Here is a 140,290-nt window from a genome sequence, read left to right as displayed (position 1 = left end):
GTTCTGGATTCTGGCAGTTCTTAGTTGCATTTGGCTTTGTTTTTGAGGTAGAATGAATTACTCCGGGAGTTCTCAAACTAGGGCCCGGGATTATGGCAAATGGGCTGAGGGACGGAGACAATGTGAGTTTTTGTTTTTACTACAGTCCGGCCCTCCAACAGTCTGAGGGACAGTGAACTGGCCCCCTATTTAAAAAAAGTCTGAGGACCACTGGATTACGAGGACAGAACAAACTATAACACAGAAATGTGGAAAAAAAATAAAAACACCAACCCTGTTAGAGGATTCTATGTGAAAAGTTGAATTTTGTGTTTTTTAACATGTAATTCTACCCCTTACTTTCAAAACGGTCCAGACTGTCTAATCTTCTTTATTCCTTCCTGTGTATTCTGAGGGAATAGAGTGCTGGACAACACAGTTCAAATGATAGCCTCACTACTACAATGATTACCCATTTAATGCTCCACGGTCCTGCAAGGCCAGATTACCCTCATCACCGAGGAAATGACTTTGGGGAGAGCAGCTTGGGTGGAATAAGGTTAGAGGCCAGGTTGCAGTGGGTAAGAAGAAGGTGAGAAGTGGAGACACCAGTTATAGATGGTGTTTTTGAGGGATCCAGTTACAAGTACAGAAGAGACATGGGACAGTTAACATGAATGGAAGGATCAAGTAAAGGTTTTTTCAGAATTGGGAAGGTACAGGCATGTTGTAGGCAATAAAGAATGACACAGGGGTGTAAGAAGCAAAAGAGCTTACCAAAAACTCCACTGACTGATGAATGCAAGAAAAACTTATTTTACATTCTTCAAGAAGGGGTGCCAAAGTGAATAGACACCCCTTTGAAACATTTTATTTTCTATCCATAAGCAAAAGATCCTCCCCTGATTCACCGTTAATTGGATGTACAGAAGTTACATGACATGAATCTCATTACATAGCCAGTCCCTGCTCCCAAAGAGCTTACATTCTAAAAGGCTAAAGGCAAAAAACAAAAGTTACTTTTCAAATCTCAGGCTACCACCCCTGATTACAAAAGTTAGTCCCTGCTCCCAAGGAGCTTACATTATAGTAGGGGAAGATAATCTCCACCCTTTATTATTCTTTGATTAAGTTTCATTTCTCCAATTTGATGTTCATAACTGCCCATCCATTTCTCACCTATTTCCCCCTTTTTTCTTTTGAATAATTTGGTTTCCACATGCTTTTCTAACCTCAAATTTGGTTAATATTTTTTTAGGCCCCTTCATAAAAGTCTATTAACCCCTGCACAGATCTCTTTACACCGGATGGATAATTTATCCCTGAATTCTCTGCTAAATCTTCCAATTTTAATACGTGTTCCTCCTCTTCCTCCTAACCTCTCTTATAGTCATTCTATTTTCCCCTGCCATTCTGTTATTCCCTTCACTGCCTCTCTGGTGTTTCTTTTCTTAAAATATTTACCCAGCAGAGTAGCAGTGACTCAAATTCAGAACTAGATTCTTAGTCTGGAACTCATCAGTTGCCATCTTTGACTTAATTCCTTCTGATTCAGGCTTACTTTCTTCATTGAATGCCAAAGGAATAGCCAATTGGGTTGGTGCACAAGTGCCCACTCAGTTCCTGGGCAAAGCAGGTTTGAGAGTGCTGCCTCCACAATTCCATCCAAGGTTTGCTTAGGACATGCTCATCCCTGAGAGATTGCCAGAGCTACCCTCATTTACAATCAACTACAGTCCTTAGATTTTGGAATCTTTCACTCTGCTGTGAGAGGCAAGTTGATTGATCTCCAGAGCTAAGGGGCTAGTTTAGCCTGGCTTATTCCCTCACTGAAAGGAAAGGTAAAACAAATCATTGCAATTCTCCCCAGAAATATTTTGAGAACCAGAGGAATTCACTCTCATATTTTTCCATATCCATGGTACTATCTGGACATGGGGCAACCTGTAGCACAAACACAGAAATTGTCGATGTCCTTACACATATTTCATTTAATCCATACAAAAATCTGTTCTTTCTTCCATTTTATAGTTAAGAAAACAGGAAAACAGGTTAATTGACTTGAACAAGATTACACAGCCAATAAGGGTCTAAGACTGGATTTGAACCCAGGTCTTCTTAACTCCATGCCCAATACTCTACCCATTAAGTTACATAGCTGATAATCAAAACAATTGTTGATTTACAATGACATTAACATCTTGTATCTTCAGATCTAAAGAAGTTTATGGTCAAGGTACTACAGGTCCTGATTTAAGCATTGAGTAAATTTAGCCTCTCAGCAAAAGGTCTGAATCCTCAGTCATGCAGGGTTGTGACCACACAATGTTATTAGGATTTCCCAACAATATCATTCTTCTAACAAGATTTTATCATGCCCTCAAGTTCCTCACACCCAGTTATATAAATGGCATGTCTCTCCAGAGGAGCTACCTGGAACCATGATGCATCTCTTTTTATCTTCAGACAAGCTATAGAAATAAAAGCATTCTGGTGGCTTTAAATTTTTGAAATATTGCAAAAATTGAGTTGCCACAGTATAATAATAAGAATCAAAACTTAAAATGTAAGGTTCTGTAATCTGTTGGTCATAAACTCTTTGATAATCCCTTTAGAAAGTCCCATGGACAACATCCTGGAATAGTTCGATGTTTGGCTTCTGGAGCTTTTCTTCCCACTTTTGGATTACATCTGCTAGAAGTCTGCTTTGTCTGGTTATCATAGCTTCCCACTTCTTCTTTTCTTCCAGTATTTTACATTGCAGTGTAGCCTCCAACTCCTTCAGCATTTGATAGAGCTCCCTGAATGTCTCATCCATCTGCTCGACAATAAGTTCTTCATGTTGCGCTATCTCAGTTTCATCCTTCATACCCAGTAGATGTTCTTGTATTGCAAGGCTTGCTTTCTCACACATTCTCCTGTATGTAACTTTGTAGCCAGTGTCCTGCACAGCCCATGCCATCGTTTTCTCTTCCTCTTCTATTATAAGTTCTTCCATAAACTCTTTCAAAAGCTTCCAATATTGCAAAATATACCTCCTACAAAGGAGGGCAGCCACTTCAGTGGGCCAATGTATGTGGTTCTCATGATTCTATGATTTAGAACAGGTCACACAGAGTAGCGCTTTGTTGGTATCACAGAAAAACTTCAGGTCTTCCCTGTGCATCTCACAAAAGCCTTCTCCTTCAGGGAACATGACAGTATCAACTTGAAGATTTCTGAGCTGGGAGAATTCTCAGCATACAGTGCAACATGAAGATGCAAAATGTTTTTTCTGAAGACAATACTTGCACACAGTGTGTCCACATGCAAGAGTGATTTGCTTAGATGTCTCTAAGAGACAGTCATAACAGATAGTATTTATCTCTTGTAGCTCTTCAAATTCATCTTCTCTCATCTGTCCCTCCCGAAAACATTTTGTGGAAGCATTTTAGTTCAAAGAAAGCACTCGACTGTTCAGCACCAAAATGTCAAGGTCTGGACTAGCCCCCTGAAGGGCTCAGAATGAGCCAGAGTCAGGATAAGCTAAAGTCCCTTGCCCCACGTTGGGCACCAAATTGTAATGTTCTGTTTCTCTAAATTGTGAATTGTTCTCCGGGAGGAGGTTTCTTTTCTGTAAATCCTTTTCTCTTGGGAGGCTTCTGGAGCTTCCAGTGGGAGCAAAGGTAGATGTGAGAATGAAATCTTGACTCTGAATCTCCTAGAGTATGGGAATCAGACTCTGCCTCCAAGAGTGTGGGAAGTCTTCTCCTTGACCTTCACCAGACTGATTCTTTCCAGACTGTCTTCTCCTTTTATCCTCTCAGAGAATGGGCTTGTGGGAACTACTTACAACTAATGAACTTGCTCCTTTTAAAGGTGTAAACTCCTTTTCAGAAGTCTAAAGGTGTAAACTTCTTTTAAAGGTGTGAACTAAAGGTGTGAATCCTGAGCTAGAGAATTGTTAAGTATGGACTTAGCACCTAGTAAGAACCTAACACTTTTTATTCAGACTCTTTACAGAGTACTTTACTAACTCTACACACTTGTCTATCACTTGCATTAGGTCCTTAACTGGATGCCAAATCTTCCTAAGAGAACTAAACCTATTACATGTATAACCAACTTACTCTTTAATCTTCATTTTCTAAATGTCTAGCTCTTGTAGCAAACCAAACATTATTCCAAATTAGGCAGTTCATAAAAACTTCTTTCTCTATTAAGACACAATTGTACCTATTTGTCAAGGCTAGACAAGCCTCTACAGTTCTATAATTTGACAAGCATCCAACTGAATTGTTTGTGGAATATCCTTTTCCAGTAATATTAACCCAAATCTTAATCTGATCTCCCCATCCTAAGTCCCAAATACTATTGCAGCAGGGGAATAGCATTAATCCTCTATAACCTCCCCCTTTACAGGATTGATGGACTCCTTACAAGGAACCCACTCAGACACTGGGTAATTTGGGATCCATTCACTAACCAGTTCCAGTTCCTTCCCAAACAAATGGAGCCCAAAGTCCTTTGGGGTATGGGGCTATGATCTCATCTTCTGAAACTACTTTCTGTTGATAGTGGATATTGAGCTGGGTCATCCTATAGAATTCCATTTGAAGGGGCTTGAGGTGATTGAAGATCCAGTGGGTTGAGTCAGGCCCCTACAACTGGTCAGTACAGCTGTCCAGTGCTGGTCATTTGAAGATGCCCATTTGAAAGTGAATTGCTCTAAGAACTAGAGAGAAAGCAAGTACAAAGAGTAGAATCCTCATTCTTGAGAGGTGTGCTTATACTATCTTCCCTGAAGATTCTGTAAAAAGCCAGTTAAGCATCATTTCTTTTCATAGAGACTACATTGTACCCCAAAAGCAAGTTTAAGAGGGGGGAATCCCATCAGAATAACAGAGGTATTTACAAAATCCTTCATTATCCATATTTAATACCCTATACCAAGATAAGATCAAAATGGGTTCATGATTTAGACATAGAGTGATATTACAAGCAAATTAGAAGAATAAAGGAACTCAGATCTGTGGAGAAGGAAGGAATTTATGGCCAAAGAAGAACTTGAGTATATTATTGAATGCAAAATGGATAATTTTGATTATATTAAGTTTAAAAGTTTTTGTACAAACAAAACCAATGCAGACAAAATTAGAAGGGAAGCAATAAACTGGAAACAAATTTACATTCAAGGGTTCTGACAGAGGCCTCATTTTAAAAATATATAGAGAATTGACTCAAATTTATAAGAATTCAAGTCATTCTCCAATTGATAAAGTCAAAGGATATGAGCAGACAATTTTCAGATGAAATTAAAACCTTTTTCTAGTCATGTGAAAAGTTGTTCAAAACCATTATTGATCAGAGAAATGCAAATTAAGACAACTTTGAGGTACCACTACACACCTGTCAGATTGGCTAAGATGACAGGAAAAGATAATGATAAAAGTTGGAGGGGATGTGGTGAAACTGGGACACTAATACATTGTTGGTGGAGTTGTGAACTTATTCAACCATTCTGGAGAGCAATTTGGAACTATGCCCAAAGAGCTATCAAAATGTATATACTCTTTGATCCAGAAGTATTACTACTGAGCTTATATCCCAAAGAGAATCTTAAAGGAGGGATAGGGACGGACATGTACAAAAATGTTTATGGCAGCCCTTTTTGTAGTGGCAAGAAATTGGAAACTGAATAGATGCCTATCAATTGGAGAATGGCTGAATAAATTGTGGTATATGAATGTTATGGAATATTATTGCTCTGTAAGAAATGATCAGGAGCATGATTTTAGAGAGGCCTGGAGAGACTTACATGAATTGATGCAAAATGAAATGAGCAAGACCAAGAAATCATTATAATGACAGCAATGAGATTATACTATGATCAGTTCTGATGGACATGGTTCTTTTCAACATTGAGGTGATTCAGACCAGTTCTTGTGATGAAGAAAACCATCCGAAACCAGAGAGAGGACAGTGAAAACTTGAATGTGAACCACAACATAGTATTTTGACTCTTTTTGTTGTTCTTTGCTTACATTTTGTTTTCTTTCTCATTTTTTCCCATTTTTGATCTGATTTTTCTTGTGCATCATGATATTTGTGGAAATGTGTATAGAGGATTATACATGTTTAACATCTATTGGATTACTTTCAAAGTGGGGGAGGAAGGTATGGGAGATAAAAAAAAAAACCTATACACAGGATTTTGTAGGGGTGAATATCAAAAATTAACCATACATATATTTTGAAAATAAAAAAGCTACAATTAAAAAAACAAGACAAAATCCTTCATTAACAGGTTTCATTTACCTGTCAAAAACAGGATAGTGATGAGATTAATCCAGACTTCCGCATGGAAACTATGTGGATGCCCATCATTTGGAGAATGGCTGAATAAATTGTGGTATATGAATATTATGGAATATTATTTTCTGTAAGAAATGACCAACAGTATGATTTCAGAAAGGCCTGGAGAGACTTACATGAACTGATGCTGAGTGAAATGAGCAGGATCAGGAAATCGTTGTTTACTTCAACAACAATACTATATGAAGATCAATTCTGATGGACATGGCCATCTTCAACAATGAGATGAACCAAATCAGTTCCAATAGAGCAATAATGAACTGAACCAGCTACACCCAGCAAAAGAACTCTAGGAGATGATTATGAACCACTACATAGAATTTCCAATCCCTCTAATTTTGTCCACCTGCATTTTGGATTTCCTTCATAGGCTAAATGTACACTATTTCAAAGTCTGATTCTTTTTGTGCAGCAAAACAACTGTTTGGTCATATATACATATATTGTATTTAATTTATACTCTAGCATATTTAACATGTATTGGTCAACCTGCCATCTGGAGGGGAGGGGAAGGAGGGGAAAAATTGGAACAAAAGGTTTGGCAATTGTCAATGTTGTAAAATTACCCATGCATATATCTGGTAAATAAAAACTATTAAAAAATCACAGAATTGAAAAATGAAAACAAATATTTGGTTATTAACACCATGTACACATAAATTATTTCTTTAAACAATGGAAGCAATTAATATTAAAAGAATTTCATTTAAGGGGGGGGCAGAGGTTGAGAAATGAACTCCAGTGAATGGGTTTGTCTTCTCACTTCTAATGAGCCTTCACATCCAGTGGGAGAAGGGTAGACTAAGCCTTCAACTTCCCAAGCCAACAGATCATGCAAATAATTAGTATACAGTTTTCAATCCTATATTTCAGACTACCAAAACTTCAAATCAAAAACTTTGAGAAACCTAAAGGTGAAGAGACTAGAACTCTACATCCAAAACCAAGCTTTTTCCACACTTGGCAAGTTCACAAACCAGGGAAATGGACCTCAGAGCAGGGGCTGAGTCTTCCTTCCCTGCTTGTCCCACTCCATTTTGATAGAGATCAGTTTAGCTCCATGCTACCCTTTGGGTAGGTGTTCCAGTCTGAGATCAAAGTTATGTCAAACTCCTGAGACCCACCCTCTGTAAAAGTCTTGAGCAGCCTTACCTTGCCATGGCCCATCAGGAATCCTAGTCATGTCCCTGAGATTAAATTTTCCTATAACATCTACTTAAGAGTCATCCCATGGCTGCTGTTTTTGCACATGGTATGTATCTCCCCCAACTCCACTAGGCCTCCCACCTCCACTTCTCCTTATAGCTAATTAATTTTAAGATGCTAAATCCCTTTCAGGATTAGCCTGCCAACTAAGAGCATAACCTCATGGAGTGTTTCCTTTCTCCTGTCAAATGGCAAATTCCACCAAAGAACTTGGTCTTTCCATCATTAGTTATTAAAACCTCTTTCTATGCTCTCCCACTCTATTTCATATTCAACATTCCTAGTGTCTGTTGTATCCCTCCATTTTGTCTGGAACCTCTTCCCTAAAAAAAAAATCTACCTTTTACCAAAGAGAATGGCCATTGTGAATTTTTCACATGACCAAGCCCAACCAAACCAAAACCAGTGTCTATAGACACATCTGGTGTCTATATAACCCACATAATTTTTGAATCCTCGAATCACATCATTTGCTGCCAGCACAATCAATCTCTCTCTCTCTCTCTCATTAACAATTGAATTTCACAATTTTCACAAATGATAGCCAAACAGACATAACATACATAGCCTATCACAAAAATGGATAGTAATCCCATGTAATTTACAGTCACTTTTCCAATTTTAATATATATACCAATTGAAAAAAATACTTTAGCTTGCGATATTCTAACTGGATGTCCCATTCAAACTATCAATTATTTGATACAAATCAAATCTTTCTTATCCCTTATGTTTTTTGGGTTTGGTTTTGTTTTGTTTGCTGGGGCAATTGGGGTTAAGTGACTGCCCAGGATCACACAGCTAAGAAAGCATTAAGTATCTGAGGCCAGATTTGAACTCAGATTCTCCTTACTTCAGGACTGGTACTCTGTCCACTGTGCTACCCAGCTGTCCATCCCTTGTTTTTAAAACTACCTTTTTTAACTTTAAAATTCACAATTTAGGTAATATCTAAATAACTGGACCAAATTTCATAAACTTATACATATGTCCACCAAAGCTTAAAGCATAACTCATAATTTACAAATTATCCAATTTACAATTTAGAAAGCAACATATTTCATCTAATTAGGAGATACAAACATGTGACTACTTAAGGTAAGTTATCAGAGAACTTCATTTTAATAACTAATTTTTTTTACTCAATCAAATCAAATACAGATTTAAATTTCTAGTAGCAATACTATGCATACATATTTCTAAAATCTTATTCCCAAACGCACCAATCATATACCATTTAATTTAGGTCACATTTTTGGGATAAAACTCTTCTTCCCCTCTCAAAAACTCCACTCTTCTAGACTGCCTGAAATCTTTGAAATAACAATAAATTATTTGAGATTTAAGATGGAGACACAGCCCCTGAAATCAAAATGGCAATGGCTCCTATCTCCACCTAAATTTTGTTCTCTTCCCTATGTGGACTGCTATATTGGGAAAGGGTAAAGATTTTAAAGTGTAAAAAATCCCCTAGATTTGTCCAAGCCATGTGGAGATAGACCATACCCTTTTACAGAATCCAGGGTCCCCAGAGAAGAGTTTTGAGACTTGGGGGGGTGGGGGGAGAAGAGGATGAGAGGGTGGTTTGGGGAACATAAGAGCCCATCTAGAGAAAAACTAAGGCTGACTCTAGAGCATGGGGCTTAGAGGGTTTTTTGGGGAAACCTACCACTCTTTGGAGAGGCTGGACTGGACATAAATCCACAGGCAGTAGCCCTGGTCATTCCCAGGGAATGAAGAAAGGGAAAGAAGCTTGAAAACTTAAGAAAAATTTGGGTTAGTTTCCATCAAGATGCCTTATAAGCTCTTTTAAATCTCAAAATGGCCAAGTCTTTTCCTTTGTAACTCAGCTGACTTAGAGAAACATAGTAGACAAAACCCACTCACACACATACCAACACAAACTGCTTTAAAATTCCTTTTTTTTCTGTCTAGTATAGAGTTGTTCTCTACTTCCTGGAGAAGAAACTCTTTTCTTCTGGAAGCCCACTTCTTTACTTCTCCCCTAGGGTTTCTTGTAAATTTCTCTTGTGCAGATCCTTCCTGCACCCCAGTGTGTAGATCTCCACACTCCAATGACCCCAGATCACTAATATTTATTCAACTCTAGATTTCCTGACATTATTTCTCTTCCAGGACTATATGAGAGGGATGTTCTAGGAGTTCCCACTCCTTGGTGTCATTAAATTCCCCATCTTATTAACCTGTCTGACACCTCAGACCCCATAAAATGGCCCCAGTCGCCAAAGGCAAATCTAGATGGTTCACGCTCTACTTTGTTCTGTGCACACAGTTGCATGGCTGCTGCAACGCCTACTCTAGGTCCCTTGATTCCTGGATTCATCAGTGACCTTACTTACCAATGTGGTCCTCAGATCTTGGACAGTTTATGAGGTGGGGAAACCCAAGCTGAGCCATGAAGGCTTTGCAAGCAATGAGATCCATGTTATTGTGCTTTGACAGGGCCATCCTGAACTCATCATATCTGGATCCTGGACACACTCCCATTTGTAAGAAACAAAATATATTACCAAGGTCTTCACTGGCTCACTGATAAATTTATTTTACATTCTTGCAAGAATGGGTGCCTATGTGAGTAGACACACCTATGAAATTCCAAAGGCAGCATTTTATTTTCATCCTGAAATCATTTCTCATTAATAGGATGTTACAGAAGTTACAAGCCTGGAATCTCCACCCCTCATTAAATAACCAGTCCCTGCTCCCAAGGAACTTCCATTCTAGAAGAGGGAAGCTAACAGAGGAGGGCTAAGGACAAAGAACAAAATATTCTTTTCAAATCTCCTACTATCATATATATCAAATCCCTTGATTACCAAAGTCAGCTCCAAGGAGCTTACATTCTTTTGGGAGAAGGTAATCTCCATCTTTAATTATTCTTTGATGTCCTAGTGGGTTTCAGTTTTCTAATTTAAGTTTCATTTCTCCAATTTGATCTTTATAACTGGAAACCAAATGCCTATCCATTTCTCACAGGAGGCAATATGAGAGGAGGAGAGATGGAATGGGATAACTTGAACAAGTAAAGGGGTTAGGAGTAAGACTGTACCATCAGGTGAGACAGAAATGGAGGAGGAAGTGATAGAAGGCACCTAAATGATAGGAAATGAGGAACAGGGGAGAAGAGGGAGTTCATGGGAGATAACCTCATTTTTTCCTGTAAAATATGGACAAGGTTTCTAATTGAGAGAATAGATAAAGGGGAGTGCTGGGAGGTTTGAGGAGGAATGAAAAGATTTGGAAGAGTTGTCAAGAGTAAAATATTGGGTTGATAAGGAAGGCACAACAGGATTTTTTTTTTTTCCTTTACACTTAAAAATGGGTCTGGGAATTTTCTTGATATATAACTGGGGGGGAGGGGGCAAAAAATGGATCTGGAATTATTTTGTTTCAGTTCTATTTCCTTTGTCCTTCTCAATTTTTAGTTGTAGGTGGCAATCCCTACCTGACCTGGGAATTCAAGCTGTAGCAACTGTAGAGTATGGCCTAGCTCCCTGGAGGACTTCAGGGTCAGCCAGAGTCAGGATAAATTAAAGTCCTTGATCTTTAGGGGGAGAAGTAAAGGAGGTAGAAAACTGCTACAAGGCTTGACAAAGATCTCTCCTGGATTCTGGAGTCTGGAGTCATCAATCTTGTTTCCTTCTGGTCCTGTCACAAAGTGCCTCTGGCCTCTCTCCCTCTGCCCTCCAATCTTTGCCTACAATTATCTTAACACCAAACATTTAGCAAGCACCAAGTGGTGAGAAGAGCTATTTATCCAAATATATGCTAATAGAGTCATTGTCTCACATCGAATAGGTAATTAGCCTTAAGTGTTCTGTTGTCTGATTCAAAGCATACCTTTTTATAGTTTCAGCCCTCTACAGGCTGTGGCAATTCTTTGTACCACACCTACTGAATAGACCGAATCAGATATTATATTTATATCTCCTGGATAATAAGTAAGAGCTAGAATGATTGCATTCAATTCATTCTGTTGAGTGGGCTAAAAAGGAGTTCTGACTACTCTCTTTATTGTTAAGTCACAAGAATATATAGCACAAATGTTATGTTTGGATGCATCTATAAAGATAGTTGAGGTCCTTTAAAACCTATTCTTCAAGAATCCATCGCCAATTATGTAGCAGTCTGATTATCTTTAATGGAGATCTGTATGTAAAATTTGGAGCCATGGCTAATAAAATTTGCCACTCTGGGATGGTTTCACAGCATACATTAATTTATGGATTGGTATAAAAGGTGGATATCTTGTCAGGTCTTATCTCAGATAATTGTACTGCTCACTTAATGGCATTTAATAAAATTCTAGCCACAAGCACTGGGTAAGGAGTAAGCTTTGTTCTGGTTGTGCCGGGAGGTTCACCCACTCTATCACACTGTCTCCTTGATGAAGGACTGCTGTGGGTGCCTCTTGTGTAGCAAAAACTGATATTTCCAAGGGTTTTTGAGTGATTCAACCACATTGGATAAAGCCTCTTGAGCTTCTTTTGTAAGCTGGTGTGGTGAGTTTAAAGCACTGTCTCCCCTTAAAATGTCATATAATGGTTGCAATTGACAGGTAGTCAAGCCTAGCACGGGACACATCCATTGGATATCTCCTATCAATTTCTGAAAGTCATTTAAGGTGTTTAGCTTCTCTGTTCTTAAGGAGAGTTTTTGTACTGTGAGTGCCTTAGGATATACTTCATATCCTAAATATTGAAAAGGAGCATGTCTTTGAATTTTTCTGGAGCTATGTGCAACTTGTAGTTCCTTAATGTTTCTATGGTCTTTTGTAGACATGCTTCTAACATTTGTTCCTCAGGTGCACATCTTACTATATCATCCATGTCATGTAATAATATTACTTTTGGAAATGCTTTTCTTACTGGAGTAAGAGCAGCAGCAACATACATTTGACACACAGTAGGGCTGTTTTCCATTCCCTGTGGCAAAACTGTCCATTCATATCTTTTATAAGGCTCAGCCAAATTAACACTGGGCACTGAAAAAGCAAATCTTTTCATATCCTTCTTATCTAGAAGGATAGAATAGAAATAGTCTTTACTGTCTATAACCTAAGAGTCCATTCTCTAGGCAATTGAGTAGGAGATGGAAGTCCAGGCTGAAGAGTTTCCATAGTTTCATCTATTCATTTACTTTTCTTAAATCAGTCAACCTCCTCCATTTTTCAGATTTCTTTCTTACAACAAATACTGGGGAATTCCAAGGACTTAGAGAAGGTTGTAAGTGTCCTTGGACAAGTTGCTCCTGTACTATATCTCATAAGGCATGAATATTATTGCTAAGGCCTAAGGGCCATTGTTCTATCCACACTGGTGTATCAGTTTTCCATTGGATAGAAACAGGTGAAAGTGCTGGCAGGCCTTCAACAGCAGCCCTACCTAAAAAAACAAAGTACCCATTTTTGATCCTAATTGTTGTAAAATGTCTCTTCCCCACAGATTGATGGGGATTTTTTCAACTTAAAAGGAGTTAAAAACTCCTGTTTCTCCTTCAAATATTCATCTCAAAGAGGTAGCACTAACTTCAGCTGCTATTGATCCTCCTACGCCAAATGTGTAGATGTCTGCCTTAATCTTTGGCCAGTGACTGGGCCAGTTGGCAACTCTAATGACTGTATGATCTGCACCAGTATCTACCAATCCTTCTAATGGTATGCCATTTATATAGAGAGTGAGCATAGGATGGTCAGCTGGAACTGCTGCAGTCTAGAATATTCCTGGATTTTGTTTCTTGGAGTCAGAATCTGGGCAACTATCACCAGATTGCTTAGTAGGAGTCTGATGCTACTACTTCTCCTGGTTCATAAGTGACACATTGTCTACCTGTATTAGTGACTGGGATATTATCTACACATTCCCCAGTTTCCCACATCAGTGTATGGATGGACATTGTTTTGTAAGTGTTCTCAGGAGGTGAAATAATCAAGCCTACTGTGCCTGGAAGCAAGGGATCCATAGGCTGAAGAGGAACAGATTTCACCTCTCCAGGGGGTATCTCAGTTGTCCCAGGTGCATACAACTCTATTCTCCCCAATTGTAATCCCTTTCTCCCATCAGTTGGCTTCCTGGCTGATTGGTCATGTCTGGGTATTGGACTTGTAGGCACTCTCTGGGTGTGGCATCAGCTGCCATCATGCCCCAAGTGTTTTATGCCTTGGGCCCTGGGGCTGGGTCCCTCATCCAGTTTCCCTGAATCAGTCTACATTCTGATGCCCAATGGAAGCCTCTGTTGCATTTCGGACATGGGGTTTTGGTCTTATTCTCCCACCCTGTTTTCTCACTCTGTCTCTATGCCAACATTGAGCTTTCAGATGCCCTACTTTACCACATTGAAAGCATTGACAAGTCTCTCTGGAAGTCCCTTGCCAAAAGGACCCTGTGTTCCCATGTTGGAGTCCTGGGAAGTCTGCATCATAGCCGAGACATAAAAGATATTTGTGCCCACTGTGGCACAGCATCTTTGATCTCCTCTAAAGGAGCATCCTTGTGTAGTCCTAGTATAATCCTTCTACAAACCTCATTAGCATTTTCTTTAGCAAGTTGCCTTATCATAATGTCTGTTACTGCATTTTCACCATTAGTTTGTATGACAACTGTCTTCAGATGTTCCACAAAATCAGCAAAGGATTCTTTTGGCCCTTGTGCTATTTTTGTGAAGGCCTCTCCCTTGTCGGTAAAACCGGGGAGAAAAGCCCATGCTTTGATAGCAGCAGCAGCAATTTGCTCATATGCTGCTAGGGCGTAATTAATCTGTACTGAAATGTCTGCATAAGAACCTACACCTGTTAGTTGGTGTAGTTAGTTGGTGTAGTTAGTTGGTGTTAGAGGATTAACTCCACTTTGACTATTTTGTTAGGCTTGTATCCTACAGAGCTCACTATATTCAGAAAGCCACAACAAGTTTTGTCCAGGTTCTAAGCATGTCCTTGCTATAGATTTCCAGTCACTAGGGGTTAAAATTTCATAAGCTAAATTCTGTAATAACATCTTAACAGAAGCTGATGTAGCCCCATAAAGAATGCAAGCTGTTTTCAGGTCTTTGATTATTTCTAGATTAAAAGGATTGTATCTTCTCCTTTCTTGACCTGAAGAGTAAAACTGTTGAATCACAGGATAAATTTCTATTCTAAAATCAGCTGTATTCTATCCTTCTTCTGTGGCTTTAAGTAGTGCCTTTTGCAATCTAGTCATAGGAGGGGTGATTGCTGGGTTGGGGGGTGCTGGTGATATCACTGCCCCTCCCACTACTCCTCATTCCTCCATCCTGAAAGGTGAAGTTGATGGGGAAGAGTCAAGAGCGATGCTCAGGTGTAGGTGGAGTTGAAGCTAGGCCTGGAAAGTGAGAATTACTATGCCTTTTAAGTTTCCCATGCCCTTCAACTATTTTGTCAGTACCATCCCCCTTCTCTTCCTCTTTCTTCTCATGCTTCCTTGTCTGACTATTCTTAAGAGTTTTTCTTTTTTCTAAAGAACTTTCTGGATTCTTTAAGGTCAATTATATTATATTGTATATATAGAATGTTTCCTTTTTTATTAATTTTTTAATAATTATAACATTTTCTTTGACAGTACATATGCATAGGTAATTTTTTTTATAACATTATTCCTTGTACTCCCTTCTGTTCCGAATTTTTTCCCTCCTTCCCTCCACCTCCTCCCCTAGATGGCAGGCATTCCCATACATATTAAGTATCTTATACTATATCCTAGGTACAATATATATGTGCAGAACCGAATTTTGTTGTTGTTGTTGTTGCAAAGGAAGGATTGTATTCGGATATAGAATGTTTCCTTAAAAATTGAATCAGGATCTTTATCATTGTAATATTCACATAGTTGATGTCCTACTAGTTTCTAATTATCTGCCTCTATTTCTTCTTCCTTGAAGAACCAAGGAGTTGTTCATTCTAATGTTTCCAAGAGTCCACCTATCAGATCTCAACTTACAAGCACAGAATTACTAGTTTGATGGCTGTGGGCTGGCCTCTGGTCATTTCCCATTGCTGTTCCACAGGGCTACTAAGGAACCCACCTTGGGACTTTCTCAGAGGAACCCTCCGCTTTTGCTCCCTCTGGTCAAAGAGACTTCTAGGTTATGCATATCCTTATCTGATCATGTTGATATTTGTTTTTCTTAACATCTAGCTGATTTGTGCAATTCTGTGTCACTGTTGGATTTCTTTTGATCCTGATTGGATCTGCTATGAACTTCAGGATTTTTCAGGAACAAGTAGATAGGACCTGGGGAGCCTTATCTAGTCATATTTGTTTGAGTCCATGTACTATTCATGTAATAAAATAGCAAATCTCTGTTATTTGTGATGGGTGCTTCTGTCATGATTATTTCAGTCAGATTCAAATCTCTATTATACTATTTTTATAATATTATTTTACAATCATATTCTCCCAACCTAGTTCATATTTCTATTCTATATTACTATTCATTATACCTTTATATCATTTCACTTAGTATAGTATCTGGCACATAGTAAGCACTTAATAAATATTTATTGGATATTGAATAACTATGTCCCTTATTCTGGACATTATACTTCTATTAATACAACATAAAATCATATTAACTTTATTAGTTGCTAAGTCATATTCATATTGAACTTTTATAATAATATTGTTTTTCAGCCATGTCATGACCTCATTTGAGGTTTTTCTTAGTAAAGGTACTGAAATGGTTTGCCATATCCTTCTCTAGCTCCTTTTATACATGAGGAAACAGACGAGCAGACGTGCCCAGTCACTTAGCTAATAAGTGTCTGGGATCAGATATAAATTCAGGTCTTTGTGATTTTAGGCCTACTATTCTATCCACTATTCCAACTAGCTGCTCATTGCTTTTGTTATTATGATGCTTTAAGTTTGCAAGACCTTATTCAGATGCACTGTTACCTAGCCACTTGATTCCCATTCGTAATTGTGAAACTGATTTTTAAATTCAAGTGTAAAACTTCACATTTATCTGCACATTGTACCTGTTTGGATATTTTGGGATCCTGACTTGTCATCTACCATATTTACTGACTTGCACAGCTTTGTGCAGTATCACAACTGTTTTGGTTGTCAGTTTAAACCTGCCTCTCTTCTCTCCATAAAGTCAAGGGTAAAAGGAATTTGGTGGGAAAGGGTGGACTTGGCCCCAAATTTGAATGGCAGCTCTGTAATTTATGTAATTGTGTGGTCTTCAACAATTGATTTAATTCTCTAGGTCATGATTTCCTTATATTTAAAATGAGGGGATTGGATTAAATGGCCTATGTGATAGGAGAAATATCTGCATGGTCCCCTGATATAGTTCTTTTCTCTAAAAGGTTATTAAAAGTGTCCTGGAGACTTAATTAGCTCAGGAAATTAAAAGCTGCGGTGACCTGGGAATGTCAACTGGGTCATGAAGAATCACTTGGCTCCTTTCTCAGGAGCAAGATACCCAACATTGGTACAGAAAAGTAGCAGTCTGCTGAATTAATGCTGTACCTTCCCTGAAGCTCATTCTCTTCATGTGACTAAGTAAACCTCCATTTGTTAACTCTACCATGTGCTATAAGCACACATTTCATTTGGTCTCATGTTCAAACCTGAGCTACTTTCTGGTCTTAAACCAGGTTTGGAGTCCCAGTCTCTGCTGAAGCTTCCAGCTTCAGATCCAACATACAATAACAATGATTCTACATGCATTCATGATATAGTTCTGGTGATGAGCAGATTAAAAGAAAAGCCAGACTAAGGTCCCTGCTGCCCAGAAGACTAAAATCAAATAGGCACAATAAGGCATATATGTAGAAAATATTTCAGAAAAATGTAAAAGAGATCCAAGTGAAATGATGAGGTCATTCAAGACTAAGGAACTTGAATTGAGCCATAGAATGTAAAAAGGAAATTTATATGGAAAAGAAAATCAGTCAATAAGTATTTACTTATCAGATGGCAAATGGGTCCCCATGCCCAATCAAGCCCAGCTTGTCAGCTGCCTGGAAGGAACACTACCTTAGGGAGCCCTTCCCTTGCCAGATCCTAACCCCACTGCCTACTTCCTACCAGGTACCAGCCACCCTTCCCAGATGTTTGCTTACCCTACTCGTGCCCTGCCTGAATAACACAAAACTCTGCTCCACTCAGACTTTTAGGTCTGTTAACCTCCTTCTTTTGAAACCTTCTTCCCTACTATTGCTCTTTCTGGTCCATCAAGCCTTAAGAATCTGCCCTGTTACTTTTTAATTTGAATTCCATCTGAATGGCCAATATGCCTGAAGGATCACATGGTCTTTCCATGTATTCCTAAATTGTACCCTCCTGTGTGGACTGTCCTTCCTAATTAGGATGTGCACCTTGAGAGCCAATTGTTTTGCTTCTTTATTTATAGTCTCGAGATTTAATGCAGTGAGTATTGGGACTCAAGAAATGCTTTCCCATTCCGTTTTTAAGTACTTATTTTGTGCTATGTACTATACTGGAGATATTTTCAAATATTCAAATGTGATGCCATCATTTGGCGGTCACCTTCAACAGTGCAGATCAGAAAATCTGTTTGCCCATTCTTTGTAACTTATGCTCATGTCCTGCTAATGGGATGAATAAGACCCAAGCAAAAGACCAGGTCCTTAGCAGGTAGGTCAGCCATACAGAGGCATTGATAGAAGGTTTCTGTTGAATTTAAGTTGGTTTTAAGTGAGCTTTTGTTGAAGTGGGCCCTTGCTGATTTTCTTGAATCGACAGTATTATCTCGATCCCCACAGTTACTGTATGCAATCAGAAGACCAAGCTATAGATGCCAATCCTCACCTCCACTCTCCCCCCCACTTATTTCTCTACTATATAAGACCTTGCCCTCCCCCATCTTAATTGCTAGCTCATTAGGAACTTAGCCTGCCTTATGGCATCTTCCCCTTGTTAACTGTGAGTTTTACTAGGGGACTTAGCCTACATTTTCTCCCTTGTTATCATTAAATTCCCTTTTGGAATTTAGCTGGATGCTAACAGTGTAATGACATTTTTTGCCTCTTAATTTGAAAATGGTCCAAGCCTATAATTCTTTTGAGACATTTCATCACACTGGCCTAAAACCTCAGCATATTTATTTTTTGCTCAATCATTGTTTCCTATCTTTCCCATTAGTTAGCTTCAGAGGAGCCATACATACTTCCATTCAATCAAGGAAGGCCTTACTCAATTTACCCTAACATTGTAAGTGTCAGAGTGCCGCATTTGAGCTTGCGCAGCCATCATTACTTGCTCCATGACCAACTGGTTCAATTATAGTTCTGGACATACCCTGTAACTGCTTAGGCCCCAATGTAGTGTTTTACCCAGATCTACCTTTCCCAAAATTTGTTCTCACTATGCTTCTTCCCTTTGAATCTTGCCCATGTTTCATTCCCTGAGGGTAGGTTCTCTGCCAATTAAAGTGGCAATAGGACAATATAGCAGAGTAATATTCCCCTCCTATCCCTTCTAGGTTACACATTTTGTTGCCATTGTTGGCCACTCATTTTCATTTGTATCCTACTCTTCAGGACCCCATTTGGAGTTTTCTTGGCAAAGTTACTAGAATGATTTTCTATTTCCTTCTCTAGCTCAGTTTGCAGATGAAAAAAGAAATAAAGCAAATAGGATTAAGTGGCTTGTGCAAAGTCTTACAGCTTGTCTGAGGCCAGATTTAAATTCAAGAAGATAAATCTTACTCCAGATTACATGTTTATTTTATTTTAATTTTAAAACTAAAATTTATTTCTTTCCCATGCTCTTCCCCAGCTTTAAAAAAAAAAAACACAAACCAATTATAATAAAATACAATAATAAAATTCCCACATTGTCCATATTCAGAAATGTGTACACATATGAATCCCTCTTCTCCATATGTTAACCACATAATCTTTCTGCTCTTGTTTTCTGGTAGTAAAGGGGTTCAAGGATGCTACCTGCCTCAATGTCCTCAGGGCTAGTAGACTTAGCTTTTTAAAGAAAGACCAGATCAGGCTTGTGGCCAGCTTCATTTCTAATTCAATTAGGAAAGCTTTCTTGACTTGACTAAGCAACATCAAGGCTAGATCTGTTCTTATATCTTTTTTTACACATTAACACTTTATTATCTATAGCTTTCCGTTAAGTATAATAGCAGAGATGGAGGAAGGGGAGAAATCAGTTATATACCATCTACCACCCCCAACTACTTATCATTTGGGGGGGGAGATTGGAGAATATCTGAAAATTAACCAGTGATCACAAAGAATAAGTATGCCCTGCTCAAAAACAGGTCATATCATCAGATTAAAATTTCATTTTTTGACAAGGATACTAAACTGTTAAGACAGGAGTATTTGATAGAAATATTTTTAGTGTTTTTTGCAAAATTTCCTTTGATATGGTTTTTTTTGGAAATTTGGCAATAATATTCCTTACTGTGTTTTCCATAAAGGATCTCTTTGAGGTGGTAATCAGTAGATTTTTTTCTATTTCTACTTTCCCCTCATGTTCTATCAATCACTCCAAGACAATTTTCTTGTATAATGTCTTTCTTGTATTAGTGTGCAAGGTTCTTTTTTTGGTCACAACTGTCAAGTAGTTTAATTATTCTTATATTTTCTCTTCTTGATCTGTTCTCCAAATCTGTTGTATTTCTTACATTTCACATTCTATTTTTTCATTCTTTATACTGCTTTTTTAGTCTCATAGTTTCACTGCCTTTTCCTTATCCAATTCTAATTTTCATTTTTGAGACTCATTTTCTTTTCTATTTGGCTAACTTTTTTCATAATCTTCTCATGGATAGTTTTTATGTTTTGTTTTTCCTCAATATTTCTCATTTGATTTTTAAATTTTTTGGGATTTATAGATTCTCTCCAGCAGGGAGCCATTTAATGTTACTCTTTGAAGTAGAGCTACTTTTTTTACTTCTGTGTCCTCCTCTGAAAATGAACGGTTCTTCCCTGTTCCCATCATAAATTTCATAAATTTTTATGGTGGGTTTTTCTTCTTTGCCAGTTATTTTTTTTTTTCAAATAAGAGGTATTAGTATAAGTACCTCTAATCATAGGGTGGGGGGAGATGGTGTCTCAAGCTTCACTTCAGTTCTTTCTCAAACCAAGAGCTCAATCATCTAGCAAGTGCCTTGCATCAGCAGCATCCTAATCCCACTGCTTCTGCACTTATGGGTGTACTGGTTCCTTTTCATCCAAGATCCTGGTTTGGCAGCATAGCTAAACCCAGTAAAGGTTCACTTAGAATTCCCCTGAATCAGACTCTGACTCCACAAGCAATCCAGATGGTTTAAATTTCTTTGATTCCTGCTGAGGGGCCAGTCAAACCCAACCAGTCCCAGGGCTCCCCATATGGTGTTTCTAAGGTAGAGGTGGTTCACTTTACACAGTTAATCTCCAATTTCTTCAGATTTTCTTGGTTTGTACCTGGTGGACCCTTGTTCTGCCCATCTTCTTAATTTTTCAAGTCTATGTGGTGAATCTATGCCCTGAGGCACAAATTTGTTCTATTTGTGAGGGAAATCTGGAGAATTTGAAATTTACCACCCCACCCCACCATATTCCCCAAATCTTCCAATTGCAAATCTTAAATTACCTTTTCAGTTGTCATATTTTGACTTCTCTAGCATTTCACATCAGCCCCTAACCATTTCCTTAATAACTTATCTTGTGAGTCTTTCCTAATGCAGATGTTTTATTTTCTTAATGATTACCCCTCCTTCATATCCTTTATTGGTTTGCCATACACCTCATACTGATTATAGGTGTATCATAAAGCTCTATACTGAGCCCATTTATCTCAACACTCAGTAACCCCACCAGCTTAAATGTAACTTTTTCTAAACCCATTCCCTTTTTAAATTTCCCATTTCTGTTGAGTGCATTATCATCCCATCGACATTTATAACCTGTATTTTTATCAATCCTTCTCTTTCTCACACCCTATATTTCCATTCAGATGCCAAGCCTTGCTGTTTCTATCTCTACATTTAACTTGTTTCCTTCATCCTACATCCATAGCCACTGCCCTAGTTCAGGCTCTCTCATCAACTGATCTCCCTGCATCTGATCTCTTTGGCCATCCTCTTTACACAGATGCCCAAGTGGTTTTCTTAAATTGCAAAACTGATCTATTCCATGATCAGTAATCACCACTGGCTATTTCTTCTCAGATAAATTACAAATTTAGAATTCAAAATTCTTTACAGTCTCACCTATCTTTCCAATTTTATTCTACATTCCTTTTCCTCCCCTTTTTGCACTCCACAATACAGGCAAAGCAAGCTTCTTGGTGTTCCGCACATGACATTCTGTCTTATTTCATTGCCTTTGCACTGGCTGGCCCTCATGTGTGAATAGCCCTTCTCTTTTATCTCATTTCCAATCCCTTGTTTCCTTGAGGCCTGCATTCTTCAAGAAGCCTCTCCTAATCCCCCAGCTATTATAGTCCTTCTATACTACAAATTACCTTAAATTTCCATATAATTTGTATTTATGCCTAATCCAATATAATCTTTTTTAAGACAGCGATTGTCTTTGTATCTCCAGATTATATCATGACACCTAGTAAATGCTTAGTAACACCTTAAATTTTTTTTTTTTTAACCTTGGAATACTCCCCTCTCAAAGCAGAACTGTCTAAAGAAGATGCATGGGAGCTGAATGTAATAGCAGTAAAGGTATAGCCATTGCAAAAGATGAGCAAGAACACTTTCCAATTGACCCTGCTCATGATCTCTAGGAAAGGTGTAATCTTTCCTTTAGAAGGTAATTCAACGCTTAAGAGGGCTGGGCCTTGAGTCCAAATCTGATCTCAGATAGCTATGTGTCCCTAGGCAAGTCACTTGTTTGCTTCTTTCCTCAAAAGTAAAATAAGGAAAATAGGAGCAGCTCCCAGGATTGTGGTGAAGATCTAATGAGATAATTAGTGCAGCGCATGATACACAGTGCTATGTAAATGTTAGCTATTATTAAAAAAAAATTGTTATTATTTTTGAGTGAGGCAATGGGATTAAGCGACTTGTCCATGGTCACACAGAGAGTATGTGTCAAGTGTCTTGAGGTCAAATCTGAACTCAGGTCCTCCTGACTCCTGTGCTGCTGCTCTGCCCACCGCCATCTAGCTGCCCCAACTATTAATTTTGATAATACCTCAGAAATTTTCTGAAAAAATTAGTTTAAAAATAGTGCTAGATGGTAATTATTTTATACCTTGTAACACAGTTTTTACTTTATTCCTCCTTCCTAATAAACTGTACAACCTTGAATTTGTGGTGCAATATTGCATTTTTTCTATAGTTTCAAGATGAAAGTACAACAGAGATAAGTATTTTGGGAGGATATAGACAAGTAGAAAAAAAATCAGAGAACACAACATTCCACAATGTGAATTGAAATCAGTAATATTTTCATTGAATTAGGCATTCTGGAGTTATTTTAAAGCTTTAAAATGTCATTTAAAAAAGTAACCAATATATACAATGGTATACTTAAGAACAAATACATAAGCATAATTTATGCATAGGAAAATTTTACTAAGAAAATATAAGACCAGAACACATCAATTATAATGCCCTAAAAGAGAAAAATTTACATAAATTTCTTATAACTGATCACTAGACCTTCATATAATAATGTTGTATACAAACGTTTTCCCTCCTTAAATTTATATTACCATGAATAATCAACATAAAAAGGAATCATTCTTTTTTTTAACTTTAAATATTAATGGGGAAAATAATAAGCAATGATTTTATAGCATATGATTTCCTTTAAATCATTCATTCATGTAATAGATTAAATAGTATCTGAAACAGTATCATAATTGGTTAAAAATTGTTGCAATTTGTTCAATTCTATATTTTGAGAAAAGTGAAGGACAATATTTAGAACTAAATTTGTTTGTCAAGTATTTAACTTTTTGCTCATCAGTTTTTAATTGTCTTCCTATCCTGTAATAAAGTATGTACATGTAAAATTGTACTTTTACATGTACATTCAGTAGATATTATCCAATAATTTCTACAAAACGAATATATTAGCATAAAACGGGAATTTTAAAAATACTGAGTTGAGGGCAGCTAGATGGTGCAGAAGATTAAGAGTACTGGACCCAAGTTTAAAGCTGGCCTAATACACTAGTTATTTGACTTGGGGCAATTCACTTAACCCTTTTTGCCTCAGCTTCCTCTAAATTATCTGGAAAAGGAAATACATTTTTGCCAAGAAAACCCCAAATGGGGTCACGAAAAGTGGGGCATGACTGAAGCAACTGAACAAAAGTTGAGAGGTAAACATGAAAAGGAGAGAGAAAACTTTAAGAGAACAGTAGATGAGTGTTTCATGTAAGAATTTTTGACACTAAAAGGCATCTGTATTCAAGATCCAAATGAAAGGGTTTAGTGAAAGTTATTCCTGTCTCATCACTCTTTTATGTCTTGAGTATTACTAATTTATGCTAGAACTGGAATGTTACAATCAATTATTGGTTAAATATTTTTTAATTTGAAAAAGCAGTTAAAAAAAAAAACCACTGGCCTAAGAACATTGAAACAAATAATGAAAATCAAGGAAAGTCTTAATTTATCACCAAGATTTCCTCCTCAAACATAAAGCTTAAAAAATTTGTTCAACACCAGAGAATATAAGAGTAACAAAAAAGGTTTAACGTTTTTTATATGGAATAGATAACAGTAAAATATAAAAACACAGCTTTCTAGCAAGAAGCTGTTACAGAAAAGATACAAAGCTTTTAAAGACATTTTATTTAGTGTACAATTTCTGTAACTGAACTTTTAACATATATTCATTTTTACCCCACTATCCCCTTATAAAAAAGCAAAAAGATTTAGAATTCTCAAATCTATTTTGCATGGAATTTTCAGTGAAAGCAAATCAACATTTCATAAAGACTACTGGCCTTTTGAGTTCACTCGTATTTAATTGGTTTGAAAACACTGTGGGTCTACTTCTATGTTCACTATTACAGGATACAAGATACAACACTGCATTTAACCCAATTTCTTTACTAATAATATGGGAAAATTTGCTGGTTAAAATAAAATATTGAAAAATCTCAACCACATTAAAGGACCGGGAATTTTTTAATAATTGAATTATCCTAATCAATACATTTAAATGTTAGATTTATTTATTTAGTTTGTCTGTGGAGTGCTCATTTCAACACTGGCAGAAAATAATTTTGATGCATATCAAAAGATCAGAGAACCAAGTACTACTTTATAAACAAGTGACATGTCTCATTGTAACTTTCTAATTTATTAATATAGCAGCATCTGAACATATGTAATTTCAGATACAAAATACAAGCATTACCAATTGCATCTACCCCTTTAAAAGTGAAATTTCAGGATTGGGAACTTTAATTAGAGCTCTTATAACTGTGCTCTTATAAAACTGACTCAATTATTGTTAGTGAATTCAACAATGTACAGTATGAAGAAATCATCCCTGGGGCATCGAAGACTAAAAAAAAGACAATGAATATGGATAATATCTGAATGAAATATATGAAAATAATTTCTCCATATCTCCCCCCTGGAAGCTTTATGCCAACTATTACTTACTATTCGTTTATAATTGCTGTTACTGACTCCAAGCTGTAGATAACATTTAACAACCATTACACATTAATCCTAAAACAACCAATCTGAGTTCAGAGAAGCAGGACTTATTTCTTAAGGTCTTAGAATTTAGTATCATAAGGTAATGCAAATTGTTAGTAGACAATAATATATTGAAAAATCCGTTTGTTTGTTTTTTTCAAGATTACTCTTTACAAAGTAAAAAATGGTTCTCATATTTGATGAGTCTTTTTCTAAACCAATACAAAGAAATGCATTGTAGCTAGATATATTTTCATGAAATCTTCTGAAGCATTATCTTCAATTCAAACAAATTACATTTATCCTCAGACTAATACCTTAAATTTAAGTGAACTTATAGATTGTAAACACTAAGATAGCAAAAATAGATGAAAAGTCATTCTATGTAAAAAACATCATTTGAGTTGGTATTTAAAAAAATATTTAAAATGCAGAAAACTATTCACAGTATTGAATTTAAAACTCATACCATATTTTTAATACTTTTAGTATTATAACCAAAACCTCACACTCACATACCTTCCCCATTATAGTGTAAATTAATCTCTTCAATTGGGGAAAGGAGATCAGTGAAGCAATCTTTCCCTTATTCTTATATAAGTGCTCCCTTTGGCCTACACTCTATCTGGTACCAGATTATAATATTCTTTTACTCTGGACTAGTAATCCATCTCTGACAAATCAACAGTGGTTCTAGTTTCTCCTATAAGGTGCAACTATTTCTCTGTTCCTTATGAAATCAATTACATTTTCTCCAGACATAATCTCATAGAAAATTTTAGTTTATTTCCAGTTTTTCCCCCAATCTATTTCTCTATATTAATATTTTCAGCCAGCGTACATATTGTTGTAGTCAATTTAGAAAGTACAATTCTTGAGTAACACTAAGAAGGATCAGAACATGAATCTGGAGTCATAATCACATGAAACTAGCAAACTTCTATGGTTAAAATAAAATTTTCCTTAGTTTTCTGTCACAAAAAGGGACACTGATGTCTGGCAGCTTTAAAGGTACCATATTACTTAAGATTTAAATTTTAAACTTATACTACCAAATTTCATTTTTCTAACATTTTCTTGAAAACCATATTATCAAAATGTGTAAGCCATTTTCCCCCAAGACAAGAAAACGCAAAACTTACTGCTTTATTGGAATATATATATGAGGGCATTCCCTAAATATGCTCATTTATTTCTAAAATGCATAATTATACACTGAAAATACAGTAATGGACATATTTACCAACAACGTAAAATTTATTTTCTAATTCGTAGTTCCTGGCTTCAAAAAACAATAGCTGAAAGATATCTATAATTATGCCCATTATTTAATACTACATTAGAACCTCAAATTATTACAATTTTATGGATAGAATCAATTAAAAAGCTACCTATTTTAAAAGAAGAGCAATGAGGGAGAAAAAAAGTTAAATGCTTTGTCTCCAAGCATGAAAAATGTATAACTATGGACCTAATTTACTTATTTCATAGGAAATAGATTTACAAAACATAATGGTGAATAATCAGGGCATCCATATTTAAACCAAATTTCCTATGAAGCCATATTAAACAATGGGGATCAACTGAAGGGTTTCTGAGTTTCAAAAAATACTTAATCATACTCAGAATTATCATCAATCCACCTTTCAACAACTCTTTCCATTGAAGAATGAAACAAAGGATAGAAAAAAAGATTTCCCCCCTAAGAGCCACTATACATTTTTCTACGTTAGAGGAGCACATGACTATGAAGAAAATCAAATAACTTACACATCTGAAATGAGATTACAAATTACTATGCTGACCAAAATGTATACTTCCAATTAAATATTGTTTTTCAAATCTTAAACTCTTGGTTTGGAATTGCCTCTAAAAGTTAGTTTAAAGAAAATTAATCTCATTATTTTATGCTTAAATCCCTAACCTGCAAAAGATATACACATCTCCTTAACCCACCTCATTTATCATACTTGTCTCTGAACAATTTTTAGCTATTTCTAAAACTCAAGTCCACCTCATGAGAATGAAAATTTTTAGTGAAAATCAAAGCAAAAAGACCACAGAATTCAAAAATAACTCCAAAGAATTCTAAAAATGTTGTGAGAAATGTCAAGGCAATTGGAGGAAACAGAGATTCCCAAAGAGATGATTATGAAGGGGGACTATTTAGTTGAATAATTTATGAAGATGATACATTATATTAAGTCTTCTTCTGCCTTACATTCTGTTCTTAAAGACTCATTTGCAATTCAACAAGATGGAAGTATTGTAAATTATGCTTGTTTTAGAATATAACTTCAAGATCAAGCAATTAATTAGTATGCTGTTAATTATAAACCAATATTACCTATGTAAAGTTCCAAAAAAGGGAAAAGGCCCTGATTACAATTTTGGTATAATTTTCAATAGACTAGTTGACCATTTCCTTAGTTTTTATAAAGCTCATACTAGCTCTCATTTCACCCTACCAATATAATATTTTCGAGAAAATAAATAATATAGAAAACTTTTCTTATTTCACAACTCAGTATGTCAGAGATTCACAAAGTCTATGGTTAAATAGAATAACATTTTGGATACCAGGAAAAGCTTTCCTCTAGACTTTAGAAAATATAGAGTTTCTAATTAAAGGGGTTTCTTGCTTCAAGTTAGAATTCAAAATTTGTTATTCACTTCCACAGGAGTGAATTTTAAATAATCCTAAAGGAATTGGATGGGAGAAGATTATTACTTATAATGGCAGAAGTAATTTTACTTTGGCAGTCAGCAGTGAATGGGAATACAATAAACACATCTAAAAAATACATATGCATTTATATGTTAAACATATATAGTGTGGTAAGTACTCCAAGTTTGTATTAGAGCATCATAGTCATTTGAACTTTTTTCTTTTTTAAAAACGCACAAACAATGTAGGTGATGTATTCTCTCACAGATCTGATTTATAGATACTTGGGGAAATAAATCAAGCAAAATGGAGTAAGACAATAAAATACGGGGGAAAAAAAAAACCCTGCAAATATTAATTATTTTCTCTACTTGGTGTGGAAAAAATGGGGAGGGTGGGGAAGGAGGTCCCTGCAGCTTAGCAAGTGTCCTTTTAGAAGGAATGCTTCTATTCAAGTAATTTGGGAGGTTGTGATGCAAATTCAGGCCATTCATATACATCTGGCAGCAAAGACTCATAATCACTTCGCCATATTCTTGATCTAACATAGTCAGTCTTGTTTTCCGGTTCTGGGTAACGGAAAGCCATCTTCTTGGCATACAGATATTCTGTAATCTGAAAGAAAAATAATATTATTATGCAGTTTGCATGTAATATCAAAAAACAAGGATAGTATACGATAAATTTCTTAAATTTGTTGGTTAAATTTTAGTTCTTTAAAAGGATCTTTCGTTCTTTTAGCTCTTGTTAGTATATGGGATGGACACAAGGCCTTCTCAGAAAATTGACCCCTACCATAGTTTGGGGCTACAATTCCAGGACCTCCCCATCTTGCTTGTACTCCTGCTTAATCGTGCACAAACCACTTGCTGTTATACCCAAAGAGTAGAGTGGATTCCTATGAAAGACTGTGAGCCTTGATACTAAGTCAGAAACAGCTGGGGCCCAAGATGGGGTAAAAATTGTTTTAGGGTATAAAAACTATTCTTTGTTGCCTGTCCTTTGCCTCACTTCACTGTGATACCCTGGGGAAGGCAATGCCCCCTTTCCCACAGGTATTGAATAAACTGCTTTCTGCTCTGACTCCAAAAATGTCTATTTGGATTATTTTTGTTCCACACAATTTAAAGTAGAATTTATTTTTATTTTTCAATTGTAACCTGTTTCCTTCCAGAGATGGAAAAAAATTTAAATGACTATATTCAGTCTACTTCTTTATGCAAAATGTGGGTAATAATGTTTATTATCTTTCCCAGAGGTTAATATTCTAGAAAACTTAAATATCTTGAATAGTAACTGCTCAAGTAAAATTTAAGTAAAATGTACAAATAAAACAAAAACAAATTAGCAAAGAAAAAGAAAAACCACCCAGTCGGGCAAGAAAGAAACTATCATTGAGCAACAATAAAATAGCTAGGAAAAGTGAAACTTCCAATGCAATAAAACTGGCTGATCTGACATACAGATGCCAATCAATTATCAAGCATTTATTAAACAAGTCTGACATGAAGGAAACTGCCAATAGTACAAAGAGAAAGATGAAATGGTCTCTATCCTTAAGGAGCCAATGTTCTATGTGGGGAAACCATATGTCTTTGGTACAAAATACACACACACAAATATACTGGAAGGTAAAGAAGCTAAGACTACAACCAGGAAATCAACTACTTGGCAAAATAAGCATTATATCTCAAGGGAAAAATGGTCATTCAATGAAATAGAAACATTTCAAATTTTCATCAGAACAATAGAACTGAGCAGTTTTCAAATGAAGAAATCATATGAAGACATATTCTAATCACTTCTGAATAGAGAAAAGGAAAAACCCTGAAGTTCATAGCAGATCCAATCAGGATCAAAAGAAATCCAACAATTATAACACTGTCACAGAATTGCACAAATCAGCCAGAAGCTAAGAAAAACAAGCATCAACATGACCAAATAAGGGGCATGCATAATATAGAAGTCTTTTGTTCAGAGGGAACAAAAGCAGAAGGTGGGGACCTTGGTAGCTGTGGGAAACAACTAGATGCCAGCCTGGCATCATTGTGCCACAATATTCAAACCAGGAATCTGAGGTCCCTATGGACCTTATTGTAATTCAAGATATCAGAGAGGGTCCTAAGGATCTAGTGCTAAGAAATTCAGGGGAGTCACACAAGAAGTAAATGTAGAAAATAAAAAATGTTGGAGAGGATATAGGAGAATTGGAACACTAATGTACTGGTGGTGGAATTATAAATCGATCCAGTCATTTTGGAAAGCAAAGTTAACTGCCCAAAAAGCAACCAAACTATGTATATCCTTTGATCTAGCAATACCACTGCTATATTATTTGTATCCCAAAGAAACTGTTACACAAGGGAAAAGGATCTACATTAAATACTTATATGAGCCTTTTACATGATGGAAAAGTATAGGAGATTGAGGGATGAGGAGTGGCTTAACAAGCTGTGGTATATGAATGTAATGGAATACTATTGTGCAATAAGAAATGATGAACAGGCAGATTTCAGAAAAACTTAGAAAGAATTGTATGAACTGGTTCAAAGTGAAATGAGCAGAACCAGAAAAGCATTATACATAATAATCACCAACATTGTATGATGATCAACAATGAATGACTCAGTTTTCAGCATCACAAGGATCTAAGAAAAGTACAAAGGATTCAGGAAGGAAAATGTGATCCACATTTGGATAAAGAATTGATGAACTCTGAATGCAGATCAAACTTACTGTCTTCATGTTTTTTCCCCCCTATGTTTTCTTCCCTGTTTGATCTGTTTTTTTTTTTGTTTTGTTTTGTTTTTACAATTATGATTAATGTGGCAATGTTTTATATGATGGCACATATATAACCTATGTCAAATTGGCTACCATTTTAAGAAAAATGGAGGGAAGAAGGAAGAAAAATTTGGAAGTCAAACATCTTATAAAAATGAATGCTAAAAATTATCTTGAGAGTTAAGTAGGAAAAAAATATAAAAACTATTTTAAAAAAGTAAATACAAAATACAAAGTGAGGATGCGGACAAACATTGGCTGCAGGAAGGGACTAGAGAGGATAGGAAAGGACTCATGAAGGAAGTGTTCTTGAACTGAATGTCAAATAATTCTTCAAAGTATAGATTGAAAGGAAAGGAGGGAGAGAGGGAGAGAGAAAGAAAGAAGAGCAGGGGGAAAGAGGGGAAAGGAGAGAGGGAGAGGGAGAGGGAGAGGGGGCAGAGAGAGAGAGAGAGAGAGAGAGAGAGAGAGAGAGAGAGAGAGAGAGGGAGGGAGGGAGAAAGATGGGAGAGAGAGACGGAGAGAGAGAAAGAGAGGGAGGGCCTGGAAGAGACTTACATGAACTGATGCTGAGTGAAATGAGCAGGACCAAGAGATTATTATATACTTCAACAACAATACTATATGATGATCAATTCTGATGGACATGGCCCTCTTGAACAATGAGATGAACCAAATCAGTTCCAACAGAGCAATAATGAACTGAACCAGCGAAAGAACTCTGGGAGATGACTATGAACCACTCCACAGAATTCCCAATATCCCTATTTTTGTCTGCCTGCCATTTTTGATTTCCTTCACAGGTTAATTGTACACTATTTCAAACACCAATTCTTTTTGTACAGCAAAATAACTGTTTAGACATATATACATATATTGTATTTAATTTATAATTTAACATATTTAACATGTATTGGTCAACCTGCCATCTGGGGGAGTAGGTGGGGGGAAGGAGGGGAAAAATTGGAACAAAAGGCTTGGCAATTGTCAATGCTGTAAAATTACCCATGCATATATCTTGTAAATAAAAAGCTATAATAATTAAAAAAAAAGAGAGAGATGGATAAGAAGAAAGGAAGGGAGAAGGAGGGAGGAAAGGAGGAATGGGAGGAGTATGAGAGAGCAAGGGGAAGAGGGGAGGAGAGGAAGGGAGGAAAAGGGAGATGGGTGGAGGTATTTGAGGAAGAGTAATATGATAAAGAATACCACATGGGCAGCTATATTGCAGCAGGGAAATTAAAGAAGAAGCTATTGAAATATTTAGGCAAGTAATGGCAGGGGTAGTTGCAATATGAGTGGAGAGAAGGGGGCAGGAATTATTGAGGAGAGGAAGATAATGGTAAAATTACAAACCTGGATGAATGGAAGGATGGTAGTGGTCTAACAAAAATAGGGAAGAAAGGTCATTTGGGGTGGGGTAGGAAGGATGACTTCTATAATGAACATGTTAAGATTGATATGCCTACAGTATTATAGTTATTATATAATATATAAGATCAGAAAAGCTAAATACCAAGAAACTTGGCAACACTGTTCTGTGAAACATAGGAAGAATGAGTGAAACACCAAGGAAAATAAGTAGAGAAAAGCAATAAAAACAAATAATTGGGTTTAGATACAACTCCTAACATATATTCTGATGGCTGCAAGAAATTATGAAGCAGAGAGGGAATAAAGTGTAATGCTAACAATGAAAAGAAAAATAAATCAACCAGTAACGTTCCAGTTGCTTCCATGGGTTTATACTTAAGGCACATCAGTTTTACTGCTATTTTTGTGAGTGTTTAGTAAAATATGACCCATTTCAGTAGTTTTCATGAGCAACACTATATTCAGACAGTATTGAAGGGATAACAAGTAGAGCAATGGCAGTGCACCTGAAAGCTGAAGCATAAAAAGTACAGGAGTAGAACAAGTAGAACAGATGCCAATCTATAGCATGGCTTCTAAACTTCTTCCTATGAATGTATCCAGAAAATGCTCTTATGTGTCCCAATGTAAATGAAAAAGGCAAAATAATTTTTTGGGGGAGAGAAGATGAAAATAACTATAAAATATGTGTTTTTCTCTCTCCCTGCCCCAATAGGTGGTTTTGGCACTAAAAATATATATATTTCATTAGATATTTCATAATACTGGTTAAAACCCCCAACAAACTGAAACAATTTTATGAATTTTTTTCAGACTGCTCTTTTCTAAGCACTTTATAAACCTGGTCTATTTTGGTTAAGTTTGCAAGTCTGATTCTTTCAGGTACTAATGAATCAAGTGTCTGATGTTGAATAGAAAAAAAAAAAAACATGCTGTTCATCTGTGCCAATGACGCAAATTACATAAAACAAAAACTTTTATAAGGATTGTCAAGAACTGCTAAAAAAAACTTCATGCATTTATCTTTTATTTAATGAGGATAAGCTAATATATAACAAACATATGTTTAAATGACTTGATTTTTCATCTTTAAATAAAGTGATCACTTACTTATTTCACCAAAGCATCAAAATAACTCAAACATCATTTTGTAACCATTGACTCATTTGAGAAATGCCAAGCACTATTATAAGACCACTATAGAACTGAACTTAAGGAAACAGACTTAATATCTGGCAGTATTTTATACCATCTTTCAATCTCCCCTTCTTAATTTTTTTCCTTATTGGTATAAACCATTTTATTTAGACTTATTGCAGGAAAAAAAGGCATCAAGACACTCATGCTATAATATTAATAAATTAAATCAACACACTATGCTATGAATAAAATATTAAGGATTTAAAGTGTGCAAGACTAGTCTCTAAGGATAGAAAATGAACAAAATAGTCCTTGTCACCCAGGATCCTAAAGTCTAAGTGGTGAAAGAAGAAATGCATAAAAATACATATGATATGAGCTAGATTGTAAGGGCAAAGAAGGGGCCTAGAGAAGGTACTTAAGAAATATGAGAAAGATATCACTATATCTGAAATTGTCTTGAAAGAATAGAAAAAGTTCACTAGGCAAAGATGTAGAAGAAAATATCAGCCAAAGAACATGGCCTAGTTGAAATCATGAAGAATGGGAAGAATGAAATCAGGGAATAGGACTGCTTGAGTATGGTTGGGGGACAGAATAGATAAGGAGTATAATCAATAAAATTTGAGAAGTCAGTCAAAGCCAACCTTTGAAGAGCTTTAAATGTCAGACTGGGGGGGCAGCTAGGTGGCGCAGTGGACAGAGCACCAGCCTTGAATTCAGGAGGACAGGAGTTCAAATCTGGTCTCAGACACATAACACTTTCTAGCTGTGTGACCCTGGGCAAGTCACTTAACCCCAGCCTCGGGGGTCGGGGGGTGGGAGGGAAATGTCAGACTAGGGTTTTTGTATTTTATTTTAGAGGTGATGAAGAGCCAAAGATTTTTGAGCAAGGGAATTTTTCTTATGTGTCAGAAAGCTTATTTTTAACAGTGTGAAGCGGGGAGACCAATTATGAAGTAATTACCATAGTTACCAGCGAATCATAATATTATTGTGTTAGAATGGAAAGGATATTAAGGGTTATTTAATCTAGTAAAGTGAAGTGATTTGCCAAGGCCAAAAAGGTTATCAAAGATGGGATGCAGAGCTCTTGTCCTAGGATGGATGCTGACTCCAACGCCAATGACTATGCTATTACCTTCTCATTTAAGTGGGGTGTAAGGAGAGCCTGGTCTGCAGCAATGGCAGAACAAGAAAGGATAGTCCTCATTAGAGAGGTTAAAGGGAGCCAGAACTGGCACCACATCGCATCTGAATGGGTACATGAAAGAAAAGGAGAAATCAAAATGAGACTAGGTATTAAATTTTGGACCTGTTGAATTTGAGGCATCAGGAAAATACACCACTTGAAATCTTATTTGCTACCTCATGGATAGCTAAATTCAGTTTGGTATATTCTAATTTTTAGAGATTATTTCTTTATGTCTATTCTAGTTTTCAGTAATTCAATTTCTTGGGAAGAATCACCATTTTCTCTTCTAAGCTATTTATTCAATTTCTAATTCTTTCCTCAGGGCATTTAAGTGATGTAGTGAATAAGCATGCTATGCCCCGAATAAGGATAACTTATCTTCTTAAGTTCAAATCTGGCCTCAGATACTTAAGTGACTGCATGATTCTGGGAAAGTCAGTTAATCCTACTTCCCTAAGTTTCTTCATCTTTTGGTAAAGGAAATGGCAAACCACTTCAGTATCCCTGTCAAGAAAACCTTCAATGTAGAAATGAAGAGTTGAATAGAACTGAAATGACTCAATAATTCTTTCCTTCCTCTAGAACTTCTTTTTTAAAATTATTAATCTCCTGCTTAATTTTTTCTAAGTATTCATGTTGTCCTTGTGGAAAACTCATTTTTCCTCTTTGCTTGCAGTTGTTACGGAGTTACTTGCTTTCCTTTTGGGTATCTCTAGATTTGCAATGATTTTTAAGGATTTAATCATTTAAAAAATATATTTTGATATTCTCAGATTTCTGGCTTTAATTCCTGATTTGGGGCTTTGTGCCAGGAGAAGATTTTACCCTTCTGTCCCTTTTACTGTACTACTGAGTGGTGTAGTTGGTGCACTTTGATACTGCTCAGTCACTTGAATTTCTGCTCTAACTTCAAAGCTCTAACTTCTAAGCCTAGATATTTAGGGAGCCCTTTTAAGACAGTATAAGCTAGCTAATAACCTCCTAGATCTGGGGTCCTGAGCTGGCTACTGCTAAGTCATACTTCTGGTTACTGCTGATACCATATAGCATTTGCAAGATTCCTATATTGGGCTTTTTTCAGGGAGCTCTTTACTCTTGCCAATTCTAGATACAGGACCTGGCAAGCTACTCATTTCCTTAGCCATCTCTGGCTGGGCTAGTACCTTTTCCTATTAGCCAAGAGCTTCTGGCTGACTTCTTATGACTTTTTAGGGTGGAAGAAATCACTTGTAGTTTCTCAATAGATTTCTTGATTATTATTTTTCTGGTATGAATTCTAGGATTTTGATAGACTAGGTATAATAACTGGATTTACAGCCTCCTTTTCAAGCAGCCATATTGTCAGTTTTCTCATAAAGCTTTAAAGAGATGGGAAAGTAGGCATAGGGTATTGTAGTTATTGATGTCTTCTGGAATACTTTTTTCAGTACTAATCAACATGTTGAGTTTTTCCAAGCTTTGAGTATCATCTCCTTTTTCAGATACCTCTTAATGAATTTGCATGAATAATCAAAGGCACTCTTTGGGTGAGAAAGAAGAGTGCTAAGAACTGTTAGTGTTCTACTGTTAGTGATATAGAACAGATAAAAGTTTTTAATGTGGTTGACACAATAAATATTGAATTATTTGAAGATATGCTTACAGAATAAGAAAGTTATTTGAAAGGCTATTTTGATTCAGTAATAAATTTTTGTAGAAAGCCATGTTACATGATTTTTATATAGCCATACAATTTTCAATTCATTTTTGAGACAAGTAACCGAGAAGTAAACTGACGTCAGAGATCTTTTCCAGAAAACATTTCCAAAGAACCTCTTGATATTGGTATTGTTTTGCCTCTTATTCTTAGATCATCTACATTAATCAAGTATTATAGAAAGTTAGAAGTTACTTCTTGCTTATATCTTTAGGAAATATAGGTCTTAACCCTTTTCCATTGTGTTATTTCATATGACAAACAATTTTTAAAGAGAGAAAAATCAATAAACAGAGTAAAACCAAGCAAAAAATTTTTAAAAAAGGTCTGAGTTACACATAATCTCCCACTAACAAAAAGAGGGGTGAAGTGTCTTCTCCTATTTCTTCTTTGGGACTAATGTTCATTTATAATTTTGCAACATTCACTTCTGATTGCTTCATGATAGTTCTTACCATTTATGTGGTTGTAGTCATTGTGCATAGATTTTTTTTGGGGGGGGCAAGAACATCTTGTTTCACTATGCATCAGATTATATGTAATTCTCTGTATTAATCATATTTATAATTTCTTATAGCACAATAATATCGCATTACATTCAGGTAAGACAATTTGCTTGGCCATTCCCCAATCAATATTCCTCCTATCTTTTCCTTTCCTTTCCTTCTCCATTATTAATAACTTAATTCAGCCCTTTAGTGATTAATACTTAAGACGATTTCAATAATCTCCTAGCAGATCAATTCATTTCTCATCTTCTTTCCATCTTATCTTCCTTATCTTCTGTGCTTTAGATAAATTATTTATCATAAGGCATAGATTTATTCCTATCATCTTCCTTTTTAAACAAATAGTCTATGATCTCTATTGTTTACCAAAAATATTGCAGATTTTTTAGGCTAGAAGTAAAGGTTTCTTCAATATGGCTGTTATTTATCTTTCCAGGCTTATTTCCTTTCATATATCCTGTAATCTGCCTCTAGTGGACTATCTGCCTATATTTGAACATGTCATATTTTCTCATTCTTATGTCTTTTTTAATGTAACTATCTCTGTCTGGAATATCTACCTTATCCTGTTTTCAAATGATTGAAAGACTCAGTTCATATACTTGAAGCGTTGGAAAAGCACCTCTCTTATGAAATGAATATATTCTTCTTCTATTACAGCTATTTGTATATATGTATCTTATGTTTATTAAATTAAAAATTTCTTGAGGACAGAAGACATTTCCATAATCCATAGCATTTTCTATAGTAAGTGTATATTATAAAAGTGTGTTACTATAATAAGTATATAATTCTAAATAGTAGGCACTCAGCAAAGGCAACTATTTTTGAGGATTAGCAAATCTTTAGGGAATTCACTAATAAGTTTATGAGACATTACTACAATGCAGAGATTTCTGTTGTTATAGCTCTTTATAAGTCCAATAATATCTAGCTAGCTAGCTGTTCTTTTTATAGTGGCAAGAAATTAGAAACTGAGTGGATGCCCATCAATTGGGGAATGGCTGAATAAATTGTAGTATATGAATATAATGGAACATTATTGTTCTGTAAAAAATAATGAACAGGTTGATTTCAGAAAAGCCTGTAGAGACATACACAAAGGGATGCTAAGTGAAGTAAGCAGAACCAATTGCACACATGCGATGATTAACATTCATATACTATAACTTACTCAACCATTCCTTAATTGATAGGCATCTACTCAGTTTCCAGTTCTTTGCCAATTCAAAAAGGACTGCTACAAATATTTTTGCACATGTGGATCCTTTCCCTCTTTTTGGGCATAGTTCCAAATCATTCTCCAGATGATTTAAAATTGCAAAGATTATTTGGTCTAACTACATATTGGTAGCATAAATATTCAACCAAAAAAAACAAAAACAAAAACAATCGTGTTCTCTTTCTCACTTTGAAATCAAGTTTGAACATCTCAAATGCTTGCATGTAGTTTTGATTTGTGTATTCATTCACCAACAGACCACCCTCTCACAATGTCAAATTCAAAAGCACATATATTACATAAAGTAGTACATTTTATTTATTACTTACTTTAATAGCAATGTTAATTGAAACTTCCTGAATATTGGAGAGTCGTGGGTAAAGCCTTCCCTCCTCTAGCTCCTTTTCTGTCAATTGTTCACTCAATGCCTACAGAGAAAAAAGAAATTTTAATATCACAGAATCATTACAGGTATCTGATGAGGGGTATCAAAAACTACTATAGGAAATAAATAAAACCCACAGACTTATTTTCTGGCAGCAATAAATCTAAAACACCACCCGCATATGAAAATACATAACTACACATAAAAAAAGGAGTTGTACTCTTGTTAAATTCTACTTAGCAAAGATGTCCAAAAAAAAAAAAATCACATGAAATTTCAAGAAACCTCAGAGACCATTGAATTTAATTCTCTCACCTTTTATTTTTTGACCTTCCTTTTTTTTTTCATTAAAAAAAAAAGTTTTATTTAAATTTTTGCCTTATTCCACAGTTATTTGTAGAAGTTGGAAGAATTTCATTACCAAAGTAACCCCATATTTGTAAAATATAAGCAGTAAGAATAATTAAGTCAAAACACCTGTTACCATGACTAATAATAATAGTAAAAATATAGCAATTACTATGTGCCAGGCAATGTGCTAAGCTCTTTACAATCATTATTTCATTTGATACATTTATACAGATGGGGAAACTGAGGCAAATATAAGTGAGTTATTCAGGGTCAGCTAGCTAGTAAGTTTCTGAGGCCAGATTTAGACTCAGTTCCCAAACCTAGGCTTGGAACTCCATCCACTATACCATTTAGCTAGTTCTTAAAACATGGACACTACATTTTCCCTACTAGTTGCATGCTCCAAAATTGTGTCTGAAATTTACTAAGAAGAATGTTCATACTTAAATTCATAAAAACTAATAAGATCACCTAAAGTGTGTATAGCAAAATAAACAAATAAAAAGGGATACACTGCATTTAGGGATATGTAATATGGGTGATAACTCAGGAAAAGATTAAGAAGGAAAAATCAGAGGATAAAGAGAAAATGAGTGTCATGAAAATTCTAGAGAGAAGAGAATATTCAAAAGGAGAAGGTAATCAAAAATGTTAAATGTTTCAGAGAGGTAAAAAACAATAAGGACTGGGGTTGCCTCGCAGATTTTATAAAAAAGGAAGTTGAGATCTAGCACTATAAAATGATTAAGGACACACAGACAGTTAAGTAGCAGAACTAAGATTCAAAACTAGGATTTGGTTCCAAATCCATTTTTCTTCTTACTATACAAGTGCTTGATATTATTCTTAGACTTCAATAACTATTTCAACAACTATTTCAGAATAAACATCTGTAGCTGTCCTCAAAAATTAATTCCTATTCTAGACTTTATGTTGTGGAGACTGGAGTTGTGGAGCCAAATACATCAAGAAAAATCAGCAATGAATTTGAATTTTTTCTATAGCCAAATGAAAAACATTCAGTTTTATAAGTGCAGTAGAATTCTTATTTAAAATGTAATTTTAAAAAATTACTATACAAAATGCACAACTTCCTGATGGGTAGGCCAGAAATGCAACAGGCATACTACTTTCATTGCCAGACTGATTTAAACTATTTTCTATTAGTATGAAAAGAAACTTATCATATGTTCAATTTCAATTCAGAAAGCAATTATTAAACACCTATTATATATCAAGCAAAGAAGCAGAAAGTAGAGATACAAAGACAGAAAAGAAATAGTTCCTTTGCTCTCAAAACTTTATTGAGGGGGTAGGGAAATAGAATGGGAGTTGAATTCAGCACTGAGAAAGCAAACTATTATAAATATTACATTAAAAAGAATCTATCTTACTTTAAACATTTAATTGTTATTATTTTGGGTTCCATTTTAAGTTACAAACTATCTCCTTTATTCCCTCCCTCCTAATCTTTCCCCAGAAGAGGCCACCATTTAGCACAAATGTGTGTGTGTGTGTATAAAGCATATTTTTATTTATCAGTTCTTTCTCTGAAAGTGGATTGTATCTTCCACTGTAGTTAATTTGAGTATTTATAATACTCAAAATATCCAAGTTGTCCTCTTAACAATATTACAATATTATAATATTGTTCATTTCATTCTTCATTTATTTCATACACATCTTTCCATATTTTGTTAAAATCAACCAGCTCATCCTTTCTTACAATACAGTAGTATTCTATCGCAATTATTACCAAAACTTGCTCAACCATTCTTTAATTGATGGGCATCCCCTTGTTTCCAGTTCTTTTCCATAACAAAGAGAGCTGCTATAAATATTTTAGATCACATAGGTTCTTTTCCTTTTTTCCTGACTGGAAAACACAACTAATAGTAGTATCACTGGGTATATGGTTTTATAACTTTTGGGGGTTAGGGATAATTCCAGATTGTTCTCCAAAACAATTGTCTCAGTATCCTAATTTTTCCACAACCCCTCCAAATTTCCAAAACAATTACCTTTGAAGCTTCTAGAAAGACGTGATCACTGATATGCCGAACACCACTAAGAATTACAGCTAGAGCCACACCTAAGATAAAATGTTTTAAGTTATTTGGCAAATTAATCTCATATCACATGAAATTTTATGCTTTTCAAAGAGTGCAAAGACAACATAATAATAGTCATCACTTTACATTTTTAGAAAATTCCTTGAGTCAACAAAAAATGAAAACTATACAAAATATTAAGTTCCTTCTGCTAATCTCCTAAACTCTGGAAGTTAAAACAAATGAAAAAATGAACATCAATAACCATGTCATTCTTTATTAATAATAAATGAGACGTTATGGTAAAACATAAAGACCATTCATTGCACTCCAAGTCATGAGACAGGTTCTCATTTTAATTCTACCATTTACTAGCTCTACAATCTTGAGGGAATTACTGCTCCTTTCTCAGTCTCAGTTTTTCCATCTGGAAAACATGAACAATAAAATCTGCTCTGCCTGTAGTATAAGTATGAAAAATATATTTTTTTGCATCTCTACTGGCCAGGTTATGAACCAGGGAGTACCTATATGTCACATAATCATCAAGTAGTTTAGAGATTTTTTGGGGAAAAGTCCAGGAATTCATCTGTCAAAATCTTCCATGAATTAAGGTTCAAGTATAAGCCTATCCGCTCCCTCTTCTTTATTTATGATAATGTCTCCTTGAGCACCATATGTAAGTCCTTTTCCTTCTCCTTCTACTCATGTATTCCTTTTTCCATTTTTCTCAAAATATAACAGAATTACTCTGTAAGCCTTGCCCATTTGGACTTCCTCTTTAATTTCTGATGATAGGGTTCATCTTCCCATATTACAATGTAAGTGGTTTATTCTTATTTAGTCTGTGATCATTGCTTACTTTTTAAAGTTTTTCTCTCTCTCTCTCTTTTTTTTTTTTCTGAGGCAATTGCAGTTAAGTGACTTGCCCAGAGTAACACAGGTAGGAAGTATTAAGTGTCTGAGGCCAGATTTGAACATCCCTGACTTCAGGGATGGTGCTCTATCCACTGCATCCCTCTTCTATAGATTTCAATTTTTTGCCTTTAGCACCTTCATTTTATTGACAAAAACTTTGATGATTGATGAAACTTTTGTTTCATCTCTATTTGAATTTATTCCAAAGCTGAATTTTTCTTTGAGCTTTTTGTTGTCTGGGTTTTGTAGTTATTTTTCTTCTCCTTATGGGTTTGTTGAGCATCCTTGTTACTATAATACCTCTTAATGGTGGAAGTCTTATTTTGCTTTTTTTCTCATTTTCCCAGCATACTGTCTGACTTTGGGATTGATATTAGGACTGGGCTCTGTACACTTCTGGAGTTAAGGTCTGGGATGAGCCTCTTGCTATTTTGAATATTTTAAGCATAGTTCAGGCTAGAGATCTGCAAAAGCTTTCAATACTCCCAAAGGTCTGATCCAGGGCCTGCCTTGGTTGTAATTCTTCAAGTTCTTGACCCAGGTTTAGGACTGAGCAACAATAGATATCAGCTGAGTCAGCCTCTATTAACCATTTGGAAAGCTGTGCTAGTTTAGGAGGTCACAACTGATAGCTCACTTATGATCTGAGACTCCTATGCAGGTGGCAGGAGCTACTTGCTCCTGAACCTGTCCTCCCTGTACACAGTCCTAGGCCTGTGGTGGGACAATGGTGAGAAGCAGAATCAGGATTAGGAGAGATTATCTTTATCTCTCTGTGGATTCATAATTGGAACTTAGTAGTAGGGACCAGTTCTGCCAAGTGAGATATCCCTGCAGCAGTTTGGGATCTATGCAACTTCTTCTAATGTTGGAATGTCCCTCAAAAGGTGCTCCCCCCATCAGACTCTCCTTTCTATGCCAATTTTGACTGTGATTTTGTCTTGGAATTTCCCATTAAGATTCAGTCTGGGGCATTTTCTAGAACTGTTTGGAAGAGTTTTTGAGAAGAATTTATTATACTGCTTCTTGCTACTCTGCCAAATTGTTTCTGCCTTCAGTCCTAGCCTCATTCATTCTTAAAGGCTAAAGCAGAGGAATGCAACCATAGCAGGGTCTACCAAGCAACAAAGGCTTGGAATCAATTAGTCATGTATTGAGAACCTTAACCTAAGTATGTCTAGGCTCTTTATTAGATTATCAGTAAGGTAAGGAATTTTTCTTAACTAAGCCAATTGTCAAAGATCATTTAACTAAGAGGGGAAGTACCTGCACCAACAAAATTATAAATCCCTAAAATAATGAGGTTAAGTTTTCACCCAAAATTCAAATATTGTCAAATCAATTATTCATGTCAACTGAAGAGAAGAGTGGTATGGATAATACAAAATTAAATTTTATATTTTACCCCTGTTTTGGTTAAAAGCAACTTTTTTCTTTTAGTTGTTTTTTAAATTATTTCTAGCTCTTTATATTTTTCAATTCAAAAAATGAAATTTTATGGCTTTAATGTTACTGAAGAAGGATATTATAATTACTGTCAATACTCATTCACATAGCACTTCATAGTTCACACATAAACACATAGAATGAAGTGCTTCATTTAATTATCTCAAATGATCTTTGTATTAGTCTTGTGATATACATAGTACAATTTTATGATTCTCTACATAACAAAGCCCCCCCCCCCCTGATAAAATCCAGATACACTAATGCTTAGGGAGTTCACAACATTTCAAACAAAATAATGGAGTAAAATGAAATCTCCAACCAGACAGAGTATGAACGTTTTTCTGCTTTCCCACTAATTCCATCCAAACTGTAATTCCTTTTTCACCATCTGAATACTGGTAGTTGAAAGCATTGCTTTTCATATTATAGCGAAGCTTTTTAAAACAAATGGAAAAAGCTTGAATAAGTACTTACTTGTTCTACTACTAGTAAATACAATGCAAAAGATAATGGAATATTTCTCTGGATTCTTTTGATTTTCATGATTTGTTTAGTTTTGATTCATCAACTGATATAATACTACATTATAGATTGCAAACCTCCAATTTTCTAAGACTATAAAATCCCTAGAATTTGAAAAATACTGTCCTTTTGTAGGAAGTACAAAGTTTAGAACTGCTTTGTAAAGCAAACATTATTCCCATCATTTTCTTTTATGTGGGGGTGTGTGCACATGCACATGTGCACACACAAAATTAAATCCTATACTGTAAAATATCTTTGGAGTTTACCTGGGAAAATATAAGCATTGTTTCCTTGGCCTGGGATAAAATATCTTCCATCTTTTAATGTCACAGGCTCAAATGGACTACCACTGGCAAATAAGCATCGGCCCTGTTTAAACAAAATACAGTATTAATGAAAAATTTCTTTAACAACTAAGTGACTTTTTCTGAACTACAATTCAGGAGTGAATCCACACAAAATAAGTCCTAAAATTATAGGACTTATGAAGCAAAATTTATAAAGCAAAAACCAGAGAGATCTAAGTCAATATTTCTAATGCAATAAAAGTTAGCTAACATTGGGAAAAAAAAACAAAAAACAAAATTTACATATTAAAATGGACAAGAAAGTACAATATAGAGTAATCATATAAAAAAAAAAGTTACTAATTTTGAAAAAACTGATTTTCAAGACAAAAGATGTTGTAATTTTTCTGTACTCAATTTTAAACCAGAAACCAAGGATAAAATGACTGGCAAATACCACAATACACACGATACTGTTACCTGTCAACATCACTGAGGAGAAATGAGTACAAAAGTGATACCATGTATGTTCAGAGAAACAAGCACAACTCCTAGTTATTTTTTCAACTTAGGGAAAAAAATAAAACTTTATTATTCCCTTGAAGGCAGGTATTGAGTTTTGTAATTGTTTGTATTCTCTAATAATTGGTGTACTCTGCAACAAAATGATCACAAATAAATAAATAAATTGACCTAAGCAGCATTTATGAGAAATCTCAGATGAGATATTCCTTTCAAGTTTGTTTATAAAATAAATTTTTGTAAAGTGAACCACTTTCCCATAAAATACCAAGAAGTCAGAAAGCAAAGGAGAAACTACTCGATTAATGAACACTATAAGCAGTTATCTAACCTTCAAAAATTATCTACAAAGAGCAACTAGAAATACTACGAGGTTTTGCAGTCAGATTTAAACTAATTCCATAAAATATTAAAGGTAGATTTTTTTTATGACATAAAGCTATCAGGCAGTTTTAAATTGTTATTTCTAGCCACCACAAATTCTGAAAAGGCAGATGGTGTCAATCTACCTAGACCATTTAATTCTTGTAAATAGGAACAAAGAATAACATTTTGGACTGAAAAACTTTTAACAGTACACTTACATCTACATTCTTTCCTCTCACTTAGTCTTTTAAATTCTACATTTATAATAGGTTAAATGATATTTTAAAAGAAAATATTCTCAAACAGCAGAGGGCACTAAGATACCCAAATCTTCTAAATGCCTTCTCTGAATACAAGCTACCACATTACATGTAAAACATGACAAAGTATTTTTTAAAAAGCTTTCATTAAATGAATTTAAACAAAAAGTGCTCTCTTTCAAAGTAGTGATCTTGAAAAAACTATATGCTTACTTCATCAATATTATAACATCAAAATATTTTTGGGAATATTCTCTTAAAACAGATTTCAGAATATACAGGATCACAGGAATTAGGAATTGGAAGATAATTTAGAAATTAAAGAAACTCTCTAAATTCATATTAGGAAACTGATGGCCAGAGAGATTAAGTATCTCTAAAATTCACAGAGGCAATTAAGTGAGAGAGTAGAGATCTGAACTGTTAGATCTCTGGACCTAAAACTCTTTTTTATTATGTCAAGATGTCTGTCTCTTAATGTTCTTAGAGATCACAAGTCTTCAAAAGCCTTTTGAAGATATTCGATTGCTAGAAGTTAACAGTTAAGCACAGGGCTTAAATAATTGCCGAGGATCAAGCAGCATAGGGGAAAAGCAGGACTCTGAACTGCACTACACACTGTTAACAAGATGATCAGGTTGGACAATGCTATTTTTGGTTAAAAATAGAATGTGACTCAAGGTAGGGAGACCAGTTTTCTTGTATGGCTCAAACTGTCTATGAAAACTTAAAGAATGTCTGAGAAAGAATTTCAGGAGCCCTAGAGAGCAGGTTATCAACCTACTGCTAGAGTAAGAAAAGTCTGAAGAAATTCCCTGACAAGAAGTCACCCAATGTTTGCTACAAGTGAATGGGAAAATAAAATTTTCTCAAGGTAGTAAATTTACATTGTAAGCAAAGTTTCAACGTATTCAAAAAAAAAAAAAAAAGGGGAGAGGGAAGGGTAGTTCTTGTGGGCCTTACCAATACAGGCTGTAGCAGGATCTAGCCCTGGTGGAGTAGTTTGCTGATCACTGATCTACATCAAAACTTCTTAAATTGTGGGCTATGACCCTGAATGGAGTTGTGTAACTGAATGTGGGGGTTGCAAAATTATGATTTATTATCAGTAAGTATTTTATTTGTATACCTATTTTATATATCCATTGTAAATAACAATTATTTCTGCTTTGGCCAGAAATCCTGAGGGTCTTCTCCTCCCAGATTCATTCGTTTGTTTTTTACCTTTGGACTAGGTGAAAGAGTAGATTCTTTGCCTCAATTACCATCTAGACTTAATCACTGAATGGGTTCAGCCTCAGTCAAAATAGGATCTGTTTAAGACTTTAGTTTAAAAAGGCCAGTTTCCTTTCACATCCAGGGCCATCTCCAGTCATCCTGATCTATATCTTGGTCACTGGCTCTGGAGGAAAAAGTGAGGCAACTTTATACAGCCTTCCCTCCCTTAAATCCAATTCACTGTGTCTCATGGGATTACTCCCTAATATAGTCCTCTTTGAGAATGATAGACCAACAAAAACAACACCCAGGTAAACATTTCTTGAGCACAGAGAAGTTGTGTGTGGAAAAATTTCAAGAAGCCCTTATCTAGATTATTTCATTGATCCAATTTCTTGATGCTCTTTGATGCTCCTTGAGTCTAGAGCTTGAGTCTCATACATAGTTCTTATGTCTCTATATAATGTTTTTCTGCATTTAAAGAAAACACAACACAAACTTTTTTCCTTGTTTCTCTATAATTTCCTAAAGAAGAGTCCTTAAAATCTTTTGGATGTCACTGGTATAAAAGTAGCACTCTAATACAATTAACTTCAAAGGACAACATTTCTTTCAATTGTAAAATTTTAAAGGTTCACATATTTCATTTGCCTTCCTGATCCCTTCTTAAACACTAATAGGCAATCTTCTATTGACAGAGAACTTACTACCTCATTAAGATAGCAAATTACACTTTTTGGATTTCCAGTTTTCTTGACTTATTATAGAATCATGGAACACATAAGAGTTAGAAAGGATCTTAGAACTCATCTAGTACCCCAGTTTCTTAAACTGTGGGCCCTATATGGGGCTTTGTAACTAAATGTGATTTAACAATTTAACAAATTATGATTTATTTTCAGTACCTATTTTTATATAGTTGGGCTTACATAAAAATTTCTTGGGTGAAAAGGGGTTGTGAAGGGAAAAAGTTTAAGAAGTATTGCTCTACTTCAATTCTGCCATTTTACAGATGAGAAAACTGAGTCCTAGAGAAGTCAAAGTACTGGACCAAGGTAGAGCTGACTCTCCTTCAGTTCTTTAGCTTACTTCTTCTTCATAAAAGAACAGATGAATAGCAATGAAGTATACAGTGAAAATCCCAGCAGATATCTAGCTACCTACCTACCATTACTACTGAATCCCCTTTGTACTAGATTTGTAATCTACTTTAGAAGAGTGGACCAACATCCTCCAAGTGATCTCCCTTGTTCCTCCTTTCATATTCTGTACATGCCATGTTCATTCAAATATTCTCAGATATACTAAGTTCTTAGAACTATATTTTGAAAATATTTTATATATACTTTATATCTGCTTATATATGGGTGCCCCTATTTGTGTGTATGTGGATAGATATAAGCAGATGCAACATATCTAGTAGATTTATCTAGTCTAGATATATCTAATATATGTAACATATCAATATATCTCTATACACGAACACTTGTGCATATGTGTAAGCTCCTAGAGGGCACAGACTTTTGTTTTGTCTATGTATCCTTAACACATAGCATGTAACTTGCATAAAAAATGCATAACAAATGTGTAACAAACAGAAGATCCCATGGACTCAAGACTCTTATTGAGAATTTAGCCTGTGAGGAATGGAGATGGGATGGTGATATTAAAATGACATTCTGATTATATTCACTTACACAACAATACTCACACAATAAGCTCACACGCTTATATTTTACAGTGATTTATTATAATGCATTATTTCATTTGATCTTCAAAATATGTTCTAATGGAAAGATTATTGGATTTAAAATTAGAAGACAAGGGTTTGAATCTTATTGCTGCTCCTTACTAATTATGTGACATTGGTTAAGTTACTTATTCTTTCTGTGCCTCAGTTTTCTCACCTATAAAATAAGGATAATAAACTTTCTTACATGTAATAAGGATAATAAACTTTCTTATATGTAAAAAACACCATGAAACTAAAAAAGCTCTGCATTAGGTGGCAATATAAATTTTAATCACTGACATTTGGGAAAAAACTACTAAAGATAAAGAGTTAAATGATGACCTGAACTTAAACCATGGATATTTTCCATAATAGCACAGCATATGTTTGTTTGGGAAAATGGCATAATTTTAAAAGGTAACAGAGAAGGAAGATTCTTCAACCCATTTGCTTCTTCTGAAAGAACAATTCTCCAAATGGAAAGAACAGAAAGTCCTCTTGAAAGGGAGTGCTGCCCAAGACAGGTGAGGAAATAATAAGAGAACCAAGCTACTTTAATTTAGATTGTTTCCAAGTCTGGTCTCAGATTTAATTTCAAAATGACTGCTGGTAATTTCTAAGAGAAATCACAGAGAAAGAAATACCAGAAGACTGGAAACTTGACCAATGCTACTAATAATGTCAGAAAGAGTAGATTAAAGAAACTACACACCTTGATATAGAACTGATATTGAGAAGATGGTAAAGTAGTAGGAAGTAATACAGATGAGCTCCTCCCTATAAATCCTCCAAACAGATCTAGAAAATGTATCAGGAAGAATCCTGATGGGTAAATCCAAGAACAAGTAATTGAGCTAATTTTCCTGTGTAGGTTGGCAACAGGAAGACAGACTAAAAGATCTTCAGACCATGGAGATCAGTGGCCAAGGGAGCCATATACTCTTAAGCATAGAGAGCAGCTTTGCACCAGGGGGAGCAAAGGTCCCTGACTCACATGAGAATCTTGAAGGGGACAGGTGCCAATTAGAAGCACTATTGCCCACTTTCCAGTTTGGTATCACAGATCCAGAGTATGGGGGTGTATGCCGAGGGTGCTATTCTGAACAGTAGAAGGCCCAAGACAATGTATTGAGAAGGAGCAAGTCCAGAAGCTAGTAGCAGTCATGTGTTTCAGACCAGAGAAAGACAGCAGAAATCTGAATCCTGTTTTGGACATAGTCTGCAACCTGTAAAGGAATATCAAGGGCAGAAATTCCACACCAAAGGGTGCTTATACTTCTGTCACTCTGAACCAGCAGAGCTTTTCAGAAGGCTAAGAGAGCCAGAGACAAGCACATTTATTGTTGTCCAACTCAGAAGCTTGTAGAGCTCAACTGGGGGGTAGCAGTCACTTTGCTCTGGATCAGACCTATTTGGGAGCACTAAAAGCTTTCTTATGTTCCCACTTTGAGCTGTTTTAGCAGTTTGGGAGAGGAGGATTTATGCTAATTGATAAAAATATATACTTAAAAAAACTGGCATTCATTTCTGCGAAGAATTGAGCCAACATATTTTCTTAAGAACAAATCAAGCCATATTAACTTTATTTCCTTATTTTCCTTTAAGATTTTCTTTAGTCTCAAAGATCAAGGAAAACAGATACAGAAGGTCAAATAATAATGCATTAAATAATTTTTATCATCTTTTGAAGTGCCAGTTGTTATTACTTGGGATAGACAGTGTCACAAAAGCTTCTGTGAAGTTTTAAGTTAGCTTAAAATTGAACTAAAAATCTCAATGAGACATTGGACCCCTACATATTGGTTATAGCAAGCTTATTAAATCAAGTCTCACTATCTTCATAAATAAGATGATGAAATATGAGCAGGTATTGTTAATAATATTAGCAAACTAATGAATAATTGTTCTGTGTCAACTAGCAAGAGACTCAAAAGGCAGGTTATGGGAAACCTGGTATTCTAAATGACCTGATTACTTATGGCCTGCCTTTTATATTTTCCCCAAAATGAATTTTAACAGGTTTCATACACAGCAAAACACTGTATAATAAAGTATTCATCATCCACAAGCAAATTAAAACCAACAATTTGATGCCGTTCCTCATTCTTCCCAGCTGGGTATATGCATATCAAAAATGAGAAGGATCAATGTTGTTGTTGATACTTTGTTCTAGAAGATGATCAGACTCAAGGAAGATCCTTATATGATGGCAGTACATCTGACCATCATATATGCCAAATACAAATGATTTAAGATGTATCAGTTATTTAGGCTCTTTGCGTTCCTTTCCCTCCCTCCCATTAGAGTGGGCAAATCAGACTACCTTCTTTTATCAACTTTTTTCCCTAAGATGATTACTCTTTAAAAATCATAAGGTAATTACATTTTGAGTATCAGTTTTAATAACTGATTAGTTCAGTTCAAATAACACTTTAAATTACCTTTTCATTAATTTTTCTTTTAACACACTTCAAATAGAACTAAAATACTTGAATGAGATATATGTTTATTTTTCATCTTCCTCTTATAACTAATATATTTATGTACTCTTAGTAATTTTTTTGCCAAGGTTCTATGCAACAATTCCAATTCTACACAGATTGATTGGGGCAGCTAGATGGCGCAGTGGATAGAGCATCAGCCTTGAATTCAGGAGAACCCGGGTTCAAATCTGTCTCAGACACTTAACACTTCCTAGCTGCGTGACCCTGGGCAAGTCACTTAACCCCAGCCTGTGAGGGGAAATTCTACACAGATCAAGTTCTAGTAATGTATATAGCATTTAAAATACTCAAATCGAAAAGATTGCTTATAGTAAATTTTTGATTGCTTAGAATTGAATTGTAGAAAATTATATTTGTTTCTAACTTTTTTTTCCTATCCTCAATTATTACCTCTGTAAGTGTGTATGCTTCTTCAGCTGTGCATTCGGCCTTTGTTGTAGGATTGCTTAAGGCAAATATTACTGGCCGTTCATTGATTGAGGCCATGGCTTTGATCACATCAGGAGTAAAAAGCCGACCAGCACCTGCAACACCTGTAACATAAGAAAAATGAACAAAATATTTCATTATACAAATAGTAAAATAATAATATAGGAAATACATAATACCTCTCTCTTCTTTCATAATCAATTAGATGCAAGGCACTATTGGGATGTGTGAATACAAAGATAATGAAACAGACCTAGATCTTATAGAGCTTACATTCTTCGGTGGAGAATAGCACAAGATGTATACATTTTATATACAGATGTGATGAGCATAAGAAAAATTCAGGAAAAGAAAGAGCACTAACAGTTTGGGCAATCATAAAAAGGCAACATTCAAGTTAATTCTTCAAGATTTAAATTTTTGAGGCTCAGATCAGAGTTTGAGAAATGTATTCCAGAATATGGAGAAGCTTACATGAATACATGAAGTTCATAGAAAATGGAATACTGAGTGTATGGAGTAACTAACAATCCAATATGACTAGTATCTGAAGGGGAAAAGAATGAAACAAAACTGGAAAGGTAGATGGGAGCCATAAAAATGCAGAAGACTTTAAATATCGGGCTAAGGTGTTTATATACTATACTAAAGCACTGGGGAACCAGTGAAGGTTTTGCAGTAGAGTGTGACATGGCCCAGGTCTGTGTCTCAGAAACGTTGTTTTAGAAGGTTTTTGGAGAACTTGCTGATATACTACTGAGAAAGTTATCAAATTTATTTCTAAGTTCAATAAACACTGCCTTATATATAATAAATGCTCAATTCTTGATTGCTCATACTTTTTAACATTGATTTGAATAAAATTTCAATCATTGCAAAAGAATCTGTATAGTCTTGAAAACTAAAATGAACGAAGCTATTTCTAAAGCTCTCAAATAGTTTACAAGTCTCAGATGTCTCTGTATTAAGAAAACAGTAGTGTCCTTATTTCTTTCTTTTTTTTTTTTTTGGAGGTTGGGGTTAAGTGACTTGCCCAGGGTCACACAGCTAGGAAGTGTTAAGTGTCTGAGACCAAATTTGAACTCCGGTCCTCCGGAATTCAAAGCTGGGGCTCTATCCACTGCACCACCTAGCTGCCCCCAGTAGTGTCCTTATTTCAAACCCTACAAAATGCAACAAAATTTCAGAATATCTGGACTTGTCCCTTGAATTTTTATAAAAATGTTTACTATTGAAATGAATGTTTTAATAACCTATCATGAAAGTCTTTTGTTCTTAAGACTATTTCCTTCTGAAGCTTTTGCTCAAAAGAGGCAACATGTTATGCTGGTTATGTTATGCTATATCTTCCAATTTTTGGAGACAGAATTTTTGCATTTTGCTAAGAACAGACTTATAGAAAAGGAATATTTCTTTGAGATTATTTAGTCTAATCCATTCACCTGAGAAACCTAAGGCACTGAATAATAAAATGACCTACTCAAACATAGGCCACATGGCTAGTTAGCTACAAGATCAGGAGTTAAACTTGAGTCTCCTCCCTAGCTCAATGTTTTTTTATTCATTTTACAGACCTGATACAACATTTCTGATTGTGTATGTAGCATTATGAGGACAGTTTAGCATATTATCTTAGCTTTATCCAGAGTGTAAATTCATTATTTCTTACTAACACTACAAAACACTCTACAATGAAGAATTAAGAAATAAACAATAATTCCTAGATAACATGCTACACTTTCCATATATTATAAACAACAAAATTGTATCTAAGTAAATATTGATCTTATGCTAAAAGGATAAATTAATGTATTTCCTTGACAATCAATTATTAAGCTATGTGAAGAAATCTGTGCTAAGTGTTGGGGGAAACACAGTAAGTCAATAAGATAAGACTTCTATTCTCACTTAGCCTGAGGGATGTGATGTGCTCACAACTAAATGATACATGAGAAGTGGATAAGAGTTCAAGAAAGGACTCTAATAAATTCAAGGGACTAAGAGTACATTAAAATTGGGAGTAAGTACTTGAATTAAACTATGGGAAAGGTGGCTATTTCAACAAGTAACACCTGCAGGACATTCCAGGTAGAAAGAATACTATGAATAAAGGTACAGAGGTGAGTACAGGAAACTGTGAGTAGAACACAGCCATTAAGTATAGAAAGGAAGAGTATGAGACAGATTAGAAAAGAGAGGTGGTTTAATATTGTGAAAGATCTTAAGTATCAGGATACTGAACCTGAAACTATCAGTAGGTAATAAGGAGACACTAAAGAAACAACAGCAATATACAATTCAACCAATATTTATGAAGTGCAATATCCTCAGCTGGGTGCTAGGCTTGAGCAGATCTGTGTATAAACAAAATTAATTTGATAATGGAGTGATAAATTGTAACAAGGGGGGAGGGGAGAGGAGAAGACTAGTTATTGAAGATAAATATGAGGGCCTGTCCTGGGGTAGGGAAGTGGGAAATGAAGACAAATGTACTGTAAAAAAGCAGACAGTGTGGCTAATCACATTATAGAAAATGAGGAAGAGGCAAGTTATCAGAGTTGATACCAAGGTTTTCAATATAAAAATATGTATTCCTAAATCTCAAATTTGACTTTTTCAAGAGGCAGCAGTAGTTTGTGTTTGCTTAACAAACAGATCAGTAAATTGGATTACCATCTTTACTCACCAATAATAGCTGTAGGTTTAAGTATATTTACTGCATCTTCAAAAGTTTTAGGTATGTTTTCAGGAGCTAAGTGAGCAAATGGTTCTTGATGGCTATCTATCATATCTTTCCTTCCCTATATTTCCAAGTGAAATAATACTTTTGTTAGTATAGAAGTTATAATAAAAAGACATCATTTTTATAAGCATAATCTTATCTCTAATTTAACCATGCACACCTTTCTATTTTCCTTTATAATTATGAAGTGTTCCATTTTATTTATTCTTCCCCATATATCAGAGGACCTTATTACTTCTAAAATTAGCTTTTTCCTATTGATGTCCTTTCTCAAAATTCACTCGCTCTGGGAAATTCTCAGATCTCAAAGATCAAAAAAGAAAGAACATGATAATTAAAATTCTCCTAGTGCCCAGTCTTTTTTCTTTACATTTTATATTTTTTTCTTCAAAAGATTTCTGGTATTCACTTCTGTCTTGTAGATTCTTCCTGCCAAGCTCTTGTCTACCACTATTTATGAGACTATAAGATCTCTAAGGACACCAGAGTGATCACATCACATTCAATTTTTGTATTCCCCACTGTGTTATGGGGGGGAGAGGGTGAAATAAATGAAGTTAATATTTTGACCTGTAACCACTTTTCAACCTCTGTATTTACTCTTCCTTCAATCTTAAATTTAGCAGCAGGAATTTTGCTTTCTTATAAAGAAATACTTAATACTGGCATTCCTCTTAGGAATATATACATTAATTCCTAATTTAAAAATGTTTTATTGACATTCCCCCTTATTGTATGACCATCACTTCCCATGGAGCCCTACTAGTTTATTTCAATTGAACAAATTAAATAAACATCTTCCAATTACTTTCCACCTGAATTAGAAGTAATCACAGGTTTCAAACATGATCTGAATTTCATACTAAATTTTCCCCTGCTCCCCTGTTTCAGAAAAGGAACAAACTTTTGCAAAGTATTTCTAACACTTCTTTCTTCTCTCTCCCCTTCCTCTTTCTTTTCTCCTCTCTGTGTCTTCAAAGTTCCAAGCAAAGGACTAATAACAACATTGTTAGGGAGAAGAGCAAAGAAAAAACATCTTAGAAGATCACAAATACAGAGAGAAGAGACCTCAGAGGTTATCTAGTCCCAAATTCTCTTTATAGAAAAAGATACTGAAATCCAGAGAAGTTAAATTACTTTCCAAATGTCCATTACACGTGTAGCAGAAAGCATTAGACCAAGTTCTGAATCCAGGTTCTCTTGATTCAAACAATCAATCAATCAACAAGTGGTTATTATATGCTTAATACTTGTCAAGCACGGTGCTAGGTACTGGGAATAAAAACACAAAAACAATGAAATAATTCCTTCCCTGCTTTACTACACATATATAAAGGAAGTGCCTCTACAAATGTAAGTCAGCACTTGCTCTATAATTTACAGTCTTAGGTGCCTTTGGCATTGAAAAGTTGTATAACTTGCCTAATGGCACAAAACTAGCACATATTTTGTACCTATGTCTTTCTGAACTTGAGGCCAGTTGTCCATAGACTGTGCTACTCTGAATGAATAAATATAATGAATAAAGTTAACTTGATTCTGAGATTTTCTCTGTGCTGGCAGAGATAGGACTTGAAAAATTAATGGGTAGGAGTTATACATGATTGGTTGGAAAAGTAGAAAACTAAGAATGTGAGGAATTCTAAGGTGAGAGAACAGATGTGGTTATCATTTATCTTATCATTGAGCTAAATATTGGCATTTGTCTTACAGATATATGCAATAATTCCAATTACTTTAAAAATATTTTATTGATATCCTCCCCTTAAAAAAAAAAAAGTCACTTTCCACTGACTACCTATTTACTTGCATCCATGTAAAGCTTTCCTTTGGGACAAATAAATATAATTGAACAAAGGAAATAAACACACTTTTTTTTTTTTTTACTTTGTTAAATCTTTTTTGTTGGGGGCAGCTAGGTGGCACAGTGGATAGAGCACCAGACTTGAATTCAGGAGGACCCAAATTCAAATCTGGTCTCAGACACTTAACACTTCCTAGCTCTGTGATCCTGGGCAAGTCACTTAACCCCAGCCTCAGGGGGGGAAAAAAATCTTTATTGTTTTATTTAATATATCACAATTACATATCCATCTGACCCAGACAATCTCGTGGCCTCTTTTTGACACATTTAAGACTCATCTTGCTGAGTTCCAATCTGATTTCAGACACTTACTAGTTATGTGACTCTGGACAAGTGACTTAACCCAGTTTGCCTCAGTTCCTCATCTATAAAATAAACTGGAGAAGAAAATGGCAAGAAAACCCCAAATGGAGTCATTAAGAATTACATGTGATTGAAATGACTGAACAACTATCTACCTAACAGTATTGCTATGAGGAAAGTACTTTGTAAACCTTAAAGTACTATATAAATATGCTTTTAAATATGATGATTAGCAAATTATTAAAATGACTGATTCTAAGAAGACAAATGAAACTAAAACAGAAAAAGAGTGAGAGTTAATTATGGGCACAGGTACTGGAGCAGTGATTTGATTGGTACAGGAAAAATCCAGGTAAAACATCTATCAATCAATACAGGAGAGCATTTTCTCTGTAAGTTATATTTAAGATAATGTTCTGGAGCAGTTCTGAGAGGTTGAGTGACTTGTAATGGATCTAACAGACAATATGTGTCAAACTCAGAACTTGAAACCAGGTCTTTCTGACTTCTAAGACTGCTCTCTTTATCTTCTATTCCACAGATTATGGTTGAAAACAAATGTTTGCTGTGGATAAGAGAATATGAGAGGTGGAAGGACAAGTCCATAGTTAAGGATAGAACTTTGAAGTTTAAGATAATGGAGACAGTACAGTTTTGTAGGATAATGAAGTTATGCTGTTTTTAATGAGGTAGAGAATTTGTCACAAGAGTTAATAAATTATTAAGTCAAGATATTTAGGTATTGAAAAGGTCATAGAATTAATGCTAAAGTCCTTCTAAATGATGTCAAGGGATAGGGATAAGAAAAAGCCTATGTTTTAAAGTAATGTTGTAATTGAGAGTAAAATATTTTAACATATTGTAATTGGACCATTGAATAAATTAACATTTTTTAACAATTAAAATTGGGTCATTTAAAATGTTATGTTTTGTATTAGTGTAATATGTACAACTACTTAGCAGCAAAAGATTTACAGAAAAATAACATTTTCTTTTCAATCTGTGGCTCTGGAGTCAAATGATCCGGAATTTCTATGTTGTATGTGCATGCACATGCACATGCACATACACCCCTCCCCCTTACAGCATTGTGTCCTGTTATACTCCTTTCCCCCTGACCTGAGGGGTAAAGGATAAGCTTACTGAATAAGCTTAACTGTGAATGGTTAAGGTACTTACTATATGAAACAAGTGAAGGAAGAGTCAGGAGTTTTATAACACATATTTAACACAGGTAAAGTATTCAGAAGAAGAAATAGCAGAACATTTCTACACTGATTAGCACTACAGATCTAAAAATACTAAAGTCACTCTAAAAAAAAATTATTTGCAACAGGTAGAAGCAAACTTAAGAGTCAACAAATATCCAACTTTTATCTGGGTACTGTCCTCAGTTTTCTCATCTGTAAGACATGGAAGTAGGACTGGAAAACAGTCTAACACTTGGGGAAGATAAAGAGTAGATAAAGTGGGGCAGCTAGGTGGCGAAGTGGATAAAGCACCAGCCCTGAATTCAGGAGGACTTGCTCAGACACTTAACACTTCCTAGTTGTGTGACCCTGGGCAAGTCACTTAACCCCAGCCTCAGAAAAAAAGAAAAAAGAGAGAGAAAAAAGAATAGATAAAGAAGGAATAGTGCAGAATAGAGCAGAGGGAAAGATGGAAAGGCAAGAAACAGTTTTTAGTCAGAAAAAAAAATATTTAATAAGGGTCAGGCTAAGATGTAATTATCGCTATGGGCAGCTAAGGTAAGGTAGAGACATAGATCATGGAATATGAATAGATTAATGAATTAAAAATCAGAATAAATCAAAGGAATATCAATATGAATATTTACATGACCAAGTATGAGAGCAAGGAGGAAAATGGAGGAAAAATGGCAGGCTAGTGAATGAACTCTTTGGGAAAGAAGGGAGAGCCACCCAAAAAACTAACATGACAGTAAACAGAATCTGTATAGGATGGATATCTGAGGAGAGGTGGCTAAGAAATGGTAGACGAAAAGTCAGAAATAACAGCAAAAATAAATTGGTTTTTTCTCACAGATTCTGAGTGTTGGAAGGAATCTCAGATCTAGGTGAACCTATATACTATAATATAGCTGAAAGGTGATTAATCTTAGAATTTTAATCTTAAAATCCAAATCTTAAGTATCCCATTATCTTGAGCCAAGTTGTACCACTTTTGGAAAGATTCCAAATCTTTCAATTACTGCTTTCAGTTAAACAAGTTTAATTCCTCTTAGACATGACAGTCCTTCAAATTCCAGAAAACACCTGTCATGTTCCCAGTCACTGTGAAAGACCAAGCACAAAGCCCTAGGGTACTCCACTGGAGACACCCTGCTATATTAATGATGACTTAAAAACTACTATTGGAGGCCAACCAGTTATGTATCCAGCTGTTTAATATATGACTGCTTAATATACATCGCTTCATTTTTTTCCCACAACAAAAGTATGAGAACCTTTACAGAGATTTAGATAAATGCGTATATCCTCTATTCAATTAATAATCCTATCAAAATAAGAAAATGAAATTAGTATGGCATATGCTCTTCTTGCTTTGTGTAATCTCTGGTTTTCTATAGTGAGAACTATCTCTAATATGATTTTTCTGAACCAGTGTGTTGATGGAAGGAGCAACCAGCCTTAGGAAAAGTGATAAAAAATGAAGCATTGACTGGAAAAAGTTAGGTTTAAGCCTAACTTTAAAAAAAGAGAGTTTGAAAAGATGACATAAAAAAAAGGGAAGTTTATTATAAAAAGACAGATAAAAGTTATAAGAGAGAATGGGGAATGAGGAGTGATGTGGCTGAGGACAGATATAAGAGATAAAGTAAAAAGGACTTTCCTTTTGACAGATATCTATGTTAAATTACAGCAACCAGGGGAGTAAGAGATAGGAATTTGTTAGTTGTACAACAAGGGAAGTGCTAAATGACTGGAATTTATCCTAGTTGAGTTCTACAGTTTAAGGCTAATGGAGTTGGGAAAGATGAAGAGGGAAAGTAGTCATTTAACACCAGACAACACCCAGATGAGGCTGTCACTTTATTTCTCCATACTTCCTCTTTATAAGCCTTAAAAGAGACAAGAAGAGTCAAGTATAAGAGTATTTTAGTCGTAGGCATTTCATAGCTATTTTATTCTACCCACATCTCTTTCTACCACAAATTCAGCAAAGAGTTAGAGCTATGGCAGAAACCAGATATCTGTAGGGAAACAACAGTGGTGTTACCTTCATCCACCTGTGTTTTTCGTGGTGAAAGAGAACTGAGGGGACAAATCATGCAATCTTCCTCCCTCTCCTTAATATTTAATTTCTCCCAATCTACTAGGTCATTCCTAGGTTACAGCAACAAATATGTTCAGATCTCATACACACGTATGTATATACACACATATGTATGTATGCATGCATGAATATATCCCAGACAAGTTCTTTGATCAACCAAACCACTAGAAAAAGCCATCTACACACTGCCGCCAATTTTTTTTCACTTAGTTCTGATTCACTCAAATGAAACTCACCTCTCCAAAGTTATTAATTTGTAATTACCAGATCTCATCACTTCTCTTAATCCTCTTCTCTGCAGTATTTCAATGTGCTTTCTTCCTTTTGAATGCTCTTTCCTATTTTGTGTGACACTTCTTTTGGGTGTTCTCCTACCTGGCTGGTCATTAAATTATCTCAATGCAGATGATTCTTGAACTTACACATACATGATCCATGTTTTCCCCTGAATTCTAATATTGTACCATAAACTGCTGATTAGATATTTTCAACTAAATATCCTAGTCTATTAATCTAACTCTGTCCAAAATAGAACCCAATAAATTTTTCCCTAATCTATTCTCCCTAATCAACTTTTTTGAGGGCAAACACTTCTATACTTGATCACCTACATCTGCAATTTCTAAATTCTAAATTCCTTGACCTTTCATTCCCCCCATATCCAAAGAGTTCCCAAATCTTGCCAGTTCTACCTCCATATCATCATGTCCCCATCTCTCATTCACATAGTTAACAATCTAGTTCAGGGCTTTATTATCTCTTGCTTGAATTGCAAAATCATCCTACTGAGCTCCTTGCCTTAAGTTTTTTCTCCCTCTAATCTATTTTACATTGTTAAATAGCATCCACAGGGATGCCAAAATGATTCTCCTAAAATCCCACTATGACTACATCACTCATTTGCTAAAAAGAAGTTCCACTGATTTCCCAGTTGTTCCTAGGATCAAATACACACTCCTGTTAGGCACTTAAAATGCTTCTCAATGTGGTTCTAGGAGACATTTCTAGTTTATTGTAGGTTACTCTCTTTCATGAATCTATTTGTTCCAACTAAACTTGCTGTTCTGATTTACAATATCCCATCTCCCATCATGCTTAGACATCACTATCTCTTCACCTTTGTTTTTGGAATCATTGGCATGTCCATCACTTCCTAAATAAAAACTTTCTTGACTTTTGACACCCTGATATTGTCTTGGCCTTAGCAATTTCAAGGACAAGAAACTCTTGGTGGAATGAACTCTTTATCACTGCAGGTCAGTGCCTTATCTGAAACTTGTAGTCTTCCTGGCTTCAAAGCCCATTTTTTCCTACCATCTGTGTCTGCCAAAGTACTTTGTAAATATATTAAATTTACTTATATGTGCAAATTTTGTTTTTGCCAATAAAATGTAAGATCCTTGAAGGAACTCTTTATTTTTTTACTTGTATTTTCAGTTTCTAGCATGAGATTTGCACTTAATTTCTGCTGACTGAGAGGGAGTTTTAGAGACCTGAGAATTCTATACACTCTCAGTCAGAAAGAAATACAATGGGATTTATCAGGCAAAGTGTTAGATTCAGTAGAACTGTATTTGTTTTTGGTTGTTTTTTTTTTTTTTTTTTTTTTAAGCATTTCATTATATAGTGTGCTTTCAAAAATCTTAGTGCTCTTTTAAGTTAGAGAAGTTCTATTTGGTTTTTAGAGTCATTTATTATCCCTCTCTTCTATTGCTATCCTTTCCCAGTGAACAGTAAAAAAGAAATTAAAATATACACAGTCTAGAAAAAATCCTTTCCTTACCATCCCCTTCCCACATTTCTTTTCTTCTCACACTTTACTCCACCCTCTGCATACTCAATGGCCTTCTTTCTTGCTGTTCTTCCCTCAGGGCTTGCCATCTCTCAATTAAGTCTTCTGACTGGTTGCCCCACCTGCCTGGAGTGTTCTCCATCTTCACCTCCATCTTCTGGCTTTCTTTAAGACTCAGCTCAAATCCTTCCTTCTATAGGAGTAAGTCTTTCCCATATACCTCCCATAGTTAAAGACTTCCTTTTGGAATTACTTCCTATTTATACTGTATATATGTTGTCTGTACATCGTTATTTATGCATTACTTTCCTCATTAAAATGTAGAGGCAGGGTCCTTGGTTTTGCCTTTTAGACCTAGAGTAATTTAGCACAGTACCTAGCACAGAATAGGTACTAAATACATAATAATTCACAGGAATGCAATCTTTAGGAAAGAGAAAGACTGTAAGGAATTTTGGGAAAGAAAAGCATTACCATCATCTATCTCAGCAAAACCAATACCAACATCTCTGAGGTGGCACCATGGCTTAACATTTTGCCTTGACTGTGATATAGACAAATACTGTTGTCTTTTCATCAACTCAAAAATGAATCCTGCCTGATCCGAAATCCTCTTATGTGGCTGCTCCCTGCTTAGCTCAAACTCCTGACTCCAAATTTGTCAAGACTTAGTTCAGAAGCTTCCTCAGAGCTGGGTTGAGAGCCTTCTTGACTCTCATTCATCACATGCTTCTGGGGTGCCTGACTCTTTGACAAACTCAAGAAGTTCCATTTTGACCCATGGAACTTCTTCATAGTATATGTTAGAAAGAGATGCCATTGGTTAAAAATATATATATATATTTTCGAAAGCATCATTAAATCAAATGAAAATAAAACATCCTTTTTCCTGTAATAGTAAACTTCCAGAAACAATTGATAATTGGAAACAATGAATACGTGGTATCGGGATCTCACTAAAAGGTTTGGAGTCAAGGAACAGATTTATAATTTATATCCCATGCCTTTTCTATTCACTGGACTAGAATAGTCATAATGGAAACTACATTGATTTTAAATAATAAGATGGTTTTGTGATATTAAGATATAATACTTGAAAATTAGATTTTTTTTAGCACACACATAAAAAAAAATCAAACATTAAAATATTACTGGAAAAAAGTGTTTAGCTACACAAATTTCAATTGAAACCTTACCTTGACTAATAAGCCAAACTTGTCAAACATCCAGATTTTTTTTCGTGCTACTTCTTCTGAAATACCATTTTCCATCATGGCCATAACAATGAGATTTGCAATTCCAAGAGCAGCCTGATTAACAAAATTTGAACATCAAAAATCAAAGAATATAGTCCTTAAACTTCCATAAAGACTATTTTATCCAAGATCAATATCCATCACCAATTATTGGTATCAAAAACAATATAGATTTCCCCCTCATAAATATTCCAAAAGCCAGTTTCCTATGAAACATGCCCATTCATTTTATGTATAGATGCCACGAGGTATGTAGCTATCTAGACATTAAGATAAATATATAAATTACTCAGGTAGATAGCACATATGTGTTTATATACACATATACTTGTACTTGCATATTCTGATACCTCACTGTGACAAGTAATCTTGAAGTAACAAAGACTAGGGTAACAGAGTAGAAGATCTAGAAGATGTTGCTTTGCTGAACAGGCTTTGAGTATGGATTCAACTGATAAACTCTGTCTTGTTTGATAATAAGCCTAATTAAATTCAGAGAGGCTAGTTTTAGTCAAAGAAAAATAGGCTTTTTAGTCACAGCAATTCTCTCTTTCTTTTTTTGAATTCAAGCTTTTCATTTTTCAAAATAAATGCATGGATATTTCTTTGACATTAACCCTTGCAAAACCTTGTTCCAATTCCACCCCCCCCCATCCTCACTCCCTCCCCTAAATGACAAGTAGTCCAATATATGTGAAACATAGTAGAAATATATATTAAATCTAACATATGCATAACATTTATACAATTATTTTGCTACATAAGAAAAATCAAATCAAACCAGAAAAATAAATTAAAAATAAAATGCAAGCAAACAACAACAAAAAGAGTTAAAATGCTATGTTGTGAACTACCCTCAGTTCCCATAGTCTTCTCTCTGGGTGTAGATGGCTCTCTTCATCACAAGATCATTATAACTGGTCTGAATCATCTCATTATTGAAGAGAGCCACATCCATCAGAATTGATCATCATTTCATCTTGTTATTGCTGTGTATAATGATCTTCTCGTTCTGCTCATTTCACTTAGCATCAGTTCGTGCAAGTCTCTCCAGGTCTATGTCAGAGTAATTTCAAAGACCATCTGCAAAATCACTTGATTTTGTATATTCTCTCTATATATTATACAATCATGACTTCTATGTAGTCTTATATAATTTTTAATATCCTATCTTTATTTTCATAGCTAAAGAAAAAAAAAAAAGCAATTAAAAGAACTTACCTCTCCTGCACCAAGGAACAAGACAGTATGCTCGGAGATAGGTTTACCAATTACTTTCTGTACAGAAAGAAGACCTGATAGTGCCACAGAGGCTGTCCCTATTAAAAACAAACAAATAAACAAAAAACCACCACATGATTTAACATGGAAGAGCACATTTTAAAAGTGGTTTTTGTTTTTAAAGTAGGAATAAAATCTGAAATTATTTTACCTTGAATATCATCATTGAAGGTACAATATTTTTCTCGATATTTTCTTAGAAACCTGAAAGCATTATGATTTCCAAAGTCTTCAAACTGAATAAGTGTGTTCTGGCCATATCTAAAATCAGAGCAAAACCCAAACATAATTGAGCTAGTCATTTTAAAACTGCTTATATTCCAAGATATTACATTATATTCTTCAAAACAATTATTTTTGTTGTTCAATTGTTTCCAGTTGTGTTTGACTTTTCGTGATCCCACTTAGGGTGTTCTTGGCAAAGGTACACTGAACTAGTTTGCTATTTCCTTTTCCATCACAACAATTCTTTATTGAATACTTTTATAACCATAATCTCATTCATTAATCACACTAGGCATCATAACGACTAAGAAGTGTTACCAATTCAAAGATCTATTAAAATACAGCATTGTGAAAGAACTTAAGAGATGCCTGAAGACATTGTTCCCAAAAGCTCTTCCTTTGAAAAACTTAAAATGCAATTTTGTACATGGTATATAAATATGAAAAATAACAGAATTCAAAGCAATGTGAAATGTATTAAGTATTATAAGAGTTCTAAGGAAAGAGATTAATGTGGGTCGGAGTATTCAGCAAGGGTTTCAAATAGACAATGAAACTAACTTGAAGATATTTCAAATCATTCTACAAGTTATCTATTTTCAAATAAGGCTATCCAAATCTTTCAAGAAAAGTATAATTAAGACATTTTAAATTATTTTCGTTGCTTTCACCTAAATTAGCCTCATGTTTTTTGTATCAAAGCTCTAGAAGCATGTTGTAGACAAAGGACCCTGGAGTCAAGAAGATCTGGTGCTACTCCAAGACCTATTTCTGAAATCTTTCATTACTTAAAACTCCATGTTGAAAAAGAATTGCCAGTAGGCATCAATAAAGGAGATTTCTATCCTAGGAATTCCCTATACCAACAAAACCATAGATGAGATTTTTAAAAATAGCATAGAAATAAAAATCTATTAGTAGATACAATAATTGTCTAGGCCTGAGCAGTAAAGAGTATAATAGGAAGTTCAAACTAAAAATGGAAAATGGTAATATCTTGAGATCAAGATTTCAAAACATAAGGTAAGAGAGCTGCTTGAGATAAGTACAAAAGAAAATTATCTAGGGATTATAGCTTTACACAAGCTAAGCAACAAAATTAATACTGAATCAAGGATCCCAATAGGAATGGATCTGTAGATTAAAAAAAAAAAAAGAGCAATTAAGCCCATATGACAAAAGGTTAAAAAGCCATTGAGGTTCTTTGATGTGATAAATTGTACATGAAAAGAAGAATTATCTGAGAATGTTGTGCCATTACTCCTCAAATTCCTGAAGAACAAGAAGATGTGAGATTTAAAAGAAATTCCAAGTTAGAATTTTCTCAGCTCTCAAGGTGCTAAAACACTGGCATGAGCTGCTAAAGGTAATGAGAACATCTCAGGTTCATTATTTAAGAAAACAAATCAATATTTTACTAGCTCCTAAAATTCAGAGTTAGTAAATTATCAATTTGCTTCAATATGTTTTCCAGGTAGAAATTTTTTTTTAGAATCAGGATATGCACATTAAAGATAAAAACAGAATACTCATTAGACAAGGGTTAAGCCTATTATAGAGAAGATTATATATCTCTCACTTATCAATTGGCTTAATCAAGAAACAAAAAGAATTAAGATGCTCTTTTAAAATGTAATCTCTCTAGCTTTCTTAATCAGAAACTGAAAACTCTTCTTTAAAAACATTCTATCAATTGATTTATAGAAAGATTAATGTTCAAATTCTGGCTCCTATATGTATTGTGTGACACTGAGCAAGTTATTTAATAGCTCTGAACCACCATTTTATTCTGAAAAAATGGACAATAATTCCACTATCTACCTCATAGAGTGCTTGTGAACAAAGTGTTTTGGAAATCTTAAGGTACTATCTACAAGTGAGCTATAATATCATCCTGAGACTGGCTAAGTGATACAATGCACAGAGCTCTGGACTTGTGAGGCACAAAGATTTGAATTCAAATACCACCTCAGACATTTCCTAGATGTGTTAACACTGGGTAAGTCAGTAAATTCTCTCAGCCCTAATCTCCTAATCTCAACTTTGTTTTTTAAAATCAGGGACAAGAGCACCTCCTCATAGAATCATTGTGAGGAACAAATGAAATATATAAACCTTCCAAACCACCCTGCAAACCTTAATGTGCTACATAAAATACTGTTATTATTATCTTACAAAGTTTTGTTGCCACTTTTAATAAACTTAAATTTAACCTGTAACAGGAAGCCCCCTTCATACAACCTAGTAATTTTTCCCTAATACCTTGCAATTTTATTAAATACCTGTCAGTTATGGCTGCCATAAATTCATCAATCAGGTCATCATAACGGGATGAGCGATCTCTTTTCTGATATAAGCCCATATAAAATGGATCTTTTAAGAGTGACTACAAAAGAAAACAAACAGTATAAAAAATAATCTTATTTACATAATTTCCATATAAAAATGTACGATTAAATGAATTAATAAGAAACTAAAATTCTTGCCATTTTTCCTAAAACCTCTTTGGTAGCCTTGCACTTCACTTTATCATACCAGATATGTTTAGTTTGACTACAAAAACAGTAGCTAAGCTAAATTGAATCAATAATTCAGAGCCAAAAATATATAATGCCTGGAAAATCTTATTCATCAATTAGAAAAAAAATACAAAAGAAATAATTTTCTTAACAAAGAACTGGCAGACAAATAAGAAGGTGGAAAATGTTAAACTCACTGCATTGTCAGTTCCCACGTCAATACACACAGGGAGGCACTTATCTGGCCGTATTCCAGCACAAGCTGTATATAAACAAAGCTTTCCTACTGGAATTCCCATTCCATAGACACCCAGATCTCCAAGGCCCAATATTCTCTCTCCGTCAGTTACCACAACAGCCTTAATTACAAAAAAGATAGATGTTAAAAGTTAAATTAAAATATTAGAGGTTAAAATGGTATTTTTTACAGGATTTGTTTCTTAATGTACTTGTAACTATAACTTTGTCATTCAAATTATCTATCTTAAAAAATTTCAAAGAAAATAACCTAAAAAGAACACTTGACCTTCTAGGACTATTCCTTGATAAAAGCATATTAAAAAAAATAATGAGTTAAAACTAATTTCTCTCTGCTAAAAGCTCTCCCTGATAAACCTTTAATTTAAACATGGACCCAAAAGAATGTGCTAAAGGAAAACCTTAAATGTGTCTAATCACTGTAGTCATGGATAAAAAAAGAAATTGTCACACAAATACATGCATGACATGGATATCTAAATTATTTTAACGGATAAAGATAACTCTTTGGCTAAAGATAAATCTAAAAGGCTTAGATAGCATAATGAGTTTTACTATTTAAGTATTTATCCCCTCAGAATTAACAAAGTTATTTTCAAAATAATTATTTTACTGAGATATTCAAGCATACAAATGTAAAAACAAAAATACCTATAGGTAAAGATGCTAAATTGTTATTTGATGAAAGAAAATAGAAAGGAAACTCAGTAACAAATTTGGAATCCAAAGATTTGAGTTTAAATTTTTATCTTTGTAAATCATTTCTTCAAATTTTAAAATGGGGATAATGATACAACTATTAGGTATACTTCACAGTATTGTAGTAAAACTTGGAAGTAAAGTATGCAAAATGTTTTTGCTCAAATAAGAAATGGATCTAACCTAGAGCTTTTAAAGAATTAAAAAATCTACCAATCAGTCTTATACAAAGAATAAAATCATTAACCCCCAAATAAAGCTTCTTGGTACTTTAAATACTAAAAAACTGAAATGTAAAAGAAGCTGGGGGCAGGCAAGGGTCAACACTATGGCTGTTCTTTTTCTGAGTGAATCAATCTTTTCACATCAGTGATTCCTAAAAAGAAAGGCTATCCCTTACATTTGTACAATACCATGATATCCTCATTTTAAAAAAAGCACTATGATATAAAAGTGCAAAATGAACTATGACAACAATGAAAAATGTTGATGTCTATGTACATAGGTAACTTAAAGGGAAAGACAACATTGTGAAAGGGAGAGTTGTGCTATTAGTACCTTAACATCATTTTCTGGCCAGTTATCCACAATTGATCTAATATGGCCTCTGTCTGAGATTGAAATAAATAATCCCCTGCAATAGAACAAAAACACTTTTGCACTTTACAATAGTTTACTTTCTTTTTTGTTATGAAGTCCCTCCCTCCCAACTATTAGTAAATTAGACTACTTTGTGTAGTTTATTGAGAAAAGTCAAGCCATTGCATATTTCCAAATTGATTTAATTATGTCTCACTGATAAAACTGCTTACTATACAGCTGTCAGGGGACATTATTATATTAAATGCTATCATTGTTTTATGTAAGATCAGGTTACCATACTCAAATAAGCTAAAAACTACCAAAATGATATAAAAATCAATCATCAATATAAGTATAAAATTATAACAACTTCTAGGAAGTAAATCAATATAAAAACTTCATTAAAAGTTGAAAGAGTAGGAAACAAGAGAGAAGAAGATATATAATGGTTTAAAGTACAAAGTTATATAAAATATAATACTCTTATCCAGAGTAAAAGGAGATTTAATTATTTGGAAAAAATTTCTCTCCCCTCAAACTAGATTTGAAGATATGGTCAAATAGAAATCAAAAAGTAAAATTAAGGGGTAGCTAGGTGGTGAAGTGGATAGAGAGCACCTGTCCTGAATTCAGGAGGACCTGAGTTCAAATCTGGTCTCAGACACTTAACCAAGTCCTAGCTGTGTGATCCTGGGCAAGTCACTTAACTCCAATTGCCTCAGCAAAACAAACAACAAACAAAAAAACCCCAAAAAAGTAAAATTGAATTTTTCTATAATTTTAAATTCTGTGCCAACTCATCCTTACACAATCTCTATGTTGCTGTTCCAACTCTTAGACCAAATAATCATTCGGCCATCAAAAAATATCTATTGAACATCTAATATGGCAAAAAGTACTATGCTAAGTATACCATGTTATGGTATGATCTGCAAAGCTTAAAATTTACCTCAAGAAGTAAGACATGAAAAAATAATGAATATAAAACATGAATGACAATCAAAGATGGTCACAGTATCTTGGAATTAGAAGGAACTTTAAAGATCATCTAGACCAGCTCAAATCTAACTGGGAAAATTCTCAACAACTTCGAAAATAAGGGAGCAAAAAATGAGTAGGGGATAATAAAGTCTCTAGCCTGAATGAAGAAAAAAAAATTTCATGTGAAATACTAGGAAGAAAAAATAAAACAGTACATTCGAGATGAGTTAGGGAGAGCAGTAAAAAGGAAGAACATAAAAGATTTTTAAGAAGGAAAATGGGAGGTAGTGTGCAGTATGGACTAAATGAGGGAATCTGATGAGAAGAACAGCAATTAGGATGTTACATTTCATTATATTTAACTTCACATCTGAGAGAAAGAGAAAGCAAAAAAAGTAAAGAAGGAAGGAAAGAGGGAGGAAGTATGGCAAGATTTTTGTTTAGCTCTATCAGCTGAACAAAAGACATTAGGTCATAATGAAATGATAAGAGAAAGAAACCAACATAACTCAGTACTCCATGAATATGTGTGTGCTTAAGATACTTAGAACTAGAAAAATCACTATCTGATTACTAAGTGGAAAATGAAACTTTATCTGTTTATTTTATGAAAGGGAAAAAATGAGCAGAAAAATATAAAGTTAAAAAAGAACTGTGGAAAATCTCTTAAATTAGTAAGAAGGCAGTCACAGCCAGACTGCCAAGTTTTAGTGAAAAGTATAATATATCTCTTAGAATTCAAAAAAGAATTCCCAAAGAGGCATCTTGATATAGTCAAAAAGAACAACAGACTAGAATTAAAAGAACTCTGTTTTCTTCCTGGCCCAAACATTAAATTTCTCTGAATCTAAATTTCCTCATCTGTAAAAAGTAATTAAAATACAATTTATTTACAAAATACTTTGTAAACCGTAAGGAATGACATAAATATTAATTATTATTACTTAGTATTGTGCTTATTTTAGGGGCAATAAGAATATAGTAATAATCATTTCTGTCAAAAAAGAAGTTTGCATGTTGTTTTTCTATTACTTTTACTTAAGTACTAAAATATAGAAAATATAAGACATGAGGAATAAGAGGCATGTCGACACACAGATAGGAACTACAGATTAAGTATAAAACACTATTTTCTAAAAGCCATAGTCACAATAATTTCTAAACATAAATAAGAATTAGCTTTACTTTGGTCTCCGAAAAATGTGTCCATATTGTGAACAGGCTAGACCCACTGTTGGAGTATATACTATTGGCATTAATCTTTCAATGTCATCTTGAAGAATCCTATAAAATAACTTCTCATTTCTTTCTTGGACTCCCATTATGTAGATATATCTGAAAACAAGCATGGTACATGGTAAATAAACAAGCTTAAAGACAGTGATTTATTGCTCATGCTCCAAAAATATACATGAATATAGCACTGCATATTAATTATAGCACTACCTTTTAAAGCAAAACTAGTGTTTGTGACTATAAATTCAGAAAAATACAACATAAAATTTCTTTCAACTCTAGGAATCAACAATAACCAATAAAGATATTTCTATTTATGTGATTAAATATATTTAAATATAGAACATAACAAGTTATGAAAAAATTTAAATATTTATAGATTCTTTGAAAAGTAATAATATTTTTAAAAGAATTGATTACAGATTATTACAAAGCTCTTCCTATAGCTTCCTTTGATCAGTTCTGGGTAATAGAAAAATAAATGGAGAAGGTATTATGCAAAACCAAAGTATTACTGTCACAATATCTCTTAAGAGTAGGTTAAATCTCTTTAACTCTTTCCTTTATACCATATATTGCTTCTCTGTAACAAATATCCAGAATAGGGAGAGCAATTTAGTAAGTGTCTTGAAATCCATGTAATGTAAGGAAAAAATATAGAAACAGATAAATGAAATACAGAAAGATGACTGGGGGGAAGGACAATCACACAGAAGGGGGATTAGATTTATTTTTGTAGTTTTAGAATCCAACTTCTTAAATTGTGTGGGGGGTGTCTATAATTAAATGTGGAAATCATGAAATTATGATTTTTATTAGTTAATGTTGATTGTGTATCTGTTATATATATATATATATATATATATATATATATATATATATATATATATATATATATATATATATATTGTGTATCTGTTATATATATATATATATATATATATATATATATATATATATATATATATATATTGTGTATCTGTTATATATATATATATATATATATATATATATATATATATATATATATATATATATATATATATATATATATATATATATATATATATATATATATATATATATATATATATATATATATATATATATATATATACCTTTATACCAGGGGTTATGTAAAAATTTCTCAAGAAAAAAGGGGTCAGAAGTGGAAAAAAGTTTAAGAAACTCTATTTTAAAGGACAGAAAGGCAGAACTAGAATAACTAGAAGCCAATTTCGATCTGTTAAAGAAAAGACTTTCAAATAACCTCCTAGATACAAAGGGATATTGTAGAGGAAACTCCTGCATTTGTGGGAAATCAGACAAAAAAATCCTATAAATCTAGGAAAAGTTTCCCTTCAATAAACTAACAATGGAAAAACTTTAAAAGTGAAATAAAATTATTTAAATAATCAAAAGAAAACAAATTGCAGTACAATGTCAAAGCACTGGTTACACTACAATAATAAAATTAGTCTTAAATCCTAAAAATTGGAATCAACCCCCCTCTCCCAATGTAATTCGGAAAAACTCTTACTTTTCCAAAGGATCAGTTATTCTTTTTATGTTTCTATGGAATCGTAAAGCTTGAATATCCTGTGTCTCTATTTTAGGAGGTAGAAGTCCTTGAAGTCCAAGCATTTGTCGTTCTCTCAATGTAAATGCCATTCCCTAAAGGAGCAAAGGTAAAGTATTGTTTATAATAAAATTAAATCAACATTCATAAGCAAATTTCAGAATTATTAATTATTTGGCTTTGAATTATCTAAACCAGTGGTCCTCAAAGTTTTTAAATAGGGGGCCAGTTCAGTGTCCCTCAGACTGTTGGAGGGCCAGACTATAGTAAAAACAAACTCACACTCTGTCTCCACCCCTCAGCCCATTTGCCATAAGGGAGGGGGGGCCCCATGGGCCCTCTGCATAAACATCCTCAGTGGGCCACATCTGGCCCGCGGGCCGTAGTTTGAGAACCCTTGATCTAAACCCTTTCCCTCTATTCATCTCTACTTGCCTTTTTTTCAAATCCTATTTGTTACCTAATATAATTGATTATTAAAGATAATTTTATATAATTCTCATAAATAAGAGTTATCAATACTAAATCTTCATTTTGATAGGTTACTAGCAAATTAATAAAGTTAGTAAATTTCATTAAATACTGTTAGGCAAACTTCTTACTAGAAAACATGAGCAGGAAATAAGCCACACTAAAGCTATCATGGGATGTTCCGTAACTAAAATAAATCTTTATCTTTTGAGTTCCAAAGGTTGGAATAATTTCATGACTTTTAGCATGCCAGTCCTCAAAAAGTTTGCCTCCCTTTTCTCTTTCACCACCAAACAGGCTTGAGAGATGGCCACTTGTCAAGTATGTTGTGTAGAGGCCTGTTTTGTAGGTAGAGGTTAGATCAGGAATTCTCAAACTGCGGCCCACCAAGGACGTTTATGCAGCCGCGGCCCATCAGGTTATGGCAAATGGGCTGAGGGACGGAGACAGAGTGTGAGTTTTTGTTTTTACTATAGTCTGGCCCTCCAACAGTCTGAGGGACAGTGAACTGGCCCCCTATTTTAAAAGTTTGAGGACCACTGGATTAGATCAAAAGTCCACTGAAATCTCATCCAACTCTCAGAATCTATAAAGCCAGTTATAAAAAATAAACTGGGTTTTCATGTTAAGATAATGTGAGAAAGGCTGTTTCCTGAAATCTGGCATGTTTCAATCAGAAATTTACATACTTTTAGGTAGATCACAGGACAAAATAACTAGTATCAATTATTTTGTCTTTATCTTCTACTTAAGCCAAGATAAAAATGCCAATTTAGAATATGAGTTTTTGAATTCTATATGCAAGAATCTGAATGTCAGTTTCCTAATATAAGAATTTCATTGATGGATATTTATGGACTCGGCAACATATAACAGAAGATTAAATTTACAACATCCCTTTATTCAACAGCGCTAAAATGTCTTTTAAAACTTTGTTACTAAAAGGAACCACTACTAATGAAATTAGTTAAAACTTTATTTGGCAAAAAAATAGTTGACAAAAGCATGCCAGTAGGGAATAAGCTTCTTTAAGAGAAGTTCTTCTACTCAAATCCACTCTAATCTATTCACTGAAGAAAAAAACCCAGTTTTATCTATCAAGTGAGCAGTAACAATCACCTTGGGCTTTGTTTCAAGCTGGAAATGGAAATGCATTAAGTTCATTTTCCTTACTGCCCTCTAAGAGAAGTTCTGAAAGTAATAGTACTACACAAACTATAGCTACTCCTGCAATTAAGGGTTTCAATGTTAACTCAGAATCCTGAAAGCTATAAGAAGCTGAGTTTTCTTATGAAGAATTATATGTGCTTCCAGAGTGCTATGATGCATTTTAGATTAAATCTGACTACCTAATGTATCATGAGTGATCTGTCCCTTAGACAACACTATATAGATTCAAAATACCTAATTGCTATAGGAAACTGAACCCTTGCTAGAAAACTCTTATCATTCAAAATGTCAGAATGATTCCCAAAGCAAATTCCACAGAATAATTAAACTTTCAAAATTCATTTATTCATCATTTATTTGATGGTAGCAAAATATTGTGTTAAATATGTAAGAAAAGAGAAAATTAATAGTAATATTAATGTTACTAACTTTGTTTGTTCTTGGATTCAACATTAATGGCTTGCCTTTTTCTTTGGTGTGTATACTTCGACATGCCAATGCACAAGGAGAGGCAACTATTCTTAATCTAGAGAACATCTTTTCTTTAACCTAGAAAAAAAAAAAAAGGAAAAATCAGGATAAAAACATATTGTAGGGTCAAAACCACAAATTAAATTTTAGTTTTCAAAAGTATATTCAAAAAACTATTTAGTGTATATAAAATTTTATTTTAGAATATCTAGCAAATGGCTCTGTGATCTGAAAAAGAATGGGAAGTGCAGAAGGTGAAATAAAGAATTTTTTTCCCTCTGTCACCAAAGCTCATATAAAAGCATATTCCAATAAAAGGTGTGACTCATAGAGTTGGTAGTATCTTTAAAATTGCCAAGGCAGGCATTCTGCTATATTTTTTTTTTCATGGGAACCATTATTACCACGATGTAAGTATACACAGGTATCAACAGAAGGAGGGGAGAAGAGAGGTTTAAATTCATTACCAGATCCATGGGTTGCTTAAATATTAGTTGTAAAAGATGGAGAGAGGGGGCCAGGTAGTATTATCAGGAGATGGGTAGGAAGTTATGAAAGGGTTAAAATAAACATGTGGGTAATTTAACTTGGAATACACTAAGAATGGGTGAAAGAAGTTAACTTGAGAAAGCTTAACACATCCATACAGATAAAGTGAACTTCATAAGGTAAACAACATGTTGTTGTTTGTGGACAAATAGTTGGCCTAGAAAGTAGAAACTCAAATCCCAAAGAGAACTCATTCAATACAACTTTCCCCTAAAACTTTCCTTTCTTCTGAACTTAACATATTACTTTTGAGGACTCAAACATTCTTCTTAATCTCCTAGACCCACAACTTCAGTATCAACTGTCCTCAATATCTCATTCTCACTATCTATAAAAAAAAACACAACTTTTTTATTGTCAGTTTTATCTTGTATGTCCCTTGCATTACACTCACAAAACTACCACCCTAGTTCAAGATCTCTAGAATTGGTCTCCTTATTTCAAATCTCTCTTCCCCCTACATTTCATTTTTCACTTGGCTGCCAAAACAATTGTTCTAACACATAGGCTTTCTAAAAGACAACTAGGGGGAAAAAAATCTTTGCAACAAAATTTTCTATTAAGAGTCTCATTTCCAAAAAATATAAGAAACTGATTCAGTCTTATAGGTCTAAGAGCCATTCCTAAGAGATAAATTTGATCAAACCATATGTACATTTTTCAAATGAAGAAATCCAAGTTATGAACAGTCATATGAAAGAATGCTCTAAACCATTAACTGGAAACACACATATTGAAGCAATTTTTATATTCTATATCCATTAGACAGGCAAAGAAAATGAAGGAAATGTTAGAGAAGCTATGGGAAAACAGGTACACTAATTGGTGTAACTGTTAGTACAGCTATTCTGGAGAGAGCTATTTAGAAATTTATCCCCCAAAGTTCCCTAACAATGTATGAGTCAAAACTCAGTTATACCTCTACTGAGAATGGCTATATTCCAGGAAAATTAATAAGGAAAAGCACCTATGTATACAAAAATTCTTTAGTAGTTTTTATCATTCTTTTGTGAAATAAAGTTTTAAAAAGACAACAAAAATTAAAATAATACCATGATCCCAAGAAGCTTACTTGTTTTTTTCTTTTTTTTAATTATAGATTTTTATTTACAAGATATATGTATGGGTAATTTTTATTATTGACAATTGCAAAATCTTTTGTTCCAATTTTTCCCCTCCTTCCCCCCAGATGGCAGGTTGACCAATACATGTTAAATATGTTAAAGTGGGGGCAGCTAGGTGGTGCAGTGGATAGAGCACCAGCCCTGAATTCAGGAGGACCCGAGTTCAAATCTGGTCTCAGACACTTAACACTTCCTAGCTGTGTGACCTTGGGCAAGTCACTTAACCCCAGCCAGGGGAGGGGGGGGAGAGAGAGAGAGAGAGAGAGAGAGATGTTAAGTATAAATTAAATGCAATATTTATATATGTCCAAACAGTTGTTTTGTTTTGCTGTAAAAAAAGAATCGGACTTTGAAATAGTGTACAATTAGCCTGTGAAGGAAATAAAAAATGCAGGTGGACAAAAACAAAGGGATTGGGAATTCCATGTAGTGGTTCATAGTTATCTCCCAGAGTTCTTTTACTGGGTGTAGCAGTTCAGTTCATTATGGCTCAAATGGAATCTGATTTGGTTCATCTCATTGCTGAAGACAGCCTCATCCATCAGAATTGATCACCATATAGTATTGTTGTTGAAGTATTCAATGATCTCCTGGTCCTGCTCATTTCACTCAGCATCAGATCATGTAAGTCTCTCCAGGACTTTCTGAAATCATCCTGCTGGTCATTTCTTATAGAACAATAATATTCCATAGCATTCATATACCACTATTATTCAGCCATTCTCCAATTGATGAGCATCCAATCAGTTTCCAGTTTCTGGCCACTACAAAGAGGGCTGCCACAAACATTCCTGCACATATAGATCCTTTTCCAAGAAGCTTACTTTCTAAAGGGAGAGACAACATGTAAATAGATAATTACAGGGTACAAGAAAGATAATCTTAAGAAAGAAAATCACTTACTAGTTTAGAGGGATGGGGAAAGTCTACTACTATAGGAGTTGGGATTAATACTGAGTCTTGAAGGAACACAAAAACATTGAGAGGCAGACGTGAAGGAATAGAATATTCCAAGCATGGAAACAAAGGCACAGACATGGGAAATTGGAACATCATGAAAAACATGAAATAGGCCAGTGAAGTTGAATTGTAGGGTACATGGAGGAAAGCACATTGTAAGAAGTCTGGAAAGAGAGAAAGGGACTTTAAATGCCAAACAGAAGTCCATATTTTATCCTAGAGGTAATAGGGAAAAATGGAGCACATAATTAAGAGGTGGATAGTCAGGCATATATACATATATACATACACATACACACAATATAAACATACTTATATAATTATTGAAAGCTTATTATTTTTCATCTTAAATAAGGCAGTGCTGCCTCCTTCCTCACCATTGACAAAATTTTTAAAAAAATTTCTTAATGCTGATTTAGTGTGACAAACCAAATTCCTACATTAGCTATGCTCCAAAATGTCTCCTTTTGCATCTTAAGTTAGTCTCCACATCAGAAGTGAATAACGTTTTATCATTCTTTTATTCGATTGGATACTTATTGTGTTGATCAGAATTCTAACGTTTTTAAAAGTTTTTTTCTATATGTTCTTATTACATAAATTGTTTTATTTCTGCTCATTTTCTTCTACAAGAGAACATACAAGTCTTCCCAGTTTTCTCTAAAATTAAATTTCATCATCTGTTATGACATACACATACATATATAGATTTTCTAGTATCATACACGCACACATACATTCATATCTATGTGAGGTCTTATTATTTTTATTTGTCCTGTTTATCTGAAGGTGAATAACATCATCCTTCTTTTGTCTAAATCCTTCCATATTTTTCTAAATCTATCAACTCATCATTTCTTATACCACAGCAATATTTCAAACTTATACTATCTAGCTATTTTAAGTAGTCTAAAACAATTGATTGCTTTAGCTGGCCTACATGACAGTTTCCCTATTTTCATTTTTATATTTTTTAAAACTTCCAGATTCGCTCCCTTATCCCCATAGCCAATTAAGAAACCACATGTGAAACTATGTAAAATATTTCCATAAAAGTTTGGTATAAAAAAATCTTCCACCAAAAACATAAAACAAATACAAAAACACCTCAAAAAAAAAATAGAATTTGACTATAATATTCCTGGAAGTTTTTATCTTGGAATTTCTTTCAGGAGGTGATTAATGGATTCTTTCAATTCCTGTTTTACCCTCTGGTCCTAGAATATTAGTACAATTTTCCTTGAGAATTTGTTGAAATATGATGTTCAAATACCAATCAGACTCCCAAGAAACTATTTTAATGACCTAGAAAAAATAACAACAAAATTCATATGGAAGAATAAAAGGTCGAGAATTGCAAGGGAACTAATGAAAAAAAAGTCAGATGAAGGTAGTCTAGGTGTACCTGATCTAAAGCTATATTATATATAGCAGCAGTCACCAAAACCATTTGGTATTGGCTAAGAAATAGACCAGTCAATCAGTGGAACAGATTAGATACAAAGGACAAAAAAGGGTACATCTATAGCAATCTAGTCTTTGACAAACCCAAAGATACCAACATTAGGGATAAAAATTCATTATTTGGAAAAAACTGTTGGGAAAACTGGAAATTAGTATGGCAGAAATTAGATATGGATCCACACTTAACACCATATACCAAGATAAGATAAAAAGGGGTCCATGATTAAGGCATAAAGAATGAGATCATAAATAGATTAGAGGAACAGAGAATAGTCTACCTCTCAGAACTGTGGAGGAAGAAGGAATTTATGACCAGAGGAGAAATAGAGATCATTATTGATCACAAAATAGAAGATTTTGACTACATCAAACTAAAAAGTTTCTGTACAAACAATACTAATGCAAACAAGATTAGAAGGGAAGTAACAAATTGGGAAAATATTTTTACAGTTAAAGGTTCCGATTAAGGTCTCATTTCCAAAATATATAGAGAACTGACCCTAATTTATAAGAAATCAAACCATTCTCCAATTGATAAATGGTCAAAGGATATGAACAGACAATTTTCAGATGATGAAATTGAAACTATAGCCACTCGTATGAGTGTTCCAAAGTACTACTGATCAGAGAAAGGCAAATTAAGACAACTCTGAGATACCACTACATGCCTGTCAGATTGGCTAAGATGACAGGAACAAATAATGATGAATGTTGGAGGGGATGTGGGAAAACTGGGACACTAATGCATTTTTGGTGGAGTTGTGAAAGAATCCAACCATTCTGGAGAGCAATCTGGACTTATGTCCAAAAAGTTATCAAACTGTGCATACCCTTTGATCCAGCATTGCTGTTATTGGGCTTATATCCCAAAGAAATACTGAGGAGGGGAAAGGGACCTGTATGTGCCAAAATGTTTGTGGCAGCTCTTTTTGTAGTGGACAGAAACTGGAAGATGAATGGATGTCCATCAATTGGAGAATGGTTGGGTAAATTATGGTATATGAAGGTTATGGAATATTATTGTTCTGTAAGAAATGACCAGCAGGACGAATACAGAGAGGCCTGGAGAGACTTACATCAACTGATGCTGAGTGAAATGAATAGAACCAGAAGATCACTGTACACTTCAATGCTGTATGAAGATGTATTCTGATGGAAGTGGATATCTTCAACATAAAGAAGATCCAACTCACTTCCAGTTGATCAATGATGGACAGAAACAACTACACCCAGAGAAGGAACACTGGGAAGTGAATGTAAAGTGTTAGCACTACTGTCTATCTACCCAGGTTACTTATACCTTCGGAATCTAATACTTAATGTACAACAAGAAAATGGTATCTACACACATATATTGTATCTAGGTTATACTGTAACTCATGTAAAATATATGGGATTGCCTGTCATCAAGGGGAGGGAGTAGAGGGAGGGAGGGGGTAAATTGGAAAAATGAATACAAGGGATAATGTTATAAAAAAAAATTACTCGTGCATATATAATGTCAAAAAAATTTATAAATAAAATAAAAAAAAAAAGAAATATGATGTTCAAGCTATTTTTGTGATGATAACTTTCAGACAGACCAATAATTTTAAAATTATCTCTCCTGGATCTATTTTCTGGGTTAGTTGTTTTTCCAGGAAGATTTCATATATACATATATATATATATATATATATATATATATATATATATTTGGTTTTGCTTTATTGTATCTATTTCTCACAAAAATTTCACATTTTTTCATTCTTTTGGTTTTGTTTTATTGTTTCTTGATTTTTCATAAAAGTCATTAGCTTCCATTAATTCAATTTATGACTATGGAAAAAAATGTGAAATATCAAATAATAAGGTTTTTCTGTTTACATTCCTACATAGAAGGATGATATTTGTAACTCAAGAACTTTCTCATTTGTATGGCAGTTAGATGAAGTATATATATACAGAGAGAACAAATGTGAGTTGACTATGAAGGGATAGCTAAAAAATTAAATTAAATGAAGGGTAAGAGTGGAATATACAAGGAAAAAGGGAAAGGGAGAGGTGGAATGGCATAAATTATCTGCCATAAAAGAGGCAAGGAAAAGCTTTTCCAATAGAAGAAAATGGAGGGAAGAGAGAAAGAATGAATGAACTCTACTCATCAGAATAGGCTCAAAGAGAAAATAATATTCACTTTCAACCTCGGTAAAGAAATCTATCTCACTCTGCAGTAAAGTAGGAAAAGAAGAGTAATAGAAGAGAGGGAATATTCAGGGAGGGGGTGATAGAAGCCAAACACTTTTGAGGAAGGATAGGATGAAAGGACAGAGAGAACAGAATGGGGGTGTGAGAAGGGGAAGAGAAATATAGTTAGCAATAGTAATTGTGAAAAGAATTTGGGACCAAGTTTCTCTGAGGAAAGTCTCTTTTCTCAAATGTATAGTGAACTGCATCAACTTAAAAAAAAAAAAAAAAAAAAAGCCAATTCCCAATCAATAAATGTAAAAAATTGGTTTTACATGTAATTGGAGAAAATAAAATATTAAATAAATAAAAACACCTTCCAGCTAGGATATGGGGGAAAGATTGTGATAAGTCCATGATTCCTAGCTTGCAAGCCTGAGGGACTAGGAAGATGCTGTTCCCCTCTACACTAATAGAGAAGGATAAGAAGGGGATAGGGAGGGAAGATTTAGGGGAAAAGGTAGTGAGTGACATGTTGAATTTAAGATGTCTATTGGCAAACCAGGTGGAGACCTTACTTCTTATCAAACCCTGCCCTCAGGATAGAGTAAAACATTTAAACAAAATCAATCAATCAGCAAGTATTATTAATGTGAAGATGCTGTTCCCCTCTACACTAATAGAGAAGGATAAGAAGGGGATAGGGAGGGAAGATTTAGGGGAAAAGGTAGTGAGTGACATGTTGAATTTAAGATGTCTATTGGCAAACCAGGTGGAGACCTTACTTCTTATCAAACCCTGCCCTCAGGATAGAGTAAAACATTTAAACAAAATCAATCAATCAGCAAGTATTATTAATGTGCTAGGTACTGTGCCAAGTACAAGATATAAAAGGTACAAAGAACGAAATAACATCTACTTGCAATAAACTTCCTTTCTAATGGAGTCAACAAGTAATTACAAAAATATATTCAGTATAAACATAAAGTTAATACAAAATACATAATGAAGATAAAAACAAGAAGGCACTAGTCACTGGGAGGAATCGAGAAAAACTTAATACAGAAAGCAAGTTACTTAAACAAGCTTCTTAAAAAGAAAGGTAAGAAACAGTATATTCCAGATATGGAGGTTAGCCAATACAAAGGTATGAACATGGGAGCTCAAGTCAAATGTGGGGAACAAAAAAGGAAAACCAGATCTGTCTGGATCAGAGTATGAGAAGGTTAATGAATAATGTCCAAAAAGGCTGAAAAGATAATTAGGGTCAAGTTGTATATCATTTAAAAAGCTAAAGAAAGGAATTTATATTTTATTCCAGGGGGCATAGGAAGCCACTGCTGTTGGCTGTATTATAAGGAATTACATGGTCAGAACTTTGCTTAAGAAAAATTAATGTTGGCAGTAGTAAGGTAGACCACTGACAGCAGATCTAAGCCCAAAGGGAGGAATTAAGAAGCTGTTGAAATAACCCATCTTAGAGGTAATGAGGCTTGGAATTAAGGTGGTTATCCTGAGAATGTAGAGAAAGCATCAAATATCAGAAATATTGAGAAGCAGAAACAACAAGAACTGGCAATTGAGTACGTGTGTGGGAGAGGAGAGATGGGGCTGGGGAAGAGATGTGAAATGCAATAGAAAGATCTAGAGATCCTAGCCTTATTATATAGTCCTCTGACAGATCCCATGAAATCTTTTTCAGAATGTTATTAAATGTATAAAATAAGAGAGAGAGGTTGGCAAAGGAAACCAAAGGTTAGTGAAAATAAAGATGCTTTTTTTTTTTCATAGATTCTCCTGACATCTACCTTCAGGTTAAGAAACCATAAAATAAGTCAAAAAGGATTAAGACTGAGAAAAAAACATCAGCTTTGGCAATTAAGAGGTCACTGGTCATTGGAGCAAATAGTTTCAGTTGAGTGAAAAACATGAATGCCAAACTAGGAAAAGTTGAGGAGAGGAGCTAGAAGCAGTGAGTATGTCAACATTTTCCCCCTTTTTTTAATGGTATTTTTTTCTTAACATTTCATTAAAAATTTTTTTTGCATTTCAAATTACCTCCCTCCCTCTCTCACCATCCCCTCCCCAAGAAGATAAACAATTAGATAGAAGTTATGTATGCGCAATTATTCAAAATATATCTCTGTATTAGTCATGTTGTGAGAGAAGAAAAGAAAGGAAAAGAATTGTGGAAAAAAAAGAAGTAAAAATTATATATATATATATATATTAATTTAGGGAAAGGTAGAATGACAAGAGTTTATGATCAGATAAGGTAGTTAAGAATTTTAAATAGTGAGTAAAGACAATGTCTAAAGTAACTGTGTGTGTTTTCTTATCCATCATTTTCTTTCCTTTTTGATCTGATTTTTCTTGTGCAATAAGATAATTCCATAAATGTTTACATATTGGATTGCTTGCCATCTAGGAGAGGGAGTAAGGGGAAAGGAGGGGAAAATTTGGAACACAAAGCTATGCAAGGGTCAATGTTGAAAAATTATCCATGCATTTTTTTTTAATTTTTTTTTTGCTAAGGCAATTAATTGGGGTTGACTTGCCTAGAGTCACATAGCTAGGAAGTCTTAAAGTTCTCAGGCCACATTTGAACTCAGGTCCTCCGGATTTTTAGGTCTGGTCCTCTAACCACTGAACAAACTAGCTACCCCCTCACCTTCCCCATGGATATGTTTTGAAAATAAAAAGCTTTAATTAAAAAGAAGAAAAAGGGGGAAAAAAAAGAGCATCCTCCCACCCCAATAATTTTTATTTTGTTACATGACAAATTTTATTTGACAAACAACTAAAAGGAGCATTTCTGTATACAAAGTAGAACAAAAAAAGAGGATTGTATGTATATAAAACCAATAATTTCTGTTACATAGTTTGTTAAAAAACAAAACAAAACAAACAAAAAAAAACCCCACTATGTGAGGCTAAAGTGTTAAGCAGGAATAGACACAAAATTTAAGATTAAGGAAATGGCACCTCTCTCACTACCTATAGCCTTTCCCTCAACCCTTTCTTTCTGATTTTAAGAACATCAAAACAAAATCACTCTTTGCTTTTGAGATTTTCTTTACGATCACTGATAAGAGGGTTCTGAGGGGACATTTTAATCTTCCAAAGAATTCATTTTTGTTATTTGTTATATTTGTTCACATTTACCAATTTTATGTACTTCACCCAATGTTTGCATTTCAATATTTCTGCATAGCTCCTTTCACTAGGAATGCCTAGAATTTCTCTTATTTCATTAAAAATCCATCCCCTCCATCAGATTATTCTGTTTTGTTGGATAAACTATTCTTGGTTTTTTGCCTATTTTTTTTGCTTTCTGAAATATAATTTCAAGCTCTCTGCTTCCAATAGTAGTAGCTGCTAAAATCTTGGGGGATCTTGTAGCCTGTTAGTATTTGAACTCTTACTTTCTGGCTATTTGTAATACTTATTCTTTCATCTGGAAGTTTTGGATTTTGGCTATACTATTCCTGGGAGTTTATTTATTTTTTTCCAGGAGGTAACCAGTGCATTTTATATTTCTCTACTTTTACTTTGACTTCTGCTTCTAAGACATTTGGGCAGTTAAAAAAAATTATTTCTTGAAATAATGTCCAATGATTTTCAAATCCTCTCTACTTGATTAGTTTTGGTAAGAGATAATAAATCTATCAACTGGGCCACCTAGCTGCTCCCTAATTTTTTTTTCTTTTTTTTTAGGCTGGGGTTAAGTGACTTGCCCAGGGTCACACAGCTAGGAAGGGTTAAGTGTCTGAGACCCGATTTGAACTCAGGTCCTCCTGAATTCAAGGCTGGTGCTCTATCCACTGCGCCACCTAGCTGCCCCTATTTTTTTTTTAAATGTTTTGAAAAGGTAGTAGAGTCCAGAGTCATGGACTCTGATGTCCTGAAGACCAAACTTGAAATCCACCCTCACATATTTACTAGCTGTATGACCCTAGGCAAGTCACAATTTCAGTTTCCTCATCTGTAAAATGGGTATAATATAAGCACTTACCTTCCCGGGTGGTTCATAAGAATAAAATGAGATAATTGCTAAGTGCTTAGCACAATACCTAGCACACAGTAAGGGCTACATATATGTTAGCTATTACTATTCTAATTTCTACTTTCATTACATTGCCCATCCTGGTCTAGCTCTGCATCTATCTTGCCTAGACTAATGTAAAAAGCATATAGCTGTGGACTACTACTATTAAATAAACAGCAACATATAGCCCAACTCAGTATCTTGCATCAGGTGAGAGGCAATTCATTTCAAACAAAAACTTTGGGAAAATAATCCAAGGGGCTATCCAAAATATATTAAACTCAGGAAAACAATGCTAATTTATTTTAAATTTTGGTAATAGCTTTTTTATTTTCAAAATACATGCAAAGATAATTTTCAACATTTACCCTTGAGAAATCTTGTAGAACAATGATAAAGATTCATCAGATTTATGCTAAGGGGATTTGTAACACCAAAGTCTCTTTATTCGTATAGCCTCATGATGAATTAACACCATCACTGGAATTGTCTTTAAATCACAAAAACAGCCACAAGTTACCACATTTCCAATAAATTTCTTGCCCATTGCCTGGAAAGCATTTTTAAGCAATATATACAATTTTGTCTAAAGAAAATACTTGAAAAACCTAAGATAGATTAAACATAATGATCTTTAAAAAATAAATAAAACAGCACCAATTGCAAAAGACTAACTACTTTCTCTAAGCAAAGAGATGGTAGCCTAATGGGAGTAGAGAATGAATATTTTTAAGACAGTGTGTAGATTGAATGGTTTTTGCTAACTTTTTGTTTGTTGCAAGGCATAAGTCTATGGGGGAAAGTGACTGATAATAAAAAAGAAAAGGCATCAACAAAATATTTAAAAATAAAAAGTTTTTCTCTCAACATGAGTTATAAAGCAATATATCTTAAAAATAAACAAATTTTTAAAAAATAAATACAAAGCATCAGACAGTTTTCCAAAGATTCTCTTCTTTTTCTTATATAATTCTGGGGCCCAGATCATTATAATCTGGACAATATACTTTTTTTTTTAAATCATTGGCGACATGTTAATATGTCACCAATTAATTGGTGACAACTTAATATGAATAACCAAAAATTATTTAAAAGAATCAGAATATATGAATATAATCTAAAACTTTTAACTATACATCACTAGATATTTGCATTTTTCCCTATTTTTCTTCTAAATGTTTTAGCATTGTTTAGCCACAACTTATCCACAATTAACATATTGGATATCATAATTTTTTAAGCTAATTACTAAAATTATGAGCTATCTTTCTTTTTCTAGTAGTAGAAAACTATTATAAAGTTACACAGGGCAACCCCACTGGGATTTACAGATATAGAAAAAAATGTTCTCTTCTTTCTATACCCAAAGGGACTTAGCCCACATTCTACTCTCCTATCTCCAAGGTCACAATTACAGGCATGATCCAGGATCAAACAAGGTGGAGTCATAAACAGTATTAAGTGTACTGATTTGTTACCAGTTAAGATTACCTAGACCATCAACCCCTTAAATTAGGTTTTCAATATGCACAAGTCTGCTTGATTGACTTACAATCAGATAAAACACAAGCAAGGACCAAGAAATTCTCCAAGGGAAATAAAACTGCTTGCAGTGATTCTTAGTTTTTCTTCCCTTCACAGCTCCATAAGCATTAGTAGGACTCACAATGGCAGACAATAATAACTACTATACCACAAACTACAGGAAAGATTTAGTTAATTTACGTTAATAAAATTTTTCTATGTAAATGAAATCCAAAAACTTGCAGTTTGTTCTTGTTTGACTCATGTGAAATGAAAATGTCTACTTGAGAATTCTGCTAAATTTTTAAAAGTATACTTCAGTAATTTGCTAAAATATGACTCACTCAATACCAAAGTCATGGCAAAATTTGTTTTCGATGCAAAGAGTTTTGAGGCTTTTGTTCTAGGTATTCAGTTATAGAACATCTTGTTTTTTGAACATGGCACTGTCATTAGTAAAGATGTGATCAACCACAGGATTCATACTATAAATGTACTTCTTTAATGCTAAGATGATCTTACTCATTAAAGTATATACCTTATACAACATACAAGATTTATGTGAATTTTCACACCATCCGACAGAAACAACTACACCCAGAGAAGGAACACTGGGAAGTGAATGTAAATTGTTAGCACTAATATTTGTCTGCCCAGGTTGCATGTACCTTCGGATTCTAATGTTTATTGTGCAACAAGAAAATGATATTTACACACATGTATTGTACCTAGACTATATTGTAACACATGTAAAATGTATGGGATTGCCTGTCATGGGGGGAGGGAATAGAGGGAGGGGGGGATAATTTGGAAAAATGAATACAAGGGATAATATTATAAAATATATATATATAATAATAAAAAATTAAAAAAAAATTTTTCACACCATCCACAAATGCAAAGTATCATAATTAAATCCCTTTTAAGAAAAAAACAATAAAATTATTAAGGACTGTTAAAATTTAAGTATTATTATTAGAACTCGAAAAATAAAATTCAAAATCTCTTAAACTGAGGAAACCATTCAGAAAGCATAAATTAAAGTTATTTTCATACTGTATTACAGTTTGAAAAGCACCAGCTTTAGTATAAGATATAAATTCAAATCCTAAAAGTAATTTGAACTCCCATTAGGCTTCAAATTTCCTCAAATGTAAAATGAGGGGGGTTGGACTAGATGGTCTTTGGGGTCCCTACTGGCTTCAGACCAATGCTCCTATTGCTACAATACTTAGTATTTAAGTACTGCAAGTGACACATTTTAAAAACTCTCCTTTGAGGTACAAAACTTCAGAAAGCATCTTTACTCAAGAAAATTAAGGGGAAAAAAAAAAAGCATAACTTATGAGAGGCAGCATGATTTGTTGCACAGGATTTGGATTTGAATTTCAGGAAAGCTCAGCTGCCTTTAACATTTATTACCTGTGTGCAAATCACAATCTCTCTGGGCCCCAGTACCCTTATGTGTAAAATGAGAAGACTGGATTCAATCTATGAAGTCCCTCAGAGCTCCAAAACAATAGAGTCATAAAATTTTTGAGCTAAAGGGCTATAACTAGGGTGGTCTCAGTGTGAATGGAGAGATGATGAACATGAAAGGACCAATTAGCTGTTGGGAAGGAGTGGGAAAAAAAAAATCAAAATAATCTTGACCAGGGGATTTGGGGGGACTTTAAGACTGAATAAATGAGAGGACAGTAGTGCTATCAGCAGAAATAGGGATGTTTGAAAAAGGGTTCAGAGAAGATGAGTTCAATTTTGGAGACATTGTTTATCATAAGTTGTAACATTAGGAGTGTATTATGTTATTTATAAACAAAAATCAATATAGAAAACAAGAATATTTCTAATTTAGACTTTTTTTCCTTTTCTTTCTTTTCTTTCTTTTTTTTTTTTTTTTGCTAAGGCAATTAGGGTTAAGTGACTTGCCCGGCATCACATGGCTAGGAAGTATTAAGTGTCTGAACTGGAACAAAGGTTCCAATTCAACATTTAGCTTTTAGTATATTCAATAAAAGTCCGCTGTGAAGGATCTATAATTTCAGAACTATAATTTCATCACTATGGTGTGTATCTCCAATCCTTTCACCAATATGAATTGCAACTTCTATAATTTAAGCAACAGATTTTTCCTAAGTTTTATATCTAATGTAAGAGTCAAAGGCAGAATTTAAAGTCAGTTTTTCCAGATTCCTACTTTATCTATTAGGCTAGCTGTCTCTAAATCTACTTAAGCTTTTTGGAGTTATCATAATGTTATTATTATAATTTCAAAATTATCTGTTCAATTTGTTTAGGTAGTGTGGTATATAGTCTGGAGTTCAAATCCATACCTACTATGTAACAATGGGCAAGTCATGTGGAGGAGGAAGGAATTTGTGACCAAAGGAGAACTAGAGATCGTTATTGATCACAAAATAGAAAATTTTGATTACATCAAATTAAGAAGCTTTTGTACAAACAAAACTAATGCAAACAAGATTAGAAGGGAAATAACAAATTGGGAAAACATTTTTACAGTTAAAGGTTCTGATAAAGGCCTCATCTCCAAAATATACAGAGAATTGACTCTAATTTATAAGAAATCAAGCCATTCTCCAATTGATAAATGGTCAAAGGATATGAACAGACAATTTTCAGATGATGAAATTGAAACTATAGCCACTCGTATGAGTGTTCCAAAGCACTACTGATCAGAGAAAGGCAAATTAAGACAACTCTGAGATACCACTACATGCCTGTCAGATTGGCTAAGATGACAGGAACAAATAATGATGAATGTTGGAGGGGATGTGGGAAAACTGGGACACTAATGCATTTTTGGTGGAGTTGTGAAAGAATCCAACCATTCTGGAGAGCAATCTGGAATTATGTCCAAAAAATTATCAAACTGTGCCTACCCTTTGATCCAGCAGTGCTACTACTAGGCTTATATCCCAAAGAAATACTAAAGAAGGGAAAGGGACCTGTATGTGCCAAAACGTTTGTGGCAGCTCTTTTTGTAGTGGACAGAAACTGGAAGATGAATGGATGTCCATCAATTGGAGAATGGTTGGGTAAATTATGGTATATGGATATTATGGAATATTATTGTTCTGTAACAAATGACCAACAACAGTTTGAATACAGAGAGGCTTGGAGAGACTTATAGCAACTGATGCTGAGTGAAATGAGCAGAACTAGGAGATCATTATACACTTCAACAATGATACTGTATGAGGATGTATTCTGATGGAAGTGGATATCTTCAACATAGAGAAGAGCTAATCCAACTCCAATTGATCAATGATGGACAGAATCAGCTACACCCAGAGAAGGAACACAGGGAAATGAGTGTAAACTGTGAGCATTTTTTTGTTTTTCTCCCCAGGTTATTTTTACTTTCTGAATCCAATTCTTCCTTTGCAATAACAACAACAACAAAATTTGGTTCTGCACATATATATTGTATCTAGGATATACTATAACATATTTAACATGTATGGGAATGCCTGCCATCTAGGGGAGGGGGTGGAGGGAAGGAGGGGAAAAAATTCGGAACAGAAGGGAGTACAAGGGATAATGTTGTAAAAAATTACCTATGCATATATACTGTCAAAAAATGTTATAATTATAAAATTAATTTTTAAAAAATGGACAAGTCATTTAACTTGTGAATCACAGTTGCTTTAACAAAATGATTCAAGAAAAACAGCACTAACTATTCAATGGGCTGTTGTGGGGAAAACTTTAAAACACTAAAGAAATGTGAGCTATTATTATTAGAAGAAGCATAGGTAAACACCTTTAAGCAAGCTCAGTAGTTAGATGCCTATGCAAATGTGCGTGTGGGGGGGAACTAAGGAGAGTGTTTCAGTGTAATGTGTCTTTATTTTGTGTGGTAGTCTACAAAAGTGGATTCCTGGTTGGGTAAATTGTGGTATATGAAGGTTATGGAATATTATTGCTCTGTAAGAAATGACCAGCAGGAGGAATACAGAGAGGCTTGGAGAGACTTACATCAACTGTTGCTGAGTGAAATGAGCAGAACCAGAAGATCACTATACACTTCAACAACAATACTGTATGAGGATGTATTCTGATGGAAGTGGAAATCTTCAACATAAAGAAGATCCAACTCACTTCCAGTTGATCAATGATGGACAGAAATAACTACACCCAGAGAAGGAACACTGGGAAGTGAATGTAAATTGTTAGCACTACTGTCTATCTACCCAGGTTACTTATACCTTCGGAAGCTAATAATTAATGTGCAACAAGAAAATGGTATTTACACACATATATTGTATCTAGGTTATATTGTAACACATGTAAAATGTATGGGATTACCTGTCATGGGGGGGGAGGGAGTGGAGGGAGGGAGGGAATAATTTGGAAAAATGAATTAAAAAAAAAAAAAAAAAGTGGATTCCTGGGATGACTATAAAGAGTACACAATCAACTAATCCCTCGGTGAAAATAGTCAAATCTCATCCTCCCAGTAAAGGACAATTATGGGATTGTCTCCAACACAGCCATACCTATTATCCCAAACCTATTCTCTCCCAACACAACCCAAAGCCTCTCTACTAGCAATGTAAACTCTAAACTCAATCTCTTCCCCATTTCACAGCAACTGAGGGTCCTAGAGCTGTCATATTCTAGCCATGTCTGGGCACTTGCATCAGTAGCTGTATAAGATGCTGAAAGAAGAAAATCCTCTTCTTTCAGTATGTTCAATAAACCTTAAGGATCCCTATTTGGTTGCAACAGCTGGACCTATATACATGGCAGATAAGAATTCCTGACTCCCTTTCTATCATCAACGGGATAGTAATAGGAAGTGAACAAAAATAGGTGACTTGTGTTCTATAATGCAAATTTCATTCAATTTTCTTTTTTTCTAAACATACCCAACTTCCAAACTTTCCTATTACTTTTTTTTGTTACATACATAATTATATATAACAATACTATTATCCTTCTAGTAACCCTAGTTTGCATCATCCTCAATTCCTCACTCAATTCACCTCACAGTTAATTGCCAAATCTTGCATTTTCTCACCTATGCCCACTTCTATCTACTCATATGCCCACAATCTTAGTTCTTGCCCTCATCATCTCTCATTGTCTCATTTCCCCTCCCCCTCCATCCTCCAAGATAGAAGTGATTTTTCCCCCCAAAGGGCAGTTCTGATCTTATGAGGACCCTGTTTGCTAAACTCTAGGAGTTCTCCAGTGAATCTAGGAACAAATATGTCATTTTTATCCTACTCTTTTATTTTAACTTTTGTCTGTTTTATATATATATATATTTATATAATAATTAGTATATTTGTACATATATGTAATTTACAAATAGACAAATATATGTTTGGGGATGTGTACGCGCAAAAATACTTAAGAGAGATATGTGATCAGAAGAGTCTGGAAGCTACTGCTCTAGTGTATTTTAAACATAATTTCATAAAAATTATACTTTCAGTATATTTCAGTAAAACTTCTATCATATTAAATGAGTTCCATCTATATTTCATTCATGGAAACTCATGGCAATTTATTGCAGACATTTTAAAGGGTAAGAGCACTTAAGATGTGACCTTTGCCCAAATTACCATAAAAATATGCTTAACAGGGAAGAACAGCATAGATGACAATCAACTATGATTGACTCAGCTCTTCTCAGCAACACAAAGATCCAAGACAAGTACACAAGACTCACAATGGAAAATGCTGTCCATAACCAGATAAAGAACTGATGGATTCAGAATGCAAATCAAAGGATATTTTTTTTCACTTACTTAATTTTCATTTTTTTTTCTCCTTTTGATTTGATTCTTCTTTCACAACTGTGACTAATATAGAAATATGTTTAACATGAATGCACATGTATAAATTTTATCAAACTGCCTGTCATTTTTGGGAAAAGGGAGGGAGAAAAAATTGAAACTCAAATTTTTTTTTTTTTTCCGAGGCAATTGGGGTTAAATGATTTGCCCAAAGTCACATAGCTGGTGAGTGTTAAATGTAGCCATATTTGAACTCAGGTTTCTCCTGACTCTAGGGCTGGTGCTCTATCCACTGCGCCACCTAGCTGCTCTTGGAACTCAAAAGCTTGTAAAAGCTAAATTTTTTTCTTGACATGTAACTGGGGGAAAAAAAAAGCTGTTAAAAATTTTGTGAGGAACAACAGGGTAGTTACATAGAATTTAATAGACAAAATTATCATTTCCCTTAACAAAGTAATAAAATATCTTTACTGTATTCTAAAACACTTTTATTTCGCTTTACAGCAAAGATGACATGGAATTCAGCAAAGAACGTTTAAATGGAAATATGTAGCATTATCAAAATGACAAAACATACGTTCAAGAAACTAAAAAAGTCACTTTTTAAATTTTGCTTTTTATATAATAAAATCAAGCATATTTTTCCTGCTAGATATTTTTACTCAATGATCCATTCTTTTCAAAGAAAAACATCAATTTTAGCGTCAATTATTTTAACAGCGTACAGCCAGACTCTTCAATTGCCAATTTACATATACAAAAGAAATTCTACTCTTTTAGCTTTAAAATTATATAAGCCAATTAAATTTCATAACATGTTAATGATAAATTAAAATGAAACAAATAATATATGAACAACATTAGTTAAAAGTGGGATGGCAGAATGGAAGGAAACATCAGGATTCCTTTAAATTTAAGGAAATTAAAACAGGAAATATTGAAGTTTTCTTAGCATACTTTTTAGTCTAACAAACTGATGTTGTGGAAAAAGCACTATACTTAAACTCCTACTATATGTATTAAAGTCTTAGCTCTAAACTCCATTAGCTATAGTACCTTAAGTTAAGTCATTTGAGTCTCAGTTTCTTCATATGTAAAGTAAGGACAAATGCTATTTCCTTAGCTACTTTCCCAGAGTTGCTATAGATAAAACAAAGCCTATGTAAGTGTTTTGTTACTTTAGATAAATGATAAAAAAAGATAATATTTTAACAGGCACATCATTAATGAATTATATATGTTTTGTATATATAATGCACATTTTAAGTTTGCTATGTTTTCTTATGAATAATATGTGGAAGGCAACTGAAAAAAAAATTTCAAGGAAAGGGGGATGGATGGATATTGGGCTGGAATTTGAATTGGTCTCTGCTGCTGCATAAATCCCAGAAAAAACTGAAGGCTAAGTATTAAAAGAACGGATAATTTTTTCAAATATATAACATACAAAAGTTTGTCCTAATTCTAAAAGGAATGCAGAACTCTGCTCTAAAAATGCACTGCCCAACATTTCCTAGTCATGTTATCATTAAAACCATGTCAGCAGTTCCATTTTGTACATCTAACTTTCTAGTCCTTATAACAATTTTTTTTTAAAAGCCAGTTACAAGTTAAAAGTTAGCTTTCTTAAATTTACAGGAAACCTAATAGGTTTCCTACCATCCCACTCTAAGGCTGGTCATGTTTAATCCTTTAAAGTTTCTAACATAAAATGATTACTAATTTACCTGTTTCCCCCCCTGAATTTGTGCCAATTATTTAACTAAGTGCTCCCAAAACAATCAGTACAACTTGGTAGATTTAGTCCCCCCCTAACTTTTGTAGTTAACAAAAGAGATAGTTGAGTAGTTTCTGACTGCATATACTTCTCTCTACATCTTCCACAGTACTTTGTTCTCAAAGATAAAAAGGGGTTATTTTTAATTTAAAAGAGTAGTGACATTATTAAACCATGAATGCACAGTGCACAGCTATTTCTGCTACGTAGTAACCATTTCATAAAGCCTAAAATATTTCCTAAGAAAGCATCTCTACAGCAATTTATTAGTTGGTTCATAGCTGTGACAGAATACACACCAAAGGCAACTGCTGTTATTTTTTTGAAGACTCATTATCATCATTGCCAAGCATCTGTTTGGAGCCAAGATTAGTTATTTCATCATTAGAGTCGTGGTCAAGGAAATCTGACACATAAGTAGAAAGGTGTTCCTACAAAAGCAAAATCAAGCCCACCCCAAAGCTAACCACCTGCTGCCCATCCAAAGATGCAAATGAAGCTGAATTTCTCTAAACTATCAGTTTTCCAACTTTAGTCTCCTAAAACGGACCGACACATTTAAAACAAAACAACCACCTGCCTCTCAAAGGCATTCCAATACCAGAAGATGTTCTTTCTGTAACTATAACCTTCCTCTTTCGGGGGGTCACTAAATAAATTAATCCAGATAGAAATGCCCATCTTCAGGATTGTTTTCTAAAGCAAACTCGGTTGGGGGAGGTGGCGCCGGACAAGGATGCTCTTGTTCCTTTTCTAGGTGAGACCCTCGGAGCCGCACCCCCCGCACCTTGGAGGCGTAGCCGGCGTACCGGGAAAGGCGGCCGGAGGTCGCATGAGGTCACCGGTGGGAGGGCGAGAGGGAGGTCCCGGGGCTCTGAGCCCCTCCCCTCGCCCATTCTCTTGATTCCCGGACCCGGATCACTGCGTTGTTGCTCTCGGGAGATAATCGCGGGTGTTGGACCTCTCCCCTCAGCCCCTCGGGATCTCCCCTCAGGACCCCCTCCCCCAGGACCGCTAAAAGAGGCCGTGGCGGGGGATGGAGGCCATGGCCGTCGCCTTTCCCAGTGTCCCACGAACTCGCGGGGCAGGCCCCAGGAGCAGGACTCGCACTCCAGCCGGGGACAGACCTCTTGTCTTGCCACCCGCAAACCCAGAATACTCCAGCACAGGTCCTTACCGGGCTTCTCGCCTAGCGACAGGTGGTGCTGCTGGCTGGGAGACAATGTATCTTCTTCCACCAGCCAGACAATGCTCCTCGCCGCCGCCGCCGCCTCTTAATCCTCCCTCTTTCCGTGTGCTCTGCTCGAGCCGAAGAAAGCGGCCTGGCGGACACAGGCGAGATCCGGTAAAGGGGCGGGGTGCAGCCAAAGTGATGGGTGGGCGCGGCCTCGTCGTCGAGGCGGGGAAGAGACTGACGCCAGGCGCCGACCAATGGAGAAGCGGGGTTCCATCCGGGAAGGGTGGAGCTGATCCACGCGTCGTCCCCTCCTGCTCCCCTTAGACTCCTCCCCTTTTCCGTCTTTCCCCCTCCTTCTACCGCACTGCTCATTCCCCCCTCCCCCACTCCCTTCTGCCGCTCTGAGTTTAAGGCGCGAGCCTCGCAGCGTTTGTAAGTTCGGAGGAGAGCCCTGGGGGATAACACCGAAACTCCAGCCGCGCCCTTCTACTCCGAGAAAGAAGCTGGAGGGCGGGGCGGGGCCTCGCCCCCGCGACTTCCCCTTCTCCTTCCGCAGGCTCGCGCTAGGATGGAGGCTGTTGAGGACTACAGGTCCGGGTGGGGAGAAGGGAAGTGGAACCGGCGGGGACCGGAACGAAGACTGGTGTACGGGGGCCCAGAAGTAACGGACGTCGAAAGAGACGTCGCTTTGGAGCCGGGGGAGGAAGCGAGGAAGAGGGAGGAGGAAGAGTAGATGAAACGCTTTGAGGCTGAAGGGCGGAGGTGGGGAGAAGTAACGGACTCCCGACTGACTGCGGTCTAACTGGGAAGAGGAGGGAGGAGCAGGGGAGGGGGTGAGGGTACCCGGGTGGTTTTTGGGAAGGGGAAGGGGGGCGAGCTGACTTAATTTGACCCCGGCTTGGAAGCCCCAACATTGGCCCCGAGGTTGCAGCCACCGTAGACAACGAAGACGGACCATATAGGAAACTACATTAAAGCCTCTAGATTGCAGTTTTCAGCTGCAACAATCCCTCCAAAGCAAAGGCCAGCGATGAGCGTTGGACCATGCCAGACCTGGTTGCTTTTCCCAGGAGATGTGTCAGTTCCAACACTTAAGTGGCTGTGCAGAGCACTGGGTTAGCTTCTGGGGATGGAAAACGGAAGAAGTTCTCTTACGAGTACCGTGTGATAGGTGCAGGAAACTGACACACAGATGTGTAACACTAGAGAGATGCAGTAAGTACAAAGAAGTGCATGGTGTAGCTATTTTGGAGGGGAACTGTACTTAGTTCTTCTGGGTTTGTTGGTAGGTTAAAAAAACCTGGTGATTCATATAGTTTTTAATTTTATACATTGCTACTTCGGTGAAGTTATTTTTTTCCAGTTTTTTCAAGTTAATTTCAAGGACTTCCTAAGTCATCTGAAAACGATAATTTTGTTAATTTTTTCCCTCATTTTGTTCATCTCTTTTCCGAATAAAATTATTATACAAAAATTAAGGGTCAACTCTGTGTCGGTCATGGAGGTTACAAAAAAGTTCCTGCTCTCATGGAACTTAATAACTAATAGTGGAGACAACATGTAAATACAAACCAAGCCATATACAGGGTAAATAGGAAATGGACTGACAAAGTTGGAATTGAGAGGTAATAGGGAAGGCTTCCAGTAGAAGGTGGGAATTTAGTTAAGAAAAGGAAGCCAGGAGATATAAAGAAAGGAGAAAGGAGGGAATTTCTAGGCTTAGAGGAAAACCAGAGAAAATGTCTATAGTGAAGAGATGAATGTCTTGTTTGGAATAGACAATGATGTCATTGAATAAATGAGTATGAAGAGTACTTTGCCGGAGTTAGGTGTAAGAAGATTGTAAAACTGGGAGGAGGCCAAGCTATGAAGGGCTCCACCTCTTAACCGACATAGAATCCAGATGGTTTAGTCGTACTGTGTAAAATGCTAGCCTAAGTCTAATTCCTGCTTTGTGTTAGTAATCACAATGTTTTTAAATCAATTATTTGTATTAGCTGCCTGTCATTTGTTATAGGTGCTGTTTTAGGAGCTAAGGTTGCAAAGGCAAGGAAATGAAATTCTAGATTCTCTACTTACTGATACTTGTTCAGTAATAGTGCTCTAAGATTTACAAACTGTTGTTTTTTTTTTTGTTTGTTTGTTTTGTTTTGTTTTTTTTTTTTGTTTTGCTGAGGCAGTTGGGGTTAAGTGACTTACCCTGGGTCACAGCTAGGACTTGTTAAGTGTCTGAGGTCGGATTTGAACTCAGGTCCTCCAGACTTCAGGGTTGGTGCACTATTCACTGGGCCACCTAGCTGCCCCAAGTTTACAAACCATTTTGCCAAAAAAAAAAAAGTCATCTTATCCTCTACAACCCTAGGACTATTTGGGAGAAGTGATGTAGCCAAGTCATACAACTAGTAAACAAATGAAAAATTCCAGCTTTTCCTGACTCTTGCATTTTACCACTCTTATCTAACGATAAGATACATCTTTATAGGTATCTTGCACATACAATCTGCTATCTGGGCTTTGATGAAAGAGTAGGAACAGCTAGATGGTACTGTGGATAGAGTGCTGCCGCTGCCCCCTGAAGTCAGGAGAACCTGAGTTCAAATCTGGTCTCAGACACTTAATATTTTCTAGCTGGGTGACCCTGGGCAAGTCACTTAGTCCTAATTGCCTCAGGGGAAAAAAAATACTAGGCTACCAGATTTAATTGATTCTTTTCAGTATTTTTTATTGACATTTTGATACAATCAATGCCAGTTAGTTTTAATAATCTAATGTTGTTTAAGATCTGGTAATTTTTCTTTTTTTGTTCATTATGATCCATGATATTTTTTTTTTTCCAGGTACATTTTGCTATTTTTTTGTCTTGTTCTTTCAAGTAACCCCTTAGTATTTTGATAGGAATAACACTATGTATATAGGTAGTATTGGTTTTATTTCATGGTACAATTCAGCTATGGACAATGAATAGTTTCACAGTCATTTACTTTTTTGTACAACGTTTCACATTCGTCCTAAAGGCCTTTTGGTCACCTTTCACATTTTAATGTATTTTTAGTTATTTTTAGTGAAATCTTTTTTTTTAGTGATTTCTGTCAGTTTATACAGTATCCTAGTAATTTGAGCTAGTAATGAAATGTTTTGGTTCAATCTCTAGGGTGCTTTAAGCAAATCATTATATCTACAAATAAAGATACTTTTGCCTCATACTTTTTTGCTCAATTTTGCCTTATTGATATAAGCTAGTATTTCAAGAATAATAACAAACCATTTCTATTGATACTCTAATATTCCATTACAATTATATACCTTAAATTAGTTAGCCATTCCCCATTTAGTAGGTACTTTTTTAGTTTTTTTTTTTTTTGCCACTATAAAAACTGCTTAGGTATTTTTGTGTGTAGAGAACTTTTTTTCTTTTTTGATCTCTTTAGAATGATCAGAGACCTACTACTAGTGCTTAGGGTAGTGGATTAAAAGCTATACATAACTTAGTAACTTTTTAGTCAATTTCTAGAATAACTAGAATAGTTCACAAATCTTATCAATACTCCATGAATGTAACTCTTCCCCACAGCCTATCCAACATTTTTTATTTTCCATTTTTGTGAACTTTGCTACTCTGATAGGTGTGAGGAAGAAACTGAGTTACTTTACTTTTCATTTCTCCAATTATTGTATCATCTTAATTTTCAAATATATTATTCCTCATCTCCCCATTGAATCATTTCGTATAACATTATAAAAACCAAAAAGGTCCATAAAACTAAAACATCATTTAGATCTTATATGAGTTATTTTATAAACCTAGCATTCTACAACTCTGAAAAGAAGCAAAAGAGGTGCATATCTTCATTTCTTTACTGTGATCATCCTTGGTCATAATCTGATTTCATTTTTTTCTTCTTTCCATTTACATATTTTAATCTGCTACATCCAAGGGGCTATAATAGATATTAGATATAAAGATGAAATGTGTTTCCCTTCAAGGTTTTTATAATCTTAATGGATTGGAGGGTGGGAAGAATGCGCATAAGTAATAGAATGCGATAAACTGTGAGGAATGGGGATGGAAAGATCACTTAGGAGAAGAGATGAGAGGAGGTTTAGTAAAACTTAACCATGGAAGAGCTGTCAACATATTTGGTCCTCATATTGCTCCTTAAGCTATGTGCAATTTCAAACTTCATATATATATAGCGAGCATGCTATGGCTCATTTTCATAGAACTGATGCCTACTTCTCTTAGAGATATAGGAGTACCCTAGGGATTTAGGGTGTTTTTTTTTCCATTGCCATTGGCTTGTGTTTCCAATGTTAGTTCTCTTTCTACTATTAGGTGCCCATGGTGTACCCTATTTCCAAGTAATCACATTGGGCATCTATTAGACTTTATAAAGGGAAGCAAAAACAAAAGTTCATACATTTCCCCCCAATTTGGAGCACATGCTCTAATACCTCCTCAATTTGAGGGGAGAGTAAGCTCAAATTTAGTTCAGTTCCTACATAGTATTGGTCCCACCAAGTTCAAATCCAAAAGTAGCACTGATATTGAATGAGTCCTTGTCTCATTGTAAACTGGGTTGCAAAAGTCATTTGATTGTCATTCTGTGTTCCACATGGCATTGTTGCTGAGCTGGCTGCAAATGCCAGATCTATGTGAATGGGATAAACTGAGTGAAGACCTCTCATAAGAATGTAACCTTGACCTATGCCCTAAGTTGCAACTTTGCAATCAGTTGAGCTATAGCTAAAAGCTTCAGGTGTTCAAACTTTTCCTTCCTATACTCTTCCCCCTCCAATTAGCATTTAAGTACTTAATGGGTAAAGAGTTTGTTATTTACTAGTATTATTTTGTTTCTGAGATAGATTTCTGAGTTTAGGCTATAAGCCTAGACTCTTCCAGACAGTGGGGAAAAAGATGAGGGGGAGTGGGGAAGGGGCTTCTAGTTAGGATCTATATAATCTTGTGTTCTGCAGTTTACATTTTGCACTTCTTTACTGTTGACATCTTGTCTGTTAGGAGTTGCCCTTTCTGGGGCGATTGTAATAAATTATTATTTTTGCTTTTCTATCTTGAGAGTCTCTGTTTTAATTTGGGTTGCGATCATAAATATCCCACACAATATGGATATCAGAAAGCTTAAATACTTGTTCTGACCTTTTGAAACTCAAAAGGTTCTAAGGTCCAATCCCTTCCCCTGAGCTGGAAAAGAATAGAGGCAAAAACTGAAGTTTTCACAATTCATGTTAGCCTCATTGGGGAGATTGTAAGTCTTCTCTCATAATATTGCTTCTCACTTAGCTGCCTTCAGTGAAGAAATCAAACCAATGGCTGAGAAACCAAACAATGCATCCAAAAAGAAAAATTGAGTTCTTTTGAATGCACCCACCAGAATAGATAACCAGGAAGGTTTCTTCTAACCTTATAGTTAGCAGACCCAAACTAGTACACATTTCTCATTTCTTACTGAAACACATGTATGGTCATGATTTTGGGAAAATCTCTGAGATTAATACTGTCAGATACTCTGTACATGTGCCAGTTTCTATTGCATATATAATATAGTCTAACAGATACATATGTATACATGCACTCACTAAATATAATGTAATATTTGTAGCTGGCTATACAAGCGGGTTTGGTAGATAATCTCTAAAGTCCTTTCCAGCTCTAAATTAAATGTTCTTATGTACATTTGTCATTTTATATTTACATTTGTCCTGGACTTTAAGCACCAGGCAAGAATTCATTGCTAATTTTTTGTTGATAGGTTCTAAAATAATGAACCCTGACTATTAATAATTAACAACGTCCTTTTAAGTTGCAAGACACCCACTTATTGCTTCAGTTTCCTCATCTGTAAATTGGTGCTATTATCCCATTTTATAGATGAGAAAACCATGAGAAAGGTTCAGTGATTTTCCTTGTGTCAAGTCTGAAGTCCAATATTTATTCATCATGTGCATATCATTGTGTCAAACAAGATACATTATAAACCCTTTAAAAGCATGTCTTGTATAACTTTTTGTTCCTTGTAATAGCATTCTTAAACCCAGTATTTTTTCATTTAAAACCTGCAGCTCCTTTTTGGTTTCTCATTTCTTTTAATACTACCATCATTTCTAAGTTGTATGTAGTATGTAGTGTATGTAATATGTAGTTACTACCCCTACTATATTTTAGCTATTTAAAAGTCTTAATTATTTTTATTGGTTGTCTGTTATAGTGAAATGCACATAGTAGGGCACAAATTTCTTGGATTTTTTTTTTTGACTCATCAGTAATAACTTAGTTAATTCAACAAACATTCAGAACTTATTAAGTGTAGAGTACTTGGCTAGTCTAGGGAACAAGTGCAAAGATCAATTAAATAACAAAGATATTGTGTGGCTATGCAGTTTACAATCTTAATTTGGAAGATAATACTCATTAGCAAACAACTGCAATACAAAATAGAATGTGAAAGGTACAAAGATAGGTATGAGGGAAGACAGATTATTTCAAACTGGGTGGGCTGAGCATTTTAAATATGTTAAATAAATGTATTAATGACTATTGAATGATGAATTCCACTACAATCAAACATGAAACAATGTACTCTCAAAGATTTTCTACTCTCAAAAAATTTAAAATATAGTTTTGACCATAGAATATATGTATGTATATATATTTGTATATCATGTATATACACACATAGTAACTTTTTGAAAATATCTTGTAGTAATTAACAACCTCAAGATTTTAACAGTATTTTTGAAGTTACCTAAACTAGAGTGCTAGTTTAGGAGAAAGTATCTGACACTACTAACAATATTGACATTTTAGCTCTCAAAGCAGCCCCAGGTTTTAACCCACAAATTTTTGTTTACCTTCTAAAACAAGCCTAGTAGATAAATAATAGCATCCCAAAGGGTACTAGGGATTCTTTTATTCCATGATATTTTTGCATCCATGTTTATTTGGATTTTTATTTAGCTTAAATTATGATAACAGCAGTAGTAATTGTTGACATTGTTAAGAAACTTTTTAAAATTTGCAATGACTTTTATATACATTTTCTCAAGGATTGCCATCTTATTTCATACTACTTCAGGATAAATACATAGAGATATTATATGCACCTGTCACATTTTTACTAGCTAGTAAATGACTATGATAATAATTTAGGTGGTGAAGGCAGAGCAATAGGAATAATATATAGTACATAAGAGGTAGAGTAGTTGATGAAGGTGGTATGATAATGCTAGAAACTAGTTTATATTTGGGCTACTCCTTGGGAACTAATTCTGGAGGTAAAATGTAATGAACAAGCCCTTAGGTTTGGGAAGTAGGGAAAATTTTTTACTATCAGCTTCAACTAAGTATTAAATCTTGGTTGATGAGAATGGGTATTTATACAACAGTTTGTAAACTGTTGAATAAATATATTTCCACCAGTAATGTTTTATTGTTTTTAAGATTTTTAAAGGCAAAGAAAAAATGAAAGAAGTAAACATGAACTGAAAGTGACTAGAAGTATAATAAAACTGGTAGAGTAGAAGAGCTGGGAAAATTAAGAGAAAAAGTAAATGTAGGTTCTGGGACTAGTTGAAATGTATGGAAAATATTCAAGTTACAGAGTAACTAATTTGCTCTATACCTTCTGTGGGTGGGGCATGAGAGGAAACACTTTGTAATCAAATGTTGGTATAGTAACCACTACAATAAAAGTGACTATAAAATGAGAATGACCTAAAAAAAACCTTACTTGTCAGGAATTTTTCAGCCAAGGACAAGCTGAATCAGTGAAATTTTTAAACAGTCACCAGACATTATAAAAGATTCACTGAAAACCATTTTTTGTAGGAAGATTTATTTATTTATTTGGCTTTTAATCATGGGACAAGAATCATTCAATTTATACATGTAGTAAAATTTGTTTATAAGTATTAAATTGATTACTGAAATAAAAATAACAGGAACTTTGGGAGCAAGTGTGTTTGTGAAAGAGATAAAGGGGAAAGATTGGAATAGTTTGGCATATATTCTAGATTGGAAGTGAGTGAATTTCTTAGGTTGCATAGAAATGATGACTAGCTTAACATTCTGCAGAGGAGTCTGTCACAGTCATGAGAAGATCCTAAAAATGTAATTGAAAATAAAATTCCATTGAGTAGAAGAATAGGGAGATGCATATAGGAATGCATATGACTGCATGGGAAATTTAGTAACTTATGTTTTATGGCATGCATAGAAAATGTAAACAAGGGCAGATATCTGAGGATGAATATGCAAGGCTATCATTGCCCCATTTTAGGACTGTGAAACCTCAAAATGAGTTAAGGCTAATGAAACAAAAATTCAATCAAAATGAGATATTGGAGGTGAGGTGGGGGTACAAGGGAACTTAAATGAGGTAGGATTGTTGAAGAAAGAAGACTCAAAGAAAAATTGGAATTACTGTTTATGGTGAATAGAATGATGACTTTGGACAAGGAAAAGAAGATGGGCTTATTCAACTCTTATTTGCTTCTGTTTTTCTTCCCAAGTAGAATGATTGAAGCAAGAATGGATATAAAAAGTAATTTGGTCAAATTACCATTTTACAGCTAAAGGAACTGAGGCCTAGAGAAATTGGTGACTTTGCCAGTTTTACAAAGAAGGAAAAAAAGTGGCAGAACTGGGTTTTGAATATCTATTTCACTCTATTCTGCTACCTCTATGGACTGGGAAGAGTACAACAAAAATGATTAACAAGAAATTGAAACCAATGGTCCCTGAAGAGATAAGGGAATATCCAGTTGCCCACAATAGATTTAAATTTCCCAGCCTAAATGAGCTACATTTTATATTATTGAAAGAATTGGTAGAGGTTTAGGCAAACTGTTCTAGCTAAATGAATATAAGGTGCCTTAGAGCCCAGTCAAGGAAGGGTTTATGTAGAGCAGCCAGTTAAGAAGCTGAACTGCCTACCAGGTAATCTTTGGCACAAACTGTTCCCTAAGGAAACCTAAGTCATCAAAACTTGTAGTCCCAAGTCATGTGTCACCTCAGACACAAATACATAATTTTACCCACTCACATACATCTGAGTTTCTGTGTGTGTCAATTCTTGCCCACAGACATCATGTATGTATGTTGTTGGAAAAGCATAACCGTTAAGGATGGTGGTCTATGTAATGATTATTCTACTTTTGCATTCTATTTAACAAATGTTTTGTGATTAAGAGCTAATAGAGTGTGACCTTGACTAATTTGTTTAAATGGGAAATACATGTGGGGGAATTTAAGAGATATAGTTGTGAGTAGATACTGTGCTTCTCGACACCAGAGTTATCTCTAGACCCCTCAGAGACTGATTTGTGGAAGTGTTGCCACCCTCATCTATCATACTCTTACTTACAGATGCTCTTGAAAACATTTTTTTCTCTTTTGTATCTCTGATATCTTTGGTTTTACTGGCTAGATTTCTTTTTTAAGGACAATGCCTTAAACCAAAACCAATCTGATTCTCATTGGTCACCAATAGGTCTTAGGCCAACCTCCATTTGGTTATTTTTTAGATCCTGATTGACTTGAGTTAAATGTAAATAGAAATCATTCCTGCTTTGGTCAGATTTATTTATTTATTTAGATTTTTTTTGGATTAGGTAAAAGAGATTTTTTGCTCCAATTGTTATCTGGCCTTAATCACTGAATGTGTGCAATGGTCAAACTAAGACCTGTGGAAGACTTTAGCTTAAAAAGGCCAAGGTCTCCCATTTTATCCAAGGGCATCTCCAGTCATTTTGATCTATATCTTGCCACTGAACTCAGGTGGCTCTAGAAGAGAAAATGAAGCAGGTGACCTTGCACAATCCTCCCTCACTTAAATCCCATTCACTTGCATGTCATGGCATCACTTCCCTGATGTTATGATACTCTTCAAGAATGAAGGAAAAATCCTGTTGGGAAGAGTCATTTAAACCAAAGAAAGGGAAAAAAATTGAAAGGTTGGGATGTTCACATTTAAACAAGTCATTTTAAAAATGTAATAACTAGAGGAATCAGGAAAGGCTTTTTGTAAGAAGTGTATAAGCTCTACTTTAATAGACATTTGAGATTCTCTGAGATGAGGATGGAATGCATTCCATATATCAAGTACTAATTGTGCAAGGCATGGAGGATGAAGATTGACTATTGGGAACCCTGGTAGAGTAGTTTGAGTTTAATGGATAATTTGGGGGTGGAAGGGAGTATGGTGAGAAAAGCCATATTTTGGAAGTTTTTAAATGCCATTCTGAGGATTTGTGTTGTATCTTAAAGACAGTGTAGTCCTAACCAGTTTTGTCAATATTTTTTCTTGCTAGTTTACCACAATTAGCCTCTTTTCAGAGAATTCAGTCTACTTATTCTCCCCTAATAAATATAACTTTTGTATTCCCTTCCTAATAATCTCTTTCCGACCTGTAGAAATCCTAGACATCATTCAAACTCCAGTTCAAATAATAACAGATAATCTATATACTGGGATTTAAAGTTTTGGAAATATTTTTTTCATTCATTGTCTCAAATGACTCTTAAAACAATGCTATGGGATACACCATGCATGGATTATACCATGTCTCTTATAATTATATTCCTAGAACCATACAACTTTAGGACCTTAGAGAATATCTAATCCAGTGGTTCCTTAAAAAAGTCTTGTTGAAGGGATCTACAAAACTCAAAATTATTTTCATAATGATATTCATGTTTTAATTTCTAACATGGCATTAATAATTTTTAAGAGTAAAAAGGGATTTTAAAATGTTTGAGAATTACTGAAATAATCCAATCCCATTCCTGTTACAGATAAGAAAACTGAAGTCTTACACTAAGACATGCTCAAAGTCATTATTATCTCTTTCTTTACTATCTCGATCTGAAGTGATCTTTTTCCTTTGAACTCTGATAATCACTTAATAACTACCATTCATACTCTTTACTGCTTTGATTATTTTTTGATATATCTTTGTCTTTCAATCTAGATTATGAACTATATGATAGAGGCAAACAAGGAAAATGTTTATTTCTTTATATTTTTACCTAAAATATAATCATACAGTGGATTAATATTAACACATGTGCACCAAATGGCATAGCACCTAAATACTTATAGAAAAAGTTAGGGAGATTTATATTATAGGGAGAAGTATAGAGTAAAATATAATAATGTAAGCCTTCAATTTACCTCTGTCAGACTAGATAAATCCAAACAAAAGATAAAAAAGAAAGATTTGAATAGAATTTTAGAAAAGTTATGTGAAAAATGCTGAAAAGTTGGGTTTCCACAGTATTTCAAGCTTTGATTGAGATTATGGGCACCACTGACCAAGAGGTTCTCAGAATGTGAGAGGTTAAGGAAGATTGGGATTCACAGGACAATTAAGTGAATAGAAGCCTTTAGCAAAATTGGGGGGCTAGGAAGGTACAGATGGATCAGCCAATCAGAAAGAGTTTTGCAGTTTTGAGAAAACTTTTAAAATTTTAAGATAATAGCCCACCCAACCCAAACTAGTTGAGGTCAATGACCTGACTTGATCAAATCACTACTGTGTCTGCTTAATAGGCTAATTGAATATTAAACAACCTACCCCAAAGGAGGAGTTTTCCCACCATTTTTGAACATGGAATGTATGATGAGAGAGGGGGAGTGTATTTTATACACATTAAGGGGGAACATGTAGTGGGCATATCAGAAAGACTCTAATCCCGGATAAAACAGACCAATCCATTTTCTGAAGGGAGGAGCTGCATCACACAAGCAAATATAAAGATTCCCCCTTTTCTGTAATCAGCGCTTCCTCTTCCCCAAGAGTGGGGCCCCTTCTATCCAGAAACATGAAGAGGATTCCTTAAGATCCTTTTAAAATAAATTTTCCTTGATACTTGATTTTCAGAATTAAGAATGTTATTTTTAACGGTTAGATATGATTGACCTCTAGAGAATATTGAATAAGGCTAGAAAGGAGTAGACACTTCTTAACTATACATGGCACCATTTTTGTTTTTCTTCCCAGGTTATTTTTACCTTCTGAATCCTTCCTGTTCAACCAAAAAAAATTTGGTTCTGCACACATATATTGTATCTAGGATATACTATAACATATTTAACACGTATGAGAATGCCTGCCATCTAGGGGAGGGAGTGGAGGGAAGGAGGGGAAAATTCAGAACAGAAGGGAATGCAAGGGATAATGGTGTAAAAAATTACCCATGCATATGTACTGTCAAAAAAAAGTTATAATTATAAAATTAATTTTTAAAAAATTTTAAAAAACTATACATGGCATCTTCACAAAAACTGATCACGTACAAATGTAGAAAAGCAGAAATATTAATTTATCTTTTCTCAACCATAAGGCAACAAATTATATTCAGTAAAGAATCTTTGAAGCAAAGATTAAAAATTAATTGGAAATAAAATAATCTTAATGAATCAATAGAAACAATAATTAAAGACAGTAAGATTGAGAAAAGATACTAAAATTTGGGTAATGTAGTCAAAGCAGTACTTAAGGGAAAATGTATAACTCCAAACATCTTTATCAGTTAAAAAAAAAAAAAAACCTGATCAATAAATTAAACATTCAACTAGAAAAACTAGAAAAAAAAAAACAACTTTCAATCAAAAGCCAAAATTGAAATCTTGAAAGAGATTAACAAAGTTGAAAGCAAAAGAATTCAATGAAACTAGAAGTTATTATTAAAAACCCAATAAAATAGATCATCTATTAAATAATACATTTGTAAAAAGAAATGAAACCCAAATTATCAGAATCAAAAAAGAAAAAGGTAAATTCATAGCCAATGAAGAAGAAATAAAAACAATTATTAGGAGAAATTACTATATGTTTATTATATGCCAATAAAATGGACAATCTAAGTAACATGGACAAATACTTACAAAATTTTAAATTATCCAGATTAACAAAATAGGAAAACCCTCTCTTAGAAAAATAAAGTTAATAATCATAGAATTCAAAAGCATACAATCTCAAGAACAGTTAGTCTTACAAGTGAATTCTACCAGATATTTTAAAAATAATTCCAAATACAGAAAACTCTTTTAAAAATTAGGAAAGGAAGAGATCTTGTCAAATTCTTTCTGTGACATAAATATAGACTTTTTATTGTTCAGGGAGACTCAAAAGAAAAAACAAAATTATAGACCAATTTCCCTAATAAATGTTAAGGTGAAAGTTTAAATTATATATTAGCATGGAACCCACTGTAACATATCAAATTTTATGCAACTATGACTAGACTAGATTTTATATCAAGAATTCAAAACTGGTTCAACATTGGGAAATTTATAAATATAATGAACCATATTAATAACAAAAATAATAAAACATCATTAGCATAATTATCACTACAGAAAAAATCTGTGAACAAAATTAAATTTACATTCCTAAATACTAGACAGAAATAACTGAAGTTATAAAATCCAAATATCTAAAATTAATAGCCAGCTTTATCTGTAATGGAGATAAGCTAGGACCTTTCCTATAAGATTAGAGGTAAAGCAAGAATGTCCTATCATCATTAATGTTCAGTATACTGCCTCAAGTGTTAGATGTAGCAGTAAGACAAATTGTCTTACTACAATAGCCATAAAAATAAGAAAGAAAAATAAACTTAAGAAATAAATATAGGCAAAGAGGAAATAAAATTTCACTTTCTGCAAATGATACAATGGTTTACTTTAAAGATCCCTAGAAAAATCAACTAAAAGTTGATGCAATTAATAACCAGCAAAATTGCAGTATATAAAATAAATCTACATAAAAAGTTTTCTTAGAAAAAAGCAAACAATCCACAATTACCCCAAGATAATGCTTTTTTATAGACCTTTTTCAAAATCAATCTTCCCCAAAAGACTATTTATGCTAATTGCCTCCATTTCCTCTCTTCTCTTCTTCACTTCAAAAAAAAAAAACCAAAAACAAAAAAACCCTCTAGAGATTGAAGAGACCTCAGAAACTTTCTAGTTTAAGTCCCTCATTTTCTGAAGAAAAAATTGGATCCCAGAAAAGGATTTTATTCAAGATCAAATGCTTATTTGAATCTAGCTCCTCTCAAGATTCCTAGAGACTTCTGAACCTATTGAAATCTTATTCCCATCATATTTACTCAATTAAAACTTCAATGTTTCATAATTAAGGAAAAGCCTCTAAAGGTACCCCAAATTAATGTCGCAAATGATAAAATTGTCCATTTTGAAACAAAGTCAATATATATTTGATAGACATCAACATGAGGCATTTTGTGTAGTGAAGTCCTGAGGCTTGCAAGTGACTTCTGTAGGTCTATAGGCAGTTCCATCTGATGTAAAAAAGAAAACACTTATAAAATGACTATGTCATTGGAAATTGTTCTCTAATATTGCAGGATCTAAAAATACACAAGGGAAATCAGCATTAAATTTATAGGTATTTGTGCTGGGTGAATCTCAGAGGTAGAGACTGTGCCAAAGTAGGCAGGAAGCAGTAGGAATGTGGGTATGTACAACATAAAGAAACATTGTCATTGTTCTTTGAAATGTTACCATAGCGCTAATATTCAAAAAGATCTCTAAAAATGGTTCCTATAATTAAAAGAAACATTTTTTCAGATCATCTCAAACAATAAAATTATGCCAATAATTAGCATATCCTCACCAATTAGCATTAGAGATTTGGAATCCTCAAAATTTGAGCCTAGAAGAAGCTCTCTCTATTTGCAAAACTAGGTTTATTCTTTTGTAGAACAAATAATACCTTGATCTGGAAAGAGTAAGACTGTTTTCTTTGTGAGGATAAACTTATGTTTGTTTTGGATTTCTGGGATAATACATAAGCTTTGGAGGGCTTTCAAGGAGAAAAGAAGTAGATTCTCCAGAAAAATGACTTGTATCTTGAAACTATGGGAAAATGCTCAGCTTCCTTTGAGTAAATAACTTTGGCAAGGTTTCTTGAGAGACCCTTTTAGTATTTTGTTTAATATTGTTTCTCCACAGTAACTATAAACACTTAATTCAATTCAATTCCTCAAACATTTATTATGCACTCTTATTTATAAAAGGAACTGTGATAGTTGCCACTAAGAGTACATAGTTTCTGATCTCAAGGCAGGAAATAAGACAATTGTAACACAAATCAGGATGTATTTTGTATTATAGAAGAGACATAAATTAAGAACTACAGAGGTTACAGAATTGAGGTAATATATGATTCTATATTATACTATTAATAGTATCAGGAGAAATTTCATAAAGAAGTGACATTTGAACTGGGCTTTGAAGAATCAATAAGTTTTTGAGGCACAAGACAAATAGTTTAATGTGATTTGCCTAAAAGATAAATGTTGGGGAGTAGTACAAGAGATATTAAAAAAATAGATTGAGGCAAAACTTTAAATGCCAACCCAAGGAATTTGGATTTATTTGTTGGTCAGTGGAGAACTTTTGAAGGTTTCTAAGTTGTGAAGTTATGAGAACAGAGTTATACATTAAGAAGATTAATCAGTTAGCAATATACAGAGGAACCGTGCTGTCAGAGATAACTTCTAAGCGCTTGCTTCCCTTGATTCTCTCAGGGAGAGTTCTTTGGGAGTACATATGGGGATGAATGGTGTCCTTTGCCCTATATCTTGGCTGCTCCCATATGGAAAATGGACTGAACTAAGCAAATTTTCACTTGGATCTTCAAAATGTCTTTTCTACTTTGTGTTGCTTTTTTCTGAATAGGTAACAAAATGTTATCCTGAAGGTGATCTAGTCATGCTTGGAGGTGACCTTGGGAATTTAAGGTCTGGAGGTTCTGGATCCAAAAATAGAGATTTCTTCATCAAGGAACAAATCTGACTACAAAAAGAGGAGCTAAAACATGTGGCTTGGTTTGCCAAAAAATAGGGGCTTTCCCAGATTCATGATTTTGATGAGGCTTCAGTATCAGCCTTTCAACAGATTAAAAAATAATTATAAATAACTTTGAATCTTGCTTTAAGACAGTTTATATTGTGGATATTTTGTATGTAAGAAATAAGTAATTCTTTTCTTAAATTTGAATACATGGAATCTTTTGTACTTTACTGTTTGGGGAAAGTCCCAGACATGATCAATCATTATTCATTAGGCCCTCACATCTGCTAAACATTCTTACTATATCTCCCTTATCAACTCCTTATTCCAGTCTCCTCAACAACTTTTCCATCCTTCTTCAAATATTCCATGGATCCTTCTCCTTCCACTCTTTCAGCTGAGAACCTTTACCCATATTTTACAGGAAAAAAAATTTTGAGACCATTTATATCCTATATTCCTCTCTTCCTTATCTCCTATCACTCTCTCTTCCTTTACTTCTGTCTCACATAATGAAGTGGGCTTACTCCTTATCAAGGCTAACTTAACCCCTGTACTTCTTTAAGTGACCCATTCTATACACAGATTCTCCCACTATTTGATTTGTTTTCAGTCTCTCCCTTTCTACAAGCTTCTTCCCAGTTGCCAACAAACAGGTACATTTCTCCCAGCCTGAAAAAGCCCTCACTTGATCCTTTTATTCCTGTTAATCTATTGTCCTATATCTCTGCCTTTTGTGAGTTATCTACAATAGATGCCTTCACTTTCTCTCTCGTCATTCTCTTCTTAATCCCTTTCCTTTTGGCTTCTGTCCCTATCTTTCCCCAAAACTGCTTTCTCCAGTTACTAATGATCTCTTAATTGCCAAATCCAATGGCCTTTTCTCAGTCCTTATTCCTCCTGATCTCTCTGAAGCCTCTGACACTGTTGATCATTCTCTCCTTTCTTCTCTCTAAGTTTTAAAGGAGATCACTCTTTCACAGATTTCCTCCTAATTATTTAACCCATCCCTCTCAGTCTTCTTGACTGGATCTTCCTCAAATTCTTGCCCTCTAAAGCCGGTGTCCACAGGGATCTGTCCTAGCTAGTCCTTCTCTTGGTGAGTTCATCAGAACCCATGAATTTCTGATTCTCAATTCTACCTGTCTTTGCTCAGCAGCCCATAGGAGTGGTAGTCAGTCCAGTTTTCCTCTCTTCTGGCCTCCTTTCATTTCTTTGATGTTTTCACCTTTGGTCTTTCACACATGGTTTTTTGCATTTATGATTCTATAGGCTGGTATTTCAACAAAGCACTTTTTTTCTATTTTTAATCCTTCCCCCACTTGTTCATTCACTCTTCTTAACCTACTTAACCTTGGGGCCTGGTTATTCCCTGCAATCTGCCTTTTCCTTCTTACCAAATTGCAATGGTTTAGGGAAAGAAGTCATGAGACAATACTGATTTAGTCCACTGAATTTTTTAAAAATTCTGAACTTAACAAACATCAAATAAAATGGGCATTTCCATACATAATATAACAGAAGAAGAGGATTACACCCAGAACTAAGTCCTCCATTGCAAATTAGTGCTGGCTAAACTTAACTGGAGCTTTATGATAATCCTTTTATTCATCCATGATTGACTTCTTTTCAACCTTACCTCAGTTGTTATTTAAAATTTTCTCTCTTATATCAAAATTCTTTGGAAGAGAGGGGAAGAATTCAGAACTCAAAATCTATAAAAATGGATGCTAAAAATTTTCATGACATGTAACAGGGGGAAAATAAAATACTATTTAAATAAATTTTCTCTCTCTTTAATCCCCAAATCTACCTCTAACTTCCTCTCTTATGAAATAATCTTGTATCATGCTTTACTGAGAAGATAAAGGCCACCTGTGAGCTCTCATGGAACAAAGAAAAGAAAATCAGAGAACCTGATTTCTAATATTGCTTCTAAAATTTTCTTTTGTGACCTTCAGCAAGTCACTTAATGTCAATGGGCCTCAGTTTCCTCTTATGTATAAAATAAGAGTGTTGGACTAGATGACCCTTGAAGCCTCAGATATAGAATATGAAAATCTTTTTGTCTTTACCCATATTCTCCTTTAATACGGTGTCAGAAAATTAGGTGGCTCTCCTTACCAAGTCTATTACTTTCAGTTATATCTTTAATTCAGTCCCCTGTTCTATTATTTCTTGATTTTAGTCTCTCCTTCTCTTCTGACTCTTTCCTTATATGCAAATTTTCTCAAGATTCTCTATTTAAAAAAAACAAAAACCCAAATAAAAAACCTTGACCTTACCATCCCTTCACTCTGTTGTTTTTTCTTTATTTCCTCTTTGTAGTGAAATTCTGGAATTGGTCATTATACCTGCAGCTTTCCTCAATGAGTAATTCACAAATCCCTGCAATATCAGTCAGTTTGTCAACAAACATTGTTAAATGTTTTCTATATATCAGGTACTATACTAAGTGCTAGGGATAAAAGTGAAGGCAAAAACAGTCCCTGTGCTCAAGTAGCTCATAGTTTAATATGGGAGACAACATGGGAACAGCTATGTAGAAATGAGATTTATAGACTCAGTAAATTGGAGCTAATGTTGCATGGAAGTCACTAGTATTGAAGGGGATTAGAAAAGGTTTCTTGTCAAAGAAGATATAAACTGAGATGAATCAATCTGACTTTCATTCTTCTACCTCTCTAGCCAACTTTCTGTCTCCAAGCTTACCACTGATTTCTTAATTTCCAAGTACAGTCTTTGCTCAGGTCTTTTTCTCAGTCAACACTCTTCTTGACTTGTCTACAGCATTTGAGCACTCTATTTCTTATGATATTTTATCCTTTTTTCTTGCTTTTTATAATTCTACTGTTACCTGCTTCTCCATTTACCTGTTTGACCTTTTCTTCTTAATTGTTCTTTGTTGGTTGATTATCCTTTTCCTATTCCTTAAAGCCTGCATCCTAAGTTCTTTTCTTCTCCCTCTCTAGATAAGCTCATCTATTCCCATGATTTCAATATTACATCTCTCTGACTAAAAAAAAAATCTGCTAATGTAGCATAGGTTGGTACCTCCCAATCCATATTTTCTTTTCATGTGTGTGTGTAATGTTCTTCTCTAAAATGTAATGTTCTCTGGGAGCAGGTTTCTTGGGGGGCTTCTAGAGGCAGCCTTAGTTTCAGTTCAGAGTAATCACCCCAAATGCATCCAGGAGTTAAAGTCCAGATCCTTTACAATCTTCTGCAAAATATCCCAGGTAACTATTCCTTGGTTCCTAGAGCTCTTGCTGCTAGTCCTTTGCCTCTGTCAGCTTCAGCCTCTCTTCCTCCGAATGTCTCCATCTAGCACAAAGGTAGAAGTTGGAATGAATCTGTCTCCTCCTCTGAGAGTGGGCTTGTGCTCTACTGGGCTCCTCCTTATAGATGCTCACTTAAAGGGTGAATCTTGTGGAACTCTAATAAGTACTAAGTATATATAGAGAACTGTTAAAGCACCCTGCTAAACAACCATTGTCTCTATCAATTCCACTGACTTAGCACCCTGTAAGAATTCTAACATGTATGCTTACTGGTATTTCATTTTCCAATTACATGTAAAGATAATTCTCACCATTCATTTTTGTAAGATTTTGAATTCCAAACTTTTCTCCCTTCTCCCAAGGCAGCAATTTGAGATAGGTTATACATGTACAATCATGTTAAAGATATTTCATTAATCATATTGTGAAAGAAGAATTAGAACAAAAGGGAAAAACCACAAGAAAAAAAACAAACAAAAAAGTGAAAATAGTATGTTTTATTCTGCATTTAGGCTCCATAGTTCTTTCTTGGTTATGGAGAGCATTTTCCATCATGTGTCTTTTGGAATTGTCTTAGATCATTGTATTACCGAGAAGAGCTAAATCTGTAATAGGTGATCATTACACAATCTTTTTCTTATTGTAATCAGTGTTTTGCTAGTTCAGCTCACTTAATTCAGCATCAGTTCATGTAAGCATCACTTCATGTAAGTTTTTCCAGACTTTTCTGAAATAAACCTTCTCATCATTTCTTAAACAACAAAAACACAATAGTATTCCATTACATATATCACAACTTCTTCTCAGTCATTCCCAAATTGATGGATATTCCCTTAGTTACTACTTCTTGGCAACCATACATACAAAAAAGCTGTACATGTGGTTCCTTTTTCCTTTTTTATGCAATCTTTCGGATGCAGACCTAGTTAGTAGTGGTATTGCTGTATCAAAGAATATACACAGTTTTATAGTCCTTTGGGCATAATTATGTATTGGTTTCCAGAATGGTTGGTTAACTTTACAACCCCACCAACAATGTATTAATGTTCCAATTTTCCCACATCTTCCCCAAATGTCATGGGCCAGAACTCTCTACTTAAAACAAGGATTCTTACAAGGTGCTAACTCAGTGGAATTGATAAATACAATGGTTATCTAGTTTAGCAATAGTTCTCTAGGTCAGTACATTTACTTAGTACTTAATATAGTTCCACAAGATTCACACCTATGATAATGTAATTCGAATAGAGCATATAAGCTGGGACAAACTCAGCTAGGATGGGACACGGAGACAGATTCTTCATCAGCCTTGTGGTGGCTGACCTGTTCTCCTGCTCCCCCCACTGAGACCCAGGCTAGTCTGAAGGGCCTCAAGAAAGCTAACCAAGTCCAGGCAAGGAGACAATAAAGAATTTGGACTTTAACCCCTGGCTGTTCTTGTGGTAATTATTCTATTGAAACAAAGGCTACTCTAAGACCTCCAGAAAACCAACTGGAACACTACACCCAACATTTATTATTTTCCTTTTCTATCATTAGCCAGTCTGATAGATGTAAAGTAGTACTTCAAAATTGTATTAATTTGCATTTCTCTAATCAATAGTGATTTAGAACAGTTTTTCATATGACTATAGATAGCATTAATATCATCGTCTGAAAACTTTGTTCATATCCCTGTTCATATCAATTGAGGAATGACTTGTATTTTTATAAATTTGACTTAATTCTTTATATATTAGAGAAATTAGATACTTATCAAAAAACTATCTGTAAAAATTGTTTCACAGCTCTTTGCTTTCCTTCTAATTTTGTTTGCATTAGTTTTGTTTGTGCAAAATCTTTTTAATTTAATGTAATCAGAATTATCCATTTTATTTTTTATAATGTTCACTGTCATTTATTTGGTCATAAATTCTTCCCTTCTCCATAGATCTAACAGGCAAACTATTTTTGGTCTCTTTAATTTGCTTATGGTATGACCATAAAGGATAGACCCTTTATGTCTAAATCATGTACCCATTTTGATCTCATTTTGGTATAGACTGTGGAATATTGGTCTATGTCTTGTTTCTGTCATATTATTTTCCAGTTTTCCCAACAGTTTTTATCAAATAATGAGTTCTTATTCCAGAAGTTGGAGTCTTTGGGTTCATCAAACAAATTATAATAGTCACTGACTACTGTGTGCTGTGTACCTAACTTAGACCACTTATCTAGCACTCTATTTCGTAGCCAATACAAAATAGTGTTGATTATTGCTGCTTTGTAAAAGAGTTTTAGTTTTGATATAGCTAGGGCTACCTTTCTTGGTAAATTTTTTTCATTATCTCCCTTGATAATATTGACTTTTTGGTCTAACAGATTAATTTTGCTATTTTTTTCTAGCTCTATGAAATAATTTTTTTGGAAGTTTGATTGGTATGGCACTAAATAAATTAATTTATGTAAAATTGTCATGTTTATCATATTACTTTGGCCTACCCATGAGCCACTGATTTTTTCTAGTTGTTTAGATCTGACTTTATTAGTGTTAAAAAATGTTTTGTAGTTGTGTTCATATAGTTTCTAAGTCTGTCTTGAAAGGTAAACTCCCAAAAGTTTTATATTGTCTACAGTTTTTTAAAATGGAATTTCTCTTTCTGTCTTTTGCTACTGGGCTTTGTTACAATGGATAGAAATGCTGATGATTTATATGGGTTTATTTATATCCTCCAACTTTGATAAAGTTGTTATTTCAGGTAGATTATTTAATTGGCTCTATAAGATTCTCTACGTAGACCATCATGTCTTCTGCAAAAAGTGTTAGTTTTGTTTCTTTATTGCCTATTCTAATTCCTTCAATTTTTTTTCTTTTCATTGCTAAAATTAACATTTCTAATGCAATATTGAATAATATTGTGGTGGTGATAGTTTTGCCTCTGATCTTATTGAGAAGGCTTCCTGCTTATCTTCATTATATATAATTCTTGCTGCTGGCTAAGTACTGGTTATTATTTTAAGATAAGCTCAATTTATTCCTATGCTTTCTAGTGTTCTTAATAGGAGTAGGTACTACATTTTGCAAAAGTTTTTTTCTGCAAATTGATTTCTATTAGCTTTGCTATTGATATGGTAAATTATACTGGTAGGGTTCCTAATATTGAAAAAGCCCTGCATTCCTACTATAGTTTCCTCCTGATCATTATATATATCCTCATGACAAATTGCTGTAATCTTTTTGATAATATTTTAAAATTTTGCATCAATATTCATTAGAAAAACTGGTCTATAATTTTCTTTCTCTGTTTTGGCTCTTCCTGGTTTAGGGATTAGCAACATAGATAACAAATTCATAAGACTCCTTTGCCTATTTTCCCAAATAGTTTATATGATATTGCAGTAAATTGTTCTTTAAAGGTTTGATAGAATTCATTTGTAAATCCATCTGGTCCTAGAGATTTTTTCTTAATCTTATTGATGGCTTGTTCAATTTTTTTTTTTTCTAAAATGGGATGGTTTAATTTTTTTTATTTCCTCTTCTGTTAATCTGGGAAATTTTATATTTTTGCAAATATTCATCCATTTCAATTATATTGTCAGATTTATTGGAATAAAATTGGGCAAAATGTCTCCTAAATATTGCTTAATGTCCTCTTCATTTACCCTTTTCATTTTTGATATGCTAATTTGGTTTCTTCTTTAAAAAAAATCAAACTAACAAAAGGTTTATCTAGTTTATTGGTTTTTTCATAAAAACAGCTCTTAATTTTATTTATTAGTTCCAAAGTTTTCTTCCTTTCAATTTTATTAATCTCTCCTTTGATTTTCAGAATTTCTAATTTGTATTTAATTGGAGATTTAGCATTTATTCTTTTTCTAGCTTTTTTAGTTTCTTGCCTAATTCTTTGATCTCTTCTTTCTCTGTATTATTAAGATGAGCATCTAAGCATGTAAAATTTCTCCTAAAAACTAATTTGGTTGCATCCCATCACTTTTGGCATGTTCTCTCATTATTTTCATTCTTCTTGATAAAATTATTGATAATTTCCCTGATTTGTTATTTGACTCATTCATTCTTGTGGATTAGATTATTTAGTTTTCAATTAATTTTTAGCTTATCTTCCCATGGTTTTTTGTTACTTGTAATTTTTATTGCATTATGATCTGAAAAGGATGAATTTATTATTTCTGCCTTTCTGCATTTGATTGACATGTAGGTGTCATGTTCCACTGAGAAAAAGGTTATTCCCTTCTATTTTCATTCAGTTTTCTCCAGAGGTCTATCATATCTAACTTTTCTGAAATCACATTCACCTCTTTAACTTTTTTCTTGTTTATTTTGTGGTTAGATTTACCTAGTTCTCAAGAGAACAATGTATATAGCAACAAGAAGATTATGTGATGATCAATTGTGATGGATATGGCTCTTTTCAACAATGATGTGATTCAGCCTAATTTTAATAGACTTGTAATGGAGAGAGCCATCTGCATTCCATAAAGAGGACAGTGGGAATTGAATGTGGATTACAACATATTATTTTCACTTTTTTTGTTATTTGCTTGCTTTTTGTTTTCTTTCTCATTTTTTCCCTTTTATGATCTGATTTTTCTTGTACAGTATGATAAATGTGAAAACATGTTTTATTGCACATGTTTAACATATTGGATTACTTGCTGTCTAGGAGAAGAGGAGGAAAGGAGGGAGGAAGAATAATTTGGAACACAAGGTTTTGCAGGGGTGAATGTTGAAAACTGCATATATTTTGAAAATAAAAAGCTAAAAAAGCTTTAAAAAAAGATTTATCTAGTTCTGAGATGGGGACTTTGAGGTCCCCCTCTAATATAATTTTGTTCTTTATTTTTTCCTATAGCTCATTTAACTTCTTTAAGAATTTGGATGCTTTGTCACTTGGTACATATCTGTTTAATATTGTTATTACTTCATTGTCTATAGTACTTATTAGCAAGATGAAGTTTCCTTTCTTATCTCTTTCACTTAGATCTCTGTTTGCTTTTGCTTTGTCTGAGATCAGGCATGCTACCCTTCATACCAATATTTTCAGCTGTGCTGTTAAATAAATTCTTTTTTTTGAATATTAATATTTTCTCTTTTTTATTAATTTATAATTATATATTTTGACAGTATATATGCACGAGTAATTTTTAAAATAACATTATCCCTTGTATTCATTTTTCCATATTTTCCTCTCCCTCCCTCTACTCCCTCCCCTAGATGATAGGCAATCTCATACATTTTACATGTGTTACAGTATAACCTAGATATAATATGTGTGTGTAAATCCAATTTTCTTGTTGCACGTTAAGTATTGGATTCCGAAGTTATAAGTAACCTGGGTAGATAGACAGTAGTGCTAATATTTTACATTCAATTCCCAGTGTTCCTTCTCTGGGTGTAGTTGTTTCTGTCCATCATTGATCAGCTGGAAGTGAGTTGGATCTTCTTTATGTTGAAGATATCCACTTCCATCAGAATACATCTTCATACAGCATTGTTGTTGAAGTGTGAAGTGATCTTCTAGTTCTGCTCATTTCACTCAGGATCAGTTTATGCAAGTCTCTCCAAACCTTTCTGAATTCATCCTGCTGGTCATTTCTTACAGAGCCATAATATTCCATAACCTTCAAATACCATAATTTACCCAACCATTCTCCAATTGATAGACAGCCATTCAGTTTCCAGTTTCTAGCCACTACGAAAAGAGCTGCTACAAACATTTTGGCACACACAGGTCCCTTTTCTCTCTTTAGTATTTCTTTGGGATATAAGCCCAGTAGTGCTGCTAAATAAATTCAACTGGATATCCTACTGACACAACCTACCCAACATGTTCAAAGTCAGATTAACCATCTTCCAATTTCTCCTAACTTCCCTATTTTTTATTGATGGAATCTATCTAATTAAGATAGTTAATTAGAATAATTTATCTAATTAACGGGGATTGAGCCTCAGATTAATATCAAACTCTACTTTTCCTCAACTCCCATATTCACTTGGTGGTCAAATCCTGTTGATTTTATTTCTACAACATTATACACACACAGAGAGATATGTATAACTATGCCTATATATATATACATGAATTTAATGTATACATTACTCCTTTCTTAGAATCCTTTAGTAGCTTCATCTTGCCTTCCAGATAAAACATGAACTTTTTAGCTTGGCATTTAAGCTTCCTCTGGCTTCCAAGTCTTGCTCTAGTTTACCTTTCAGTCTTATGCCCATACCATTCTGTTTCATAGATTCTAAAGCTAAACTAGATGACAACTAATTATTTCACAATCTTGTTTTGTATTCTCCTGCCTCTATCCTTTCTTAGGGCTGTGCCCCTATTCTTAGAATGCACTCTCTTTACATTTCAGCCTGTTCAAATAGTTTTCTTTCTTTAGAGGTCATCTTAAGTACCACTTCTTCCTTGAAAGCTTCCTTTCAACTAAAAGAGATCTCATCTTGTAATTATCTTTAGCACTTTATCACTTCTTCACTTTTAACACAATCTCTTATGTATCATGCTTATTTCTACTATTACATCCTACTATTAAAATATAAGGACAAAGATTATATTTCTATCTTGTATTCCTAATACCTAGAATCATGTAATATAGTTTAGCAAATATGTGTTACTTAACACTGTAGTATACATTTAGGAAGCTATAGACACCAGATAAAAAGCCTCTTTCTCAGAGAATTTACTAATATATAGATCTTTTCAGTTTTATTCCATGAATGTAGTAAGTGATTATTAAATATTTATTGGATTGAATTGAATTGTGGTATTAGTTTGCATTCCATTTCTATAGACAGATAGATAAGTAAACCTTTTTATTTTTAAAATACATGCATAGATAGTTTTCATCATTTGCCTTTCCAAAACCTCATGGTTCAATTTTTTTTCTCCCTCCCTTCCCCTTACTGCCTCCCCTAGATGACAAGTAATCCAATTTGTTAAACTTGTGCAATTCTTCTATTCATATTCTACAATTATCATGCTGCACAAGAAAAGCCAGATCAAAAAGAAAAAAATGAGAAAGAAAACAAAGTGCATTGCTTTCTATTTCAAGGGAAAATTTACTTTGAAAATAGTACTACCGGGTTATAGAAGACTCCTAAATCACTTTCCAAACAGTCATTGAGCCTAACTTGGGAGCCTCTGAGAAGTGCAGGGTCACCTTGGAGGTTCAGAGCCATACAGGAAATCACAGTTATTCCAAATGGTCAACACTAAACCCAGATTGTTATTGGGGAGAGTGCTAGATTACCCTGGATCTAAGGTGAAGGAGAACATATATTTATGTTTAACCCAAACTACAGTTAGTTTAAACAGGAATGAAGTAGAACAGTGATTAATTCAGTAACATATTTATTAAATGTCTTCTATGTACAATTCACCATTCTAAATTCTAAATGGCACCACTTTCTAGCAGATTTTTCACAGAAATGTACAAATTCCAACTTATTTAGACCATCTAATGCTGTCAATGAAACATTTTTCTCCCAGTTCTATGTCTAATTCTAGAAAAAGCTTGAGTTTTTTGAAAATATTTGAAAAATATTTCCCTAGTAGTTTTTATCTGGATCTACCTAAGGCCCCCACTTTATCAGCCATCTGCACCTATGTCAATGAAAGTTTTAAGTAGCAATTGGACACCAGTATTATTGTTGCTTTTGGCAGGCCTCCAATTTCAAGGTCACGTTGAGATATGTCAACAGATCACTTTGACAGTTGGTAAACTCCAATCCATTTTATTGCAGGAAATTTACTAGGCAGTTACATAGAATTTCTGACTTGGGTTTTATAAATCCTTTTGCTTGATCAGTATCATGACATAAATTCAGGTTAACTAATTAATGCTGCAGATGTTGCTTCCTAGTTGAAAGAAGGCCAAACTTTTTTGCCTTCAAGGGTTACACTTTTAGAGAGATTTTCCTTAGTCATCCTGTCTACATTTTGAAGAAGAATTTGATCCTATCTCTTTTTACTTGCTGGTATGTAAATATAGGTATGGAGTGCAGCAGGAAAACTTTTTAAATTAACCTTTGCAACTTTGGAGTACTTTATTTAGGTTATATATTTGATATATTTTTAAGCATTTTAATACAGGGGTTTTTTTTGAGGAGGAAATATATATTTTAGTTACAATATCAAAAGGAAAATGGTACATGTGAAGATGTAGGAATATCAAAAGTAACCATTTTCTAGGTTTATGAAACTTACCTAATTTTAGCAATTCTTTTATGTCATTTATAGAAATAACATTTACACTTTGGAAATCAGCAAATGTTACAGATTAAGCCTTTAATTAATTTATTTTTTGTTTATTACCTAGATTTGAGAAAGTATGGAGAAAATATTAATAATGCAGCTTAAACTTAAAAAATGTGTCAAGTACATATACTCCCCCTGGAAAGCCAGTTGTTAAACATTTACCAGGTCACCTTTGCTTTTGCCACAGCATTTTTCACTAGCATTTTCTTGAGAGTTACTCTTGGGTAGATATTATAGTCAACAGGACCACAAATGCAGTTGCATATGATTATATGCCTGGATGCTATTATTCTCTGAAAAATTTTTGCTTAAGTGCTTATTTATGTAATTCCATATAAACTCCAAGGTATCCTTATTCAAAGGTTCACCTCTGTTAATGGACCTGGGTTCTCATAGTAAGGCTACATATATCCCTCACAGTTCTAGGGATACACTTGATAGTGACTGGGGGTGATTCTCTAATGATATAGGTTCAAGTCCCATGGTGTGTTCTACCCTTCTATTAACTTCCAGCAATTAGCACTCTAGTTCCATTTAATCTCTGTCAATTAGTAATTATCAGTCAAGGAGATGTTTACTTTGAAAACATAGCAAAAACAGAAACATAAGCATTCTCTCCCCTTTCCTCCTAAATAACCTCTGTCCCTGTGGAGATGGTATTCAGGTTAGATGTAATTTTTTTATTCAACAAATATTTATTAGACATTTTTTATGTATATATAAGAAGATACTGTAGAACTCACCCATGGAATTCACTTCCAAATGTGTTTGATCATAGGTACCACTGGTAATTAAGTACACTCAGATCACATTGGATTTTATTTCTCATTGTCTGGCTTACAGCAGATTCTTCACAGAATACTTATCTTTTGTTGTCCAATAGACTCAGTTTATCACAAATTAAAAAAAAAATAAAACAACCAAGCAACAATTTTGCTCAAACAATTGTTCTTACGATTCATTTTTTGCTCTTCCCATAATTGTGTTTCCACCTATTGTTTTCATTTCTGATATACTTATTCTCTTAACCCTTTACAGTAAGGTGTCTGCTTCAACTCAATACTGACACTGATTTATGGAAGGTTTACTCTTTTTAGTCAAAACTAAAGGCTCTTTTTGGATTCTTCCTTCTCTTTAACCTTTTAGAAGCATATACCACTTTCTCCCTCTGAAACGTGTTCCTCCTTTGGCTTTTATGATGTACAAACCTGACAGGATCAGATGGCAGATTAAATATAAGAAATTAAATAAGAGTTAAAAATGACTAAAGTTTATAGTCTTGGAGACTGGAAAAAGAATAATACTTCTAGCAGAAATAAAAGTAGTGGCTAGTGTCTAAATAAAAATTGTGAAGTGATTTAATCAAGATATTGTTTTGCTTATCATTGTTAGTGTAAGGATCAGAGGAAGAGTCAGGCATAGTGCAATCGGGAAGTAAAAGAGGATTTGAAGCCTGAAACCCCGGAAGTGATTTCTGCGAATAAACAGGGACTGAGATCCCCATCATTAACCTGAGGCGCTTCCTTCTCTGATTGACTATGCATAGGACCTCATAGACCCTATTTGAGCTGGGAGGAGGAGGAAGTTGCCCTCTTTGACCGGGAGTTCCTCTGGAGTTCACTAGGAGTCAGCAGGAGGTCAGTTAGGGGCAGGATGTGAACCCGTGAATAAAAGACTCCAGCTTGCACATGGCTTGTTCTTGAGCCCTCTATGGGGCGGGCATTTAAACCATCGTTCTGAGAAACGATGGGCAGAGATCTCTGAAGACCTCAGACAGAGGTGAGCTTGGTAAAAGTGGCTTAAGCACCACAAAAGGCAGTAACTGGAAGTTTCTCTGAGGGCCTGGAAGTGAGGACAGACTGGCAGTAGTAAGTGCAGAGTAGGCATTAACCAGGATATTCACAAGAGGAGTGAATGCCTTGTGGGCATTCACAGTTAGAAGGATACTTTGAAATTATACAATAATTATATAATACAATGGAGCTAGCAAGCAAATTCGGCCACCAAGGGAGCTTCTAAGTGTATTATGATTTGACAACCCATCTAGATAGTGTAGAGGAGAAACAGAAGTAGCAGCATCAAAGGAATGGAATAGAAGATGCCTGCTAATGCTCAAAGATTTCTTCCTATAATATGAGACAATCAGGATTTTTACTTCCTCTTTTGAAGTAGACTTTTTGCTAATGGACATAGGAGCCACAATTTAGTTGTGTGTATTGTTTCTATGCTTGACTTGGAATTCAGTCCACTTGCATTCATTCAGATCCTGGGAAGATCATTAGTACATCTATAATGGGAGCAGCAGAGATTAATTCCTAATTTTCCAATGATTCACGAAATTAACAGTAATAGTTATAAATCATCAAGAGGTACTAGCTTTTGTGTTCCCACAGGTAAGTTATTAATTTACCATATCCTGATACCCTTGACTAACTGTGAGGACAGAGTTAACGTAGATTCAACACTATCTGTCCCTAGGATTTTTGAAAGAGATGAAGTGTTTTAATTGAGGTCATGTATATTTGGAATGCTTGCTGTTAAAACTTCTTCTTGATATCTCATTGCTTTTAAAATGTTCTTGTTCTCACTATAAAATGAAATCATCTGACAAATTATAACTGATTTACAAGGAAGAAATTCAGTCATTAGGGACTTATGAACATTGTTATAAAAAGTAGTTTTGAACCCACATCTGGAAAATTTCTTGGGGGTGGCTACTTGGAAATATTGTTGCGTGTGAAGAAGAAACTGTACGTTGCTACCCTCTAAAGAGAATTCATTGCTAGCTACCATAGAAGATGGATTAAAACTGCCCAGGGTCTAGAAGAATAATTTGGAAGATTTTTATAAACTGAAGAAGGAGGAAATAGGCAAAATCAGAAGACAAATTTATGCAATAATTGAAACACTGTGAAGATAAACAACCTTAATAGCTGTAAGAACTATGACCTATACAGTGACCATCCATGAAGAAAATTCATGGTAAAACCTGTTATCTACCTTCTCACAGAGAAGGATTTAGGTGCAGAATGAATCATATATCTTTTTGTATACAGTCATTAAGATAAATTCATTTTGTTCAACTACCCATATCTGTTACAAAGAATGTATCTTTTCTTCTTTTTTTTTTTTCCTCAGTAGGATAGGTGATAGGAGAGAGAGAAAAAATACAGAGATGGTAAAGGTGTATTGCAGATATGGAATTTTGTCTTTATTGTTATTTTTACTTAATTGTTTTTACTATGAGACTCCTTCCACAGCATGGGAATAATCTGTGTTTGCAATGTAAAAACAAAGTTCATCAATATAACCTTTAAAAATAAGCAAAAAGGAATGTAAGCAATATTTTGTAGAGTGGTAGTATACTAAACTGATAGTAGTTTATCTTAAATTCAAATTCATAGAATGTTAGTGATAGAAAGGACTTTACCAATTTACAATGAGATTTACCAATCTCTTAATCTTTACAGGTGAGAAATTTGAGGCTCATAGAGGTAAGCTGATTTTTTTCCCCAAGTTCATATTATAAATTAGTAGAAAGTTAGGACTAGAATTTTCCTTGTGCCCACAAATACTGTATCTGTTCCTTCAGTAAGATCATTTTTGTGAGAATTTTTCTTTTGAGAGGTATTTTCAAGGATTCAGTGTTTCTTTATCAGTTCAGCAGCTTTATGAACCAAGATTTTCTTCAAAAACATGAGGCTCAGTGATCTAGACAGAAGCCAACACATTAGCTCCAGTCAACATCTAAGTGTAGTCTTGCTTTTGATTTGACTTTGAACTTTCACCTTGCTCTTTAAATTTTATCTCTTATTAACTATTGGTAATAAAACCATTGATTTGTATCAGAGTGAATAGAAATGACATGCTACATACAAAGTACCAACTAGCATACTTTAGTACATACTAGAATACATAAAAATTTGTCCTATTGTAGATTGAACTTTGAACTAAAAAAACAACTGAACTTTTTATGATGATGTAAGAAATGATTATCAACTGGCTTATCAAAATGTGCCCTGATTCAAATGGCTTGAAAAAACTATTAGAAGACATTCAAACAGATAACTAAAGTCACCTTATTCTTATTTTTGTTTAATCATTCCACACAGATGGTATTCATAAATTCTATAAATGAGTGTATACCAAGTGAGAAGAAAAAGTTGAGACAGAATCATCAAGGATCATAGGATTTTAGAGTGAGAAGGGATATAAAAGATAGCAATCATTTCAATGTCCTCATTTTTTAGAGTTGAGAAAATAGAAATCCAGAAGAAAGAAAACACACAAGAAAGAGAAAGAACATTTATTAAGTGTCAACTGTGGGCCAGGCACTGTATTAAGCACCTTACAAATATTATCTCAGTTGACCTTCACAAGAACCCTATGAGGTGAGTCCTATTATTATCCTAATTTTTACAGTTAAGGAAACTGAAGCAAACAGAGGCTAGCTAAATGACATGGCTAGGTCACAAACCTAAAAATGTTTGAGGTCATGTTTGACTGGTCTTCTTGCCTCCAGGCAGAGAGCTCTATCATACATAACATTTCTGACACTTAAGTCTTCTGACTTCATATCTAGAGCTCTTTCAAACTAGGCAACCTAGTCTTATTTCAAACTAGACAATGAGTCCAATCAGGAGTATTGGATTTTTAATTTAACCAAAATGGGGGCAGAGTTAAGATGGCAGAGTAAAGCAGGAACTAGCCTGAGTTCTTCCTCAAATCCTTAGAACCCACAAAAAGATAGAGTGAAACAATTTTGGTTTCTGGACTTCTCAGCCCAGAGACACCAAAGATGACTTGGAAGGTTGACAATAAAGGTTTGTCTCATTAAGGCAAGGGGGCTATGGGGAAACCAACAAACCAGGATTATGGTAGAGACAGCAGTGGTGGTAGAAGTAGCTTCTGATGGCCTCAGCCCACAGACTGTCAGGGGGTGGAACTGGCATTGAGGAAGGAGTTAGTTGCTTTGGCATACCAAACTTAAAATCACAGTGGAACAGGCAGAATAGTTCAGGGTAGAAAAGAGTGCTTGTGGTCACTCAAACATATTTCTCCCTGGATCATAACACCTTGAAAAAACTGAAAACTTACAGGTCTCTAGAAGGATCACTATAAACAGTTAACAAAATCACTGAAGCTTGGGACATTACACCTTCCACCTTGGAAATAGAGCCCTACTTTAGCAAAAAAGTTAAAAACAAAAGTTAAAAGTTGGGAAAATGAACAAATAACAAAAAAGCATTCTAATGATAGAAAATTATGACAAGGAAGATCAAAAAACACACTCAGAAGATAACAAGGTCAAAGATCGCACATTCAAAGTCTCCAAGAAAAATAAAACTTGGTCTTGAGCCATGAAAGAGCTCAATAGAAATTTTGAAAATTTTTAAAATAAGAGAGGCAGAAGAAAAATTGTGAAGAGAAATAAGCTACAAAGAGAAAGGAAATACAAAAAACCTAATGAGGATAAGAATGCTTTAAAAAGCAAAATTGCTCAAATGGGAAAGGAGGCACAAAAGCTCACTGAGGAAAATAATTCCTTAAAAATCAGAATTGAGCAAATGGAAGCTAATGACTTTCTGAGAAATCAAGAAATAATAAAACAAAACTAAAAGAACAAAAAATACAAAACAATGTGAAATATCTCATTGGAAAAAAACCTAATCTAGAAAATAGATCCAGGAAAGATAATTTTTAAATTATTGGTCTACTTGAAAGTCATGATCAAAAAAGAATGTAGACATCATCTTGCAAAAAATTATCAAGGAAAATTGATTTTGTTACTATACTTTGTTTCAGGAAGGAACAGATTTACATTTTTAAGTAATGACATTGGTTTCATCATAGCAGAACTAGTCTGACCAGACTTGATGTCTCAGTGGAATCTATTATGGGAACTAGCTGGTTACAATTGAAAAGTTTCCAACTGATCTATTTGGTTGTTATCTTGTAGGCAATATTGATTTGTTCTGGCTTCTAACATGAAATTGAAACCTGTCTCAGGTTACTGAGCATATTTCACCCTGCTTTTTTAACTTCATTTTTTTTTAATAGGTATTGAGATAAAGGAGTAGCAGAATAAATATTTCAATCTAGCAATTGAACGTGATCAGAAGAGGGAAGTAGAAATCATTGAAGAGAAATAACATACATATAAGTGAGACCAGCCCTGGATCACCTTCTTCCTCGTTGTCCCCTTTCCTCCTTCCACTTCTTCAGGTTCATTCCTTGTACTCATAATTACATTTTCCCCTTTATCTCTTTCCCATTATCTGTTTCTTCACATTCTCCCATAAACTCCTCATTCATGTGGGAAGTAGAGATTTTAAAGCTGTTGACTCAAGGTCTTCACAATGGACTTAATGCAGGTTGTGTAATCATGTAATCAGCAAGACAAATACATCTAATCACACATACCTTATTTCACTGTAATTTCCAATAGATATAGTAAATTAGAGATCTTAACCTAGGTTCTGAGAACTTAAAAAAATATTTTTTTGATAACTTCATTTTAGTATAATTGGTTTCCTTTGTAAACTTATGTTTTTTACTTTATGTGTTTAAAAGCATGTTTTGAGAAGAGCTCTATAGGCTTTACCAGACTGTCCAAGAGGTTAACGACTCAAAAAGGGTCAAGAACTTCTGCTCTAAACCATCATTATTTCAAACCATCAGTTTGAAAAAGATGAACTGGGGACAAATAGCAGTTTCCAAGAGCTATCTGATGTTTGTTCTTCCCTCTTCCAAAAATGGAAAAAAAAATGCTATTAGAAAAATGCCATAAAAAGCTTTAAAAAAAAAAAAAAATGCCTCATTATCTTCCAGAATAGCACAAGCTTACACAAGTGGAGGCCCCTGCTTTATGTGCTTTGCACTGCAGGAACTTATCCTGCCTGATTTCTGGAGACAACATTCAGATAAGCAGAAGGGGTAGGCCAGGCCCAGCTTTTTAAACTGTGGTTCACAACTCCATATGGGATTGTATACCTGAATGTGGGAATCATGAAATTATGATTTAATATCAGTAAATGTTTGAGTTGTATACCTATTTTTATAATTATATGCCTGGAGTTTTGTAAAAATTTCTCTGATGAAAAAGGGTCTCAAGTAGAAAAAGTTTTAAGAAGTCATTGAGCCTAGCCTCTGTGATCTTCAGAGATTTTAAATACTTATTAGGTATTCCAGGTGTGTTAGACATGTGTGGAACGACTTAACAAATAATTATTTAATGAAGTGTATGTAACAAATATGTGATATTCCTCAAATTAATATTTATCATAAATGATAATGTTCTTATCAGTTCTAAGAATTTTTCCCCACTTTGGAGCTACAATTCATTAATCCTCACAGTACACTCATTCTGGGGAAAAAACTTAACTGTTTTTTAAAGAATTTAACTATTCATATTTTCATTTTACAGATGAGAAAGCCAAATCCCTCCAAAAATCAGGAGACTTGATCAGAATAATGTAGGTTATAAGTGGTAAAACCAGAACTTGAACTCAGGTCCTCAAACTCCAAAACTACTATTTTTTTCTGCACTAAAGTTATGTCTTTTATAAATATCCCAAATTACAAAAAATAAGTACAAAGTCAGCATTATATCTTATATATCAAATCTTAGCCCATTTTGACCAATCATCTAGATTTTTTTTTTAATAAAAAGAAAATACTAGTGATAGGCTTGAAAAGAACTTCCCATATGTCATTTTTTTCATCTGATCATTTGATTTTTAAATTTAGTTTCATAAAGTCAGGAATGTGAGATCTGGAAGATCATTGTGCTCAGTCCTCTAATTTTACAAGTGAAGAAACTGAGACTGAGAGTCACAGAATACCTTGTTCAAGGTTACTATCATTCTGTTTTTGGAAATAACACTGGGATGGTGATTATTTGTATTTGTGTGAATAACTGAAGAGATAAATGAGCATTTACCATGAATGAGGCACTTTCTAGAGTTCTATATTTTATGTTATCTAAATTCTTAACCTGCCTTTTTCTGGGTTTGAGCTACTATTTACCAGTATACATGAAAGATCATGTTTTATTGAGCTGCTATCATAAATGAACAGAGGTTCAAGGAACTGACCTCTCCTTCATGCACTTTTTCATTTACACAAAAACAAAATATTTAAACGCTTATTAACTTTATTGCTCCTAAAAACTGCCCTCTGCCTTTTTATGATAAACAAGATGACCTGACTCCATAGAGACACTCAATAGCATTTCAGGTTGCCACTGCATATTTGTTGTTATGGTTCCTAATCACAAAATCTTCAACTTGGAAGAGACCTCAGAGGTCATTTAATTTAACTTCCTACTCAATGAAGGAAACTTTAGAGCATCCTTAATAAACTTTTGCTTGAATATTTTTTGTAAAAGGAATCTCCTTGTCAAAGGTAGTTGCCTTTGTTTTGTTGAGTTTTAGATGGAGTGATGGACCTGGAATCAGAAAGATCTGAATTTAAATCTGGTCTCAGACACCAATTAGCTGTGTGACCCTGGGTGTCCAGACTTCTCACTAGAGTATTTTGGTACCAGCCTGAATCCTGATCATGACGGAGGAGTAAAGGAATGGAACTCTTGAAGATGGTCAAATAGGAGTCAGCTTATTCAAAATTTTCTCAGCATTATATATTCTAATACACTTATATAACTATAGCATGTTGCATATGTGCTAACTATAGGATACTGCACATGTGGGACCACATTAATTTGCTATAGTGTGGAGATGTTTCCCTACACTTTAGTATAACTCTGCTTTAATTACAACACAGGTTGTCACACCCCTTTGCTTACTTACAGATTTTTTTTTTTTAATTGTTTTTTTTTTTTTAATTTTTTATTTTATTTTATAATTATAACATTTTTTGACAGTACATATGCATGGGTAATTTTTTACAACATTATCCCTTGCACTCACTTCTATTCAGATTTTTTCCCTTCCTCCCCCAACCCCCTCCCCCAGATGGCAAGCAGTCTTATATATGTTAAATATATTACAGTATAATTTAGATACAATATATGTGTGTAGAACCGAATTTTTTGTTGCACAGGAAGAATTGGATTCAGAAGGTAAAAATAACAGTTTACATTCATTTCCCAGTGTTCCTTTTCTGGATGTAGCTGGTTCTGTCCATCATTAATCAATTGGAATTGGATTAGCTCTTCTCTATGTTGAAGAAATCCACTTCCATCAGCATTCATCCTCGTACAGTATCATTGTTGAAGTGTATAATGATCTTCTGGTTCTGCTCGTTTCACTCAGCATCAGTTGATGTAAGTCTCTCCAAGCCTCTCTGTATTTCTCCTGTTGGTCATTTCTTACAGAACAATAATATTCCATAACATTCATATACCATAGTTTACCCAACCATTCTCCAATTGATGGACATCCATTCATCTTCCAGCTTCTAGCCACTATGAAAAGGGCTGCCACAAACATTTTGGCACATACAGGACCCTTTCCCTTCTCTAGTAGTTCCTTGGGGTATAAGCCCAGTAGTAGTATGGCTGGGTCAAAGGGTATGCACATTTTGATAACTTTTTGGGCATAATTCCAGATTGCTCTCCAGAATGGTTGGATTCTTTCACAACTCCACCAACAATGCATCAGTGTCCCAGTTTTCCCACAGCCCCTCCAACATTCATCGTTATTTGTTCCTGTCATCTTAGCCAATCTGACAGGTGTGTAATGATACCTCAGAGTTGTCTTAATTTGCATTTCTCTGATCAATAGTGATTTGGAACACTCTTTCATATGAGTGGAAATAGTTTTAATTTCATCATCTGAAAATTGTCTGTTCATATCCTTTGACCATTTATCAATTGGAGAATGGCTTGATTTCTTATAAATTAAAGTCAATTCTCTGTATATTTTGGAGATGAGGCCTTTATCAGAACCTTTAACTGTAAAAATTTTTTCCCAATTTGTTACTTCCCTTCTAATCTTGTTTGCATTAGTTTTGTTTGTGCAGAAACTTTTTAATTTGGTGTAATCAAAATGTTCTATTTTGTGATCAATAATGGTCTCTAGTTCTCCCTTGGACACAAACTCCTTCCTCCTCCACAAGTCTGAGAGGTAAACCATCCCATGTTCCTCCAATTTATTTATGATTTCGTTCTTTATGCCTAAATCTTGGACCCATTTTGATCTAATCTTAGTATGTGGTGTTAAATGTGGGTCCATGCCTAGTTTCTGCCATACTAATTTCCAGTTTTCCCAGCAGTTTTTGTCAAATAATGAATTCTTATCCCAAAATTTGGGATCTTTGGGTTTGTCAAAGATTAGATTGCTATTTTTATTCACTATCTTGTCCTGTGAACCTAACCTATGCCACTGATCAACTAGTCTATTTCTTAGCCAATACCAAATGGTTTTGGTGACTGTTGCTTTATAATATAGCTTTAAATCAGGTACACTTAGACCACCTTCCTCTGACTTTTTTTTCATTAGTTCCCTTGCAATTCTCGACCTTTTATTCTTCCATATGAATTTTGTTGTTATTTTTTCTAGGTCATTAAAATAGTTTCTTGGGAGTCTGATTGGTATAGCACTAAATAAATAGATTAGTTTGGGGAGTATTGTCATCTTTATTATATTCGCTCGGTCTATCCAAGAACATTGAATGTCTTTCCAATTATTTAAATCTGACTTTATTTTTGTGGCAAGTGTTTTGTAATTTTGCTCATATAATTCCTGACTCTCCTTTGGTAAATATATTCCCAAATATTTGATACTATCGACTGTTATTTTGAATGGAATTTTTCTTTGTATCTCTTGCTGTTGGATTGTGTTGGTAATGTATAAAAATGCTGAGGATTTATGTGGATTTATTTTGTATCCTGCGACTTTGCTAAAATTCTGAATTATTTCTAATAGCTTTTTAGCAGAGTCTTTGGGGTTCTCTAAGTATACCATCATGTCATCTGCGAAAAGTGACAATTTGATTTCTTCATTTCCTACTCTAATTCCTTGGATCTCTTTCTCGGCTCTTATTGCCAAGGCTAGCATTTCTAGTACTATGTTGAATAGTAATGGTGATAGTGGGCAACCTTGTTTCACTCCTGATCTTACAGGGAAAGGTTCTAGTTTATCACCATTACATATGATGTTTACTGTAGGTTTTAAATATATGCTCCTTATTATTTTAAGGAATAGTCCATTTATTCCTATACTCTCAAGCGTTTTTAGTAGGAATGGATGTTGGATTTTATCAAATGCCTTTTCTGCATCTATTGAGATGATCATATGGTTTTTATTAATTTGATTATTAATATGGTCAATTATACTAATAGTTTTCCTAATATTAAACCAGCCCTGCATTCCTGGTATAAATCCCACTTGGTCATAGTGTATTATCCTGGGGATGATTTTCTGAAGTCTATTTGCTAATATCTTATTTAAGATTTTAGCATCAATATTCATTAAGGAAATTGGTCTATAGTTTTCTTTCTCAGTTTTCGATCTACCTGGTTTAGGTATCAGTACCATGTCTGTGTCATAGAAGGAATTTGGTAGGACTCCTTCAATCCCTATTTTTTCAAATAGTTTACATAGCATTGGAGTTAGTTGTTCTTTAAATGTTTGGTAGAATTCACCTGTAAATCCATCTGGTCCTGGGGACTTTTACTTAGGAAGTTGGTTAATAGCTTGGTCTATTTCTTTTTCTGAGATGGGACTATTTAGACTACTTACTTCTTCCTCTGTTAATCTGGGCAAGCTATATTTTTGAAGGTATTCTTCCATTTCATTTAAGTTATCGAATTTATCGGCATAAAGTTGAGCAAAGTAGCTCCTAACTATTGTTCTAATTTCCTCTTCATTAGTGGTGAGTTCACCCTTTTCATTTTCAAGACTATCAATTTGCTTTTTCTCTTTCCTTTTTTTAATCAGGTTTACTAAGGGTTTGTCTATTTTGTTGGTTTTTTCATAAAACCAACTCTTAGTTTTATTAATTAATTCAATAGTTTTTTTACTTTCAATTTTATTAATCTCACCTTTTATTTTTTGAATTTCAAGTTTTGTGTTTGTCTGGGGGTTTTTAATTTGTTCCTTTTCTAGCAATTTTAGTTGTAAACCCAATTCGTTGGCCCTCTCTTTCTCTATTTTATGCAGGTAGGCCTGTAGAGATATAAAACTTCCCCTAATTACTGCTTTGGCTGTATCCCACACATTTTGGTATGATGTCTCATTATTGTCATTTTCTTGGGTGAAGTTATTAATTATGTCTATGATTTGCTGTTTTACCCAATCATTCTTTAGTATAAGATTATTTAGTTTCCAATTATTTTTTGGTCTATTTTCCCCTGGCTTTTTATTAAATGTTATTTTGATTGCATTATGGTCTGAAAAGGATGCATTTACTATTTCTGCCTTACTGCATTTGATTTTGAGGTTTTTATGCCCTAGTATATGATCAATTTTTGTATAGGTTCCATGAACTGCTGAGAAGAAAGTATATTCCTTTCTGTCTCCATTTAGCTTTCGCCAAAGATCTATCATATCAAACTTTTCTAGTATTCTATTTACCTCTTTGACTTCTTTCTTATTTATTTTGTGGTTTGATTTATCTAATTCTGAGAGTGCAAGGTTGAGATCTCCCGCTATTATAGTTTTGCTATCTATTTCCTCTTGCAGCTCTCTTAATTTCTCTTTTAAGAATTTAGATGCTGCACCACTTGGTGCATACATGTTTAATATTGATACGGCTTCACTATTGATGCTTCCCTTTAGCAGGATATAATGCCCTTCCTTATCTCTTTTAATTAGATCAATTTTTGTTTTTGCTTGATCTGAGATGAGGATGGCTACTCCTGCTTTTTTGGTTTTGCCTGAAGCATAATAGATTCTGCTCCACCCTTTTACTTTTAGTTTGAGTGTCTCATCCTGTTTCAGGTGTGTTTCCTGTAAACAACATATAGTAGGATTCTGACTTTTAATCCAGTCTGCTAACTGCTTCCTCTTTATGAGGCAGTTTGCCCCATTCACATTTATGGTTAGACGGACTAATTCTATATTGCTTGCCATCCTATTAACCCCTGCTTATGCTTTTCCCCTTTTCTTCCCTTTTACCCTCCTATCCAGTATTAAACTGGTAAACACCACTTGCTTTTCACAGCCCTCCCTTTTTAGGATCCCTCCCCCACCTTAAAGATCCTCCCCTTATTTTACCCCTTTTCCTCGAAATTACTGTATTCCCTTCCCCTTAGTTTACTCCTTCCCTTTCACTTTTCAATGAAGTGGAAGAAGTTTCACCATAAATCGAATATGTCTATTGATACACGCTATGTTCATCTCCCTCCTTTCTTTCTCTCAGATATAATAGGTTACCTTTGCCTCTTCATGAGATGTAGTACCACCACTTTATACTTTTTTATGATATAATCTCCTTTCCACCTCTATTTTCTAAGACAAATTGTACATATGTTCTTTACATATTTTTTTGACAGAAGTATAGTTCTCAAGATTTCTTTTTACCTTTTTTAGAAGTCTCTTGAGTTCTGTATTTGAAGATCAAACCTCTTATGTAGGTCTGGTTTTTTCATCAAAAATAGATGGAATTCATTTATTTCGTTAAATGTCCATCTTCTTCCCTGGAAAACGATGCTCATTCTTGCTGGGTAAGTTATTCTTGGCTGCATACCAAGTTCCTTAGCCTTTCGGAATATCATGTTCCAGGCCCTGCGTTCTTTTAATGTGGATGCTGCTAGATCCTGTGTTATCCTTATTGTGGATCCTCCATATCTGAATTGTTTTTTTCTAGCAGCTTCCAATATCTTTTCCTTTGTCTGATGGTTCTTGAACTTGGCCACTATATTTCTTGGCGTTTTGATTTTAGGGTCCCTTTCAGTAGGTGATCGATGAATTTTCTCAATGTCTATTTTACCCTCTGTTTCCAAAACGTCTGGGCAGTTCTCTTTGATAATTTCCTCGAAAATGGTGTCCAAGCTCTTTTTTTCCTCCCATTTTTCAGGGAGTCCGATTATTCTCAAATTGTCTCTCCTGGATCTGTTTTCCAGGTCTGTTGTCTTTCTGGTAAGGTACTTGACAGTCTTTTCAATTGTTTTATTTCTCTGGTTTTGCTTGACTCCCTCTTGGTTTCTCCTTGAGTCATTCATTTCTACTTGTTCCAGTCTAATTTTTAAGTGATGTATTTTCTTCACTCACTTTTTTTATATCTCTTTGTAATTGTCCAATTGAGTTTTTATCTTCTATGGAATTTTTTTCCATTTTTTCCATTTTATTTTTTAGACAGCTGATTTCTTTTTCCAGCTCTCTAATCCTGTTTTCCTTGGAGTTGTTTACCTTTTCCAGCTCACTAATCCTGTTTTCCTTGGAGTTGTTTACCTTTTCCAGCTCACTAATCTTGTTTCTCAATGATTTGATTTCTTTATCCATTCTGTCTTTGAATGCATGGCATGACTTCTCCAGGCTCTCTTGCCAAGCTTCCCTTTCCTTTTCCCATTTCTCTTCCAGCTCTCTTGTGAGAGCCTTTTTGATTTCCTCTATGAGATTCTTTTTCATTGAGGAGCAGCTCATATCACCCTTAGGAGATTCCTCTGGGGACAGTCTGTTCCTAGTCTCCTCAGCATTTGAAGTCTGCTCCCTCTCCACACAGAAGCTGTCAATGGTTAGAGCCCTTTTGAATTTTTTGTTCATTTTGTCAGAGTAGGAATCAAAGAAAACAAACTGACAAGAGAAACAATTGGTCTGTTTTGCGGGGGATAGGGCTGGATGTTATTAATGGGCTTCCTCTACAGACTGGGGGTAGGGCAGCAGAGAGCCACTAACAGAACAGCAATGACTGTACTGAGTCTGCGCTCTGAGGCTCTGAGAACGCACCGAGTCAGTCCAGGTGGGGGTTGGGGGTGGCCGGGCTCTGAGAGATGCTGGCTTTCTGGGGTTTTAATCTTCACCTCCGGTGTTTACACCCTCTCTGCTGCTCCTGGCTTGCTGCCAAGACGGAGTATCCACACTGGGGCAAAAGCCCTTTCACAGAAACAGCAGAGATCACACCCCTCCCCCTCCGGTCTGAGCTGTGTGAGCTGCCTGTCTTGCTCTGGCTGTCTGCCCTCAGTCTGCGCCCAGTCTGATTGACCCTCCCCCGAACGAACACAGACCTTTTCTGGCGACTTTCAAGGATGTCTTCTCTTGGTGATAATTTGTGGATTTCTTTCTGGGTCAAGCATTAAGTCAGAGGCTTGTCATGAAGTAAGTTCTGAGAGAAAACGAGGAGCTCAAGCAGCTGTCTGCCTCCACGCCGCCATCTTGGCCGGAAGTCTTACTTACAGATGTTTTTAGGGATGATGGGGAGCTAAACCTAGCAGGTCACCAGAGTTACACTGGACTAAAAGGTCTTAGGACTAAAGGATCGCCTAGGGTTCCCCACTATCTGATCCTCTACACCTGCAAATCACTTTATTTTTGTCTGCCTCAGTTTCCTCAATTGTAGAGAAGGGATACTAATAGCTCCTATCTCCCAGGATTGTTGGGAGGATCAAATGAGAGATTTGTAAAGTACCTGGCACATAGTAGATAATAAATGCTTATTCTTTTCCTTCCATAATAAAACATTTTAAGGTAGTGCTCTTTACTAATACTTTTTTCTTTGTATAAAAGAGATTAATCATGCAACAGAAGTAATCAGATTAGTTTTTTCCCCCTACATAGATTCATAATGAAATACATAGAATATAAGCCATTATTAATTTTTGATCAAATAGAAAAAGTTCTTCAATTAACTTAAGGATATTATAGGACAACAATCACTGGATAAAAGCTAATGGAGTACTAAACTCTTAGTTATTGAATAACTGAGTATCAGTTATATATACTTTGTGACCTATAAAAAGCAAAGTGCTCCCATTCTGCTCAAGCTATCAACTCTTGAAGACTTGTTCTTTACCTTTTTGCCTTGCACCTTTTCCACAATACAGCAAGAGGGAAGAGGATTCCCTACTTCTCCCCAACCAGAAATAATAATAGTAATGCATGGAAGAAGTGCATAGTCAGTTATGTAGAAGATATGTTTATATTCACTCAGAGAGGAGAAAACAATGATATTGTTTTCTAAACTCTAACTTTCTCTGTAGAGATGGGGTATTCTTAAAACCTTAAGAGAGGATGATTCTAGAATCTTGTCTTGTAACAGAGAAAGTAGATGTCAAGGCCAGCATCAACCCAACCTTGGGATTGCCTCACGAGCCACTTCAAATTTAGAAGTTCCTGGGAGTTCCAGGCTCTGACTATTTTAGAGAGAAAAGATTGCCTGATGAATCCTGTTCTTTAGAGAATAAGACAATTCACATGGTTCCCATGCAATATCCTGCTTATAATACCATTCTGGGTAGAGATTTTTATTCTTTTAAAAAGAGTAGTGTGATGCTCCAGCAATCCTCAGTCAAAAGCTGGAAACAGTAGAATGGAAACTATAGCCTATTATCAGGGCAACATCTGGCAGATGCTAGAAATCAAGGTTAAGAGAGCAGTGTGAAAATAAAAAAAGAATCCATATGGTACTTGAGGTGCTCCTTTTCACATATGCTTTGGCAAATGTATTTCTTAAAAGTATGCCTCTCTTTGTTCTTTTTATGTATATCTGTGCTCTCTGCTCTGCTAAGACTCAGTATATTTGTAGGAAAGTTCATCCTAGGTTTATGAGGTGGTGTTTTGTTGCTGATTTTCCTAGTATGCCATTTCAGTAAATGACTTTGTTTTGAATTAATTGTCAGTCAACAAGCATTTATTAAGTGCCTAATCTCTACTTAGCATTGTGTTAATCACTAGGGGTATGAAGAAAGGCAAAAAGCTCAGTCTAAGAGGGGAGACAACATATGCACATAACATATGAACAAACAAGTCTTATACAGATTAAATGAGAGATAATTAACAAAAAGAAGACACTAGAATTAAGTATCAGAAAAGATTTCTTGCAGAAGGTTAGACTTTACCTAGGACTTGAAAGAAGCCAAGGAAACAATGAAGAGATGAGGAATGACATAATTTCAGGATTGGAAGACAGCTAGTGAAAATGCCTGGAGTTGGAAGATGGTGTATTTTGTATATGGAATAGTAAGGAGGCCAGTTTTACTGGATTTACAAATTGAGCAACATATAATTGTATCCCCTAGCTATACAGAAAGGTAAACATATTTCCAGGGATTTGTGAGTGATAAATTTAGAATTGTGGGTCTCAAAGAATACTTGAACCCTGAGGTCACCATCATCTGGAGGATCCATTCTGTGAGTACGCTTTCTGATTGCTGTACTCTCAAAGAGATGAATGGAAAAAATGAAGAACATGTCCTCCAGAGCTGAGAACTTGAACAATGGTACTAGTTTGCTTTTGTAGACCATAAAAAATATGAGAGATCTTCTCTTATGCAGTCATTAGAAGTTCCCTATGTCTCACCATTTGCCTTCATCCAGTCTCCATAACTTTATAATCTCATCTGGTTGATTGATGAATTCCAATTAACAATATTCCCCACCTTATGTCATCAAATTGTATTGGGAACCTCTAAATTTGATCATTCTCCCCATATTGAATTCCTTTACATTTATAGTAAACCAAAATCTACCTTTCTTTAAGTTTCCTTAACCCCCTGGTTTTAGTTCTAACCCCTGAGTGACATAGTGTGTATCTGATTCCTCTATGGCAGTTCTTCACATGTATAAAGACTAACTTATTCCTCTTTTCTTTCCCAGGACCCCTATCTAATCTTACCTTTCCAGGCTGAATATCCCTGCTTACCAACCCTTTCTTCATATAACATGGCTTCACATTATTCCTGTTGGCTCCATTAAACTAAAATGCTCACAACTGAATACTATACTTCAAATGTTGTCAGACCAATAGTGAGCTGATTAAGGGACATTACCATTTTAAATCTGGACACTATATGACACAAATATCCACTAACTTTTCATTGATGTCATCATACTGTTAGCTCACACTAAACTATAGTTAACTGTCAAGATATAAAGAGATATTCTGTTTTCCAGAGCTAAGGTCCAAAAAGCAGGCTGTGCCCTGAGTTTGCCATAACAGCAAAATCCTAGAAGTGTTTCCGACTAGCATCAGGTGATCTCTGAGCTTGGACAAGCACCTGTAGCATCAAATTCTGGTCATTAAGCCTGCTATTCATTGTTAGTTACCCTTCATTGGCAGGGCCACTGTTCACTGTGTTGCCATAGGTATCTGTATTGAGATCTTCCCACAATGCCTCAGGGCATCCCACTAGAGAAAGGGCTCTAGCACATCTGTCTGTTTATAAACCATTTTTTTCACTTAGACATTAAATTTCTGTTTGATTTCTGACTTTCCTGCCTTTAGTCTGTTTTGTATGGCTTCGGTCACTAGGTTAGAGGTCTGTTCTGGTTCAGTTGACACAACTAAAATACCCAAATCTCATGCATAGTGAGCTGTTTCCTTCTCTCCTTCCTTACTTGCCAGGCTCAGTACTTTGTGATTATATCTATTGAATTGAAACTTTTGAGTTTGGGCCCATCATTCTGGCCTGTCAAAGTGGTGGTGTTTTTTTTTTAAGTGGATACTGTGGTTTATGTATATATTATACATATATATACATAACATTGCTTCAACCAAGTTTTTTTACATTACTTTTGCAAATATAAATACAATTAAATTTATTCTTATTTTTTTCTCCCTTTTGTTTTTTTCTTCTATCTCCTCTTCCCCTTCTGATTTCCTTTCTTCTTTCACTTTTCTCAGTCCCACCTTTCCTGTTTCACACCCTTTGCTTTTCACTTTCACTTTCATATCCTCCCCCCCCCCCTTTTCTCTCCAAAGTTGTTTCCAGTCTTCATCCTGTAATGTTTTTTCTAA

At 34.6% G+C, this 140,290-nt stretch overlaps 1 protein-coding gene across 1 annotated transcript; it reads right to left on the bottom strand.

Moving 5' to 3' along the window:
* Window positions 1–28,093: 28,093 nt before the first annotated feature.
* ME2 (malic enzyme 2) lies at window positions 28,094–94,212 on the bottom strand. The gene is made up of 16 exons (XM_074279379.1): window positions 94,043–94,212; window positions 73,444–73,563; window positions 71,335–71,468; window positions 69,744–69,893; window positions 67,554–67,629; window positions 66,236–66,397; window positions 65,802–65,905; window positions 63,446–63,555; window positions 63,235–63,332; window positions 61,954–62,067; window positions 53,445–53,559; window positions 50,720–50,862; window positions 43,707–43,809; window positions 40,519–40,589; window positions 38,091–38,189; window positions 28,094–28,459 (listed from the first exon to the last, which is right to left on the bottom strand). The coding sequence occupies exons 2-16, from the start codon at window positions 73,549–73,551 to the stop codon at window positions 28,292–28,294; spliced, it is 1,755 nt and encodes a 584-aa protein (XP_074135480.1). The 5' UTR covers window positions 73,552–73,563; window positions 94,043–94,212; the 3' UTR covers window positions 28,094–28,291.
* Between the last annotated feature and the right edge of the window lie 46,078 nt (window positions 94,213–140,290).

This window comes from Sminthopsis crassicaudata, chromosome 1 (genome assembly GCF_048593235.1).
Source record: "Sminthopsis crassicaudata isolate SCR6 chromosome 1, ASM4859323v1, whole genome shotgun sequence".
NCBI lineage: Eukaryota > Metazoa > Chordata > Mammalia > Dasyuromorphia > Dasyuridae > Sminthopsis > Sminthopsis crassicaudata.
Note: the sequence above shows the minus strand (reverse complement) of the source record. Positions and strands in the feature narration are given on the sequence as shown.

Bases quoted from the DNA above. Each gene is read 5' to 3' on its own strand.
- ME2 (XM_074279379.1), bottom strand. From the start codon at position 73,551: ATGTTCTCTAGATTAAGAATAGTTGCCTCTCCTTGTGCATTGGCATGT. The intron at 65,906-66,235 runs GTGAGTTTAACA...TTTCTTTTGTAG, and splicing joins ACGTGGGAACTGACAATGCA to TCACTCTTAAAAGATCCATT. The intron at 62,068-63,234 runs GTAAGTTCTTTT...TTTGTTAATCAG, and splicing joins TGTTCCTTGGTGCAGGAGAG to GCTGCTCTTGGAATTGCAAA.